This window comes from Opisthocomus hoazin, chromosome 3 (genome assembly GCF_030867145.1).
Source record: "Opisthocomus hoazin isolate bOpiHoa1 chromosome 3, bOpiHoa1.hap1, whole genome shotgun sequence".
NCBI lineage: Eukaryota > Metazoa > Chordata > Aves > Opisthocomiformes > Opisthocomidae > Opisthocomus > Opisthocomus hoazin.
The window spans coordinates 74,514,674-74,657,669 of NC_134416.1; the positions used below are offsets into that span (position 1 = coordinate 74,514,674).

The 142,996-nt window shown below is 42.0% G+C and overlaps 4 protein-coding genes across 4 annotated transcripts in view; 2 read left to right on the plus strand and 2 right to left on the minus strand.

Annotated features, from left to right (window-relative positions):
• The first annotated feature begins 8,734 nt into the window (after window positions 1–8,734).
• Window positions 8,735–37,693, plus strand: CLPTM1L (CLPTM1 like). Its single transcript, XM_075416668.1, has 17 exons — window positions 8,735–8,971; window positions 9,232–9,332; window positions 11,149–11,338; window positions 12,570–12,712; window positions 14,673–14,751; window positions 18,655–18,772; window positions 21,526–21,620; window positions 23,749–23,833; window positions 25,580–25,683; window positions 28,249–28,314; window positions 29,418–29,468; window positions 30,118–30,200; window positions 32,054–32,088; window positions 32,390–32,445; window positions 32,525–32,569; window positions 35,916–36,031; window positions 37,344–37,693. Exons 1-17 carry the CDS (start codon window positions 8,804–8,806, stop codon window positions 37,420–37,422), a joined length of 1,614 nt encoding a protein of 537 aa, XP_075272783.1. The 5' UTR covers window positions 8,735–8,803; the 3' UTR covers window positions 37,423–37,693.
• A 12,836-nt stretch (window positions 37,694–50,529) lies between these two features.
• On the plus strand, window positions 50,530–83,908 carry TERT (telomerase reverse transcriptase). Its single transcript, XM_075415293.1, has 16 exons — window positions 50,530–50,784; window positions 51,708–53,613; window positions 56,185–56,380; window positions 60,669–60,858; window positions 64,245–64,427; window positions 65,742–65,903; window positions 66,292–66,387; window positions 68,360–68,445; window positions 71,455–71,568; window positions 73,356–73,427; window positions 74,747–74,932; window positions 76,394–76,520; window positions 76,839–76,900; window positions 78,644–78,768; window positions 79,129–79,266; window positions 83,484–83,908. The coding sequence occupies exons 1-16, from the start codon at window positions 50,557–50,559 to the stop codon at window positions 83,585–83,587; spliced, it is 3,975 nt and encodes a 1,324-aa protein (XP_075271408.1). The 5' UTR covers window positions 50,530–50,556; the 3' UTR covers window positions 83,588–83,908.
• A 6,152-nt stretch (window positions 83,909–90,060) lies between these two features.
• LOC104338155 (sodium-dependent neutral amino acid transporter B(0)AT3) lies at window positions 90,061–119,736 on the minus strand. Its single transcript, XM_009944175.2, has 12 exons — window positions 119,580–119,736; window positions 113,159–113,299; window positions 111,496–111,633; window positions 107,171–107,352; window positions 106,670–106,780; window positions 100,918–101,030; window positions 100,393–100,521; window positions 99,619–99,775; window positions 97,736–97,940; window positions 96,008–96,167; window positions 92,155–92,317; window positions 90,061–90,273 (listed from the first exon to the last, which is right to left on the minus strand). Exons 1-12 carry the CDS (start codon window positions 119,734–119,736, stop codon window positions 90,061–90,063), a joined length of 1,869 nt encoding a protein of 622 aa, XP_009942477.2.
• A 2,634-nt stretch (window positions 119,737–122,370) lies between these two features.
• LOC104338156 (sodium-dependent neutral amino acid transporter B(0)AT1) overlaps window positions 122,371–142,996 on the minus strand; it is a 23,377-nt gene continuing 2,751 nt past the window's right edge. The window contains exons 2-12 of the mRNA XM_009944176.2: window positions 136,951–137,091; window positions 135,315–135,452; window positions 133,893–134,074; window positions 133,000–133,110; window positions 132,126–132,238; window positions 129,715–129,843; window positions 128,021–128,177; window positions 127,095–127,299; window positions 126,357–126,516; window positions 123,821–123,983; window positions 122,371–122,580 (exon numbers count right to left, since the gene is read on the minus strand). Of these exons, the coding sequence (XP_009942478.2) occupies window positions 122,371–122,580; window positions 123,821–123,983; window positions 126,357–126,516; window positions 127,095–127,299; window positions 128,021–128,177; window positions 129,715–129,843; window positions 132,126–132,238; window positions 133,000–133,110; window positions 133,893–134,074; window positions 135,315–135,452; window positions 136,951–137,091 (1,709 nt within the window). The remainder of the gene's footprint in view (window positions 122,581–123,820; window positions 123,984–126,356; window positions 126,517–127,094; window positions 127,300–128,020; window positions 128,178–129,714; window positions 129,844–132,125; window positions 132,239–132,999; window positions 133,111–133,892; window positions 134,075–135,314; window positions 135,453–136,950; window positions 137,092–142,996) is intronic.

Here is a 142,996-nt window from a genome sequence, read left to right on the forward strand (position 1 = left end):
TGGCAACTGTACTTCCAAACAAAAACACTTTCACATCATTTCTATGACTGATTTTGTAGGGCTGTACTAAAATATGATGGGTTTGTGATTGGAAAACTGTTGAGATGTGAATCTTTCACGTTAGAGTAATTTAAAACTAGATTTGAAAAGGAGGAATTTTAGCAAAAGGAAATACGTTTGCACCAAATGCTTTTGTTATTATTTTTTAAATAGCAGGAAGTGTTTTAAAGCTTATTAGGGTATTAGAATGCATCCTTAAAAATCCCTAACTGTATGTGGCGAGTCTCCAACCTGAAACTGGCTTTAATAGAAAGGGTATGGGGGAAAAACATGTAAGAAATTTTCTGTGGAGTATTTGGAGGTAGTAATTAAATTTTTGATTTATCTAGGTAACGCATGCCAAGCTGGAAGGGCTGCAGCAGACTGGCAGACAAGATTTGAACTAAAACCGATAACGAAAAATAGGAGAAATTGTTTGGAAAAATAAGGCATGTGAGGAATTACATTTTGGTAAGAATAGTCCACTGCACAAACAGAGAAGGGGAAGTAGGTATTACTGCATAAAAGATCTTGGGGCAGGGATGCTACAGAGAATAACAAACTGAGCACTGTTAACTCATTGCTGCAGAAAAGATGGGAAGTAGCTGGACAGAGCCTGGAGGACAGAAAGTACTCAGAAAAAGAGGTCAAAAGTATTTTTTAATCCATAGAAGAGGAAACTGAAGGAAGATGTGAAACAGTCTTCAAATACGGAAAAAGTTGCTGTGGAGAATATAGCAGCAGTCTTTTCTCCACATTGATAGTAGATATAGGCTGTTCATTTAAAAGGCAAGTTAAGTGTTAGGAAACTTTCCTTACAATACACCTCGTTAGCTAAGGAGAATGGGTTGTTCCAGGTGAGGTGAACAGACAGATGGCTATGGTGGAGACACTTGATTTTGTTGCTTGTGCCCCAGGGTCATGGGGATGTGTCCTGAAGCCTACCTTCTGTGATTATACCGTACATATTTTAGTTGGTGTGTAAGGGAAGGCATATGAACTGTAGTCTGGGTGTATCGAATCTGTGCTGCAAGACTTGTTACGGTACGTGGCACAATCTGGCTGGCTAAGATAGTTATCTTTTGCTTTGTAAGTGAGCTTGGGAATTTGAGAATTTCAGAGTGCAGAGGATGAGGTAGAGTTCCCCGAGACACGTGTCTGAAAAGCAAAAGGTAAGCTTAGTATCCCATGGACAACTTTGGGGTGAGAGAAGCTCCAAAGGAAAAGATGCTCTGTCCACATCTGTGAAAGAACAAAGGAAGTCAACTGATGTTGGCTAAATATGAGTGTGCCTAATTTGCATGTATGGTGTATGTAATTTGGGGATCTGTCTTCTGAAAATCAAAGGGTTTATTTGGTTTCATGTCTGCTTTGGTGAGGGAGATCTTTCCTAATTTTGGTGAGTGTAATAACTGCACTTGTGTGCAACTGCGATATATGGGCCCTTAAACAGACACCACAGCGTGTGGTGAAGAGGCACTGACCGCTCAGTCCAGAGCTGCTGCTGAAGGCAGCTGGTGACCAGCACATCGTTTGCTTGGGGAGCAAGTACTCTCAGCGGAAGCAACCATTTAAAAACAAAAAAAAAAAAAAAGAAAAAAAAAAAAGGGCACAACAAGAAAACCAACACAAAACAACACTTAGATTCTGTAGTGAATTGCAGTGCTCCCTCTTTTGTGAGATTGTTGAATGAGGTAGAGACATAACAGGATCAATGATAGGGTGAAGTTGTGATCAGCCTGCATGGAAACATGGTTAGGTAACATAATGTCAGAAAAGCTGAGAGCAATGACTATATTTCAGGTGATTTTAGCATCTGTAGAATATAAGGCTATAATACTAGACTGCCTCGTAGTGACAGAAAAGCCACATTACCATAGGGCGGTAATGGAGGGCTGAGAGATGTACCATACTGCACTACTGCAGCAGTGTCCGTTACTGCTCGGCTGTCAGACTCCGGCAGCTGAAAAGGCACCGGACTGTGGAGCAGCTGGGTGGTGACAGTCGAGTTCCAGGGGCTTACTGCAGTGGCGGTAGAAGTGAAAGCTTCCTTTTCCCTTTGCCAAGCACTGACATGTAAATGCTTTCAATTAAAGCGTTACAGATTTTACAAACACATTGTTTTATTTTAACTGGTGATGTCAACAGCCCCTAAATTTACAGGGAGACATATGAAGAAATTACTTCAGTTCTTTGCAACAATTTAACTTAATAAATGATCCTTACACAAAAAATGCAGGAGTGTGAAGGCATTTGACATTTCTGATGACCACTTTGCTACTGTTATGTAATACTGCCATCCCTTGCCAGCAGAGCTCTTGCATCAGACTGAGTTTTTAGATTATTGTATGAGAGACCCAGCCAAAGCTTTGCTGTTCTGATATGGTTGACCAAGTATAATCTGTATTTTGAATGTATTTAAAGTAACACAGAAAAATCACAAAATCCAAGACATCTAGAAAGTGTCCTTTTTTTGCTTCATTTGTATTTCTTCAAACATAGTAAAACCCCACTAAGACCACACAGAAGTTTAGGAGGCGTAAAGCATGTTTAAACCACTGTCTTTACCACAGCAAGGCACGTGCTGTTCTAGATTGGAGAAATTAGATTGTACACTTAATTTTATGTCAATGAAATACACTATATGTTTCAATGCATTTACTATAGCTAGACTAATCTTACTGTGATGAAAAGCGACCAGGCTTGTGTGTGTGTGTCTGCTAATCCCACTTGGAATGTATAAATCCTTAGGTCACAAAGGTTGAAAAGGAGATGCGTGTGCAGTAAGGAAGTGATGCAGCCTCTTTAGTGGCAAAGCTGCCGGAAGTAAATTTTGTATGTAGTTGTTTATTAATATTTTAATGCAAACTGAGTAGGTTTGTTAGCTAGTTTCAGCATTGGGCTGGCTGGAATATGTTTTTATTCATAATAGGTAGTAAACATTTTTCTGGAGGAGGGGTTGTTGCACTTCAGCATTTGCATAGCTTGATACATTTTCTAAACAAGATGTCTGATTATTCATTTATGAGTTCCCTTACAATGGTATTGCTATTAAGTTATTTTTCCTATGTTATATTTTCATGCAGCAAGTACAGCTTTTCGTGTTAACTGAGTCACATTCTGCTCTCTGTTCCTTCAAAAACAGTATTTTCATTTTTTTTATAAAAAAAAAGGACTTAAGTTCTGCAACTTGTGTTCTTTGAGTGCTGTGTGGTGTAGATCCCATGATGTCAGGAAAACTATATAAGCACAGCTTTGCACATATTGCAGGACATCCATCTAGGATGGAAAAAAAAAAATGATAAAAACTCTTAACCAAGTCAGATTAATTTTCCTTTAGGTGAGAGTGTGGCTTACAAAACCTTCTGAAATGTTACGTTTTGCTTAATGTGAAGCTCCTGCTTTTTTCTAGCAGCACTTTCATGAGTGTCCTCGCATTAAGAAATTACAAATGTGTTGGCCAAGCGTTTTACATTAGCAAAATTTAAGTTTAGCTCCTAAACTCATATTGAAGCACAGAAGTTCCCTGTGAACCAAGCACTTGGGATGGTTTGTTACTTTTTAGGTATCTGACCTTCAGCTAATTTGGAAAACTTAAATTATCTATTTAATATGGCTAGATCCTTTACAAAAAAGGAGGAAGAGTAGGTCCAACAGTTTGAAATGGAAAGTAAGAACTTGTAATCGGTGCCATTGATCATTAATTATTAATTAAATTAACAATTAATCAGTCCAGCAAAACCCCAAGATCTGTTTCACAGATGAGCAGGAAGACCGAGATTGTCGTTCGGGTAGTTTTGCAGTCCCAGCTAGGCAGAAATTAAGCCAGCTGTTCTTTGGTCAGAGGATGATGTCTTGAAGGTGCTGCAGCATCATGTATCCAAGTAAGGTCTAGGTCACTGGCAGCACAGCCAGGGAGGTTTCATCTGCTCTGCTTGCCTTTTTCCTAGGAAGACTGGAAAAAAGTATTCAAACCATGACAGGAACCTTGTGAGAGCTGCTTACAGGTGAAATCTTCCAGCACCACCTCAGAGGAACATACACGATCCTTCCACACTGTCGCTAAGGCAGTGAGCTGGGTGTACATATTAGTCGCCAACACACAGTGATCAAAATGTGCATAAGTGATGTAATACTGAGATCAAACTGCTGAGAGAATGCAGCAGCAAAGAGAGCCTCCGTTAGATGTGCCTGGACTTGCATCTGTGAATACTTCCTGCATCTTACCGTGATCAAGTTCAGACAATTTCTTTCTCTAGAAAACCTTTCAGGTTTATTTCAAGCTATTAATTATTTTGTCTTTTACGAGTGGAGGGGTGATTTGTTTTGTAGAAAACGTCTGCTTTTTCCCCAGATGGTATGATGTGCGTTATCGTGTGTAACGGGATTGAATTCAAAGTGGGTGATGCCAAGAGAGCAGAGGATTTAAGAGGCTTATAAAATGGAGGGGTTATGTTTCTGTGAAATATGCTGAGACCTTTTCACAGCAATTGACACTCTGCCTAGCTTGTCCTGCAAGCTTGTTAGGCAAAGTAATTTTACTAGTGGCATGATGGCAGCGGCTGCTCGTTCCGTTTTCTTCAGCAGAGTGTCAGAGCAGAGTACTCCTGTGCAGGCTAACTTCGGGAGGCCATCTGTAACCCGTGCAGACACATTTACAGTTTTCAAATGAACAGTCTCTGGGAACAGAAACAGTAGGATTACCTTAGCACAGATTGCACCCAAGTAAGTTACTCTTAATTAATTCATTTGGGTTTGGTTTTTTAAACCAACATAGTTGTCATGCTTCTTTATTCTGAGCTCAATTGCCCAGGGCCATATGAACACCCAGTTTTGGGGATCTCAAAAAAGGTGCTGTACACTAATCTGTGGATGTAGCGTTAGGCTTCGGTTCTTTCACTTTGACCAAAAACGTTAGAAGCAAGAGAAAAGTCATAATGACCTTTGTAATTTTACTATCAAGATGTTACTTTGATATTATGAATGGGGTGTTATTTGAGAGTGCCAGTTCTGAGCCAAAGAGTCAGGTGAAGAAAAATCACTAACTTGCTGTTAGGTAAAGGATTTCTTTTTGTTTTCCCACACTTTAACCGTTGCAGGTGCACCCAGGTGATAGTGGGTCTGAAAGAACTTGTGAGACTCTCCTTGTTCCTATGAACAGTAAGAAATTAAATTTAGAAGTATAGTACAATGGAACCTTAAATTGGGTTGACTTCAGACTCGCTATGTCACTTTCAGCGTGTGCCTGTTTACTTTCCAGTTCCAAACTTCCCAGTTCCAAATGCAGCATCTATACATGTGATAGCAAACAAAGTCTCCTCATGGACACTGAAGGAAGCTGAAGCTCAGACACTTTTCATCCTACCATGGTACTGGAGATGACATTCATCTGATGATAGGTTATTCCTATGCCTATGAATGTACATGGGGAAAACCCAAATACGTGTCTTTTATTCGCTATCCAGCATGAAGACAGTTTTGTATTTTAAATGCTAAAGTAATAAACTTGTAAAGATCTTGTATGCCCTAAGTATATATTTTTGTCCTATGTTTTCTTTTATAATGAAGTTCAAGCAAAACATTTCTTATACTTCAGAAGGGAGGTTTAGGTTAGCCAGTGCTGTGCTTTCCAGACTACAAAAGCAGTTTTTAAGTAAACATCTAATAATGAAATTGTATTTTTACATATGTGGATTAGAATCCTTAAGTTTAACATCTCTCCTTAATAATTGTATATACTGAGACAAAAAGCAAAACTGTTCCAGCTGCTTGTCTGTAGTTGGTTGTGTTTGGTGATTTGTTTATATTCCTTCCTCTAATTGCTCCGAGGGTATGAAGAGCTCCATGTAAATCAGTAACATTAGAAATAGAAGTCAGAAGCAAATTGCTATACAAGTGATAGATTTTGTTTTCTGGAGGAGGACCAAGACTAAGCATCTGCTGACTTTGTATTATGTACTATACAATTCAATGTTGCGGCATTGTGCTGAAAGTATCCGGCATCTGTCCAGCGGGACCACTTTCTAAACCTTTTTGTAATTCCCAGCATCTCTGCAGCTGTGCAAGACATTTCTAATTTGATCGCAGGTACTAGTGCACCTTTTTGGAAGAATAAAAGAGAGTTATCAACAAGCTGAGAAATAATTTAGGGGGAAAAAAAGCGGGGGTTGATCTCTTGAATTATTGTTAAACTTGCATTGAGGATATCATTTATATATTTTGGAAAAAAATATTGGTATGTTTTTGAACACACTTGAGAACTTAAATGCAAAAGCAAAAAAGTTATCTTTTAAATGATCAAATTTTGGAATTTTCTCTTACCGCTGCTGAATCCCAGTTAGGCACTGCCATGAAGAGGATGATGCTTTTAGTTGAAAACCTGTGCTGAAAGCAGGAGGCCGTTCTGTAGGACCTCACTTGCGAGGTATTAGGTGCTTGTTCCATCAGTGGTGCAACTTCTGTGGACTTCCAGGATGCTCAAGCAGACCTGCTGTGTTTAAAGATGCATTGTGTCTGCAAGCTTTTTATTATAATAGCCCTTGGATATGCAGTGTAAATCTGTAACAATATATAGTGCTACTGAATAATAATAATCTGAATGCATATTTTCTGCTGTAAATTTCCCTCCTGTGGCTCCTATGGTATGTGTACATAGACTATTACCTTTGCACTGAACTGACTACATAACTGAACAGCAAAAACAATTAGTGTACTAAAGGTGATGGTAGCTTGTGGTTCCAATTGTGGAAGTACTTTTGCAGAATGAAAAGTATAGCTTCAGTGCTAGAAATTTGATTTTATATTTTTTATTAACTTGCATGGAAGACTACGGATAATATTTTTAAAAAATGAACTTGTTTTTGTACATTTTTCAATGTTTAAAACTATATGATTTAACATTACCTCTGAATACCAGTGATCAGTAAATTCTTAAAGGAAATACCTCAATTTGAGCATTCTTTTCTTGTTAGTTGTCTGGTAGGTTGAAATGGACCGTAGTGTGTGATGAACTGAGCGAAATGATGTAGATGCTTAAACTATGCTGTGTAAGCCGTATGATGATTTACTAAAAGGGAACTAAATGATACACTACAAGTGTTGATGTGCAGTATACAGTCATGGCTCATTCTGCCCAACTGGACGTTTTCCTTCTGAATGGCTTGTAAATTGAATTTTCAGCGTGAAGCCAAATTAAAAATAAAATAAAAAAAAAAGTTTGGTTTCCTCTGGAATCTTTTTTTCTTAAAGTTTTTTATAAACACCAAGGTTTACAATAAGTGAAAGGATACAAATCATAATTGTGAATAAGATAGAGTCCGTGTATGTTTAGGTGTGCTTTGTTGATGTGTGTCCTGTGTGGCAGTCTGTGTAGAACAGTGTTTGTGTACCTGACAACGCGGAGTATGAAATACAAGGGCTTAAGGGTTTTTTTTTGTTTGTTTGGGTTTGGGGTGTTCAGGGTTTGGGTTTTTTTGGGGGGCGGGGCATGTTTGCTTATTGGTTTTTCATTTTGTTTGCCCTAAGGATGACAGGGATATTGACTCCAGCTCTATTTTCTGTGATTAAAGAAGAGTATCAAAACATCAAAAACGATTCAGAAAAAGGGCTCCAGAAGTCTGGAGAGAAGTGCGTCTCAATTAGACTGAAATAGCTCTGCCTGCTCTTATGTATCCAGGAAACAGACAAGAAGTGATCCAGCAGTCCAGATACCTACATACATCAGAAATTAGTAGCAGAGGGTAGAAAAAGGCATAATGAGGTCCAGCGGATACAAGCCGAACCATTAATATGAACATTTTTAAGAATACATGTGGAACACTGGGGAAAGCTTACTGGAGAAATGACGTACATTTGTCATGATACGAAGATTTCAAGGGAAGACTTGTTCATGTTTTTTCTTAATGTTAGTCTCTAATTTCAAGTTACGGGATGGATGCAAATTCCGAGCGTGTTCTTTGGCCCAAGTCAGGCTAGTCACGCAGTGGTTTGTGTGGAAGAAGAGACAGCCGTAGGTGATAGCAAATGCGTATCATGTCATTCTTTGTAAGAAAACAGACCGAATACTGTATTTGTCCAACCCAAAATTTCATCTTGTTGTTTCTTCTTTCAGTCAAGTCCTGCTGTTAATGCAGCAGCGGCATGCTTTCTTACAGAGAAAAGCTTTAATACCGGAACCTTGTTTTGCTTAAATAATTTTTTTCCTTTTTCTTCTGCTCTAAAACGCAAATGCCTTGTTCGCTCTATACTTACGAAAGCAGGTGACACCAGGAGATGTTCTAACCAATGCCGGCGGAGGCTCTCAGAGCGCGGCAGCTTTCACAAACGCTTACTCGTTACAAAATGGAAGTGACTGGCGATGTGAGTGAAAATGCCACAGATGTGTCAGTGCACAAAACGCACGCAAGATTTCCTTCTTCCGAGGGTGAAGATCCTGCCCCCCCGACACCAAATGGCTTTAACCTCGTTTTCCGCGGCGCCTCCTGGACCCCTGCCCTCAGGGCCCGCCCGAGGCCCCACCCGCCCGCAGGGCCCCTCGCCCGGCGCGAAGGCCGCGAGTCGCGCTGCCGGCCTCAGCGCCCCCTAGCGGCGGCGGGCTTCGCCCCCCTCCAGCCGCCGGCCGGCCGGGTCGAGCGCCTGCCCGGGGCGGGGCGGGGCTTCCTCCGCCCGCCGGAAGTGACGGCGGGTCGGTCGGCTGCGTGGGGGATGCGCGAGCGGCGGCGGGCCGGGCCGGGTGATCCGGCGCGGGGCGGCGGCGGGCGCCGCCATGCTGAGCCGCAGCTCGTTCACCGGCCTGGTGGTGGGGGTGTTCGCCCTCTACGTGGCGCACACCTGCTGGGTCATGTACGGCATCGTCTACACGCGGCCCTGCCCGCCGGCGGCGGCGGCGGCCGGCTGCGTCTGGCCCTACCTGGCGCGGCGGCCCAAGCTGCAGGTGAGCGGGGCCGCGCCCCCCCGGCAGACCGCCTGCGGAACGGGGCCCTTCGGCGCGGCGGCGCTGGCTCGCCTCGCACCCGCGCTCACGCGTGGGCCGCCCGCGGGCGGGAGGAGGGCGCGGCCCGTCGGTGTGCGTACCCGAGGGAGCGGCTCGCGGGGCAGCGCCGGGGTGGGGGGGGGGGGAGGGGGCTGGCTGGCGTGCGGGGGGTACGTCGCGCTCGCCCCGCGCGAGCTGGCGGCTCCCCCGGTTGGTTTCAGCTGAGCGTGTACACCGCGACGCGGCCCAACGTCGGCGCGGAGAGCGGTGTCGACCTGGTGCTGAGCGTGGAGGACTTCGACGTCGAGTCCCGGTTCGAAAGGTGAGGCGCGGGGGCGGCGGGGCGGGAGCGCGCGCGTTCCTCGTCCCCGGGTCGGGGCCGGGGTTGCAGGCCGCGCGGCTCACGCTTGTTGCCACAAGGCGAGGATGGCGTGAAGGCGGGAGCTGTGTTAGTCGGGTTTTGGCCTCGGAGCTGAGGATGAAGCGCCGCTCATAATAAAAACGCTGTTTTGTTCGGCGGCTTCTTTAAATAAAGTTTCCTGGAACTATTTCATGAATTCTCTTAAAAGCGCGTCCCTGGGTGGGAGTGGCATGCTGAGTTCGCCTGGCGCCGAGGAACAGGCTCTCGGACAAACTTCTCCTACGTTGGAAATCATCTCGTAGTTGCAGGAAACAAAGCTGTACCAGCAAATACGGAAATGCTTCTTTCTCTCATGTAGACTTGACAGATCTTGAGCGATGCCCGATGTTGTCTGTGGTAATTCTCAGACTCCCCTCTCAACGTCCGTCTCGTTGGCAGTGCCAGATGAGTAACACACACGTGACGTGCGCAACTGAAGTATTGGTTAGTTTGGATCGGCGTGCATAGACAAATGTTTCACAAAAGCGCTCTTTGCTTATAGTAGCAAAAATGACTTTCCACTGTCAAAATCTAAGTCAGAGTGCCTGGAAATGCTGGAGACTTCCCTCGAATAACGCGTAGCCAGTGTGCTACCTACACTGTGTTTTGTTCTTAATAGCCGTGGCTTCGGACCTGGGATAGAACTTGGAAGTCAAGCCGTGTTTTCCTGTGTTTTAGCGATGCGCTTTTCCATAACTGTTTCAATGCTGATCATCATAAAAGTAAACCTTTTTCTGGTAGTTCAGGGTTTCGAGATCTTCTGAAGGGATTTGGGTGCTAAGATGGAATAAGACTGTGCCCTTAGACAAATTTCTAAGCATGACACTGCACTCTACGTATGCCCCTATACAGTAGACAAGTAGTGTAAAACTAATTGGTTTGTATTTCATATCTCCTGCCTCACTTTTTTGTGTATAAAATAGTCAGCTTATGCTAGACTCTCTTGTCGCAGAGTCTCCCAGGTTCTTTCACGTTCTGCATTTTCTATAATTAAAGAACATGACGCTCTGCAGTTTGGGTCATAATAAACTGCATCTGTGACAGACTTGAAAATACAAGAACTGTTTTACTGGCAGTGCCTGCTAAGCCTTTGAAGGTGTTCAGAGCAAAACAACCTGAGCAAATTTACAGGAATAGAGGTGGTGTTATGCAGGGTTGCAAGTAGGAGGGTTTCTTGGCTAACACAAGGCGAGTGACCTTATGTGTTGGGCCTCCTATTGAAAGTTCTGTGCTTGGCATGCTATAGCTGAGAAGATATTCTATTAATGCAAAGTGCTTGGCAAAACTTTGTGACTTTCAATTTTGTGTCCTGTATCCAGTCTGTGATACATGTTCAGCACAGGGGAGGCTGTTTTCTGCAAGTGCTGTGATAAGTTTGGCAGGGGAATACAACAAAGAAACTGGTGATGCAGTCCTGTGTTATCTAGGGTAATAAAGTATGAATTGGACAAAGATTAAAATATATTAAGATAATAGTAAAACTTTGGAAATGCAAATATTGTGATATATATTTGAGCATATAAATTGATCCCATCCAGCCATGGCTTGTTGGGACATATTAGCCAGAACTAATTGTTGTGCGTCAGGCAACCCATATGTCTCTTCCGTTTTTTTATCTTTTTTTTTTTTTAATGTCCCCAGCCTTTTTTATTAACATCTTCAGTGATCCTTATGTGTCACAGCACATGCTGAAATACCTAGCTATGTCATTTCATAATGTATTTATGTTCTATTTTAGGACAGTGAATGTCTCTGTACCAAAGAAAACCAGAAATAATGGCACATTATATGCATATATATTTGTTCATCATGCTGGCATTTTGCCGTGGCATGACGGTAAGCAGGTGCATGTAGTAAGCCCTCTGACCACGTACATGGTCCCTAAACCAGAAGAGATTAATTTGCTCACTGGAGAATCAGCCACACAGGTACGTGGATTTTCCATCTGTAGATGAATAACTGCAAAAAAAGTAAATTCTTTTACAGAAACTTGTAGTGTTAGCGTCTGCTGTGCTTGCATCTTCACGCTAATGATGATATTGGGGGGGGGGAATCAAAGCCCGTCTTGATTATCAGCTTGTACGCTAATAGTAGACCACTCAGCACAACAGAGGTGGAGCCCTCTATGACAGTGGCTGCTATTAAAACACTTCTCTGGTTAACGTTAATTACTTCTTTATGGATTCGTTGCTTTTGGTGGAAATACTGTATTGTTCTGTAACAGCATAATGCTGCTTTCTATAGTGACTTGGAGTCATGTGAATTAATATGCTTTGCTTTTATAAAACAGAGATATGAACTTGATTTTGACATCGGTGGGTGACCAATGTCAAATTGCTTCTTTTGCTTTATGATGTTCTTACTTTCCACTTCAAGAGAATAAGATAATATCCTTTGACAAATGCTATGATTACTCACTAGGGGTAGAAAAAAATGTAGTTTTATCTAATGAAATAATTATGAATGGCTGTTGTGCTTCATATTAAGTGGAGCTTGAGAATTTCGCTCTGTTCTTCTTTGGAATCTGAAGCATACCTGTAGCCAGCAGTGCCATTTCTAAACCCTGTCAGAATAAAGTTGAAAATGAGTTGAGGCTAGAGTCCAGCAATGTAAGTTGGAACAGGTGGTGTTCATCCAGAGAAAAGCAAGTAGAATGCCCCCGGGAATAAGCACCTACTGAAAGCTAAGGTTGCACACGGTTTCAGTGCTGCTTCATGCAGCATTTGGAAGCTCAGAAGTCTGAAACAAGTGATCTGATTGTTTTACTCCTCAAAATTAGTATGGTTGATCATCCACGTCCTTTTGACTGTTTTGAAGTAACATCTGATGACTTTACAGTCCTTATTTCAAAGTGACTTTTTCAGACTAGTATCCTCATTCCTGGGGTATTATGATTAATTAGCTGAATGTCCGTTCTTGATGATCAAGGCAGTGAATGGGCACTGAAGTTTTTCAGTGTCAGATTATGGTGGGCCTTTACATCCGTCTGTCGTATTTGAGCAGAATACTTGACCTGGTCAAAATTAAGGTACAGTGTTTCTTAGTGGGCTTCTGTTTTGTGATATAGTTAATGACTCCGTAGTTTCTGTGAGTTAGAGTGAGATCCTATTCAAAATTCTGTATGTCTTAGCAGTATGTATGTTTATTGTATTTTTAAAGCAAATCGAAGCAGAAAAACAGACTAATGCCCTAGATGAGCCTGTCTCTCACTGGAGGTCAAGATTAACCTTCAATGTCATGGTGGAAGATTTTGTTTTTGACGGATCATCCCTGCCTGCTGACGTTCACCGTTACATGAAGATGTAAGTCAATGACTTAATTTTGCTAGATTTGTTACTGTGAACTTACTGCACATTTCTTCAAAAATCCTCTGTGGCTTCTTTTAGTGCTTTGTGTTTAAATTGGTGCTTAGGAGACAAGAATAGATACTTTTAGTGCTTGCATTTCGGTAGTGACAGTTAGTAAGATATTATACACTCGGAGACCTTATTGCCGATCTCTTGTTCCTGGGCAGCTCGGAGTTTGGAATACTTTTTTGTATGGAGTTATCATAGTAAGTCAAAGCAGAACTACAAAGACACAAGCAAAATGCTACAGCAGACTTCGTACCCCCTTATTCTCAAATCATGCTTCTGGCCTTTAAAACAATTACTGTCCAATGACCTTTCCAGTTACCCTTCACCTGCAAATTATCTGTACAAACTGCAAGTGCTGAAGAGGCACAGCTGATCTCTGATGACATCTTTTTTCTCCCTTTCTGACTGGCTTTGTTTGAGAATGTGTGTTACTACATTACATCCTTTTCTCAAGAAAATAACAAAAAACAGGGATAGGTTTCTAGGCCTCTAGATGCAGGCGTAGCTTCTGTTCACAGCTTGCTGAAATTACTTCCAGTGTTAACCATAGAATAGTGCTGCATTGGCTTGTGCTGCTGCATGTTGATGCCTTTTTCTTCAAGTATCCTGTTAAATCCAGAAGTAGCTGCTTAATTAGCAGACCCTGGGGTTCTGGGGTAGCTTCCCAGCTGGAATAGATAAACTTAGTAACTCATAAAATAGGCCCATAACAAGAAGGGGTTGGACTGGGGTTATTGAATGAGGATACCTTTTCTGGTCATGTTTAGATACGCATCAGTGCTGTTTTGTCATTGCATTATTGCATTGCAGGAAATTGTTAGGATATGAAATAGCCTGCTGCAATTCCACTAGCAGTAGCTTTAATTGTAATTATGATATAGAAATCTAAACTGCTTCAGTTAAATGACCACACAGTATTTCTGAGCTTCGATTTAGTACTTTTCTGTGTTGCTGTTGCCCAATGTATATTTAGTAGGCAGTCTTTCTTAGCATGCATAGAGGCTTCTTTCTTTTGTCAGCAACTAAAATTCAACTTTCAGGCTTTAAAAAGCTCTGTTCTGCTGGTTCCATAGACTTTTACCGAGAACATTACAGTGTAGATAACTGCCTTTCTAGTGAAGAGCTTTAAGAATTTCTCTCTTAGAGCATTAGACTAAATACTTTTCTAAGATACTAACAAAGCAATTGCATATAGGTCATAATTTGCTACGTAAGTTTCCAATGGTCAGTTTTGTGGAGGGCTCAGAGGGTGGGAAGTTTCTACCAGTCTCATGTGGGTTGGTGAGGTGGCAGAGCAATCCAAGGGAGAGCTTCTGTTGAGGACAAGGCAGAGAAGATTTCTGCTCCTTGTGCGCACTCTCCAGTAGTATCTAGCCTTCCTGTGTGCATACCGGCTATCGTATTCATAGTCCTGTGCTAGTGAGAGCGTGTGCTGTTGCTGACCTGATATATGTCCTTGGGGGTGCAGAGGAGTGGGGGAGATGGTAGAAAGTTGTCGTTGTTGCAGTAGGAGAGGGATACTTGAGACAAAGGATACAAACACCTTCAGCACATTTCAATAAACCTTTTAATTTCCTCTGCCCTTGGTCATGCAACAGCTTCAGCATCATCACAACCAATTTCATTTGTCTTTTTTTTTTTCTTGTTCTCTCTTTCTACAGAAAAGTAGAAACAAACTAAAAGGAAAAATATGACATGCCTAATTTTTTATACAGACAGCTCTCAATGAAGGCCTCTAGGCTAGTGGCTTCTTTCTTGCTATATGTTAAAAGAAAAAGTGCCTGGAAAGATGTTGGGAAATATCTACATGGGTAGATCTGAAAGTGATGAATGAGTGCTAATTTGAACAAAAGTAGTTTTCTTTTTAGATCACTACAGTCATAAAATCCATGTTTAAACATCCTAGGGTTCAGTTGGGGAAGACAGTGCATTACCTTCCAATATTATTTATTGATCAGCTAAGCAACAGAGTGAAAGATTTGATGGTGAGTAATAAAATGCCTTTAATTACGTTTAACAGTTTTAACAGTAATCTTCGATGTTGTTTTAATTAAGATTCTGTCATAGGTTGTTTGCTGTAATGAAAAAGTATAAATTCACAAATGGACTCTCAGTGATTGTTTAACTTAATGTGGTCAGCTGTGGTACCTACAGAGGCTGGCTCTGGGTTTTGAGACTCCCCTCTGGCGGAATTATCTGCCAAGAAGTCCCTTCTGTTCCACCAAAATATATTTGGATCCCATTGCTTCTGCCTTTTGGTGGATGTGGAGGACATCACTGCACCACCAGCTGTGTTGGGAGCAGTCTCGTGAGCAATTTGAGTCCCTAAGCTGAAGAAGTTGTATTAGCATCCCAGAGTGGCTTCTGATACCTTCTAGGGCAGTGAGCATAACGAACACAGCTGATACTGGAGCTACACTGAGATAAGTCAGGAGCTACTCTCTTATCTCCAAAAAATTAACTCGTGATTATATTTTCTGGTGGTGCTCTCTGTCACATTAGAGTAATTTGAGCACTTGAAAAGTTGGTGTTGTAGTACGTCCAATGATTTTGTGCACTCAAACAAGTCAGGACTTAGAAACTTCAATAATGGAGTTACAGAAGGATGAGGTTGGGTGAGATTTCTGGAGGTTACTAGTCCAATGCCCCTGCTAAGAATAGGGTCACCTAAAATGGGTTGCTTGGGACCTTCTCCAGTTGGGTTTTGGCTTTATCCAAAGATGGAGATGCCATAGCCTCTCTGGGCAACTTGTTCTAGTGTTCAGTTAAAAAAAAAAAAAAAAAGGAAGTAAATAGAATTTTCTGTGTTCAGTTTTTGCCCAGCTCTTCTCTTGTGGGAAATCGTGCAGTTCCTTTACTATGTTACACATGGCAGTCCCTTGCATCTAAACCATGTTCGTCATAACAGCTCTTATTTTAAGCCCTGCAGTTCTTTTCAGTTGCACTGACTGGAGTTTAACGATCTGTTACTGAGAGCAAAAGTCTCGGGGAACATCTCAAAACTGATAAATGAGTGTGTCTGGATTCAGCATCTTCTAGATGGAAGTCTTGGTAGATGTAAACTTTCTGTAGACCTTCTAAATAGTCTTTCCGGTTCATTAACTTTAGCTCACACAAAGAGTTTTGTTACTTAGTATTGGGGAGAATCTTCTTTAAGAACTTGTACACCCTTCACCCCAAGCTCATTTGGCAAAATAAACTCCTGAGCATTTATTACAAATCTTGGTAGCAGATAATTTTGTCCAGTATTTCTTTAGATACACTTTTGTGATGTCTTTATCGGTGGTCATTGTCTTTTAAGTTTCTTATCGCAGCTCATTTGGTTCAGTACATTCATATGAGCTTCTAACTGGTCATGTAGCCTGTTTACAAATAAACTCAGCATTCTCATGTTTTTAAAAACATTCCCACAATTTTCATGCATGTGGTGGTTAATGCTACTGTAACTCACTGCCTTAAAGTCGTTAAAGATCCTGAGAAGTGCTGCAAAGACTATTCCATCAAAGCTAGCAGACTTCCCCTTCAGCACTGGCTTTTGTGACTTCTCTGTGACTTGCCAAACTGCTCGCAAGCCCTGCGGAAAGAGTGGTCTAATACTATGCATAATGCAAGACAATGAGGGGTAAGTGAAGAGCAGGAAAGGGTAAGGGAACAAGGTGATGCAGCTTTTGTGGAGCAAGGTTGTCATTTAACTGCAAATAGGGGCAGAGACGCTGTCTGTTGCGTATGCCCAACCTAAAGTCATGGGGCTGAGTATGCGTTTTCCTGGATTGTGCTAGACTGTGTGGACTTTGAACTGTTATTTTGATCCAGATGTAGGTCTTGTGGTAAGTAGGAAAGAAAGATGTGGTAAGTACTGCAGTCTAGATGTTGTGTTCCTCATGTTGTTAAATGTTCTTGCCAATGCTGGGGGTTTGGGGATTGCACAGGATTCGGATTTAAAAAAGAGAAAACTTTAACATTCATACTGCTGAGCTTGCTATGTTTACACACTGTTTTGTAGTACTGATACAGCAGAGCGCTAGAAGTAATATCTGATGTCCTGAGTCTATACTACAAGAGTAGGTTGTATTGCAGAGGTTTGGTAACTTCCCGGTTTTGAAGTCTTAGCAGCCATCACACTCAACTCTGTTGTGAGGCAGCACTTGCGGACTTTTAATTATTCGTTGAGAAAGAGTTCATTCTTCTAATCTTTGTATGTTTGTTTAATTTGCTTTTGGTGTTGAAGAAGTCCTGTGTCTGTCCTGTATTGCAATCTGATTTTCTCCTATGCTACCCCGACTGCTTGGTAGTGTTTTGTCTGTGTAGAGTGCACTTGCTGCGTGTTACTGACACATGTATTTGCAAAATTTTTGTTTTCTATCTGTCCCAGAAATGTTGATGCAATCTTTGACAGACTGAGAAGTTGGAATGAGAATGGAGGGATTACAGGCATCCTTTAAAAAGGAGAAGCCTGGAAGATGTTTATGTAGCTGTTTGTAAACAGCCGTAGAATCTTGCCAACGTTCTCTACCATCAGCTCTGACCACGTTGTTTTTACCCTGTTTTGGTGTTGGGATTTTTCCCAGACAGTTCAGCAGTCCCTGGCACCATTCTAGTTCCACAGGCTTTCTCTCTGCTGTATTTAAAAAAACTTTCTCAACCCCCGTTCCCCTCCCTTTCATGCCTGCGTGTTCTGCTGCTGTCTGAAAAGCTTACAGGGTCTTGGGAGGGTGGTGAGGTTGAGAATTGCTTGTATTCCCTGGGGGAAAGATGGAGTGGAGAGTGAATGTAATCCCCAGATCATACCTGGGTGATATGTGGGGGCGCTAAAACCATGCTCCGTAACATAAGGATTAGAAGAAGCCTGTTCATCTCAGGTGTCACCTAAATAATTACTGTAGAAACAGCTACAGTGTAGAGTAGCAGTTCTGTGATGGGAACTGTGATTGGGTAGAAATTAGGAGCCGGGAGCAATAGACCTTCAACTGTTGCAATTCAGAGTGCCTGCCAGTCTGTGGTATTGAGCTGTTCTCAAAAGTTTAAAACACACTGCCTGAACTTGTACCTGGGTAGCTGCAGAGAATTCTAATATCCGTGAGGATAAGTTTTTCTGTTGGATTTAAAGTTATTTGAGAGACAGTCATCTATCATGGAGAAGAAGCTGAGGCAATTGAAGACTTTTTATTTTTCTCCAGCTGAAGGAGGCCCCAGGTAGTTCTCATCATAACTAAAGTTTAAGTGATCCAGGAGAATTAGCTGAAACTTACTCCTCTTAGAGCAGGAAGATTTTTGTGACACCCCATTTCCCAAGCTTTGCGGGCAGGATAGCTTGCTTAGCTTTAGCTGTGGTGTTTTCACCAGTCTGAGCAAGTAGGATCATCTTGCTTCCCAGCTTTTGTTTTGGTATGAGTTGTTGTGACTTTAATTTCTGTCAAAAGTAGCCTCAATTTAGTAAAGTTCTGACTGTGGCCTTTGGGATATGATTTTTTTCTTTTTCTTTTGATCATCTAGCTTAGGTGATCTTAGCATATACATGCAGAGGAGAACGGTCAAAAGAGACAGTTAGCTTCAGCACACTTTTTCCACTTGAGCTGAGACCAGCAGAGGGAACTGTATGTAAATGTCTCAGGGTCATTTGTATACAGCAACAGTGAGGTTGCTGTAAGAACTTGAACAGAACAAACTGCTAATTTAACATTTCATGGGAAAAAAACCCAAATACTTCAAGTATCCTATAGAAGTCCAAGATTTACTCCCTTTCAAAAAACAAACTGACCTCTCAAAATTGTGTGATTAAATCATGGTGTGATATAATCACTTTCCTTTATTTAAAAAAAAAATTAATGGAAATAATTGTTGCCATTTTTCTGCTATTAAAAATGAAACTATATCTTTTTGAAATACAGGTTATAAATCGTTCAACAACAGAGCTACCTCTTACGGTGTCATATGACAAAATATCTCTTGGAAAACTCCGATTTTGGATCCACATGCAGGATGCTGTGTACTCCCTCCAACAATTTGGTATGTTTTCTATGTTTAATGACTATAGGCTGAAAAAAAAAGAAAGACCAACCCATCAATCTTTTTTTCTTGTAAGTACATAGATGACCCTAAACTCTCTCTTTTTTTTTTGGTAAGTTGATGAAAAGGTTTAATGTTACAAATCTTACATTGTTTTACCTTAACGTAAAGATGGAAATAAAATGTTGACATGTGGTAGGAAACAAGAATACAGAGGTGAATTAACCATTTTTAAAATAAATTTTATTTGGATAATACTACTGTAAAACCGTAAGAGGCCAAAACAGAAGAGAGAATTTTTGCCACAGGTTTACCCTATCATCCATGGAGCAGAAAAGCTGACTCAGAGTTACATAAGCTTTTATATAAGCCATATATAGCTGGTCACTGTAGCCATATGCCTACAGTGAAATACAGGCAGCCATCGCAAAGTCTTTGGGCTGAAGCTGGGCATGAAGAAGGAGTCTGGGTTCTGATCATGCTGCTTCAGAACTGTCTGGCTGGCACTTTGGCTCAGTTACAAATTTATAAGGAATTTCAGATAAAATGGAGGCTTTACATGTATGAAACTATTAAATTCTGTGTTTCACTTAAATGTCATGGAGTAAGTGTACACTTTCACTCTGAAGGTCATATGCTCTGTGTTGGTGATAGTATAGCCAAGCTTTTACTGTCTTTAAATGTTTGTTCCACTGATGTAGACCTTTGTGAGTCTGATCATCACTCTTAAAATCCCGCATCTTGTTTTCAGGGTTATCTTTGCTGACTTAGTTTTCTCTCACTAGACTGTAGTTGACTTCTTTACACTAGAGTAAGGAACTACATCATAACTGAACTGGTGTTAGTGTATATGGATGTAGCCTTTTTTCTGATCCTCTCTTCTTAAGCTCTTCAGACAGCAATTTGAACTCTTTTTTTTTCAGGCCAAGAGATCTTAAAAGCTTCTGTGCTGTATTATTTTAGTGGTTCTTAAATACTTCCCAGGTTTTTGTTTGTTTGTTGGTTTGGTTTGGTTGGGTTTGTTTTAATGCAGATAGGTGCAGTATTCTCCTAGTTTCTCAAGAGACACATTCAGGGGCAATACTGCCTCCATACTGCTCAGTGTTGTTCTTTCTTCACCAAAATTTTGTCAGTAAGAGGAAGAGGGTTTGGTTATTCACAGTGGTCTGAATTATAATGGACAACTTAGCGTTTAAGGCAGTGATTCCTCTGGGGGGAAAAATCTGTCCTGGTTCAGCACTAGTTTCAGACAGTAGACACAGTACCTGTATACAGTGTAACTTAGACTCATAGAATGGTAAGGGTTGGAAGGGACCTTAAAGATTAAAAGACCTTTAAAAACTTAACTGGGGGTCTAGACTTTCTCCATTTCTTTTGCAGCTTATGCTCTTCTTGTGTTTATTGGGGGAGGAAGGGCGGGTAAGGAATAAGGTCAGCCTAAGTAGGATCCAGCAGCTTCTCCTTAGCTCAGGCTAATGTGTATCGAAACTATAAGTATGTCTGCTTGAAGTAGCTGTCTTGCAAGAATCAAGTAACCGCTTGCTCAGAGTTTGTGTGGGGCATTTGATCACCATCGTTTCTCCGTAAACTTTTGTGAGCCTCCTCAGAATGGCATAATTGCAATGATGGACACATAAATCAAGACCTGTCATCCTAGGAGTACATCCTCTGCCTGAGGAAGAAGCTTACCTAAGATGCTGCTGTTCCCTATAAGTATGCAGATAGTGAAATGTAAGGTTTAAAATTTTCCTTTTGGAATAACTTACGAAAAAGTCCTCTTAGATCAGTAAGAAAACTCCCATTTTCAAGTGATTTTGCAAAGTTCGCATCCTGCTTGCTGTGGTGCAGGACAGCTGATACGACACAGTAAACTGGTACTGAGCTCACCAGTATCATAACTAGCACCATTGCCGTAAATGCATTGTGCGTTTTCTGAGTACGGTACACTTCAGTCACAGTGGCTGGAACTTTCCACTTCATGAAGAAAGCATCTTAACACTGGCTGACGGAGTTCAAAGGGATGCTGTATCTTCTGGAAAACACACTGCTTGGTGCTGGCAACCGTATTTATCACAGACAGGCTCTAACATTTTTTCAATTAATGGTTGTCCAGTATATAACAAGAAAGCAACATTCCTGCTTTAGGAGATTTGGTAAGACAGTAGAGAATATGTATTCATCTTACAGATTGTGATTTCTGGAAGATGCTTTGCCTTTTTCCATTTATCGGGGAAGCTTCCAAGTTAATTCTGCAAGGACTATCAAAAGAGTTGATGCCTGATCCATGATACTGTTGCATGTATGGCCATGTTTTCCACTGGCCTTTGTTGTCCTCCACAGTGTAGTCCTTTTCTCATTTTTCGTTTCTTAATGTGAAGCTCACTTTTCTTATGTATCAAATAAAAGCTCAGAGGCCAAGTTGAATAATCCTTTTTCTTCCCACTCAGGCCAGAATGATTTCCTGTGTGTTGCCATTCGTGTCTCTGGTGTTCTGCTTGGGTTGTAGTTACACAACATGTGAAACGCACATCAGTCTGCTTGTACCTGATGGGTTTCGTTTAAAGCAGACCAAATAACTACACAAAATATAGGTAGACTTGGGTTTTACTGGCAAAGCTGCCATCTTGTTTTGGATTTATGATTCCTTAATAAAATATGTGCAGGTGAAATAACATTCCTTTCATACTGGACTCTAGCATAACAGCAATTAACTGTCTAGTACTTCTTTCATAATTGCTTGTTCTTTCTCTTAGGGTTTTCGGAAAAGGATGCAGATGAAGTAAAAGGAATTTTTGTTGACACTAACCTGTACTTTCTGGCTTTGACATTCTTCGTAGCAGCGTTCCATGTAAGTAGAGAAACCTTGTTTCTTAGGAATTATAGAAAATGTGAAAAAAATGGGGTGGGAGGTGGGTTGAACTTCAACACTTTTGTGGAGTTTTATCTCATTTAGTGAGAACTGTTCTTGGAAATAGTAATTTCAGTAGAGCAATAGAAGAGATGTCTGGTACAAGTCAGCTGTATTTCCAATACCAAGTTAATACAAAAATCTCAAAAAAAATAGAAATATGAGATAACTAGGTATAAACAAAACAGTCTTGACTGAAATATAAAACATTCAACTTCATTATCATCACTTTTTTTTTTTTTAGCTGAACCAAAGCACCCAGAATTAATATGCCTGTCAACATTGGTTCGTATTTTCTGCTGAGTTATCACAAAGTTTGCTGCTGCAGTGGCATAGCTTGGGCACCAACAGTAGGGTTTGAGTCTCTGACTTCTAACCCCTGGACAAACAGCTGATATAGATTACTTCAAAAAATTGTTGCTGTAAAGTGCAGAGCTTGTGGCTCTAGGCATGGTTGTTTGTTGTGTCTGTCAGCATTGTGTGCATCTTGATTTAAATACAAATCTTTGTTTTAACAAATAATGTGTTTACACTTCAGTGTTCTACATTGAACATTTTTGTTATCTACAATTACGTGCAATACAATTCTGATATTCTGGGAAATAGAAGAACTTGCTGAGCATATTAGGTTTCTTTATACTTACATTACATACAATTGATTTGGTTGGAAACCCTTAGACTTCCCAACCATTTTAATTTATTTTTTTCCATTCTGTTTATTAGGTTGTAAGATAACTGTAGGCTGGGACTGGCTCTTCTGATATTTTTTTTTGTGTATCATTTGGCCCAATTAAAAAAAAAAATAATACCCTTTTTCATTAGAATCTCTGACCCAAGAATTTGTTAAATCTGTGCTGCTTTTTTTTTAAGACAGTAAATGCTTAGAGGAAATACTGAAAAATATGCTGGCGGCCAAAAAGGGCAAACTGCATTCTGGGATGCATTAAGCACAGCATGACCAGGCAGTCAAAAGAGGTGGTTATCCTGCTGTATTCAGCGCTGGTGCGGCCTCACCTCAAGTGCTCTGTGTAGTTCTGGGCCCCGCAATTCAAGAAGGGTGTTAAGGTCCTTGAATGCATCCAGAGGAGGGCACCAAAGCTGGTGGAAGGGCTATGAGGAGCAGCTAAGGACTTTGTCTGGTTTGGAGAAAAGGAGGCTGAGGGGTGACCTTGTTGCTCTCCACAGCGTCCCGAGGAGGGAACGTGGAGAGGGAGGTGCTGAGCTCTTCTCCCTAGGATCCAGGGACAGGACCTGTGGGAATGGTTCAAAGCTGCACCAGGGGAGGTTTAGACTGGACATCAGGAAGCATTTCTCCGCCAAGAGGGTGGTCGGACACTGGAACAGGCTTCCCAGAGAGGTCGTTGATGCCCCAGGCCTATCTATGTTTGAGGCGTTTGGACAATGCCCTTAACAACATGCTTTAACTTTTGGTGAGCCCTGAATTGGCCAGGCAGTTTGACTAGATGACCGCTCCATGTCCCTTCCAACTGAAATAGTCTAGTCTATTCTATTCTGAACAAAAATACTGGAAAAAATTCGCAGTACAAATAAATTTAATGCTTAAATGTCCTTGAAGATTCCGATCAACTTCTTGGTGATGAAATAGAGAGGAGAAAATGACTTGCTGTATTTTAGAAATTTTTAAAAAAACTTTGGTACTATCCAGGCCTCAATTGGCTGTCAGTCCAATACAGAGCACTTTGAATCTAATTTAGTGTGGCTTTCCCCGATGTGTCAAGGAGGTGAGCAATTCCTTAAGGTCCTCAGTTCTTCATCCTCTTATCATCTGTTACCCTGTATTGGGTCACTAACTTTTGTTACCAGATGCAGCATTGTAGTGTCAGCAGTACCTGGGATTCCTGCTGTCATTTTGCACTGCTTTTGGAGCTTGGGCTTCTAAAAGAGTTTTTGTTTTTAGCTTTTATTTATGGTATTTAATTTTGATTTCTGAGACTTCTAAAACAGGTTTTTCTTGCAGTTCTATCTTAAATGCATTTTTAACAGTTCAGCTGGTAGTCTTTAACTAGTGCATGTTTGAACAAATGAGTGTGTTTCTTGCTTTTTGCAGCTTCTCTTTGATTTCCTTGCATTCAAAAATGACATCAGTTTTTGGAAGAAAAAGAGGAGCATGATTGGGATGTCTACAAAAGCAGGTATGGGCTGGAATGCAAAGTGCTGTGCATGTACTAGCTAATATATCCTGTGTGGTTTTAGGCTTATGTGAAGCTGAAACTTTGTAGATTCACCAAGATGGCAAAATGAGATGTGTTTGTATATGAAAAGAAGATGGCTAACAGTCTGGTTCTAACTTTATTAGCATTGTGCTGAAGTATCACTTGTTTTTAAGCACTCATGTCACTTCTGAGGTTTGACTGTCTTACAGCTGAGAATAAGTTTAGTACGAAGTCAGTCACCAGATTTCCTTTGCTGAAGGAACAGAAAAATACTTTGAGAAAAGAATGAGGATCAGAAAGAAAATCTTGTGGGTGGAGAGAATGTGCTGTCACTGGTGATGCTGTTCTGCAAGTCCCATGTGTTCCTTGTGGATAAGTACAGGTTCCAAAATATTTGAGGGGAAAAACGCTGTAGTGTAATGCTGTTGTTTGACTTGGGCTTTGGTGTAAATGGGGGCAGTAGGAGCAGGTGGGGTAAGAGCATGGGAGTCTTGAATTGATTTGGATGTTGGAAAGATGGGAGAAACATAGTGGTCTGACATCTTGTCGAGCCTTTCTAGAGACAGATGAAAGCAGTAGCCAGCGCTGGAAGCTTGAGGTTTAACCCACTACTCCCCAGCCTTGTTTATTGTGCTAATACTTACTGCTTGTTTTTCTAACATATTTTTCCATTCTGATTATAAACCAAAATAGCAAACCTGGAGTCACTTGAACTCTGAGACTATCCTTAATTCTACCATATTTACAGATTGGTTAAAACATGCAAGGAATAGCAATACCAGGAAAAATAACAGGCATTCTGAATTACGATGAACAGTAATGTGTTTTTTTCATGTGGAGAATCTGTTTATCATCTTTGTCAGAGTGCATTTGTCTTTGTGAGGCATTTATACCGCTGTTGGCATATGGATGCCTAAAAGTAAAAATTCAAAATGGGCCATGGAATTTTAGAACTAAGTGTTAATTGCCAGTTTAAAAAATGTGTAAAGTTAAGTTGGGAAGACTGAGTGACAAAGGATTTTTTAACCTTACTATCAAAGTATGAATCATCGGTCTCTGGTAATTGATGGTTCCATCCTCTCTTTAGCAAACCCTAGTCACCTTTCTGCCTGTATCTCCTTCTTGTCCTGAGGGAAAAGTGTGACAGGCAATTGCTCTGGAATGGTATGGTGTACTTGTTGATGTCAGAGTGTGTTGTAGCTCTTATCTCTTTCTATCCCTGCTTAGGGGGATGGATATTTGAATCTAAGAATTAGTTGGTAGACACTCATAAGCATCCAAGGTTTTGCAAAACCTGTAAAATAACCCTAAAATATACTTCTTAACATTTACAAACATTAAGTTAGTTGCATGAGTTTCGAAGACTGACATTACATTACCTCACAGCCTTTCAGCTCCCTCAAGACAAGAATCATGAATATAGTTTATAATAGTACTGAATACACTGCTGAATTGCTGCAGGTCAGAAGTCTTCCTTAAATATTCTGATTTCCTTTAATCTCTAGTGATAAGGATTTCATAATATGTTTTTGTTAGTTATTTGCCTGGAGGTGTGTAGATCACTGGCTGTTTTTAGGACTACTTGATATATCAAGATGTATGCAGGAGAAGTTCACGCTTAAAGTGTGTAATACAGGATTACGGTAAATAGGCCAACAGTCTTCTGGCATCTCAGCTCTTCATTTAAATATTAATAAGCCTTTCATTTTCATTTTTTCTACCTAGTGCTGTGGCGGTGCTTTAGTACTGTGGTAATATTTCTTTTCCTTTTGGATGAACAAACAAGTTTACTGGTGCTGATCCCAGCAGGCATTGGTGCAGTGATTGAGGTGAGTTCTTAAAGCTCTAGAACCAGATACTGGTATTTGTAGCAACATCAAAGAATACTAAACTAGTTAGTGGAAAAATACTGCTGTTGTAGTATGGTCTTAATCTTAGCAGCATTGTTTAACCGACTTTCAGCGGTAGAGGAGATTGCGCCTCTTTATCAAATAACTAAACTGGAAGGAATCAGGTTTTTCTGGCATGGGCCAGCTGGTATTGTGGAATCCAAACATAGAGCTATGCTGAGGTTCCTTCATATCACATGATCTGATAGGCATCACTCCTGACCGGGCATGTATAACCACGTCAACAAACCTTCACAGAAACATCTATCAAAGAGCAGGCTGTGTGCCATCAGGTAGTGCCGCAGGTCTGCAGCTTTCTCCCTGGCCATGACTGAGGTGCTTGGGGAAGGAGGGAAAGGAGGAGACTGCTGGCTGTGTTCATTATTCCAGCAGACCCTCTCCAGTCAGTGGGTTGCAGGTACTGCTTTACAGAAGTCTGCTTTATGTGTCGTAAAACAGAGTCAGCAGTAATGGGAAGGGGAGATCTCTCTGCTGAGCATTGCTTGCAGATCTAATTACTTCTTGGTATTTAAAAATAAGTTCAGGACTGTCATGTGAAATTTTTGACTACACATCTGTTATAATTGCAGATAATCCCTGTGGAAACAAAACAGTTCGGAATTTTTAGTTTGTGATTAAATTGTTGAGTGCAAAGTCACAAAGCAATCCTTAAATTTCATCTTATTGTGTAAAAGATTAAGCTCTCTTGAAAACTATGAACAGCAGTGTCCTAAATAGTACCAATTTGCTGACTGTAACATTGTTTTTCAGTAAATTGAGATTTTTAAAGTCTGGTGTATTGCTTTAAGTTTTCTGTATCATATTTGCAGGTGGTTTTCTTTCTATAAATGGAAATTTATTCTTATATTTGAAACTTTCTTTAGCTGTCTAAAATTTTAACAGTTTCAGGGATAAATACATATCCCTATAAGTATGCTGCTTCTTTTGTAGAATTATCTTTTAATTTGATCCTTGAAATCTAAATAAATAAATTCAAAAACACCCCTTGAATCTAAAGACTTCAGAAATTCAGAAGTGTCAGATTATTTAAAAGGTCAACAAAAGTCACGCTTTTGTTTGTTTCTAGTGGGAAAGAAGAAATAGCCCTGGTCTCTAAATTACTCTTTTTTTCGGAAGTTTTAGTGGAAACCAGATCAGACATGTGTAGTGGTAGGGTGACAGGAATGATCAGCTATGCTTCACGTTTGAAGTTCAATTAAAACTGTTAAGATTTTGCATTTGTCTTTTCTAATGAAGATGGATTTCTCAGTTGCCACTACCTAAGAACAGGCAGATCCAGATCTCATTTGGTCATTGTGCTTGTCTGAGATTCTTCTTGGAGCTGCCCAGGGATCTGTTAAATAGAGGTCTCTGAGATCTGTAGTCCCTAAGATTGATTGGCTCCTATCCTCTTTCTCATGTGCCTTATTTTCCAGTATGTTGCTTTTGGATTGCAGTCTGGGGGAACTGGGTTGAAAGGATTATAGAGGAACACTGGGTGGGACACTTAAATGGAGGAGAACTGTTCTGTAGGTTCTGTTGAAATAACACCTCGCTTGTCTCAAGTGATGGTGAGATAACATGGTTGTCTCAAGGTGAGTATGAACATACGGACTATACATCTCCAAGGAGTTTGTCTGCTGGGAAGAGCTTTTTCACAACTTGTTCTACAACACCTATTTCTCATACAGTAGTAATAGTGACATTGCTTCTGTAATAAGTAATTTTCCTACTTGCATCAAAGATGGCAGTAAAGATCGTCTTTACAGTATTGCACTTTTCTGTTTGGAAGATACGATGGGTGAGAAGAGAATATTGGTGTACCTAAAGTTAAACAAACCAACCTGTCCACAGAAAGCTTGTTGGGGTGTAGCTCTCCAGGTGAGCTTACTGCATTGCCCGATTTGTTGAATCTGTATAGCAGGGTGGGTACACGAGTGAATTTTTGGGTGGCCTGAACCTGTGGTTACATGAGGGTCAAGCTGTTGCAGCTGTAGAGTAAGTAGCCATACCATTCAGTGGATTCACTGACTTTTGCTTATAGCCCGCTATTGAAATGTCATGACCATGCAAGTGCCCACTTGGTCACTGCTAGGAGTTCTGAGGCACCCTCGTCTTGCAGACCCCAGCTGACCCTGAAGGCAGGTGGTTACTGGAGAATTGTCTAAATGCCTGACCTGGGGTGCGTGCTGGTGCTGAGAGCACCTAACCCCCACCGAAGCGCTGCAGTCCAGGTATCCTGGAAGGAATACGTTACTTCGCTTAAAGTACAGCATCTGATATGGAGACTTAATAGTGCAGGCTACCAGTGTTGTACTTGTCTGGTGACACGGCATTTGGTGTGTATAGATACACAGGCAGTGTGCTGCAGTCGTGCTGTTGCTGCTTTATGCAATGAGTGGTTAACATAGATATTCTAGGGTCTTGATTCTGAGTATCTGAATCCTGCAGAGACATAGCTTTGTATAATTGTTTATGTACACACTTTGTTTTTGCTAATTGCAGCTCTGGAAAGTAAAGAAAGCTTTGAAAATGACAATCAACTGGCAAGGCTTGAGACCCAAAATGCAGGTATAGTAGATGTTGGCCTGTTAATGATTATGCTTTTGAGCTTTCCATCTGTTTCCAGGTTACTGTGCACCTTGGCTTCCAGTGAAATGAAGACTGGAAAAAAACATAGAAGTTTCCTATGTACATCTTCTCTTTATGGATAGCTTAATCCAAAAGCTGGATGAGCATTTTCAAATTTATGTATTTCTTTGATGAATTCTGTAGAACAAAAAGCTGTTTGTGTGTATTTATGAAGTGAGAAACTTCAGAACTCGTCTGTCAGTCCTGTTAAATCTTAACAGGGGGACTGTGCTCCTACCACTGTGTTGCAAAGGCGCTCTTAACTGACATGGTGATTTGAAGTAAGAAATTGTATTTTTCACGAAGCTGCAGGTACAGTTTCTCCATTGTGGAACTAGTAGATGATGTGACATGTTCCAGGGACAGGACAGTCTTTGACAAACCCTCTAGGTAAAAATTTAAGTCCTGAGACTGTTTGCAGGACATGCAGAGGCAGCTGGGATTCAAGTGAACACTTTTTATAATACAATCTACACTGGAGGTTTCCCTATTGGTAGGAGAAACAGTTATCTACTTTTGTGTTTACTTGACAAGAAGTAGCCGCGTTTTGTGCTGCTTGAAGTCTGTGCGTCCTGAGTGGCTGATAGCTCTGGTTATTCCTTTGTCAGTGTTCAAGGAACTGTGTTGAAGCAGTCAGAGTTTCTGGAGAGGTGGAGATAATCCATAACTGACCTCTTCATGCATGAAAGTGGTTATGGTTTTTAATAATGGCTTCCTGTATCTGCCAGATTCTTAGGCACTTGACTTCAATTTTGCTTTGTGAACTCTGCTGTCTCAACAGCCTTTGCCTAAGCAAAGAAGTCCTGGATGTTTGGTGTAAAATGTAAAGGGAAAAATTAAACTTTTTGCAAGCCCTATGTTTAGCAGACTGCACAGGATATTTGTATGACTCTTGTATAGAAGCTTATAAGAACTTTGAACTGTTACCTAGCTAAATGTCTAAGCAGTTTAGTTTGCGGTTTAAATCTCTGTTTAGGGAGTTCGGACAGCAAGTGCTTTTCCCCACAGTTCTGACTTGATTATACTTTTTATATGTATTGCAGTTTGGTGCATACACTGACTCTGAAAAGAAAACTGAGGAGTATGACACCCAGGTAAGAGAGAATCCTGTGACTCCTGATCTATAAAGTCTGTATAGGTGGGCTGCTGATTGACTCATTTAGCTCTTTTTATGGCTGGAAGTGTATTTTCCATTTTCTCGTAGTCGTCACATGGATCACCATCATGTGGATGATCAGATAGTGAAGATTCATTCTGATAATTTATGAAAAGAAATAGTGAAAAAGTTGTTTTGTTAGCTGAATCTGGATGAAACATTTCTCTGAGAAGCAGAATCGCAAGTGACTTAGCTGAAGAGAAATGTCTTAAAGGGTCATCATTCACAAATTGGAAAAATTATATTTGTGCTGGTTGTTTATACTGGAAGAGTGTTCATGTGCTTCCTGATTTCAGAAAGGGGTTGAACATAGGTGGCAGCATTGGTGTTAAGCAGAGAGCTACTCTTAGACTCGGATCTTCATGCTGCTTCTTGTTGCTTATGCTCTAAGGTCCTTTGTGGTCTGAACTGATCATTGGAGTTTTCACCACCTTCTCTAGAACTGGAAGCGTGTTGGAAGTAGTAGACATTTGGGAATAGGAAATGATTTTCAGGAAAAAAATTACCTGGGTGTCTTCTAGTTAATGCCATGAAAGGTCTGCTGTATATAAAATGTGAACTAAAAAACTATTTTCTTTGTGTGTTAGGCGATGAAATACTTGTCATATTTGCTCTATCCACTGTGTATTGGAGGTGCAGGTTACTCCTTGCTGAATGTCAAATACAAAAGGTACTGTAAGTCTGTAAATGATCTCGTACAGAATTGAAATAATTAAACATACTAGTTAACTATATTGATTAATTGGAGATGATGGGTTGTGGAAAATCAGTTATTTTAGTTGGCTTGATTCGTAAGCCAGGAACCAGAAACTTACTTTTTCTATAGGAAATAAAGCTGAAGAATCTAGCTGGTTTTTTAACATCCTGTAGGCTACAGGCTGTTGTATTTCGCAAGTAACCTGATACAGCTGTAGTATGGATTTCAGTAGCTTGCGTACACAAGTGAGCTGTCAATCAGAAGAGGAGAAAGAAAGCTGCCATTGATGTTCAGAGAAGAACTGATAAGGTAACAGGAGAGATGAGAGGAATTCAGTAGTTAAACCTGTCCAATAATAGAAGCAAAAACTGTGCCAAAATTATTTGCTCTGGCCAAGAGGTTCCTCTATTCCTAAATATGATAGGTAGGATGGTAAGCAAGGAAAAGGGTTTTTAAGAAAGGACTCTGTATTTTGCTTAGAGCCATGGGCTTATGGCAACATATTGATACTTCAGCAAGAGCTGAAGACTCAGTATTTCATGAAAAGGTGAAAATCTTGTCCACTTTCACTTAATAGAGCTAGTTCGTATTGTATTGGGGAGATGCTAGCAAGTGTGCAGCCGTGAGGCTTTGTTGTAGAAAAAATCTGCAAATGCAAGCATGGTGACAGCCATGTAGACCTTTTTTTTATAGTCTATAGGCCCAGAAGGGATGAGAAAGAGAGCAAGGAGTAGCTTAAAATAACTTCAGAAAGAACTGCTGTTGCTGCAGACATGGGCTGTAGTGCTTGTACTAGAAACTGGGGCAATTTCTGGGCTATTAGAAAAATTTTTTTTTCGAAAGGTTCTTGTCTTAGTAACGAGCTAACAAATACACAGCATTTAAAAATTCTGCTTTTTTCACAAAATTCTTAAATTCATTCAGTAATGCAAAGTACTATATACCAGGTGTTCTGTGAGCTGTAGCTTAAGAAAGTGAAAACAATTCATATAATAGAATTTTTGTCATTGTTAAATCTATTTGTAAGAAATGTGACAGAACAAGTAACCTTAACAGTGGATTATCCCTTAATCTTGCAGCCATTTTCTGATGCATTTTTTAGATGCTTGTGGATTAGTGAATGCTGCTACAGCTGTAACATTGGTGTTAACATGTCACAAACACAGCAGTGCAAGTGTAATATTAAATCATGTAACCTAAGCATCACAGTTATAAGCTGTTCTTACTATCACAAGCAGAAGTATGGAATTTTACCGCTGTCTGTAATACTACTGGTATTTTGCTAAGATTGTGCTGCATTGAATGTCTGGGAAGGGTTATTAGATGTAAGAAGGGGAAAATGTAGATTCCTTGTATTTACATGTTTGGTTTTTGGTTTTAAGTGCCTACGATAGTGGTTTGCACTGAATGGTGTTGTTTGAAGTTTGCGAGTCCTCCCAGTGCCATATTAAGTGTCTCTTTAGTATTTAGAATACAGTGTTACCTTTGCAAGCCTTAATACAGTCAGGGTTCAGTGCGCAGTATTATCTGATGTCATTTTGGGTGCAGAAGTCTTAGAATGTTCTGAAAAAGTATGAAAGGTGTCGATAACGCTCTCCAGACTTGTTGAATGCCCTGATAAACATCCTTTGCATAAACTGTTAGCACCTTCTCTGGAGACCTTCCTAATCAAAGGAAGATGTGAGGTGTTTAGTTCTTGTGTAAAGTAATTTACAATCTAGCCATTTCTTAAGAGTAGTCAGCATGCAGCCTTGTAGAGGATGTATTACAGGTACCTATTTTTGGTGGAGGTGAAAAAGTAACTGGACTTTTTTCTTTGTTTGTAGCTGGTACTCCTGGTTGATTAACAGCTTTGTCAATGGTAAGTCCCTTATTATTTTTTTTCTATTTATATATCTTCAAATGGAGACCAAGATTCAAAAATAGAAAATTAACTGCTGTCAGCTGGATCAGTGTAATATAGAGCAATAACTTGACTGTAGGTTCCAAAATTACCACAGTGATTGAGAAAGAAGAAGAATCAACCCAAAGTGAAACAAAAGGATTAGATGCATCTGCTCTCTTCAGGAAAATGAGTGTAAATGTCTAAATGTGACAGTATAGTTGTGTCATGTACTTCTATTGTGCATTTGTCTGTAAGTTTTCCATGTTTTTATCTTCAGGAGTGTATGCTTTTGGATTCCTCTTCATGCTACCCCAGCTGTTTGTAAACTACAAGGTAAGACTGAAAAATGATGAAAGACTACTTTTCTACTCGTCTTCCAGACTTTATTACAAATTGATATTTTTAATCCTAGATGAAATCTGTTGCACACTTACCGTGGAAGGCTTTCACATACAAAGTAAGTAAAGCTGTAATTTAAAAGATTGGTGCAGTCATTTTGGAGATAAATTTCTGTAACAAACAGCTTAGTAATATGTAACTTAAGGCTGACACTGCTGGTTTTGTTTAAGAACTAAACTTGTTTGCAACTGTCCTTCTAAGAAGGAAGAAGAAACATTGATTTCTATTTTTCATAACAACTTCCACATAATGAGAATACTTGCATCCTCGTTTTGTTGATAGTACTACTTTTTGTACTGTCATCTGTCTCACGTTGGTGCAAATGTTGGTCCTACAAATAGATTAATCAGAGACAATTTAAGACAGTATTTTAGGAAAAGAGAGGTTGTATTAACAAAGATTAGTTCTCAAGAAACGGGACCACTAAGAGACCTTATTTGGCAGGTTCCAGGGGCTACCAGAGGCTGAAGCAATGTCCACACTGTTTCTGTGCTGGGGTGGTAATTGTGAATTTCTGGGCAGTGTAGTGACAAACATGTGGTGGGTTGTTATGTGGTGCAAGAGGGGCTGTGTGGCTAGGCTGTGGTGTCCCCGCTGCCTAGACTGCACTTGTAGGAAATAGTACAATGCCGTAGCAGAGCGTAACACTAGGCCTTGGAGGAGGGGAAGGTGAGTTTGTCTCAAAACAAAGTCAGCTTACTAACACTTTGATACCTGCATACCCAGAAGCCCCCACATGTGTGTCCGACTGGTTTGTGTAGTATTCAGGCATCAAGATGGATGTATCTAAGTAGCCCCGTCAGGATTCCTTTGCTCTGATACGAAGGACAAGGGACACCCGCTGTTGAGTTCCTACATCTCCTACATTCTTCCTTAATCGGCAACTGCACGCTGGTTTTGTTCTTGTACCCCTAAAGAGCTGCTAGTATTTTGATTCCATCCTTTCCCACGTCTCCAAGTCATTAGGATTTTTGCGCTGTCCTTTGTTTTCCTGATCATTGTGTCCTGAGAAACTCTAGATGGATGTTCTGGGATCATCAAGACCTTGATGCTATCAACAAGTGCCCTTTTTTTCTTCGGCTTCCACTCATAAATGCTTTCATTTATTCTTCCTTTATGCCAGTGTATTACAATTCTCCAGAACATCAGTACTTTAAAAGAAACTGTGTTAAAAACTGCTCAAGACATGATGTCCAGTTCTGAACACATGATCTGGGACAAAAGAACTAAAATCTTAAAATTTGAAGTGCCTTGCATAGCTTTTCCATTTCTGTGAACCTACAGCAGTAGCCCAGCTTTCTGCTGCATTAATGTTTTTAAGGAATCATGGGGCATCTAGGAAAACAATGAAATATAGCTGACAGCAGAACAGTAGCTAAACAGTGTTTGATATGGAAATATAGTAAAAAAATAAAAATAAACATCTAGTGTTTCAGATGTATACTAGGCAAATCGGCATGTTTCTTAACAGAGGGGAGTAAAAGTTATATTAGTGAAGTAATTCCACAATTTTACTTCAGTGACAAAACACAATAACTGAGCAGAGACATCAGCAGTTAAATAGACAACAAAGGGACAGTATTCAAGCAAGTAACCTTTAAAGCAGCAGAATTCTCTTGCTGAATAGCCTTTTCTTACATGGCATTTATGGTTCCTGTTAAGATGCCAGAGGCTACCCACAACAAAGACTTGTGCATATGTAGAAAGAAGTGCATGATGTTTTCAATTATGTTTCACTTATTGGTCTTTGGAGGAAGTAATTTACTTTTTTTTTAATGGATATTTAAAGTTGCTTGCTCTCTTCTGCACTTTGAAGAGTGGAAAGAACTGTCTGACGCCTCATCTGTGATTGCTGTTTTAGAGAGCTTTGTTTTTTTCCAACACAGGAGAGTTCCAATTAAAGAAAACCTTGGCAAAAATGAAAACCAGTCTGACTTTCCAGTTACTGTAGTCTTTACATTTATGCTCTTTATACTTTCTATGAGGAGTACCTTCAAATGAGGTAGTCTCAAAAGAAAACGAGCAAGACTAAGTACGGTTAGATAGGCTGCCTTGATGCATTCAATTTCAGTGGCTCATGAGGACTGCTGAAGTGCCTGAAGGATGGAGCATTTAGCTTTTTCTTCCTTTCATCATTGTAGGATCACTCACTTGGGTGTTGACTTGGAAAGGCTGCCTTTTCCAGCTTGCCAAGTTGGGTTTTTTCCATGACAAACCTTGTTTGCACAGGCTTGAGAAGTGCCGTCCATATTCTTTGATCAGTTTGGATTGATGGTTTTGTTTTGACTTGCCAGAAAGAGCTTTCCTGTTGTAGTTAATCGGAACTCTTTCCTGTCCAACACTCCCATCTTTTACTGATGCTTTGTTTCATCATATAAACATTGGTTCAGTTTGAAGACTTGAGTCCTTCTCTGCTTGGAGAATACATCATTTTCCACCTTCTTATGGTATGGATTAATCTACAGCTTGCTAATATTGAAAGGAGAGGCCACGTTACTGACTCAGTTTGTTAAGCCAACAGTGAATATTCTTTGCTGGATTTGTTTCCTTCTGTTTCTAGTGAGTTGAAACAGTTTATTGCACCATATGATGAGTACTAGAGCTGGTGCACTGTAAGTGTTGGTTTCCAGTGCTGCCTGTAGGCTAGAGCCAGATCCAGAAGAGTTGCCCTTCTGCTTGCTTTCTTTACCTTCTCTGTCAAAATACTGTTGTCTTTGCATGCTCAGAGCCCGTTTGCGTTGCTTTCCCAGCAGATGTCTGGGAATTTAAACTTTCTCAAGAAGCAGTAGTGAGAAAGTAGTTCATTATTGCTTCAGAGACAGAACCTATAGTATGCCTAGTTGAGTGGAAATGATGTAGAAAATTAAGTTGTATAAGGGATGGATGATTACTTCCAGAAGGGCACTGAAAATACTTTAAAATCACTCCAGGGCTGTCAAGTTAATGTTCTTAAGAGCAGCAAGCTAACAAATTTTTACAAAAATTTCAAATTCCCACAGAAAATGAAAGTGAACTGACATTTTGTAAATCTTAAGTCATTTCAATAATGAATAAAAAAAAGTTTTTTGCCAGTTTCTTTTAAAGATTTCACTGCAGTTGAATCCATGTTTTTCCCCTCGCATGACAATACTCTCACTTACCTGAAGTCATCCTGCATCCTTTTTACTTGTAACTGTAATTGTGTGGTCTGGAGTAAACAGTATCGTCTTCATTAAAAGAAAGCACTTTAAAGTTTGCTTTAATTAGTTTTTCAGCATAACCCATAATTATTGTTATAAATATAGAAGTAGTCTGTGTTCCTACTGAAAAATACAGTTCTAGGAAGCCTGTTTCCTGTAGCTTTTTATGACAGATGACTTCCTTTCTTCACAGCCAACTGAAGTACGCTTTTCTTTTATTTGTAGGCATTCAACACCTTTATTGATGATATATTTGCTTTTATCATCACTATGCCAACATCTCATAGGCTGGCATGCTTTAGAGACGATGTCGTGTTCCTGGTCTATCTTTACCAAAGATGGTATGTATGCCGTTCTTTAATATTCATCAGAGTTTTTACAACGCTGTAGATGGTTGCAGTCTTACTGCTATAAAGAACTATGAAGTAGTTTGGGATAGACTTCAAGCAGAATTTTTATACCATAATAATATATAGCATGGTCTGGATAATGGTAGTTGTGTATATGTCTAGTGAAGGGAATGTTGAGCAGGGGATCCTGAAACGGAGATCTCAGTACAAATAAGAGGAGCGAAAGCTCTTTCCCATAACTGACAGTATTCCTGGACTCTTTGTAGCATGCTAAGACAGTAGTCAAGAAACTCCTCTTCTCGTAGCACCCATGGGAGTTTTGTCAATTACCCCTTTTCCCTCCCCAAAACAGCACTCTTCAGCAGATAGTTTCACATTTGCAAGTTGCCAAAAAAAAAAAAAAAAAAAAAATTTAACCTGAAACGTGAATACCTGAAGTAAGGTGAAGGAGAGGGGTTCTTAAGCTTGTATTCACAAACCCTCTTTGGAGTTCTGGGCTTCTAACCCTTGCTGAGGGGCTCCGTGCCTACATCTGCTCAGTATCTGAGGCGTGCTTTCCAAGCTGCTCTGCAAGGCACTAGTGAAGGATGTTTTCTGATGAGGGATTGCCCTGCTCTGCTTTCCTCTTTATCTAATAGTTTCCAAAAGCAAGTTACCAGGTTGTCTTGGAAGTTGAGTATCTGGCAAGTTTCAGATTCTTTAAGTAAACAAAATCAGATGGGGAAGGTGGCTATAGGCAGTAATCACTGAAATATTGTTCATAAGTGAAGCTACAGAAAGTGTATTCTTGTTCCCAAGAATAAATATTTAGATGTGGAGCAAGCAAGAATTTTAAACCTAGTTCACGTTATACCAGAAAATATGGATGTGTACATCTAATCATTAATACTAAATGCAAGCTTCAGTTTTAGGTTTATGTAATCGCACATAAGTGTAGTAAAATGTGTCCACTTGCAAGGTATTTTTCTAGAAGTTAAGAGCTCAGCAACTTCCGATAGGGGCTGCACACTGGTTTCAGCTTTGAGAGGTATCCTGGACTGCTTGTGAAATACTCAAGCCAACCTTTCGGGGAGCTTATACCTCTCTTAGGAGGCCCTGTTATGAGACAGCTGGTGAAGTCTTGATGTGAAGAAGCTGATGTATCTGCGGCTAATCTTTAAAACTGTTGTATTTTTTTTGCCACAAATGGGAATAGAGAGTATGATGAGAAAGAAATTAAATTCTAAAATTAAGTAGCACAGAACTGCTTAATTCCTCTAGGTAATAGACAGTATTGTAACTAATGATTTGTTTGTTCTGCCAGGCTTTATCCTGTGGATAAGAGCAGAGTGAATGAGTATGGAGAATCTTATGAAGAAAAGCCCAAAAAAAAAACCTCATAGAGAATAACTACGAATTGAAGAAGATTCTGACCCCTGGACTCTTACTGGCTTCATGTATTATCTGGTCTTAAGGAAGGAAAAACTTATTTAATAAGAGTATTTTTAAAGCTTATGACAGAAGTACATGGACAATACATCTTCTATATTGCCAAAATCTAGTTTTGATACCCTCCTATTTCAAGATCCTCTTTTGTCCTCACAAGGTCCACAGTCTGCCAAATGTCATTAAATAAACTTCCTGCACTTAAACTTCTCTTCAGTGAAAACCTAAGTGTCCTGACCATTGTAGTTAATATCCAAATCTACATTTTTTGAGACAACTCACTCACTGGGAGTGTGGTGCCTGTGCCACTAGGCTGTGAAAAGTGAAAAAACAAGCCAGTGTGTTACAGCAGAATCGAGCATTATTGCCAAACTGGAGGCTGTCAAAAATAAAGTATAGTATTGGTTATATGCTAATTACAAATCATTCTCAGTTGATAACAGAGATAATGGAAATTCTAGAAATCATGGTTAAAGTTGTGGGCATTTAAGTTCATAGCTTAAAAAAAAAATTCTGTTGGAAATAGAGGATGAGAGAGATAGGGTTGTTAAAATTTGAATTCTGCCACGTTCTTAGCCCACAACATGGCAGAGGGTTTCAATTGTCTTAAACTGAACGAAGATGTGAAAAAACTAACATGGTTTCTTTCAATATGTATCCAAGTTTATATAAATCCTTCTGCATTGTTGACAAACCTTCTGATTTGTTGGCATAGCAGGTATTCATATAATGCAAATCATTGTTATGTGCTAGGAAAGTCTCTTGACACATCTGAAATTCCTCGTTATGTGGTATCCCCAGTGACCTGCTAGGCCAATTCTCTCGTGTTTCAAATGGAATAAATAATTCCTTGGTCATTCCCCTCTCACTTCCTTCTCCATTCTATTTAAAAGATGAAACACACATCATTCAAGTGGAATGATTTTGCTCAAATACAATACAGGTTCAAAAACTACCTGGATGCAGAGGAGAAAAAACCAGCCTGGTGAAGAACAGGTGTCTTACTTCACACAATTTAAAATCCGTATTCCATGGGAACAGTTCATTAAGGCAGGTATTTTGATCTGTTTCGTTCAAATCAGTAAAAATAATCAGGTTGAATTGTTATACCAAATTTTACTTCACAGCTATATGTAGAAACCATGGTTCCAGATTTCTAAAAGCAAGTTTCTTAGTAACGGTAAGTGAAATATAGAGTGCATTCCTTTCAGCAGAAAATAAAATACATTTTAAAAACAAAAAAATCCAAAAGGCAGAATTCTAGTTTCCATTTCTAGTTTTGCTTTGGTCAGTAAGTTTACAAATTAACCCTAATGATTCTTAAGTTTCTTTATCAAATCGCATGCTGTTTGTGCGAGGCTATTTAACTTCAGTTTCTCATTGACTGAAAATACTAAGTGAATAGCCTCGAAGAACACAGATCTGCACCTATAGTCTGTAACTACATTGTGAATTTTATCCAGTTCTGACACTGCAGCAGTCTCAGAAAGACACGGAGATGTGCCTAACTTCTCTTGTCACAGACTATGGGCTGTCTTACACTGAAGTCCTCCTTACATGCTGCTGGCAGTGGGAAGGAGTCTTGAAGTGAATATTTAACTCATGTTCATGTGAAGGTCTCTTTACATTATTAACTGGAACTAAGGAGGACTGTTGATTTTAGCATTAAACATACATAAATCATACATAAATAAGTCTATGCAAAACCAGGGTTGCATTTGCTATATCTTGTACCTGTTTTGGATTTGTTTGGACAGAGCTCTTTGCTGTTAGGCAAACTAATTTGGACTCCTATTTCATAACAGCAGTTACATGTAAGCGTGTGGAAATGTTTCCTCATATAAATAATGCACATAGCAGATTCCCTTTTTGTGCCATTTCAAAACAATCAAGTTACTGGTTCTTCTAGAATAGCTTCTGAAAGTCCAGAATACGATAGTTGGTTATTTCCTATGTTTCATCACTCATTTTTGTAAGTAGCTGTTGAAAAATCACTCTTGCACCTTTACAGACCACTGTGAGTTTGTTTTCTGTCTTGCATTTCTGATAACAGCAACATCATCATATTGTATACAGTAGTCATAAAGAATATAAAATTAGAATATTTTAAGTCTTTAAAATGAGCGAGACTTTCCTGTTGAAGTCATTGTTCTATGCATTCCGTTTCCAAATAAAAGACTTGGCATACAGGTTAGAGAGTTACCTGTTGTTGTTGGACAGATGGTGACAAACTACGTAAGCAGTGTAACTTTGGAGATATTAAATGAAATGTTTTAGCTTTCTGGCTGTGGAAATGACATCAGCGTAAGACAAAAATGCAGTTCTATATGCGGTTAATGCAGAAGAAAAACTACATAGAATCTTACTGAATGTGTTGCAGCTTGTGCCAGGTTATCCATATCTGTTTCAAGAGTTCAAGAATAACTTCCTCACTTCTGATAACGTTAACTGGGAAGCAGCTCGGTGACCCCCTCATGTTCTCATCTTCCTTAGGCTTGTAATGGCTTTGGAAGTTCAAAGGTTGCAGTGATTTGGGGTTGGGAGTGGGGCTGTTGCAGAGCTCAGGGGCCGAATCACCATCTGCCTTGGGAAGATGCCCTAGCGCAGTACTAACCGGTGCGTAGCCACGTAGCAGTTGCGATTCTCCGAGGAGGCAGGTGAAGAAGGGCAGCTGGCAGCGCTTTGTGTGGCGCCGCACCTTCTCCCCCTTACAGACTAACCGGGCTTGGCTGATAGTCCTGGGTAAAACCATCCTGAGTCAACAGATCTGGCTGTCAGAGTTGAGGAATAAAGCCAGAAAGAGCCCGGCTTTCGGAGGCACCCAACAACAGTCTCTGGCTGCTCCCCCTCTCACACTAGGAGAGGTCTGGTTCTGCACCGGTGAGGATCCGTGCGCTTTCCCGGTGGCTACTGACACATTTAAGAATTTCCTCGTGGTACAGAGGGGGAGCTGCAATGTCTCCCATGTTTTCATCCATCTGCATTAAAAACCACTGCTCCTTCTTCAGGATGGCTGGAGCTTACCAGTTTGCTCCAGTTTTTCCTTTGTGCAATTCTGTTCCTTACTGGTCCTTTAAATCCTGTATTGTCTTTTTTGTTTTTTTTTTTTATCCTAACCCCCACCCTGATGAGTATACCTACCTCAAAAAGAGCAAAGTACTTCAGATTCCCCACTTTAACACGGGGGAATTCTTTCTCACGTCTGCCTGTGTTTGGTTTAAAGAACACGATAGGCTCTCCCCTTCTCCCAACTTTCTGTTTGGCAGTACCCTGTCCTTTTATTCCTTGCCATATGGTACCCATGAGACTTCTTCCAAGCTGCTTTGGGTATAGCATGTACCAGCCTCTCGGTTTCTGGCCGCTAGTGTTCTTAGTCATCCACAGCTCCACAGTCCTGAAGACAGAGCTCTTTGATGGTTGCCCTTATGATGATTTGTCCTCCTGTTCCTGCGGTAGTGGAGTCCTACATGCCTGCAAAGACTGAGGAGCTATCTTACTCTCATTTTGGTCTTTGAAAAGCTCATTCTGAACATTTTTATTAGGCATTAATTGCCTCTAGCAGTCTCTAGCCGCAATTTAGTCTGTGTTGAGCAGCCTAAAGCCAGGTGGGTGTTTCATTGCCGTGGTTCATCTGCATGCTTTGGTCCAGCTGGCCACTGAAGCAAGATCCCTGAGCATAGGCTTTGGGAGTGCAACCATGCTCTCCGCTCCGTTCAGAACAGCAGGCCTGGCACAGCTCCCATGTAGTGCCGGGCAGCGCTCCATGCCTGGCTCACGGCCAGCCGGCAGCGGCTGTCCAGCATGCTTTGCCTCCTTGCTGCCCTGCAGCTTCCCATCTCAGCACTTGCAAGCTTCAGCTCAGAGTCATCACAGATACCTGGTTTGGACTGACTGCCACGGGATCTGCTGGAGTGTGGCCTTTACTTTTCCAACCGGACTTAGCAATTTACATTTCCTGTGCTGCGATTCTCCGCTCTTGCTGCATCTGCTGTTTAGTCTCCACCAGAAGCAGGCCCTTCATGTGGCTGGTGCTGACCATGAGAACAGAAAGGGATAAGCAGTGCTTCATTTGGTAAAACCAACAAACTCTTCATCAGCTTGCTTGAGAAAGAACTGGTTAGCCTCACCCTCTCTGCCATCCCAGAAGCTGTTACAAAGACACACAGGAGAAAAAAAAAAAGAAGCAGGAATCTGTGTTGTTTCACACCGACTCTGATCTTTTGCAGCCATGCCAGATTTGCAAGGATCAGCAGTATGTTATGGATCTGTTTGTTTATTGTCAAAAACCTCCACTGAACAGCAGTTCAAAAAGCAGACTTGAAGATGGAAGGCTTTGCGAGCATCCGTGTCCTTCACTACTGCGTTCTTCAATCTGCCACTTCACAGAATTAGAATTTCAAGAAGTGGCTTACAGAAAGGGAACAGAAACACATTCATCCCTTTTGGGGACGGGAGAGAGGAAAAGAAGAAAGTGTTCTTTGGTTATGCTGCTTTTTTAAATGATTGGTTATAAATAGCTCTAGCTGGAGTGCCAGACAAGTCCCTTGGACTTTCTGGTTTTCTGTCCCAGGAATTCAGAAAAGATTGGGGTCTTCTCCTGCTAATCAGCTACAGCCATTCTCAGTCTGCAACAATCTTTTTTAAAAAGCTGCTCTTCTCTGTTGATGTCTGCATTTCTCAAGGAAACTCAGTCTTTGACCACAAGTCTCCCAGTGAAAAAGGCTAATTTAGTTTATATGTAAAAAAGTTATTTCATTCTGCTGAAGATTTGACCAGCTGAAGAACCTGTTCTTATATTCAGCTACCAGCAGGATCATATGTTTTGCTTCCTAGCATCTTTTTCCCAGGTTAAATGTAGTTCCGTAGCTCATTCTTGGGACCGTGTCCTGGCACTACAGTACTGGGGCAGAGCGCTGAAGGACTCGGCAGAGAAGTGGAAGGATACTTACTCCTCCAATGAAGTTGTCAACTGACAACTCTTTTTTAGGGTCAGGCTGAAAATGTGGTACCAGAATGGGCCATCTTTGAAGTAAGATAGCAACATCTAGGATCGCCAAGGCCGAGAGTAAACTCAGAAAAACACTTTGTTTACAGGAGCAGAATTAGACTCTTTAGCGAGCAGCGTCTGCAAGGAAGCGCTGGATTTCTTTCGCCTCTCCTCAAATCCCCATGGATGGTGAGACATGACTTCTCTTACCAGGTAACACCATGTTGTAGGTTTGTGAGTTTGGATATAAGTGTAACCCTTCCTGTTAGGGTGTTAAAGCTCAGTTGCACTTACTGTTCCTCACACAGCAGCCACCGGCCCCACCGCGCCCCACAGCACAAGCCCAGGACTGCGTGACCGTGTCCAGAGTTCCCATCACGCAAGAGCAGAAACATAAACTGCAAATGGGCAATTAATGGTCACTGGGGAGTGCCATCCAAGGGGCCGGGTAGAACAAAGTTCTGGACACAAAAATAAAACAAAGTACCCATTTAGAAAACCTCCCATATATGGTGAAAATGCAGAGGATTACAAGGCAGAAGAGATGGTCAAAGAGCCCCCCGCAAGAAGAGGGAAGAAGCTGTAACAGGCAGAAAAAGCTCCAGCGTTAACCCCAGGTAAGGACACTATGTCTGATCACCACCACCTCCTCACTGCCAGCAGGTTCCCCACCCCTTCAGTAGAGGAAGAGCACTGCTTTTTGATTAACCTTTGGCTGCTGCAGACTCTGCAATCACATAGCGAAAAAAACAACCCAGGGAGGTGTTAAAGTATTGAGTAAGTAAAAATTTTAGGGATCCACCTTGCACCCATTTTCTGCCCTGCCCTTCCCATGTAACAAGGTCACAGACGCTGCACTTGGGCAGAGTAGATCTAGATGCAGGCTGGTGGTTGATGCAGGCATCGTCAGCACTAAGGTAGCAGTCAGGGTCTGAGAGCAACTGGACAGACCACACCTGGGCTATGAAGAGATCTGCGCCAGAGGGAATCCATTTCTGTGGAGGTCCCAAAACCTACGAGTCCCATCTGCATGAACAGAGGCATGTCAACACTGCATGAGCTTGCACGAAGTAGTGATTCAGTAGGGGCTGAACCCACGGTGTCGTGGTTTAACCCCGGGCAGTAACTAAGCACCACACAGCTGCTCACTCGCTCCCCCTCCCCGGTGTGATGGGGTGAAAATCAGAAGGGTAAAAGTAAGAAACTCACTCATGGGTTGAGATCTAAAAAGTTTAATAATTAAAAAGAAATAATTTTTAAAATAAAATTGTAAGAAATGAAATTAATAACAAAGAGAGAGGAAAATAAAACCCAAGAAAGGCGCGTGATGCAAATGAAAACAATTGCTCACCACCCACCGACTGATGCCCCGCCAGCCCCCGAGCAGCTCACCCCAGCCAGCCTTCCCCCAGCTTTAAATGCTGAGCATGACGTCACAGGGTATGGACTATCCCTTTGGTCAGTCGGGGTCAGCTGTCCCAGCCATGTCCCCTCCAAACTTCTTGTGCACCCCCAGCCCACTCACTGGCGGGGCCATGTGAGGGGCAGAAAAGGCCTTGACTTGGAGTAAGCGCTGCCCAGCAGTGACAAAAACATCCCTGTGTCATCAACACTGTTTTCTGCACAAATCCAACACACAGCTCCATACTAGCTACTATGAAGAAAATTACCTCCACCCCAGCCCAAACCAGCACACGCAGAAAATTAATTTCCCTTCAAACTCTGCAATGCTGAAAGGCAGCGTGAAATGGGAGGAAGAGGAAAGTGTGATGCACTTGGGCATGGCTGGCTGTCAGCCAAGAGGCTGAGAAAAAGATCAAAGAGTTTATGGAGGAAATATTGATACTGAGGGGTGAAAAGCAGCACTAAACAGTGATTAAACAGGATTGAATAGAAAAGTTCAAAGTTTGACCAGCATGGGGTGTGTCTGATGCAATGAAGACTGTGACTCTAAGGAAGCAAATGGAGGAGGAGGAGGAGGGAGCTGAACATCTGTTTTAAGGAGCAACAGGCAAGTAGGGAGAAGCTGAAACAAATCAAATTGCTGGGGCTGGTGTGAGAAGAGAGACACGCTGTTCAGGGACCACCACACACTGTACGACAGGCACAGGGTGGCCTGGAAAAAAGCAGTTAGTAATTGGAGCAGGGGCCACTGCAACTCTCGGGGGGAGTCCTGATCCAGGGCATTGGGGTGGAGACACACGGGAAGAGCCAGACGCCTGTAAGCCTGGTAACTAATAATAATAGTGGTGGAAAGGGCTTGTTCCCCACCCCTCCATGGCCCACTGCAAGAGGAACTCTGTAACTGAGGAAGCCGGCCAGAGGAACAAATGGCACCTCCAGTTACCAGGACCGCTGTGAAGAAAACCGAGGCTGCAGATGCAGCCCAGCAGAGAAGAGAGAAAGTCGCTGTCATGACAGGCTTTGTTCCACCGCAGATAAAAGCCGTGAGAGGTGATGGGTGCCCTAAAAAGGGATTACACTGAGTAACTGGTTAAACTGGAGGGATGTCCTTGGTTAACAGCATATGACTGTACGGATCTAGCTGAAGCAGCAGCCTCAGGGCAAGACTAGGACCAAGATCAGCCACGTTGGCTGAAGATCCTCTAGCCAGTGATGACTCAGACTTATGGACGTGACGGATCATCAAGGGGTCTTACTCTGACCAGCTGTGCTGAGTCTGGCTGGAGCGGAGTTACCCTTCTCCACAGCAGCCTGTACGGTGCTGTGCTTTGGTTCTGTGAGTAGCAGCGTTGACAACACACCAGCGCTTTGGCTGTCGCCAAGCAGTGCTTGCACAGTGTCAGGAATTCTTTTTTCCCACTCTGCCCGCACAGTGAGTAGACTGGGGTGGGCATGATGCTGGGAGGGGACAGCTGACTTGAACTGACCGCAGGGATATCCCGTTCCATACAATCTCATGCTCAGCAAGGGTAGCGTTGACTCCTCCAACACGCCATAGTTATCAATGTGTCCACTAAATCCATTCTCTGTTATGGAGTTAGTCAACTTCCGCAGCAGAGTCCTCAGACCTACTGCTAGGTAGCCCCCATTATCTCCTTTGGGATCCTTGGTGTTACGTTACATATTTTCATGGCTCGTGATTCTAAAACATTCTGGCATGATATAGGCAGTTTTTCAGTCACTGAGTTCCTTTAAACTCACTGGTCAATACCATCTGATCAGAGAGACTCACTGAATTTTGGACATTTTTCCTCTCTCTTTATTGAACAACATAATTCTTAGTATTTGAGCTTGAGACGGATCCTGCTGTGTGCAAAGATTTGACACAGGCTCCCCCTCAGGTTCCTCGTGTAATCTCCTCAGTATTGCCACGATTGCCATAAGTGTTCCTTCTCTACTTTTACACCATGGACTTCCTGGCAAGCTGCCCCACTTCTGATGTTTGGTGTTTCTTTCAGCTTTGGAAAATTATTGATCAAACTATTCTGATATTGGTTTATTAGTTTTTTACTTTTCTCTTTGAACACAGCTTCAGGTTTTTGCATGACACTTTATTCTTCTTGTGACACTTCTCATAACAGTTTCCGCTCAGCCTTTTCAAAGGGAGCTTTAAAAAGAGCGACACATTTGCAGTAAGCTTGCTCCTTTAAACAGTCATCACTGAAGCTAGACCTAAACATAACTTCTTTCTTCCTTTCACTTCACTGCTGGACTGTAAAAAAGGCATTTTATTTTTATCACTGCACTATCGTCATCCATTCCCAGGGTAACTCCGTTTCACAGAAACTGGTTGTAAAGCAGGATGTGGATGAGATTAAGTCTGCTTTGAAGGGTGAATTTTGTTGAGAAGAACTGTGACTTCATTATTCACCCAGATCTGGGTTCCCACTACAAGAATGACATGGATATACTGTAGTGAGCTGCGCAAACTTGCCACTAAGTTGATTTAGGAGCTGGTGCATCTGACATAGGAGGAGATGCTGAGGCAGCTGGGACTGTTTAGCCCCAGGAATGAAAGGCTCAGTGGGGATTGTATCAACGCGTATAAATAGCTGATGTAAACAAGATGGATCCAAACTCTTCTTAATGGTATCTGGTGACAGGACAAGAGGCAGCGGGCACCAATTAAAATATGGGAAATTCCACTTAAACATGAAAAAACTTTTTACTCTGAAGGTGATAAAGCACTGGAGCATGTTGCCCAGAAAAGTTGTGGAGTCTCCATCCTTGGGAATATTCAAAACCTGATTAGACATGGCACTGAGCAATCCACTGGAAGTGACCCTGCTTTGAGCAAGGGGTTGAACTAGACACCTCCATAGGTCTCTTCCAGCCTCAGCTATTCTGTGACTGTGATTCTTTTCTTTTCCTTATTCACCCTCCTAAAAAGCAACTTTACTTCTCTTCCACGCCACTTCATTCCCCCTCTCCTGAATTCTCTCCCCAGCACGATAGCAGGCACACAGGAAATCATGTGGTGCCCATGAAAAGAAACAGGAGGAAAGAGACCCCCTTAACCTGGCCGTATCAGCCCTCCTCTTCCCCTCCACCATTGCTGTGGTCATTGCCACCAAGAAGGCATCAGCAAGAGGCACAGGTGGGGACTTACTGAGGGACTTACTGCAGTTGGTAGAAAGGGTCAGGAGACCTATTCAGAACTTCAGCCTGCAGCAACACCTACAACCCAAACATCTGTGATGAACCTGTCAATCAGCTTTGAGAACATGGATCTGACACTGCCAGAGCTGGGGCTAAGCAGTTGCAACCTCACCTGCATTTCTCAGCTGTGGGCACATTCTTCACTACCACCACAATCCAATTGCTTCCTTGTACACTGGTCCTGTGGCTGCACCTCCTAAGACCCACTCGTAGAAAGGCACAGACCAATGTCCACCTCTTCAAGGAGACCCTAAACATCAAGATCTCACAGACGGTCCTCCTCACCCTCAGGCCTTTGCTTTCTCCACTGTCAATCTACTGACTGCTGAGGAGGACTCCATTGTGGCAGTCAGGGGTCGGGTTGTCATTTTCAAGATTAATTAACCCCTTTCTCTTCCTCCTTCTCCTCCTCTTCCCCCTTCTTTCTTCCTGAACATGTTCCTCACAGGAAATGGTGAACCTTGTGTTTTGCCACATCCCTAGCTGCATCACTGTTAGATTCTACCTTGAGGGTGCCGGTCCCTTTGGAGCAATGGGGAGAGGGGAGAAATAGATGCAAAACAGACCCACCAGAGGTCAGACCAAGGGCATCAGCGTTACTCTCCTATAAGTGCAGATGCTGAAGAATCCAGCCCCATCTCCAAATCCCCTACCCTTCTGTGTGCAGTGGCAGTACAGCATTTCAGTTACAGCGTTGCTGAGGTCCCATGAAGCCTTCTGGTGTTATCATTCCGCCTCCTTTGGGAGTGCCAGCGGGTGCCTATCTGTGTCAAGGGATAAAGGAGTCTGGCAAGCAGGCAATGCTGAACTGGGAGTGATGTAGGAATGCCTCAACTTGAAGGCCATAAGGTGCCAAGGAGTCTACTCCTTAGCCATGCTGATGTCAGGAGATGAGCTGACTTTGCTCCCTGGAAAGAGATTCATGGTTTCAGAAGGAAAGGTAGGCCAGTCCTCAATAAGCAGCAATGAGGGCTGCTGACCTCACTCCTGTAAAGGCTTCACATGAGGAAGGGAAGGTACACATTGCCCTGTCTCAGCAGGCCCACAACTTCTACACCTCTGTCCCTGCCATTAGTGAGAATTACTTGTTGCATGGGACCACCGCTACCAGGGACAAGACTGTCCCTGGCCACAGGGCCACTAACGGCTCCCTTCACCTAGTGACACAACTGAAAAAAATCCTTCTCCATGCTGGGGGCTGTTGGATGATTCCTTACAAAGATGAGGTACTCTCTAATCTTCGGGAAGGAGAGAACTCTGGCACGTTCCTGCATGACACTCATAGCAATCCAACTCGGAAGCCCAGCTAGAAGACAGTCACCTCACTAGCATCCCTGGCAGGGTGCTGACTCCATCTTGCCTGGACCTTTACTTAAAGGTCCTGGGTTTGTTGCCTTTTTGCCATGTGGTGTGCCACCCTTCTTTGTTCTTAAACACCTACAGCCCCCTGGCCCAGAAGTGCAGCCGTACCAGCAGATGTGTCGTGGTAGTCAGAGCCCCAGAGCCTTTTGCTGCGACTGTATGTGAGAGATCAGCAGGATGGAGCAGCTGGAGCAGGAGAGTTGGATTTGGAGAGGAACTTGGTGACTCATGCCTTTGCACCATGTTTTAAGTGACCTGCAAGACTGCCAGGCCCCAGGGCACATATCCAACTGTATCAGAAGATGGATCATGGCATGCAGCATTTGTCCTTCCCCACCAAGTTATCCCTTTTCCAGTTCCAGCCTACCATGTCATTGCTCATATAGGACTGTCCCATACATTTGATTGTCCCTCTCCAAATCTTTTCTAATTCTAGTGCATCCTTTTTGCGATGCAGAGACCAGAGCTGCAGTCCAGGCATAGGCAAACTATGAGTTTATGCAATGGCATAACGAAGTCGTGTTAATTCCTTCCCCAATCATTCCTAACATGCAATTTTCTTCTTTGACTGTTGCTGAGCACGATGCCTATTTGTTTTGTGTAACCTCAGGGTCTCACTCCCAAGTGGTACTAATCAGCTCAGAACCCATCAGTTTAAATATGAAGCTAGGAATGTGTCTCACCTCTGTGCCATACTTGACTTATCAGCATTAAATTTCATCTGCCATGTAACTGCCGAATCACTCAGTCTTGTAGAGTTCTTCTGCAAGTTTCTAGTCTGCTTGTGTCCTTGTTGCTTTGACTAACTTCATCCCATCAACAAATCTTACCACTTACTTCTTATTTAGAGAACTTATGGGCCGTTTTTGAAAGTCACACAGCGCAGACTAGTGTGGAACTCCGGTGGGGATCTTTCTCAGTTGAAAGAACTGACCACTTATCCCTATGTCTGTCTCTTTTAACAATACTGTATCTGTACCACCACCTCCCATTTTAATGTGTTTTTTTTTTTTTTTAATTGATAATGTTTCCTTGCAAAGGTTTTTGGAAATTCAGGTAGAATATTTCAACCAGATCACCATAATTTTCATGTCTTCCCGACCCTTCATGGAAGTCAAAGAGTTTTCTAAGGCAGGACTCCCTTTGACGGGAGCAATGTTGACCAAGAAACTTGTATTTCTCCCAGTATCTACTAATCCTCTCTTCTGTTATTTCTACTAATTTACCTTGAACAAACATCATGCTTGGGGGCCTAGAGTTCCCCAGAACTCCCCTGCAATCCCTTTTACGGTCTGGCATCAAGTTTCCTACCATGAAGTCTCCAGATACCTAAAGAAGTTTTGAGTTGGAGGCTACACGCTGCCGTAAGCGATTTGGCTTCTTTGTTCACAAGTTGGATGAGAAACCCGGGACCAGCCGGTCGGTCATTTTTCGGGTTTACTCTGTTCACCTCCACCATCACCTCTTCCACAGCTGCTCCCGCCTCCACGGCGTGCTGACCCTAACTGGGGTTCCTTGGAAGGGAGCCTTCCTGCTTCATTCCAGAGGAGATATCCCTTCAGGGGAGCCCTTTTAGGCTCACCTGAAAACTTCTCCGGCACCTGCCAGGCTTCCTTCCACGCCTCCCTTGGCTGCGGCTGACGCCATCCCGAGAGGATGCTGAGCGGATGCTCCGCCAAGACGCCGCCTGGGAGCGAGCCCTGGGCCGGCCCGCAGCCTCGCCACGCACACGGCTGGGAGCCAGCGCTGCCCCCGCCCCGGGCCCGGCCCCGGCCCCCGCCCCGGCCCCGGCGTTCCCGGGCGGCGGGAAGCGGCCCCGAGCTGGACAGCGGCCTCCGGCCCCGCCCCGCCCCGCCCCGCCTCACCTCGGCCGCCGCCCCGCCGCGGCCACGTTGGGACCCGGCGGCGTGCCGAGACGGCAGCGGGGGCGGCTTTGCCACGGCGTTTTCTTCTTCTTCTTTTTTTTTTTTAATTAATACTTTTAATTAATTTTTTTTAAAGCGGCGGCGGCGGCTCCCCGTTGCCCGCCGAGGGAGCGGCAGCAGCGCGGGGGTGAGGGAGGGGAGCGGAGCGGAGCGGGGGGCCGCCCCAGGTGGCGGCGCGCTCCCGTCTCCACAACATGGCGGGCGCGGAGCCCTTCGCGGCGGTGCTGGCCGCCCTGCGCGGCTGCTACGCCGAGGCCTCCCCGCTGGAGAGCTTCATCCGGCGGCTGCGGGAGGGCGGCGCCGGGGAGGCCGAGGTGCTGCGGGGCGACGACGCCCCCTGCTACCGGACCTTCGTGGGGCAGTGCCTGGTGTGCGTCCCCCGCGGGGCCCGCGCCATCCCCCGGCCCTTCACCTTCCAGCAGGTAGGAGGTGGCGGCCCTTTGGCGGGGGGACGGGGCGCGGGCACGGCCCCGGCGGCAGCGCGCTTCCTCCTCCTCCTCCTCCTCCATGCGCCCCCGCGGCCCCTCGTGGCTGCCGCCGGCCGGGCCTCCCCGCCGGGCCTCGCCCGCCCCTGCCGGCGGGGAGCGGGGGGGGGTCGCCCCCCGTTTTGAGCGGTTGGGAGGGCGGGCGGGAGGTCCGCGGCTCCCCGGGGCCCCGCTTGCCCGGCGGGGTAGGGGGAAACGCGCCGGGCGCGGCTGGAGGTGAAAGCCGCCGGTTTCCCGCCCTTGAGAGGGCAGAGGAGAGGGGCGGAAACCCGCCTGCGGGCCGGTGTTCGGGCCAGAAGCGGCCCCTCGGGTGTGGAGGACTCTGCTTCCCCCTCGGCGCCGCGGCGTGCCTGAGGAAAGCCGTGGTGCCCGGGTAGGAGACGGCCTCCGCGGGCTTGGAGAGCTGCGGACCGTGCCGTTTGGTTGAGCTTTGCGCAAAAGGAAGAGGAGGCCTCAAGAAAATCCGCGTTGGTTCGCTGGAGGTCGGAGCCTGTGCCAGCAGGTGCCCGCGGGCAGAGCGGCCTGAAGACCTTGGAGCCCGGGTCGCGCAGGTGTCCCGGGGGGTAGCGCGGGGTGTTTCCTGGGCATGAAAACCAGGATCAAAAGGGCAGGTGTTCAAAAGGCTTCCTTGAAGTCGTAGGCCCGCGTTGCTGCCTGTGAACGTCTTGCGGGGTACGCTTGAAAATCTTTCTCTTTTGGGTATGGCGCTTGTGAATCATTAATACTGCTTTGGAAGGGTTTGATCTAGAGCAGACGTCTAGGACTGTGTATCTCGCGTACCTGTTTAGTTAAAGCGTACATTGTGGTTTGTTGAAGAGTCGGTGATGAAAGCTGATTTTCTTTTTTCTTTCTTTCCTCAGTTATCTAGTCAGAGCGAAGTCATCACAAGAGTTGTGCAGAGACTATGTGAAAAAAGAAAGAAGAATGTCCTCGCATACGGATACTCCTTGATGGATGAAAACAGTTCTCATTTCCAAATCATGCCGTCTTCAAACATATACAGCTACCTACCCAATACTGCAACAGAAACTATTCGCATCAGCGGCCTCTGGGAAACACTGCTGAGCAGGATAGGGGATGATGTGATGATGTATCTGTTGGAACACTGTGCGATCTTTATGCTAGTTCCCCCTAGTAATTGTTACCAAGTTTGCGGGCAACCAGTTTATGAACTTATTTCGCATAATGTAGACTCATCCTCCGTGTTTGTCAAACAAAGGTTTTCAAGGCATAAACATAGTAGCTTGCTTGAGTATATGCAAAAAAGGCTTACGTTTCATAGACGGTATCTTTCGAAGTCACGTTGGTGGAAATGCAGACAAAGACTTGAAGCTAATGTCTCCAGCATGGGAAATAATAAAAGTAGCAAGATACAAAGCGTAGTGTCCAGTTACCAGTATTCTGCAAAAGCAGTTTCCAAAGCAAGTAAAGAGATCAGAAGGGTTGCTGAACACCTGGAAAAACAGAGTAGCTCCAGTTTATTTTTGTCGGCTACGGCACCATCTTTAAAAAGGAAGCTTGATAGGGAACAACCTGAAATTCCAGCTAAGAGAGCGAAAGTAGAGGAGAAAGCGGGAGAGGAAGAGGTTTGTAATCTCACTCCTGATATAAACCAAAGTAGTTCCAAGAGATACGGAACTGGGTATGTAGCATCACATTCTGTAAGTCTCATTAAAGAAAAGCACGTTTCTCAAAGAAGTAACAATGATATGTCTGGTCCTTCTTTAGTTCACACATCTCGCGACGGGAAGAAGCTTGTGGCAGGTGAAAGCTCTTTTCTGCAACGAGTTCAGAGTAACAAACCTTTAAAGTCCAGCATTGAAATGCAAGCAGAATCCCGTAGAAAAGGAGTAGAGATGCATGTGTATAAATCTCAGCTGGATTCTGTACAAATCACACCCGTGGAGGGTATTTCTTCAAAATGCAGAAGGCGGGAAAGTCCCCTAGCTCATTTGGCCAAGAAGTTACCAAATACGCTCTTGCGTTCTGCGGTGTACGTTGACAGGAAGTTTCTTCTGTATTCTCGCAGGAGTTTCCAAGAACGTTTCCCCAAATCATTTTTGTTGAATCGCTTGCAGGGCTGTCAGGCAGGTGGAAGACGGCTTATAGAAACTATATTCTTAAGCCAAAATCTGTCGGAGCAAAAGCACAGTCAGAGTCTGCCACATCACAACTGGAGAAAGAAGAGGTTGCCCAAACGCTACTGGCAGATGAGACACACATTTCAGAAACTGTTAAAGAACCATGGGAAGTGCCCTTACTTAGTTCTCCTGAAAAAAAATTGCCCTGTCTGGATATCTGAAACCAGTGTGAGAAAAACTGAGCTGCCTTGTCAGGCAGCCTTGCCTGGGGAAGCTGAGGTTCACGAGCAAGCAGAACAGTTTGGGAAAGAGCCTGCTAAGTGCGTGACAAGCAGCAGATCTGACTGTGGTCACGCTGATGTGCCAGACGACTCATACGCTCCTCTTGCAAAATCTGTGCGTGGGGAGTCGCAGAGTGAGTTGCAAAACCCAGGAGAGGTGTGTGATTCGGCCCTCAGGGAGCTCCTCAAGCAGCACAGCAGCCACTGGCAGGTGTACATCTTTGTGAGGGAGTGCCTGGAGCGGGTCGTCCCCGCCGAGCTTTGGGGTTCAAACCATAACAAGTGCCGGTTCTTTAAAAATGTGAAAGTGTTCATTTCCATGGGGAAGTTTGCTAAGCTTTCGTTGCAGGAGTTGATGTGGAAGATGAGAGTGAATGACTGCATGTGGCTTCGTCTAGTCAAAGGTACTTCTTATGTTACAGAACTAAGTGGCGGCGGTGTCAGATGGCTGGCGTTCACGTTGAAGGTGGGAAGGGGAGGGTGTTGAATCTAGGCTCAGAGTTATTGGGTTCGTTGGTAATAACCATAGCTGAGAGAGCAAACCTAGCAGTGTTTGTGATTGATGGTGGAAGAACACTTAAGCCTGTCTTCCTTCCAGGACTTCAGTTTTCATCATTTCATTCACGCTTTTTGTGTTTAATAGGATGATGTTTTCACAAACATGAATTCAGAACCTGAGCCTTTCAGCAAAACTCTTTCCCTTCCACCCTCCCTTTAAACTGCAGTAACTCTGAAAATTCATTGAAGTATGACCTAGGCACCTGGGGAACAAGTGCAGTCTGCCTCTTGGTTACCATAAGCCTCCAGAAAGAACTAAAGGCACATCAAGACACCTGTAGTGGCATGAGTTCCTCTGCCATGGGAGTGAACCTTCATCCCACAGCGTGCTTTTTTTTCCTCCCTCCTCAACATCAGCCCCCTGAGAAAGACAGGAGTATGGGACCCACACGATACAGGGGTTGCCCACCATCTGTCACCTTCCTAGAGCCCTTCTCTAGGAAGAAGAGACCCTTACTGAGCGCTATGCAGAGGTCACCAGACCGAGTGGTCCCTGTCTGAAAGCTATCGTGAGGGCATCGGCTAATTGGTCCAAATGCTACATGAATCCCTTCTGTTTAGTCCTCTGTTTGGATGCTGACAGGTAAATCTTGCTTCCTTGAAGAAGTCTGTCTTCAGACACTGTCCTAGGATTTAAATCGAGGGTGAACCTGTGGTTTTGTGGTTGATTGCTGTAGGTTCTAATGCATAATGTCGTTTTTCTGTGCTCCCATCCTCCATCTATGCAATGTGGATTGCACTTCCTTAACTGGTATGTTTGCAATTCTTATCTGGTAATGTACTTGGATCCAAGTCTGATGTTTGAGAACTGATGTGAAAAACAGGGGAGGTTACACTTCCAGAAGAAACTGTTAATTCTAGCAAATATATTGATTCTTTATTTAGAAACTATGGCTCAGAAACATACTTTTCAAAATGCTGAGGAGTTAAATATTTTAAAATATTTTAATTGTACAATATACGTTTGGTTCATAGTCGTTTGGAACATCTTGTCTTAAAAAAAAGTCATACCCTCTTATTTTCTGGCCTTAGCCCAAGAAAAGCAACAGATAGACTTGATTTTAATTTTCATGAAACTGCTCTCTTGTGCTTAACGTGTAAGCATACATTCAATTGCTTTGCTGGCTGTAGGTGGGGTTTTTTTCCTCCGTTTCTTGTCATTTTTTTTGTCAGTTCCCTGAAGTGTAGTCATCACGTGCATCTGTTGTCAAGAACTTAGAAAATCTAGTTCCAGGACAGCTACTTAACAACATTGTGATTTAATTTGTGTATTACAGTTGCATATTGCAAATCTTCTGTTAGAGAATTTTCTAGCAATCATTGGATTTTTTTCATTGATGTTACATGGCTGCTGTTGAAGTGAACACTGTTTTATCTCTATATGGTAGTCTTTTCTTAGGTGCTGTAAATACATGAAAATGTCTCCGCTCTGAAGTGCACAAAACCCAAGCAGGGTAGAGAACTGGAAACTTATTTCCATTTTATAAGTTTCAGTCTTAAGCCTCAGCTCTGTTGTGTCGAAATTAAGCTGTTTTTAACACATTTGTGCCATAATCATAATTTGTGCTATGCAGCTAAACTAATGCTTCTGTCTAATTTCTTTAAATTATCCTGTTGTATTTTGCTAAATTATACTCTTAAATTTAGTTAGAAAAAGTGTTATTGGAAGTTAGCAAAAATTCAGCATCGTAGCACAGGGTTTTATTCCCTATTCACCCATATTTAGACATCACTACAAATCTGTGGCAGTAAATTTAACAGTAGCTAGCAGAGTTCTGGGTTCATAATTTTTGTGCCATCTAAATATTAGAAGTGCTGATGAACTTAGGATGGGGGTTTTTTTCTGGGTTTTTTTTGACTGCAGCAAGAAGTTTTATATAGGTTGTCTGAAATAAAGCCTAACCCTGAAATTAATTTTCGTGTAATTGGGAATCTGATATCATTGTCATCCCCAAGTCAGCCCAGTTTAGTTCTGTGATTTTTACAGTATACCTAAGTATTTTCATTCTTTTGCCTATTTTTTTTAAGCTTTATATTGTAGTAGGTCTATTTCCGTTTTACCTTTCCCCTCACAACAATCTTGCCGTTGTGCATTAAAGATCTTGCGCAATCAAGATGGGGGGAAGAAAGCAAGTCTTTGGGCTACTAATGGCATGTATTTGTATCCCGTATGTCAATTTGTCACTGCAAATTAGTTTCTATGTTTGTACCTAAGCTTGGGTCGGTCACGTTATTTAATGCCAGTGAAAATTCGGGGCAGCATCTGTGCAATTGTTTGTATTCGCTCTTTTTCTTTCCATTAACCTCAAGCTAAGAAAAGAGTGTTATGTGTGGGGGGTTTTGTTTGTGTGTTCTGTTTCTTTACTAACAGAAGTAGCTGATATTTACTATAACTACCTTTGAATTGTTTATTGAAGGTGATCACTTTGTTCCTGCCTATGAACATTGTTTCCGTGAAGAACTTTTGGCTAAATTCCTATACTGGCTGATGGATACCTATGTTGTTGAGTTGCTCAGATCATTTTTCTATATCACCGAGACCATGTTCCAGAAAAACATGCTTTTCTACTACCGAAAATTTATTTGGGGCAAGTTACAGAACATTGGAATTAGGTAACATTAGAAAACTAACCGAACATTAACGGAATATGTGGAAATCTCATGTTTTGTAGTGTTAAGTTATAATTCTGCTTTTGTTTATTACCCATTTATCCTCCTTTATTTGCTTAATTTCCAAAAAGAGGATTCAACCTGTGATTCTAGTATGCAACAGCTTGTAAATTCTGAAATATTTTGTGTGAGAAAACTGATTCAAATTTAAAATTCTTTGGTAGGAGATGAGACATCTTTGCAATAATAAAATGCATTATGAAGAGGATTTTGTTTTGATAAGTCAATTCACACCTTGTAACAATGAGTAAAGCAGAGTGACAGAAACACAAAGTAACCTTGGGAAAGTTAATTTTAAAAATAATTTGCTTCAACTGCTTTCATTTAAAAAAAAAAAAATCAAAATGAAACCACAAAAGCTCTGTTGAAATGCTGTAATGCTCTATTCATAAATTCAGACAGTAGCCTTTTGGTTCAGTGCATCTGTGGAATTCCATGCTGCTTTTATGGTCTTAAAAATGCATGCATGTGTTTAAAGTTAGGGCATTATTTAAGATTCAATTTTAAGCAATGAAGTGAGAAAATAGGAAAGATCTGAAGGCAATTTTAATGGACGGTATTGTGCATGCATCTACCTAGTTCAAATCTTTTGGGTTTCATTGTAAATTGTTGGTGTTCGAGAGCGCTTTGGGACAGTGCAAAATGAACATTCTGTATGTCTTGTGTTTTAATGGCCATTTTGTATGGTGAGCTTTTGCTTTCACAGTGGTCTGTTGGTCTACAATGTTATATGTGTGATTTTGCCCCTCCTGCCCCGCCACTCCGTGACTTCAACGTTGGTGTCTCCAGTGCAGCTCTTCTGCATATGTGTTTGCACTTAATGGGGCCTTGATCTTGTTTGCAGTTGTAGCACAGAATGTGCAATTTAAATAGCAGTAGTAGAATGTAAATTTCAGTCCCACATACTCTGTTTTTCTTGTCTTCAAACTAACAGCCTTAGTGTTGCAGTTAGTGTTCCAGGTAGTTTTAATGTACTTCAAAAGCTACTTTTTTTGTGGAAAGTATCATCAAGTAGTAACTTTTGCATATTAGATATAATGCTGATTTTAGTGGGGTATGTGATTAAAAGAAGACAAATATTTTTGGTTTAGCCCTTTTGTCCCTCTTCCCAGTTTCCCAGAAAAAAACCAGTGTGTAAGGGCAAGGTGCTCTGAACTCCGAAGACCCTGATCTGAGCTGATCCCATTTCTTCTGTTTTCCTGCCCATGTATTTCCCCACGGTGCAGGAAGCCTTTGGCTTGGGAAGTGCCTGAACTGCAGATGACTGGAAGCTGGGGAAGCATCCCAAGGAAGAAGTGCTGTGTGCCTGCCAAGGGCATGCTCTAAGCACAGGGTGTTCGCTGCTGGCTGTGGGATACGTAGCTATACGGACTTTTAGTCTGACCCCAGCAGCTGCGCTTCAGCTTCGCTCACAAGGCTAGGGCTTTCAGCACTCTGCTTTTTGAGTGTGCTGTGCCATGTGAGGTCTCCTACTAATCCAGTTTACTGAGCTCATACATGTGGCCAGCTGCCCACTTCACCTGGGCAGAGAGATGCTGGGGTTTAGAGATGTTGTGAAACAGCTGTTGAGGGCTTCCTGTGGTTCCTGGGCCATCTCAAGACTCTCCAGGCACCGTCCCCTCTTACCCAGGCAGTGTTTTCAGTCACTCTTGGTGAGCTGGTGTGAAAGGCTGTTGAATTGCTTCCGTCTTCCCTGGAGGAAGAGTATCTGGTGGCCTCAGTTGTTGCCCTAATGTCTTTTCTGTGGCTCTCCTGGTTCTTCCTTCAGCTGGAGCTGCTCGTGGCGATTGCTCTGAGCTGGCTAGTGGGAAGGCATTCACAGCCAAGCGTAGCCACTGATGCCTTACCAGTTCTTTTGCATCCTCCTTTGGGAGGAAGAGGATGGATGGAACCAGCTGCACTGAGGAGCTTGCCTTTGCACTGCATTATCATTAGGGAGTAAATCCCCGTACTGAAGGGCTGTTCTGCATGAGTAGATCTTCCTGTGCAGAATCCCGTTCAAGGGTGCAGACCATGGTTCTGGGAGAGGACCTGAATCTGTGTTTGTCTTGCGGTATGAGTGGAGGTTGCAGTATACTGGACTTTTTGCATAGACAACTTCTTACTCATTTTTGAAGTTTTACCAACCTTCATACCTCAAATTAAAATAGCCCTTGTTCTTTGTTAAGAGAAAATCAGCATGTAATGATACAGTTGCTTCAAGTTACATGGCCCAAAGAATACAAAGTTATGTTTTAAAAATAATGTACCCAAAGTTGTGGTGACAGCACCTGTTTTTGTGAGGACCATGCCCTCCCCACCTTTGCCCCACACGGTAGCTGCCAAGAGTCGACAGTGGTGCAGAAATTCTGAGTCTTACCCCATCGTATTGTGGCTGGATGCCAAAAGACAGCAGGACCATCCGCTCAACTTCCTCCAAGTTCCAGTGCCTAACAGCGCCGTGAGTGTACAAATGGGAGTGACGTGGTTCAGTGGCCACTAGATTAGTGGGTGTTCAAAATCAGCGCTGCTATAAATGCCATGAAATAAGCAATGAATGTTGCTGCAGGAAAAATGTCATCCTCTTCTGCAGCTGCTCAGAGGTAGTAATGATGAAGATCTGCCAATAATTGGCCTCTGTCTTGACTTTCAGAGGAAATCACACTTTTTAATATAGTGGCTGGTTTTGGTGGGGTTTTTTTCCCCTCAGTCCTAGATGTGAACTGCAAGTGATGGACATTTGATCATTCAGTTGTTTCCGTTGGGCTGGAGTTCTTAGTTTTACGCTAGTAATTTAGCTAATACTGTAGTACATCATGAAGCTTTATGGGTTCAGGAAAGAATTTAAGTCATAATAAATAATACTGAACTCTTAACTGTGGAAAAGTGGTCTCCTGTCCATTCTGCTTTACTATGGTCTACATCTGTACCAACAATTTAATTCCAAAGTTTTAATATAAATCCTCAAAGCACTTAGTAGTAGCTCAACGTGCTGGCCGTGGATGCCCCTATACCTTCTGGGTGCCATGCACTGCATCACTTAGACGCTGACAGTCCCATGCAGCTGGATTATTATCTGGTATGGGAGTTGTGCTGGCATGCAGAAGAGAAGTATTGATGTGCCTCACTTACCCATGAGCTTGGCTTCTCAGTTGTCTCCTAGAGCATGCTTACGAGATTTCCACCATCTATCCACTGCCTTTTGTGATAGCGTGGCCTCCTTTGGCTAAACCAGCCTGTTGGTTGGTATGGGATGAGAAAAATCTACATGCAAATTTAGATTTTCATCCACTGTTCTGAAGGGATTTGAACTGTATTGCTTTCACTTCCCAGAGGAGTATCCTAACAGCTAGGCTGTAGGGCTTTTTGGAGTGGCCCATTTTGTCCTTCTGAAGCAGTTCAGGACATCGATCCAGGTCTTTCACATTGCAAGTAGGCCACTGTAACAATACAGTCTTAAGTAAAAGCAAGGGCTTTTGCACCACACTTTTTTCCTGCCTCGTTGCATGGGAAAGTATTGGTTTGGCTTAAGCCACTCTGAGCTGTGAATCCTGAGGGAGGTGTCCGGGGGCAGAACTCGTTTCCCGGTGAGGTGGACTTACAGAGCTCAGAATCCGTGACTTGGGAGCCTTCTGGTCTTCGTTATTCTCTGCTGTTCGCTGTAGCTGATGCCTGCTCAGCAGATAGTTTGTTTTGAATTGTGTTACTGGATACTTAAATGCCCTTATGTTGTATATGTGTTCTAGGATCTCAGTTCGCTATAACTTCTAGTAAGTAGCAAGTCCCCTAAATGTTGGGAGTAGAACAGCCCATTACAGTGTGCAAGTCCTTCCCTGGATCTTTCTTAACATAGTTTTCAGAAGATTCTATTCAATTTGTTAATGTCTTTCAAGCTTTTGAAACCGTGAGAAATATCCAGCTTCCTATTGTCTTGCATAAAAAATATTTCATAATGTTCCAATTTGCTTGGCTAATCTGTGCTTAGTTTTTTATTTTGTGCTAATTAAGATTTTTTTTATTATCTTCATTTGCATCAAGCAGAAATTTGTAGTCTCTTATTATTACATTACATTGGCATTAAGATACCATGAAATTGTTCTGAAATTCACATTTCCATGTCACTTTCTGCAGAGGTTAGTATTTGTAATTCTCTTCTTAGTAAAATATTTGGCTTCAGTTGTCATAAAGTGATTAACTGTTTTAATTTATTGTCTTTCCTATTGCTTAAACTAAATGTGTATTTGTATTTTAGAAACCATTTTGCCAAAGTACATCTACGTGCTTTATCTTCAGAGGAGATTGAAGCTGTCCGTCAAAAAAAATACGTTCCTATGGCATCAAAGCTCCGGTTCATTCCCAAAGCGAATGGGTTAAGACCAATATTAAAAGTGAGCGGTGTTGTTGAAGCACGAGCATTCAGCAGGGAAAGCAGAGAAAAGAAGGTTTTTATTTTCTTTATTGTTTTATCTGGGTTTGATGTAGGCATCTAATAAAATGAGTGACATTTTTTTATGTTATATAATTAGTTTTAATGTGGGGAGCTGGAACCTTCAAATCAAAATGACTGATTGCTGCCTGTTGCAGCTTGGCTTCCCCCTTCCCAGTGCCTAATTACCATTAGCTTCCAGTTCCAGAATCACATACTTCTGTTTGCAAGCCTGTCTTCAGGAAATGAATCTAACAGAATGGCATGGCCTGTCAGTTAGTCATGTTTTCTTTCACTTCTCTTTCCATCCCTTTCCCTCAGGCTTGCTAACTGTGTCTGGTTGGGGTGGGTGTTGGCCACCTACGGGAGCAGAAGGACGGAAATCTCAGAGATGCTCAGTATTCTGAACTAACATGTCGTATTTGTTTGGCACCCCAGCGGGTGAGGGATGGGTGAGCCCGGCCTGTTGGGATTTGCCTGCATACTGATTGTGCACGTTGGTCGGCTGGCTGGCTGTGGTGCCGAACAGCGGTGAATTGGGTGGGTCACAGGAGAAGGGTCTGAGAAGGGCGAGGAAGCTGGATCAAGCATAGCAGCGAGATAGGAAGGAAGCGGGGAATTACTGCAGCGTGGGAACAGAGGCAGAACACGCAGGGCACAGAGCGATCTACTTAACAGGCCAGTTAACCACAAGGCGTAGCGGGAGCCCAGTTTCACTGTCTTGCATGAATGCATTAATTGTTTTTCCTTAGGCTGAGTCCTGTTTAGTACAGAAGATTAAATGTTCCCCAAACAGGTGAGAGGTCAGTGGCTTCTTAGTACTTACTGTTCAGTATGTGATCCCAGACCAGATTTACAGGGTACCAGCTAAAAGCTGTTCTGGTGTTACTGCTTCATAGTCTTTCTGTGACAATCAGACTATTAGGTTTGAGAGTATGCACACAGTTAATTTGGAAATAGCTGCAGTGCTTTAAAGGTGCTATTGCTCCTATAACGGATCTGGCATAAAGAATGACATAAGTATACTGAAGAAGATGAAGGTTCAAAGTCAACCATGGTAGCTGGTCAAGTGGTTTGAGCTAACCTGGCTGTCGTGGAGCGGAGAGGGAATATCTATATCTGCTGAAAAGTGCAAGCAATAGGCTCCTGTTGGAGAGTGCTGACAAACAACTGAGGACACAAAAATTTCAGCTGTTAGATAGACCTTATCTGTCTAAACTAATCACAAAGCATAGCTAGTGATTTTTATAGATCCGTGAAAGAGAAGGTGGTGGCCGTGTTACCTCTCTTCTCAGATAGTAGGCTGAGAAGTGTATAGTGCAAAACAATCATGTTATTAATGAATTCAGGGCTTCGAACCTACTGGAAGTGATGTAGTCTGTCTTTTTTTTTTTTTCTTTTGTTTTCCAAGACTTGCATGCCTACTCGGTGTTCTGTCATGACATTTTATCCTGCACTCTGTTCCAGTTTTAAATCCTGTACCATGTCCAGTTTGTCTCTGCTCTCCACTTTCCTCACAGAATTTAAATTGTATAAGGAGGACCATCTTTCAGTTCTTTCTGTCTGACAATATTGCAGGTTTTGGAATTTGAAAGCCAGTTTGGAATTGTAGGGTTAGTCTTGGCCAGCTTCTGTAGCTAAACACTGGGATATATCCAGCCTAAATGTGTCTCCTAAATATCCATCAAACCAACTTCTGATTCTTGGGCAACTCTGAAACTTTGCTGCAAAATACGTGGTGGAATGAGTCCAGTTCTGTGAATTTATCCTCAAATCAGTGTAGATTTTGTTTTGTTTCAAAGGTTTTACGTATTTGCTTTACATCTGTCTTCCTTTTTCGTTTGAACCAGTTTTTTTTTATTGGGAAGCTCAAAGCACTGGGAGGCAGCAGGGTTCTAAAAGATGCAATTTGTCTGAGAGTTTATAGTCTTTTACTGCATTTTGCAGAGATTCCAACAGATCTTTAGGTTTTTCAAAAACATCAACAATGTGGATTAGACCTGTTCTGGGGAATTAAGAGGCTCGAGGGAATTCCTTCTAACATGAAAATGAGGAGCTGCTGTGAATACTGCAACTCCAAGTTTCTCAGGTCTAGTTCAAATGGGGTTTGAAACCAGTCTCATTTTTCTTTTACTGATTTGTTTGCTATCACCCATATGGCCATCAGCTTTGTGAAAAGGTGAAGGTGTGCTTTTTGTGAAAGAGAAGCCGTGCTGGGTTAGGCTCGTTAAGAAGGAAGGGAGGAACTTTCCTACTGATGATTACTTTGATTTGCTGCTTCTCTTTACCTTTGAGCTACATCTCTGCCTTTTTGACCATTTTTTCTTAGGAACTTGGCCTGTAACAGAGAAGATACCACTGCAACAGTTCAGGAAAGCATCTCATTTTTAAAAAATCTTTGTTTTATAAACTGGTCAAAAACATTTTGCAAGACCAGCCAGTGAATGAACATAATTACTTCCCTTACAGAAAACAGTGAAGTTGGATTAAGGTATTTTGGAGGCAGTGGCAGTAGTGCACTAAACATTTTTGCTGTGCTTTAGTTATGCTAGCTTTTCACTGGAACCTGTAATTGATTTTTTCAGTGCAAAAATAAATGTTTTCATATGAATTGGAATGGTTCTGTGATTAGTAGTTTAATTGTATCCATATCATGATCACAATACTACCATTGAGACTAAGAAACCTTTTACGTTCTTTGCATACTTTTCGGAGGATTTCTCTGAAGTTCTGAACTGATTTATAAGTATTCTATGAGTGCAGCTTGTTTATTTTCTTCAGTAGTACGGCTTGCCTGTTCAACATTCTTTTGTTGCCAGGTCTGTCAATACTTGTTTCCCTTAAAGTGTTTGCAGAACTAATAAGCCTGCACGACTTCACTGCCACTCTGGTGTATTTTACTATTCCCATAGCTGAGAGTTAGATCTTTACTGACATACTTGGGTAAAGTACCTCCAGAGGCTGAACAGATAGTGCAGCTGGAGTTAGCCTAAAGTCTCAAGGCACATGTTCTTTTCGCTGTTCTTGTTGCAGTGATAATGTCCAGCATAGAGAATGAATGATTATTTTAGAAATTGCCTTCTAACTGGTAGCGGCTTTGTTTGCTGGAGTCCATCTATTTATCTCCTTACCTATTATACCTTGATTTCCAAGAGTGAAGTACAGAAAAAAACATTTTCCATAGGATTTAAATGTACAAAAAAAAATTCTGCGGCTGTTTTCTCACTTTGCAGTAGTTATTGCAGCTGTATTTGAGCTTTCTGAAAACTGCAGTTGACCCAAGTAATGTAGTAAATATACAAATTTAATCTCATATTTAATCTAAATATGAAATCTGTGTATTGCACAGAATTTAGTATGTTTCAATGTACTTTAAGGTGATTCTGGTTGGTCTCTTTTTAGATGCATCACTACAACACTCAACTAAAAAATCTATTTAGTGTGTTAAATTATGAACGGACCATAAACACCAGTTTTATCGGCTCTTCCGTGTTTGGGAAGGATGATATCTACAAGACATGGAAGAAGTTTGTTACAAAAGTTCTTGAATCAAATGGTGAAATTCCTCATTTCTACTATGTAAAGGTATGTCTTTTTAATTACATATTCAAACTAACTTTTCAAAGTCAGCTTTGCAGATACGTCGCTGTAATAGCTGTGATGTTATGCAATAGCTGCATAACTATTTCTTTTGCAAAATAAACTTTTGTGCACATGTAACACAGACTCTGGTTGTTTTTGTTGGGGGCGGGGGTTGGTTGTTTTTTTGAGGGGGGTTGTCGCTGCCCTAGTGCTTCCCGTACTTGAGTATTTTTCTGTCCATCTTTCTGTTGTGTAGCAGCGCTTGCTTCTGCACCTGCACTGGATTTTTGCAGTTACATTTGCTTGGGTATAAAAATGGGACAAAAATATCAACTCGGATATGCTTTTAGGGCTATCTTCCCAACGAAAACCAGGAAAAACTTGCTGTGTCCATTTGTATAAATTCAGCATATTTTTAAAAATATGTCTCCTCTATCTCAGTATCATTAGTTTCTGTTGAAAATGAACACTACAGTTCTAGTGTCTCTACAAGTTTCTTCTTCCACTCAAAAAAAATGAGTGCTTCTCATGTCCCACTATTTGAAGGAGTTTTTTCTTAACACTTTTGTTTTTTGGTTATGTCTAGCAGGCAACCTTTTGTGTTTGAGCTGAATTCATGGCTTTGAATTGGGGTGATTTATACAGATATATGTAAATTACACAGTTTGTGTGTATTATAGTGGGGCTGCTCTCCTTTGCTTTTGTATGTCAGTTGTCATCCTGTCCTGGAATTATTTCAGTGACTGTCTCATTATCTTTCAAACCAAAGAATCATGTCATTGACACAGTTCTCTTAAGATTGTTGCTTCTTCGGAAGGTTTTGAATTTTGACTATGGCAAGTAAAAGCGGAGTTAAAATGGCAATATGAGGTTTAGGAAAGGTAAAGCATCTGGGTTTGCAGCTTGCCAAAAGCCTAAGATGCCACCTCCATGATCATATGGAGAAGGAAGGTTTATTAAAATATTTAAACATATAAAAATATCAGCAATTAACTTTAGTTAAATGATTAGAGGTTCAGTGTTAGATTTAAGGTTGCATATGGGTATCATCTTCTTTTAATAACATGAATTATACTGAAACTGATGGTTTGATTATCCCTTGTAAGGGAAAACTCATTGACGAGTGAAGAAAGGTTTTGCGGATAAGCAATGAGTTCTTGTGTTGTCACAAATTTGGACTGAATAATGCAGTAATTTCACTCCAGTGTGATTCATCCTTCAGCCTTGTTTACATACTACAATACTTTTCTCATACTGCCACAGTGTTTACAGTGATACCAATGAATACATAATGGGAGGTGTTTTTTTCTGTTTCAGGCTGATGTGTCCAGGGCTTATGATACCATTCCTCACAATAAACTTGTGGAAGTGATTTCCCGGATCTTAAATCCTGAGAAAAGAACTGTCTACTGCATCCGGCGCTATGCTGTGATTATGATTACCTCAAGTGGAAAAGCCCGGAGGTTCTATAGGAGACATGTATGACTTGCTGATTTCTTCTGTTTGCTGCTGTAGATATATTTCGGTCCAAAGAATATTTTTTTAGATAGCTTTTTTTTGTTTAGTCACAATATGAATTAGACAATTACTTCAAAAACCCTTTTATGAATTTGGATATTTTCCAGAAGTAGCGAAGCTTCTTGTTGCTCTTTACTTTTTACACTTTTTAGTCAGTGTTATGAAAAATAAAGAGAAATGTATTGTGGAAATAGAGATATGTGAGGGAGATATTTCATTTTAACAACAGCAGAACTGTTGGATTAAAAGAATGCAGTAAGGCTGGCCCTTTGACCTTTGCTGAATAAAAGAGTCTGGTACTGAATTTTCTATTGCTTTTGTCGTTTATTTCTTTACGCTCAATATACAGGTTTCTACTTTCAAGGATTTTATGCCAGACATGAAGCAGTTTGTGTCCCAACTTCAGGAGAATGCCTCATTGCACAATGCAATAATAGTTGAGCAGGTAAATATTGGGAGGCTTCTTTTCAACTGAAAGAAAACTACAGAAGAACTGAAGGAAGATTGGGATTTTTAATTGAATGTACATATTATGTGGTGACACCACCTCTCTTCTAGTTATCCAGCACCTTCCGTAGAAAGATTTTTGTCATCTCTTCTTTGAGGTTTATAACAGGCTCTCAGTGTTCAGTGGAAGGAGTGCACCAGGCAAGAAATCTGACAAAATGTCCTTCTAGATGTCTCCCAGATTTTCTCATTGTTGTCTGAAACTTTCATTTTAATCAGTGTTTTCTTTTTCCTTTCTAATTCCATTTTTTGTTGTAACAGTTCTGAAGTGAAAAATAAACTAACTAGTAAAGAAGGGCTTCAACACTTGCTATCTCCAAAACATACGGAAGTAAGAATGAGCAAAACGTATTCTAAGCTAAGTAGCTAAGCAAATAGATGTGGCATCTTGAATAGTAAACTGCACAGAATAGAAAAATGACTTTTTTTTTTTTAAAAAAAGCTTATTTTAGTGACAGCCTGCCAAGGTTGATAAGAATTAAAATACAGCACAAACCAAGATCAATCCTTGTATTTTTTTGTTTAAAGAGATTTCTCACTTTCAGTGAATGAAAGTATTATTAAAAATGATACATATTTTAAACTTATTCCAATAGATGCTTTGTTACAAGAAGCAAGCATCCTTCTATTGGTTTAATTCTTGTGCTGTAGAGATCTGTAATAATTCCAAATGTTTGTTCTCAAAACTTCCTTCGGTGCAAGGAGCGTGACAGAGAAAGGCATAGAAGTAGGTGATACGCTCAGTCAGTTTCTTAATACATTTTATTACTTGGCACCGTCGTCTTCTGTGCTAACAAACTACAAGATTCCTGAGTATCAGACAGGTATTTTCTCACAGGCTACTTCCTCTTCAAAATTTTTTTTTCTAAACATACTGGTGGAAAATTTTGACATAGAGTAATTCATGTTTCTAACATACAAGTAAAATGAGCTTGTATATCTATGGACGTAGGAGTACAATATACAGTGTGGGTGGTGCACAGTTCCAGGATCCTACAAAGTGCAGAGAGCATCATGAGTGCATGGATGAAAATGAACACTAGCTGGGCCTATGATGATTATATGTATGTAGGTTTTGTTCTTTTTTCCAGTGGATATCTGGTTTAGATAACTATGCTAGATATTACGTGAACAGCAGCATTCCATTTCAAAATATGTTGCATTTGAAAACAATATCTCTGTGTGTTATTACTTTAAAAAAAAAAAAGCATTCTGAGAAAAGTGTCGTGTCAGCCTGAGTGCCTATACTACAGGTGCATGGTGTTAGCTTTTCAATACAAAGGTGATCTCGCATGGCTCTGTCAAAAGCTGGGTGCATTTGTCTAATGCCTAATCTAAAGGAATAGGAAGTCATTTTGCTTTGTTCTCATGAAGTCGTTGTTAAAGAGATTTAAACTGCTCTAATTTTTTATTACACAATTTTAACACAAAAAGCTTTGTAAATATTGAGTGGAGAGTCACGCATGGCATCGTTGGTAATATGTGGCAAAGAATGGCAGAACTGGCAAGTAAGTGTATCTCTACTTGGGGAATTGTAAAGAATATGACAGTTACAGAAATTGTCCTACGGGACAGAAAGTGGCCAAAAGACCCTTTGTGTAATCCATTATAATCTACCAGCACTTAAAAAGAGTGCTTTTAGGTGTTCTATTTGACCATTTTTCCAATGTAACACCAATCAAAACTGCTTTTCTCCTAAAACAAAATGAAAAAAGAATCGCACTGTTTGCTTGTTGAACGTCGGCAGGTTTTTAGTGTATATATTCAGATCTTGGTGTTGGATGTTTTGTTTCCTACCTTAGAGGTTTGAAGTGCTACAGGTTTCTGTGTATCTTATAAGTTTGTACTGTATTTTTAGTTTCAATACATATCTAAAGTATAAATTTTGTTTTGTTTTGTCCCATTTCTAGAGCTTAACTTTTAATGAGACAAGTTCCAGCCTGTTTACTTTTTTTCTTCAAATGATACATAATAACATCCTGGAGATTGGGAGCAGGTAAAAAAGAAGTTCGTTTTTCTCTGTATAGTGTGTTTGGGTTTTTTTGGTTGGTTGTTTTTTTTTCTATTAAGTGTGGTATTTTTAATTGGCTCAGGGGATTTTTGATAGCTGTCAGTTAAAGATTTTTATTTCATTTTAATTTGATGTAAATTTAATGTAAAAGCATGAAGAGTTTGGAATCAAATTTGTGTTTAAGTAAAATTTCTCTTTCCCACCTGTTAACTATACACAGAAGGCATTATTCTAAAATATGTAACCTTCTTCATTTAAAACTGCAAATGTAGGTCAAAAGAAAAATACTTTAAAACTTTGGAATCCGTAGTGATAAACAAAAGAAATCTTGCAGTAGCCTTGTTAGTCATTTCCCTGTAGTGTAAAATTTAATCTTTTTCTGTGTAGCCTTGCTATTTGGCAAGTTACAATAAAAATAAAAGGCAATAACAATAGGAATTAAAATTATTGGCAGCTCCAAAACTAGGAATCAAATGTTATAGAGGGTAGTAAACCAGACTAGTTCTGGTGTTGCTAGAAATGCTGATCTGGTATTTACGTTTTGCCTCTAGGTGGCAATTGGGTGTGCCATGTCTAGAAAGCAAGTACTTATATGATCTTCATTTGTAAATTCAGAGTGAGGTACATTAGGATGTGTAACTTCTTGCTCTTGAAAAAATACCTTTATTTTAGAATACTTAATCTCACAGAGTTGGAGGGGCAGAAGAGCTGTCAAGGAGGTAGATAGAAGAGCGTTTATTGGTTTTTCTAGCACTGATGCTTACACTCCCTTTGGGAGGGTCATGAGAACACTAACATGGCATGCCATTATAAGGACTAACTGACATCAGTATGTTTAATAAAAGTTTAATGGTTTTAAAGAAAGCACACCCTGAGAAGCCATCTTCACACTTACTTAAATTCAGTCACAGCTTGGCTTGAAAAAATGCTGTTGTCCTGGAATGAATTTGCCCTTTTTTAAGTAGCTCATTCTCATTTGTTCAAAAAAAACCCCAAACCACAAATAAGTCTAGTAGTTAATAAGTTAGTTTTTAACTGATGGTTCTGAAAAAGCTGTCACAGTTAGTCAACAGTCACTTGACATTTTGAGAAAAATGCTAATTGTTGAGCTGGGGACCTAGAAGGAATCTTTTAGTACCATATGATCATCAAAAGTGTGGAAAAATGTAAAATTACTGCTAGAAAAATTTGAAGATGACTCAAAACATAAGTAAGATCACTGCTAGAATGTAGTATGTGGCTCTGGTGTCCAGTTGCATGATTTCATTCTCTTCAGTTTCAGTAAGCCATTCATGTAGTAATAGTAAAATGGACATTATAATATAATGTTTCACTGCTTCAAAGGAGTGTTGTGAAAATAATTCCCTCAGGTTTTGTGAGAGATACTCATTCTGTTGCTGCCAGCACAGGAGAATCCACAAGGTAATGGGGAACTCTGTTTTCAGTATCATACCTAGATGTGATACATATACCAATAATAAGATAGGGGAAGTATTAATGAACCTCCCTCTGGGTATGCCCATATGAATTCTCTGAAACCATGAGAAACAAATCAAGATTTACTCTTTCACAGAAATACAGCTGACAACTTCAGTGAACTTTTCAAGTGGGGCGGTGAGGTTGAGTATAATTACAAATAATAAGGCTTAGCATTTCACAGAATGTAGTTGTTTTTCCTAATTAGAAGTTAGCTTCATGCCTGAGCAGTTAAATGAGGAAATAAATGTGATTTAAAGTATAACTGGGATATGTGAAACCAGATCACATGCTCTGTTGGGCTAAGCTATCAGAAATTTCCCTAAAATTAAAGTGATATTTATTTGTGAGGAAAAAAAACCTCAAACAAACCAAAACGCCCAAAATCAACAGCCCAAGAAAATATTTTCCTTGGCCAGGTCATGCTGTGCAAGTGTAAACAAAGAATAAACACCTCAATTTAAATTATTGATTTGAATTATTTCATAGTTAAACATTTTTTCTCTGACTTGTGCTGCTGAAAGAGCTTTTTTCAGAGAGCTTCACAAGATTTGATAGCAGTGAACATTTATATTTGAATTTAAAATGGATGTCTGCTGTTTCTGAGAAAAGCTGGAAGTTTTCCATCTCAAAATCCACCTGAATTTAAATCCTGAGGTAGATGTACAGTATGAGCTTCAGCCTGTGGATTTTTAGTGGGCACCTGCTAGGAGCTCTTTGGATAATAATTAAAAATAGATAAATTATAGTTTGAAAGATTTGTCCAGTGTCCACTTTGTTTGCACAAGAAGATTTGTTTTGAAGATGTAGCATAAAGAATTACAAAGCTTAAATGAAGTGTGGCTCTGCAGCTGAAGGAGGAAGGAGGCATTGTGGTTTGAGATCAGTTATAAAATTTCTTTCATTTAATGACAGTTATCTACTGGATTTCGTTAATAAGAAAGGAATATGTGTATTACTGGTTTTTTCCACTGTTGATCTTAAAACTTCTGAAGCCATATGTAGATTCTTAGAGGAGAGAACAAACAAGTTTAAGTAAGGCTAACTAGCAAGCAAGCATGTAGCTTATTTATTACTGAGACATGTGTTATACTTGAAAAAAAAGTAAATCTTTAATCACAGAATCACAGAATGGTAGGGGTTGGAAGGGACCTCTGTGGGTCATCTAGTCCAACCCCCCTGCCAAAGCAGGGTCACCTACAGCAGGCTGCACAGGACCTTGTCCAGGAGGGTCTTGAATATCTCCAGAGAAGGAGAGTCTACCACTTCCCTGGGCAGCCTGTTCCAGGGCTCCGTCACCCTCAGAGGGAAGAAGTTCTTCCTCACGTTCAGACGGAACTTCCTGTGCCTCAGTTTGTGCCCATTGCCCCTTGTCCTGTCACTGGGCACCACTGAAAAGAGCTTGGCCCCATCCTCCTGACGCCCACCCTTGAGATATTTATAAGCATATAGAATTAATGGCTATTGCAATCTTCTTATTGCATGTTTTGATTTTTTTTTTCCTTTATTCTTTACTAGGTACTACTTACAGTGCTGTGGAATTCCACAGGGCTCCATTTTGTCAACCTTACTTTGCAGCTTATGCTATGGAGACATGGAAAACAAATTGCTCTGTGGAGTACAGCAGGATGGGTAGGGATGCCTTGTTCTGTGCTCTCTTATAGTCATGCATAATATATGGTATATATGGTAGACATTTTCTCCGAACTTTGATTTTGAGTTTCAAGGCTTTCCAACACTCCATTAGGAGTGTGAGGCACACAAACATCTCTGCAGCTTCAGTGTCACTGTGGTTGTTTTGTGGGGGAATTTCTCTGTTTGTCATAGGATTGGGAAGAAAAGTGCTGAAAAGAAGCTTTCACAGATCTGTGGGTAGGAGACTTGTTCTTACAAAGAGCACAGTATTTAGGGATGCTGTAAAGAGCCTGACAAGCTCTTCTTGTACATCTAAGAAGTTTATGGTTCTCTTGCACTCATTCCCACAATATCTGTGGCCATTTCTTCTCAAACAGGATGGGATGTTTGTTACAGGCTTTCTGATACTCCAGGCTTCTGCCTGAGGGCTTTCCAATCCACCTTCTATAAATCTTAGCATTTTATCAAGGTCACAGCTTTATTGCAGATTTTTTACAAGGCATGTTGGTTCTTGTTTGAAGCCTTGTGTGGCTCTTGATACATATTCTCAGTCTTTGTGCCCTGCTTGTGCTTGCTTCTTAGGAGCTTGACAGAAAGCTAGCCTGATGAAAGCTCTACTGCTTTATTAGCTGTAAAAACTTTGGCGTCCCTTTTACCTCCATATGAACTGATCCCCAGCTGAATCCCAGATTAGGATCTTTAGGCATGAGCTGGACCCTGAAGCTTGTCAGTGTTCACACATCTCTCTCCATTGCTGTGAATTCTGTCCTAAGAAAGAAAAAAGAAACTGAGTGTAGGAGTACTCCAGATAAGTGTGTCTGTCTAGTGTCTCTTCTTGGGAGGCTCACTGGGTAATGGAAAGTCTCAGAATTTTAAACATTTCCCTACCGAAGTAGTAGAGTTCTTCTCATAGGCTTTAGGATGCTGTGATAATGTGAGTGTAAACAGCTATCCTTTGCTTTCAGAGGATGTTGTTTATATATACTGAAATTGTGAAACCGATTCAGAAGAATGCGCTCTTTAATGTAGCAGCTGTTTTCATATAGAGCCAATTTTAGAAAGTTAGTTAGGTATCTGTTGAATAATTTTGATAGTTTCATTTGGCCTTGAAGTCAAAAAAGTAACCTGGCTATTGACTTGGCTAGGCAAAGGTGCAGCTGATCTGATCATAGTGATGGCAATACTCCTGCTGTGAAGAGGAGACTGGACAAGATCATCTCCAGAGTTTCCTCTCTATGATCTACTAGGCAGGATTTATCAGAAAAATATGGGCATGCTTGAGACCTGGATTCTGTTGAAAAAGACAATTCCAGCCTTTACAGCAGTAGATGGTAGTCTGGTTTACATTCAAGTTACAGCTTCACAAACAAGTTATTACATGGTAAATGAAGATACAGAGTTAGAGCACGTGAAGAGTCTGGTATCTGCTTGTGTACCTGGTATTACACCTCCTCTCCTTGTCTTCGTGGATACTGCAAATTCTCCCTCGGAAAAGTGTAAAACCCTGCATCCAAAAAGCTACTGTGGAGAAGCTTGTGTGCTGTAAATTCCTGTCATGAGTTGCATAGCCAGCCCCTTTGCTTTCTTATTTTTATTTTTTTTTCATTTATTTTTAGGAAAGAAGCAGAACTGAGAATTTCTTCATGACACTCGATTTGGAGATCACATTGGCCTCTACCTTCTTGTGAATTAAAATGGGCATGTTGTTGCTCTGAAGAGTGTGACGAAAATTTGAAAGGATTGCGTATTAAAAAAATCTAACATCAGTTTCTTCTTGATTACAGAGTCCTAATACGTCTCATTGATGACTTTTTGCTGGTTACACCACATTTAATGCAGGCAAGAACTTTTCTAAGGTATGCTATTAAAGACATAGTCTTCAAAGTAATATACATTAACACTTTTTACATGATTGTTCTTCATCTTTGTACAGGCTTATACATATAGGTATATTTGTTTTGTGGGTTAATAATTGGGAAGGGCTGCTTTGTAGTCCCTCCTGGTAGCCTGTGCTTGGGGAGAGTCATAGAATCATAGAAAGTTTTGGGTGGGAAGGGACCCCTAGAGGTCATCTAGTCCAACCCCCCCGGAGCGAGCAGGGACACCACTAACTAGATCAGGTTGCTCAGAACCCTGTCCAACCTGGTCTTGAATGTTTCCAGGGATGGGGTCTCCACTACCTCTCTGGGCAACCCATTCCAGTGTTTCACCACCCTCATTGTAAAGAATTTCTTCCTTATATCTAGCCTAAACCTATCCTGTTTTAGTTTAAAACCATTACCCCTCGTCCTGTCACTGCTGTCTTTGCTAAAATCCTAGTAGCTACGCTCTGGATGGCCAACTAACAATCTGTTGCAGCTTGGATGGTGGGGGACTCCTGCTGAAATTTAAATTAGGGACCTAGCTACTGACCTTGATGGAGCTTCTAGCAGCAATTAGCGCAGACTAACCAAAGCAGCTGACAGTTGTTTTAAGACTATTTTCCCTCAAATTTGTCTTGGTTACATTCTTGAAATGTTTTTATTGGGCAGGTATGCTGCTACCTTCTATTCCTGGGGTAAGAATGCAACTTTTCTCTGATCCAATATTGCTAAGAATTTTCTGGTCATTAATATTCTGGGATGAGTATTTGAAGATACTGATAGCATGGTGGCATGCAGCTCACATAGAAGTTTTCGAACAGTAATTCTTTAGTGTTTCAGAACTACCTTTTGTTAAATTTGGGCCCCAAAAGAGGTTCCTGGTTACCGTGGATATGAATATACAGTCAGTATCCAAGAAGAGTTCTGCTGATGATGTGATGCCAAAACCAATAACTCTTCATCTTTCTTTTTCCAGTGATTTTAATCTCAGTGGTTTCTGTGAGTGTGGTTTATGCAGCTTGTGTCAAATGTTTCATGGCTTAAGTTCTTAATTTGTATTAATCTGTAAAAGTTTTTCTCCATTATTCTCATATTCTTAAGATTATTTGTTTATTTTATGTATCTATTTACCTCTAATATCTTCAGTTTTGTTTTTGTCTAGCTGTGTTCCTTAACCTAAAGAGTTGGCAGTGGTTTCCTTTATTCTTCGGTTTCTGTCCTTTTATGCAAGATCATAGGTGTCTTGCAACGTGGTGGGGTTTTTTGTTAACTTTTGCAGGGGGAGTTAGGCTAACTGTTTATATCTGTTTCAGGACTCTAGCAACAGGTATTCCTGAGTATGGCTTTTTAATAAACCCCAATAAGACAGTCGTGAATTTTCCAGTTGATGATATCCCAGGATGTTCCAAATTTAAACAGCTGCCAGACTGTCGTTTGATCCCGTGGTGTGGTTTGTTATTAGATATACAGACACTTGAGGTTTACTGCGATTACTCCAGGTAAACAGAGTTTTATACTCCAGTGTCAGCTTTACAGTGTGTTGTATGTAGTGTGAGAAGCACAAGGGTGTCTTGTGAATGATGTAGTTGAATGAACTGCAAAGTAGATTTTACTTTTCTGTTTCTTATACACTAATTTAAACATTTTATTCTGCTGTGCAGCCTGCTATTCTCCTCATTCCATCCTGGTGGAATGTACATACCATTAATGCTATCAAATGTGGCACAGGTCACTGGTGACCAGAAGTCATATGCCATATGGTGGCTACATGGTTCTGAGAAAGTTTATTCAATCACCTCAGTTCAGCTTCTTTCACCGTTATGCACTGTGTCATAGCTGATATCATATAACTCCATGTGTTGTTCTGAAATTGTTATTTTTTGTACCTTCCTAAAAGAAGCAGCAAGTATTACATGAGCTACAGATTGAGATTAATTTTGTATAGACTAGAGGAACTAGTAATCCTTTCAACATCAGACGTGTTCCCTCTGGTACACTTCAGATGGTAGTGTAGGGGCGAAGTAATCTCTCTTTAAACTAACGACATTGACTATATAGACAAAGCAGTCTGAAGAGGCATAGAACTCGGGATGGGACAATGCATCCTACTGAAAAGCTCTGTAGACCCTTTATATGGACTACTAGAGATGGCATTAGACATTTGCTAAGGTTAACAGGAAAGAACTGTTTAAACTGGTGCATAAAACTGCTGTGTTATTGACCATATTCAGCGCAAACAGCCCATGCATACATTTAAGTGGGAAATTAGGAGGAGGTTTCCCATCACCAGAGTTGGTGAAGTTCTTCAGTAGTCTTCCAAAGCAGAAAAGCTTGGTCAGTTTAGGAAAGTGGCTGTTGAATTTAGCCCTCTGTTGTTACAGAAAATCATGTCATGTAAATCAAAGAGATTTATTCACTAGCTGTGTTTTCCAAAAGAAACAGTTTGCATTGATGAGGGCAGTGGTGCTACTCATCTGGGAGACACTAATCAGGACCCTGAGGGTGTCTGTTACAAGGGCCACCTTGCTTTTGACAAGTTTGACTTAAGTAGTTGGAACGCCAAGGTGAACTGAGGTGGCTTCCAGCCTAAGCTCCTGCATTGCATTGATCACAGAGTGCAACCTTATTGCCACTGGAGTCGTTAACAGTGGTCTGGCTAGACCACATGTTTTAGAAGTACATCTGATTTGTGTTTCAGGCTATTGGCTTGGTTTTTTTGGCAGGGTGTACTCTTCAGCTCTGAGGTACTGAAGTCGTTCCTTAGCTAATAGCCTTAATGCCGCTATGTCTAGTCTCTTTGTAAATTGAATTTAGTTACAGTCGTTTTCTAGCTACTGGCTCATTGATTTGCAGGCAATCTCTGTAACACGAGACGTTAAATGAGGCTTACTTTACAAAATTTAATCTAGTCTATTAGCCCATGGAGTTTGTTTAATTACTTTTTTCTTTTTTTTTTCTAGTTATACCTGTACTTCTATCAGATCAAGTCTTTCCTTCAATTCAAGTAGAACAGCTGGGAAAAACATGAAATACAAATTGATTACAGTCCTCAAACTGAAATGCCATTGTTTATTTCTTGATTTACAGGTGGGAATATGGAAATGGATGTTTGGAAAGACTGTGATTAGTGATAAAGAGTGTTAAAACTGGTTTGAGTTGTAACATTGAGTTGAGTTTAAGAGGTAATCCACATAACTTGGAAATGTTGACATCAAGTAAAATCTGGGGTCTCAGCACCTTCCAGAATGGAGCCTTCACAATATTGTTAACTTAGGTACATAGAAGAAATGTTGGAAGTTTAGCGTAAAATGTTTTTTCTGTAGATCTGTATGTCGTCTTATGCTGCTGAACTGAAGAAATCCTGTCGCGACACTAAAATATAGCTCTGTTTCTGTTCTGTTCTAGATCAACAGCCTTAGAACAGTTTTCATTAACATCTATAAGATATTTTTACTTCAGGCGTATAGGTAGGTCACTGTCTTCTGCAGTAACTCTAAATATTTCATTATGCTTTCTTGACACATGGAGGAGCTGCGGATTAGGAAAAAGTATGCCATATAAATGTGCAGTGGTAAATGTCAATAGTAAGTCACATTATTCTTGTTACAGCCGTCGTCTTGTGCAATATTATTAGATTCAGGATACAGGATTGTATTGATGTGTGTGTTTAAGTGACACTTCACTAAATGAATTTTCAGTGTCTCTTGGTTTTGACAGCTAACCTCGAGAAAAGCAGGGTTTTGCTGCAGGAGGATGACGAGAAGCCTTATCACTCATTAACCAGTTTATATTTAGAACTTTTTATCTATTAAAATAATATAGAACTTTGACCTGTATAACTTTAGGTAAAGTGAGGTTTCATTCTGCCAAGTTAATTGCAATTTCTTAGCTGCTGATATCTTAAGTGCTCCTTAGCTAGTAGTATTTTGGTTTTCATGAGCTGTTCTTGACCAGCAGAGGAAGTGAATGCTTTAAACAAGTATAAGGGAAAGAAATCAAAACTGATAAGCAAATTGGGAGAAAATACTAACCTCTGTGCATCGAAAACTTGGAATGATTGGCAGCACCAACTAACTTTATTGTTTTAGGACAAAAAAGGTATAAGAGATGCTTCCCTCTTTACAGAAATCAGGTGTTGCTCTTTTGCTAGGCTTATACTTGTTAGGAAGTGACAATTTAGTTTTGTTCTTAAATTCAGCTTGGTCCGCATTCACCCTGTATCATTCTTGTGTCCAAGAAGTGTAATTGGACTTGTCTAGTACAGCACTGTTGTGTCAAACTCTTAAAACTTGGTGTTGTGAGTGATTTATGGTTTTTCTCTGATGTTGGACATGATTACTTAGTTACTTCTGTTTGCTTTTATGGTAGTACTCTAGTGAAGGTCTTTATGTTAGAATACCTCTAAAAAACTGTCCGCTGTGCTAACGGCATGTCAGGTTAGTTCAGCCAGAGCTCTGTGATGCAGTGTGGTAATCATGTTTATCCTTCAAATATTTTAAAATATGAGAATTTCTTGAAGTGATTACACTTATGCTGGGTTAATTTAATAAACAAGTATATACATTGTTGAATAATTAAAGATCAGCATTGTAATTGTTGACTCTATTCAGCAGAAGCAAGATTATAATGCCAGTCTGAAGAAAAAAAAGGCAAAAAAAAAAAGTCAACAGTTTTAAAATATGTCCAAAGAGAGGTGTAAGGGAACTTACAATACAAGTAATTTCCATAGAATTGGCTTCCAAATAGAGAAAAGAGTGAGGATCCTGGTCTGTGGAACACTACATCACTTGGAGGTCTGTTTTCCTGAATTCCTGGACAGAATTTGTTTTGGAGTTTTGTTTTGTTTTTTCTTCCTCTTACACTCTCTCATGTGGGTGTTCTCTGGCCGCATGGTCTGTGTTACGAAATTGGTGAGGATGTGTAGTTTAACTTTCCCTGCACACAAGACAGTCATTGTCCTCAGAAGAGAATTCTGTTACTGAGGCAGACAGCTTCAAGATTTTTCAGGACAGAATTGACAAACAAGCATCATATGTGTCTGACACTCTAGGGATGTGTGTGTATAGGAGAGGTGTCATATGCTAACCGTGCTGATACAGCTAGAGACTGTTGGGTGCTTTTAAATACTGTATAGTGCCTAAGATACATAATCATAGTTTCACATGAAATTGCAAATGACTTGTAATTTAACAGGCTGGTTTTGTGAACAGGTTCCACGCCTGTGTTCTCCAACTTCCATTCAATCAGCAAGTTAGAAACAATCCTTATTTCTTCCTAAGGATCATCTCTGAGACGGCATCATGCTGCTATTCTATCCTGAAAGCAAAAAATGCAGGTATAGTATGATAATGGCCATGAAGTAGTGTGTTGGGGTTTGGTGCAGTTTTTTTGACAACTAAAATGTCTTGAACATGCAGTCAGATCATGTAACTTTGAGATAAAGATCAAGAAAGATAAATGTGGAGTGCATGAGAGGAATCACAGTACCTTTTTTTTTCTTAAACTCAGTTTCCTGAAAATACTAAAATGTTTCAAGTTTTAGATTTTAGTCCTCTGCTGACATAGGAGACTTCATTGACTACATAGGTTTTTAGTAAAAAATCTTGGAGTGATTTTATAGAAAGAGAGGAGAGGTCAGGTGTACTCATTAGTGCTCCTCATTTTCAGTGACATTATTTTCCTGTTCTGTCTGCAGGAGTTGCTTTAGGTAACAAAGGTGCATCTGGCGTGTTCCCTTCTGAAGCAGCAGAATGGCTCTGCTACCATGCCTTCACTGTCAAACTGGCAAACCACAAAGTTATTTACAAATGCCTGCTTAAGCCTCTAAAAATCTGTAAGTATTGCATTTTTTTTACAGTTTGAAATATCATTAACTGTAACAAAACTTTAAATCTAATGGATTTTTTTAAGTTTTCTTATCGTAAAGTGTTGCTCTAAAATGTACATTAATGAGCTTTCTGTTTTTAATCAAATTTACTAAGTATAAGTAGGCAAATTAAAAAGCTATGTTTTTCAGCACTACATGTTTTAGAGCCTTGTTCTTAACGCACAACTATTGATACTTGGCACTCAATAAATTTGTACAGTTCAGAAAGCTTAATAAGATTGGGTTAATTATATAACCATTCTCAACAGGTTTAATTAAATGAAATATGAGCACTCAATTTTCTATTTTTAAAAAGTAGATTAACTGACAACTAAAGAAGTTCCTTCTGCAATGTAAACTCTTTCCAAAAAAAGCATCACCAGGGTCACTTTGAAACAGAAGCACTTTCTGTGCTGTATATGCTATACTGTAATAGAGCTGAGTGGTGTTGGCAAATCTCTGCCTCTTCTCCTTGGTGAAAGAAGCTGTCTGTGTACCTGGCCGCTGGGGAGCTCTCTCTCTGACCAGTTGTGCGGTCTGTCCCCAGGCCAGCCACAGAAATAATAGAATTTTCAGTTCTGAGATATTAAAAGTGAACAGCAGTAAGGTCTTCTGAAGCAGTCAGTACTGTTGTTGAATTTAGCTGCAGTGAAGGCCAGTCTCTCAATGCTGATTCTCTAATTCATACTCTGAATGACTCATTACTGGGGTGGTTTTATTATACAGTACTGAGAAATTCTTCAGTCTGGTTCCAGAATAACCCCTGTTTGATGTTAAATGTATTGCAAGCTTCCCTTGATACCTGTGCTGAGGTCCAGTGCCCCAAAAAGAGGGCAGTTCTGCTTCTGGAAGGGAAGAATCTCCTTCCCCTGTCAAAGGCTTGCAGCAATGCCTGAGTGCACACAGTCTGATTTTTGGTGATGCAGTGTAAATGTATCAAAAGACGATGCTGGAACGTTTACGGGAAAGAAGCTGGCGGTCGGTATTGCAGCAGGCGCATTCCTGACAACGATGGACTTTCTGTACGGAGGAGAACTCTGGTGGCCTCTCCCAGAGAGAAGCTCCTTCTCTCAGACTTACTGACACCAAAACCAGAGGCACCATGTCGGCTCATTGCTGCTGAGAAACAGTTCTATTCAGACCTTCTCGAAGTACCAGGGGAAGCAGGCCTGCAGCTTCTATGGGTGTGTGTGCATCTGCCGTAGAAGTGGTGTCTGCCGCCCACAAAATCACACCGCCACAGATACCAGGGGAAATGGGCTGGGAAGTAAAGGTGGAATCTTTCCTGGTTGAGTAATGAATTTTTCCTATGTGTGGTTGTCATTAGGTTCCTTCAGCTGTACCCGTGCAGCCCCTTGCCTGATCTCAGTACTGATCTGAAACGTGTGTGATCCAGGCCTAGCTCCATATACGCAGTTCTAACCCAAGAGGGGAAAGCTGACCATCTATCAGTTGGCTCCTCTGGCAGTGAGAATTGCCCTTGCAGAGATGGAATAACCTTGCTTCCTAAGTTGCTGGGGAGAATTATTAATGTTGTACTTGCTGAGTATTGTAGGGGTGGAGCAGGAAAGGTCGAACAGCAAGCAGAATATTAGTGGTGACGTTCTCTTTAAAAGAGTAGTTTCCAGCTTTTCTTTCACAAATCTTACCTTCTCTGAGGCAGAATCTGTTCTTCACATCCATAATGTCAAGACAGCTCTGTTTTATCTTCAAGGCCCAGTTTCTTTTGGAAATATCTGAGACTTAAAGTACACTGCTGAAAGATCAAGGGTTCAGAGACTTTTGCTTAAGGGCTCCCTAAAGAATTAGCAGGCTATGACTTGTTTTTACCATGAAAAACATGGAAGCTTTTTCTGTGATCGGTCAACAGATCACTGGGGCCCTAGTTACTCGAATACCATGTCTGAGAGGTCTGCATTGGCTTATATCCCCCTGAAATCTTACCAGTACTTCCACTAGCCCTGTTCCACCTGTGCTGCAAGGGTTGGTGCAATACTTGGCGGAGTACTTCTGTAGTTGCCGGCTTTATGAAAAGCCTCCAAAGCATCTACTAGGTGACTTGGCAGGAGGGTAGCTGTTTGGGGTCAGCTTGTCGTGCAGCTTGAATACTTATAGTGGTTGTAATTTTGAGAGGTGCTTTGACTGCATGTTCGTTTGCTTCCCACCTGCTTTTCTCCTTCATTTAGGAGTTGGTTGAGGTTTTAAATGTAATTTCAAACTGTTTTTGAAAAGGAACTGAGATCCTTTGAAAAGGATGTTTTTGAAAAGGAACATCAGATCCTCCACCTAGGGGCTGAGCAGAAGGGAAGGTGAGGCATCGGTGTGCTGGTACTGTAAAGCTGTACAAAGACTTCTTGTGAGGCATCATGAGAAGTCATACGCATACCCTTGGTGTGAACATGCATCGTTATCTCCATGTCTCCAAGATCTTTGATCATAGGTGAAGACTGTTTTTCAGTCACCTGATTGTATGTGGTGCTTGTATTTGTATTTCCTTCCAAATTTAGTGAGATACTAAGTCTCGTAATCCTGCAGGAACCTACTAAAATCCATTTAAAGAGACGTTGATAGATAGTTTTCTATTCAGTCTTGTAAGTTAGTTTTGTTTGACCTGCATCAGACTTATTCCTGAGTAATGCAGTTGTAATCAGAACACCATGCTGTAGAGGTTGCCACAGGTCTGAGCGTTATTTAGAGATACCAGAGCTCATTTTAAACATTGTGTTTCGAGTTCCGTTTTACTTCCAGAAAACAGGTAGCATGTGTGGATGTCAGAGTAGCTGTGACAGGGAAGTCACTGATTCTCAGGTGTGTTCCTGTAAAGTTAGCTCAGTATCTCTGTGTAGCACACAGATAACCAAGGCTGGTAATAGCACCGGAACAACTAAGCTTTTTGTTGTCATTCTGGAGTTTGTATTGGCTATATAAAACCTATTACCCCTGTAAGATCATGTTGTTGACAGGGATTGGTATAAACTTAATTCTTTGTGTTGTGTCCCTGCACATGCCTTTCCATCACTCTCCATGGGAATCGATATCAAGCTCATATGTTTTGGGGAGGAGTTTCTTCCCACTGCTCCAAAACCTGTTAAATATCAACATCAAGGGTTGGTCAGTACGAGTTGTCGTCATTCTTCAGAGTTAAGTGTTTAAAACATAGTTACTGTTTAACATTCCTCCTTTTATTACCAGTGGGGAAAGGAGCAAGAGTCTTTCCTTGTCATGCTGGGATATAAATACATCATCTGTCTCCTTTCCAAATACAGAACAAATGTTTACTGAGCACTAATGTCTTTTTGCACTGTTGACAATTTTGCTAACTTTATTTAGGTAATGGAGCTAGACCGTTGCTAGGATTTTACATGTTCTTCCAAATCTTTAAAAAGTCCATTTGTTGTCTGTAATTCTGTTGATGGTAGACTCAATGGCCTTCTGTGTTTCAAAACTGTTATGTCCATGTATAGAAGTTTTGTTCCTGATTTAAGAGCCTCGTTTAGTCTCCAATATTTTCCACCTTAAGGGTGGCTTTCCAGTTAGCCTCTCTTCTCTTGCAAGGAAAAACAGCGGGGAGAATTGTTGTTGCCAGTGTTATAGCAAAAGGTGCATTTTCCATGTGATTTTTTTTTTTTTTAATCTTTTTGTGTATGTCAGTCGCAAGCATACGCTACTTTGATGTCATATCTGAAAGCAGAGGGGAAAAGAAAGAGTTTGGGAATACCTTCCTGCTGTAGGTACACATCAGCAGCCAGATAAGGACCTGTCCCTTGTCCCTGGCATTGTTTAAAATAGGGTCTTTCAGAATAACTGTGGTTTGACAGAAGGCCTTTTTTGGTGGATATAGTTATTTAACAAATGGTCTTGTACTTTTCAGAAAAATTTTAAAATTCTTAAATCCAAACAAAGAATTGTTACAAGGACATAGTAGGAGGATTTGCTCCTTGGTTTTCTTAGTTTGTTACTATTTTAACATATGATTTTTAACCTTTTTATTTATTAGCCTGATTTAAGGGTGGAAGAATAGTAGCATATTTGATTATAGCTTTTTTTTATTCCCTTATTCCAGGTGCTCCAGCTTTTTAATTGGATTCAGCTAGTATTGATTTCATTACTTTATTAGCATTTTCCCTAAAACAGAATTGTTAGTTACTTGGAGTAGTAATGAATTGTTTCTGATATTTTGGTAGGTAAGATGCAGCTCTTCAGGAAGATCCCAAAGGATACTATGGCACTGCTGAAGACAGTGACAGAACCATCGCTTTGTCAAGATTTCAAAGCTATCCTGGACTAACTGATTGAAGTTTATTTCATAATTTTTCCAGGTTTGAAAATAAGTGCTATGTCTTTAGACGACTTTTCTCCATGGTTTATTTTGGTAAAGTGGACCAAAAGCAACTTCACTCAGGTGGTTTCCATGTTTGTTTCTCAGATACCACACAAGAACTTAAAAAGATCAGTCAATTTTGTTAATACTTGTTTGTGTTTGCCTGTAAATTCACAGGCTATTTGAAGTAAATGACTTGGTGTTGTTCAGTAATTCCCATCTTCTTGATGAAGACATCGTTAAACTATGTTTGTACGAACAAATATAATTTCTTATTTCAGTGTGTTGTTTCTGAAGAGCTGTTCTTTGCTTGTCTGTGTTGCAGACTATATTATAATAAATTGTCTTGTTAATTGCAGTAACATGTACTTGTGTCAAATACCTTTATTTTATAGTAATCTTTAAAGTCCCGCACAGCCGGGTTATGTCCTGGAAGACAGTTACCTGCACAGGGCAAGTGCATTTCATGGCACTACCTAGCAAGAGGTACAGGTCAGAAATTTTATGCTTTGGAGAACACAACTAATATATGCCAAAATTTTGGCATGAAACCTGGCTATGTTTAGTGTATGTCTTATATATTTTGAATACTCGGTGATATTTTTAGTACAGTGACATACAGACTGATGGTGGTGCATTTATACCTACAAAACAGAAGTTCTTGAGTAGGTAATATGCTGAGTAGATTACTGTTCTATGTGCATTTCCTGTTCTTTATTTAGGTTTATCTTTGGCTTTATAATGATATGAAATACTATCTAGCCCTGGTGTTGGCACGCTGTGCACAGCTGGATTTTGCCCTGTGGCTGCTCTGATAAACCTGCGCTTATGTTTTTTTCTCTTCCAGGCTTCTCTTTTGAGTTTGCATTGCTCCAATGTAGAGCTATTTTATTGGTATTTTTCTGTCTCTGTCACAGGCTAAACAGGTTTTCTCAAGGCAGGTGGAGGATATCTTGCAGGAGTGAAACACAGTGTAGGCAGTGTTACTCAGTACATATTTTCAAAGGATTGACAGACCACCACCACACAGGGATTGGTAACATGGCTCCTGGAAGCTGATTTGCAGTATTGCAGTCTGTCCATTAACATCATAACTCAGTTCAAACTGTCAGAGCATACAGAGAGTCAGTCATACAGTTGTTTGTTTTATCTTTCTATGAAGTGGCACTGTTAAAAAGAAAAGCCATAGAACAAGTGCTCCTACTAGAGTAGAGAGCAGATGAAGAGCAGCCCAGTTGCTCCCCAGGCAGCAGCTGGAACATTTAAACCCCTCCGTCCCCCAGGATGTTCTGCAGTGGTACTGGCGTGAGGGAACACAGTCACGGACACCATCACAGATGAGAGGGCTGGTGGTGCGGGAAGCTTTATTTTACTGGGCCACATGGCAGGAAGAGGCAGCAAGATGCTCCGATGAGGGCCTTGGCAGGGATGAGACTTGAGCACTTGGAGAACTCCCTGCACTTCGGCTGGAGCTGTTCCGACCTGTGGCCGTTCACCCTTTGCCTGGGCTTTCTTCAGCTGTGCGTTCCTTCCCGCCTGCCTATCTTCCCCGCTCCTGCCGTGCAGTCGCAGGTGCTAGGGATTTTGACTCTGCTCCTTGCTGCACAGGCCCCATGTGTTTTTTGTGTCATCTTGAAGGAGGCTGTGCTGGTGGGCAGCATCAGGGGTGAATGCATGCTTGCCTGGTTGTTGTGTTCTGCGTGAGCCTGCGGAGGAGGTTGAGGCAGAGGAGCCCAACTGTTTCCCGAGAGCCAAAGAGCGTGCCTCTTTTGAAGGAACGTTCTGGAACAGGGCTTGGGCAGCCTGAACGGACACCTCACAAGCCAGGATCAAATCCATATGGAGAGGATGGGCCCCTGGGAAGAGCAGGGAGCCTTTCTGTGGTGAACAGCTGTCCCCAGGCAAACTCCCAGGGTGATCAAAAGTGTGTCCTCGGTAAGTGGGGTAGATAACTGAGGCAAGAGCTGTGCTAATCTGGTCAGTGTTTCAGAAGGCATTGCAGATGGGTTGGCTTGGGAGGACTAGAAGAAAACCTCTTTGCTCCCATCCAAGAACAAGGTAGTTACGGGTAGATTTGCTTCTAAGCCTTTGAACTTTTTCCATGTGAACCAAAACATGATTTATTTTATAAGCTTTAATGTTAAAGAGAGACGTTTTTAATGTCATTCATCGTGGTCCTATCTAGAAAAGGATGGGGCTGTTTCCACCTTAGGGCTCAGAACAACGTGTCCTGTTTCCAGCATCATTGCTTCTTTATGTGACTTCCCTGGGATGCTCTAATACGGAGAATAGAGGGAATGTGAAATTCACCGATGGGTTGGATTAGCTCATTTTTGCTCTGTATCACAGTGGATACTGTGATAATTATAACTGCTGATGTGCTCTCAGTTGAAGGTGTAATTTTATAAAAATGCATCAAGTGTAATGCCTGCAATTCTCTGAGCCAATATTTGCCTATCCTTATAACTACTTGCTGAGTTGTCAGTTTTAAACAGTAACTGCTGTTTCTGAAGGCTATTTGTAAACAGATGCAAATACAATTCAGAAATCACGAGAAAGACTGCTTCATTTTAAAGTATCTTCCATTTAAGAAGGCCCATGAAAATAGTGCTGAAACTGCTATGTGTTTTAGAAAATGGAGAATTTGGAAATTTAAAGAAGAGCTGGCAGTCTGTACTAGAGACTTGTACTTGCTGCTGCGGCTTAATACAATTGGGAAATATACTGAGAGTATACGTGTAAAGAATAGATCAACCATAGCAATGGCATAGATTTAATGCTCTAAAATGAGATGTCTGTGTGGTAGGGAAGGTAGAACTATTCCAGAAAGCTAATTCTGTAAGGAACTGTTCTAAAAGAAATAGTGCGATATGTTATGTAAAATATTTTCTGCTTAGTTGCTGGCAAGGTGGCACCTTAAACAGCAGCTGCTGACAGGAGATGTTTGGGTGGATTGAATAACTTGAATCTGGAAATATTGAAAGAATTAGCTTAGGAGCATTCTGAACCTGTAATGTGGATTTTCAACAATCATTGGAAAGCTGGGAAAACTGCAGAAGATTTGAGGGTTGGGGGGTGCATTGTGTCAGTATTTAGAAGGTGAGCAGAGAGTGTGAGAGCTAAGCTGCTCAGTGTAACTGCGCTGTGCAACCTGTTTTGCAAGTGTTGCAAACCGCTGTGGGGGTCAGTGCTGGGGGCTTTACACAGGAGGAGTGATAGGGCTGAAAAGTGCTTTGTTAGTGTCTCTGTGCAGGGCTGGAAGGGAGGAATTGGACAGAAGCACCTCTAGAGGAAATTGCATCTGCATGTGTCCATCAAACACATCCTTCTCCCCACTGCTTCCTTTTGGGAGGGGATTACGGACTGTGAATCTCAATTTGAGGTAGGTATCACAGTTTGTAATGTAGGGAACTGCCTGTGTTCCAGATGGAATGTGTTTTTCTCTCTGCAGCTTTTCTCTGTTTATAGTTTAATGATAATTTGGATGCTTCGTTATTTCTAGTGCTGTTGCAGTGCGCCTGCTGAGGGTTTTTCCTTTAATAGGTACTTGAACTCCTTGTCTTAGGGCTATGGATTCTGCTTAAGGCTGAACATCACCATGCCTGTGTCTGGGTCCTTTACAGATTCACCTCCAAAGGATCCAGGCTGTCCTTACAGCCTAGACAACTCTAGAAAAGTCTTGTCTGTCAGAACGGTAGGAGTTCACAGCGGAGTATTATAGCAAAGATCTGGTGGGTTGTGTGGATAAAAGGTTTGGAGGAGAGTGAGCAGAAGCAGAAAGCGCTTAGTATGTAAGACGTTGACACAGATCAGCGTCATGTTTGCATGTACATGCTTACTCAAGTAACAAAGTCAGTCATGCTATTCAAGAGAAAAAAATGCCTATAAGATGCTGTGCTTCATAGGAATAGGAAGGGGAAGATTGTAGCACTAATTTTACTGGAATAAAGCGACGGTTCTGGCACAGGAACTCTAGCAGAGGTCACATTGGTGGTGTGCTGCGAACAGGAAAGCAATGTTCCTGCAAGAGCTGAGCAACACATTTTCTACATGCTTACTTGTGCTAAACAGTAACTTCAGCTAGTGCAATTCCCTGCCATGAGTTGTAGTTACTGGGGCTGAAAATTGTATTCCCCTCTGAGTCCCGTCCCAGGCTGAACCGTGTGTCCGGCAACCCATGAAGTCTCCCTTCTGGTGAATGGGAAGGGGCAGTTCAAAAGTCAAGAAGTCTGCGCGCCGTGACAGTGGCTGGAGATAGATTTGTAGATTTGAAAGTCTTGTGTATGTAGTTTAATTCTTTTCTCAGCTTGTGTCTGTATTAGTTGGATGTGTTTATCTTTAAGAACAGATCTCTGACCAAATATTTAAACCTGCTGCATATATGGTTTTAATGAACATCTGTCTATAGTCAGACACATGAATATAAAGTGTACACTTCAGTCAATTAAAAATTCTTATTTATGGATTTACAGCTTTTATATGAATATGTGCTCAAAATTGAAATTATATTGGATTTTTTTGAGCATTCTTTATGGAAGCCTTTTTTTACTCATAACTTTTCAAATTTGATTGGCAACAGGCAGAGTGGCAATTGAGATCTTCTGTGTCATTGTCAACGGCCTTTAGAGTGCACAGCTGCAGAACACCAAGAAGTTTGCTTGGACCTGCGTGACTTGTGAGGTTTCTGCTAACAGAAGCTGTGTTTCCGTGCAGGGATGCCTGCCTCTCTGTTGACTTGAAGGGTCTGGGCCTGTTGGCAGGCTGCCATGGGGCATTTCTGGACATCATCACGTGGACCGTTGGCCAAGTCCATGGCTCTCGAAAACAAAAACATGCGGAGCCAAGGCACTTAACTGTTTTGCAGGTGATACTGCTCATCCCACGTAGTGGAAGGGCCAGGACTCTCTGGCCTGGCAACTGCTGTGCGTGCGGAGCGTTTACCCATGTGTTTCCTTCCAGCAGGCAGAGGCACAGCGTGCTGTTGAATCTCTGGTGGGTCCGTAGGGACAGACTGAGTGCCCCTGTTTCTGGTACCCTCACTGCTCCGGGAGAGTCCTACTGTCTGGGCTAGTTGCAGGACAGGAGATTGCAGCAGCAGCTGTGAGGGAGGAATACTGAATCTAAAAAAGAAAAAGCTAAAAAAAAAAAAAAAGGTGTCTCTCTTTCCCTTGCTCTTTCCTTAAGCAACAAGATGATAAATCATCCCCTCCTCCCTTCCAGGCTTGCAGTTCCCCTTGTGCCCCTTTCAAGGAGTCAGGTAACTGCCTTTCCTCTGCAGGGTTTGAGCTGGCCTCATTCATCTTCACTGTGTGGCCAAATCCCTGTGACGCGTTGTGAAACCCTGTAACCCATTATGAAGCCCTCCTAGTGTGTGGCCTATCACAAAGTTAAATACTGAAATTGCCTCAATTTTCCTTAATCTTCCTCTCCTTTCCTTGGCTCTCTTAATTACTCAGCCTAAAGGCTTTGTCATACCTTATCCTCACATACTTTTCCTGTATTTTTCCAGAGGCTGCTGACTGCATAAGTATCTCGGCAAAAGGAATCCTCATCTCCCGTCACTGCAGTGGCCAGGATCTGCAGGCAATTGCAAGAAAACCTGTTTTTAAGTAAAGATTAACTTCATTGTCATGCCATGTAAGGTTGCAGCTCACTGAGAGGCTTCCATACATCTGCACTTTTATTACAGTATTCAGTTACTGTGTTCAGTATGAGGAGTTAAGGGGAAAAAATTGGGGACATTTGTCTTCACAGTATTTTCCACTACAATAAATTCTGGAATATAGTAATGTAAAAGATTTGGGCAAAACTGATTACTCAGGTTTACTTAATGTACGTTCTTTTAACTGCTGATGCTTTATTTTTGCTCTTTGCAATGCTGGAGAGTATAAAATAATCATAAAATAACTGCTATTTAAATGCATATAGGGATTTACAGAAAGTAGAGTGTAGTGGACAGGAGGAGTACTTGCTCTTCAAGAGCTTCCATTCTACATCTCTTGGAGCAGGTTCAGTGAATGAAACTGTAGGTGCTGGTGTTCCAGACTTTGTGTTGCTGATCCTTAGGAGCAGACTGTTTATTCAAAAGAGCAGTGAAGGAAGACAGAGGACACGTGTTATAACCAGCAGACTTTACAAATTTGAAGTCAGGCTGGAGGCAGACATGAAGTTAGTAATGTGTGAAAAGGGTTAAAGCAATGGGGCTGGTACTCAGTATGTAGGATTCAGGGCAGGATGTAGGATGGACAAGATTAGTGTAACTCTTGTGAGATTGGATGAAAATAAAGGAAACAGCATTTCTGTTTATAGAGCGCTACTGATCGGCTGTAAGCATGTGAACTGCGTAAACCAGGTTGGTTGAGTGATACCATACTACAGTTAATCGTGTCTAACAAAGGCTGTCTGTCTTACATTTACTTACAGACAGATAGAATGGGCGTTTATTCTTTTGGATGAGCAAAGCTACTGTTGGCCCCCTGACATGAAAACATCTCTGGTAGTGCAGATCTTGGGTCCTTGCTTCTGCGCACGCGTTTGATCATATGGAAGAGTGCTACAAGAGGTACGAACAGACAAGGAAGGGCAGCTAGCAGCACACAGATGGCCAGTACCCAAGGTGGATAAACTTTCTCCTCTTTCATAGGGAAGCCTTCCTGTGGAGATAAAAAAGCAAGCAAAAGAAAGAATTGGTAGGTACGCTTGCATTTTGCTATGATTTCTATATGCGTTTTCTTATGCTGTTATAGTAAGGATAGCAACATTTTTACTCTTGATCTGCAATAGCATTCAGTGGCCCTGTCCTCTGCATACTCTCTCGTGGATCTAAAGGTGGCTGTAAATGTTTTACAGTTCCAAAGCTTTATAGCTGGAAGCGTGAGGTACTCCTAGTACCTCAGGGAGGGCTTGCCCAAAGAGTTGTCAGACTTGCACCTTCCTTTGGTTAAGCTCTGATTATGCTTGTAAGTACTCAAAGGTTACCTGGTTTCAGCAGTTACCAAGCCTGCTTTTTGCTGAATAGGAAAGATTTATTTGAGAGATTTGGAGGGAGTGACGACAATGCAGTTTCTGCAGGTCTGCTGCTATGAGTTTTGTTTTGAGATGATTGATATGTAATGGTGTTTGGAGGGTACACTGCTGGTGTATGTACTGTTGGGAGCAGAGAGCTTTTTCTTGAGGTACCATATACCATAGCGTATATTTACACTATGAAGGTTGACACCTTTCTGTGAGGATGACTGCAGCCCTCATGCAGTTCAAGGCCAGAATTGATCTCCAAACCCTTACACAGGGTGTATTTGAGAGGGATCCAGAAAAGGACCTAGGGGTGCTTGGTCGACAGCCAGCTGAACATGAGCCAGCAGTGTGCTCATGTGGCCAAGCAGGCCAACGGCATCCTGGCTTGTGTCAGGAATAGTGTGGCCAGCAGGAGCAGCGAGGTGATCGTGCCCCTGTACTTGGCACTGGTGAGATCACACCTTGAATACTGTGTTCAGTTTTGGGCCCCTCACTACAAGGACATTGAGGTGCTGCAGAAGAGCAATGGAGCTGGTGAAGGGTCTAGAGCACAAGTCCTGTGAGGAGTGGCTGGGGGAACTGGGGTTTAGTCTGGAGAAGAGGGGCTGAGGGGGCACCTTATTGCTCTCTACAACTACCTGAAAGGAGGTCATAGCGAGGGGGGTATCGATCTCTTCTTCCCAAGTAACAAGTGATAGAATGAGAGGAAATGGCCTCAGGTTGCGTCAGAGAAGGTTTAGATTGGACGTTAGGAGAAATTTCTTCACCAAAAGGGTTCTCAAGCACTGGAATAGGCTGCCCAGGGAAGTGGTGGAGTCACCATCCTTGGAGGTATATAAAAGATATGTAGATGTGGCGCTTTGGGACATGGTTTAGTGGTGGACTTGGTAGTGTTAGGTTTACGGTTGGACTCGATGATCTTAAAGGTCCTTTCCATCCTGAATGATTCTATGATTCTAAACTGCAACTGGTGCGAGCTAGTGCCATCCAGATCAAACGTTCTCAGCTTCAACACCTCTTTGGTGCTGAATTAACCAACACTGTTCTTGCACCACTGCCTTCTGCCCTGCCTGCCTGTCAAAGGTGCACATTCATATATTCATTAGGGCCCCAGTGACACTGGTAGTTCTCACTGAGAGATGTTTTCATCTCCAGCATCTGTTATGCAGCTCTAAAGCTCTGCTCATGCATATGTGCCACCTCTGAACCCCCTGTACAGAGCCTCTGTGAGACATTTCACTTCAGCAGTTCTCTCCATTACACACATCCATAAGAAGCATGGAGCATGGCTTGTGTGGGACTTCTCGGGAAGAGGCCCCGTTAATGGGAAAGCGTTTCACTAAGTGTAACCTTGTAACCTCTGTGTGTACTGGAGCCCTCTCCTTCTGAGCACTGCATCACTTCAGGCTGCATTTCGTAGGTAAGCAGTAGATAGCAATGATTTTAAAGGATCTGCTAGGGGAGAAAAATATACAAACACGTGCTTTTAATAAAAGTTTTGAAAATATGCAGCAACGTACATATTTAGGATTCCAGGCTGCATAGCTTGGCGGCTTCTGGATGTGAAGAGTAACAAAGGCCACGAAGACAATTAGCAGGAGCAGAGGGCCAACAAACCTCCATGTGATCTGCCAGTAGAGATTGGGTTTTCGTCCAGTCATCCATTTCACATCTTTACTGAACCTTTTAAGAGGAGGCATGTTTTATGATGATGTCATATCTAAATGGTAACAGTTTCACGTTTTTCACGTTTTTCTATAAGTCTTAAACATATGGTACAGCTTCCTAAATCTTTTCTATTCCATACCCTTCTTTATTTAAGTCTATAGTAAGTCATTAAATAATAATATCAATTAAGCAGGCCTTTATTGATCCTTATCAGGGATGAATGATTAGTTTACATTACCTGAACACCTAGTCTAAGGTTTCTAAGCCCAAATAAGTGATGAAAATATTAAAAAAGACAGAATTGCCAAGGGAACAAACATAGCTTGTTATTAAGATGACTGAATTAACCAGCACCAAATGAATCATATCAGATCAGGAACAAAATTACTGCAACCTGAGCCAGCTTCCTCTGCAGTCGGTAGTGGCAGTTGTGTAGACACGGAGCTGGTCTTTTACATGTGCCTCTTAGTTTTGTACATTGAACGGGCAGCAGATACATGGTTTTGAATTCAATAGTTGTTTGATAACCTGTATCTATCAAGTCGGAAAGAGTTTTGTAATCTGTAAAAGGAATTGTGACACCCAATTTGTCTTCAATTCTGTTCATGTAATTGAAGACCTTTAGAAATTCTCTGGAGACCTAGGAAAAAGTGATGTGACTATGCTCATATCCCGTAGTAACAAAGAGGAAAAAACTATATGTATGCTAGCAGAACAGAAAAAAAAACAAATGCTGTGGAATTCAGAGTCTGTTGCAGCATGTGAAACCAGATTTTATTGCTACTTCTGTGCAATGGAAGATTGAGGCTAGCTGTAAGTGCAGCAAGAGGGAAGTGTGAAATTGTTTATGATGATATAGACTGGGAGTTACCACCATTTAACATGGGAAATGCTCCAAGGATCTGAACAGTGGATGTAGAAAATTTAATGCAGGAACTTTAGCTGTAACCGAGAAAGATTATTCTTCATTTTTTTGTTTTAAAAATTATAGCCTCTGTTAAGACTTAAGTTGGGATGACACTGAAACACCTTGATATGTAACAGCACTGGCTGAATGTTCATTGTTTATATGGTGTACAAACTGATCCACAAAATATCAGGACCTTCATGATCCAAGTGTCAGAGTAAGAATTGGAGATAAGGTTTCTGGCATTTACAATTATAAAGGATGTAGGAAGGTTTTTAAACTAAAGAGTGAGTTTAATTAGTGTCTGTGACTGCAGAGATTCTCAGCAGACAGGTTGAGCCTTTTAATATAGGGGAGATACTGCAGGTTGCTTACTATAAAGTTTGAGGGCACAAATAATGGTAAGCAAAAAATACAAGAGTATACAAAATGAAAGGGCAGTAACAAGGATATTTGAAAGGCAGTGTAATCCCTCTTGGCCGAAGAACTACAATGGCTGTTGGCTTTCTAGCTTTAAACTTAGGATCTCCCCTTCCGTAAGTCCTATGCAGAGATTATCCCTCCTGTTCTACAAATACAGGAGACTTGAAGCAAAGACTGACAGCTACATTCATTGCTGTAGGCATTCCAGGAGACTCCTGGAGTATATGGAGGATAAGTTCTTAAGCCAGGTAATAGGCAGCTTTACCAGAGGGGGTGCAATACTGGACGTGTTGGTCACTAATGCAAGGGAGCTAATCGGTGATGCCAAAACTGGAGGCAGCCTGGGCTGCAGTGATCACGCAGTGATGGGGTTCACAGTCCTGAGGAAAATGAGTCAGGCAAAGAGTAAAGTCAGGACCCTGCATTTTAGGAAAGCAAACTTTGAGCTCTTCAAGGAGTTAGGTAATAGGACACCCTGGGAAACTGCCCTCAGGGACAAGGGAACAGAACACAGCTGGCAGATCTTTAAGGATGTTTTTCATAGAGTGCAAGAGCTCTCGATCCCCAGGTGTAAGAAATCAGGAAAGGAAGGCAAGAGACCAGCATGGCTAAGTCGAGACCTGCTGGTCAAACTAAAGGGCAAGAAGGAACTGCAAGATGGGGACTGAGGGAGCAAAGTTCCTCCCACTGTAAGAGAAGATCAGGTTTGTGACCACTTGAGGAACAAGAACATACAGAAGTCTATGGGACCTGACGAGATGCATCCCAGAGTCCTGATGGAATTTGCTGATGTGGTTGCCAAGCCACACTCCATGATATTTGAAAAGTCATGGCAATCAGAAGAGGTCCCTGATGACTGGAAAAAGGGAAATATTGCACCCACTTTTAAAAAGGGTAGAAAGGAGGACCCTGGGAGCTACCGACCTGTCAGCCTCACCTCTGTGCCTGGGAAGATTACAGAACAGATCTTACCAGAAGCTGTGCTAAGGCACATGGAGGACAGGGAGGTGGTACAAGGCAGCCAGCATGACTTCACCAAGGGCAAGTCCAGCCTGACCAACCTAGTGGTTTTATATCATGGCGTGACTAGACCAGTGGACAAGAGAAGAGCTATAGATGTGATCTATCTGGACTTCTGTAAGGCCTTTGACACAGTCCCTCACAACATCCTTCTCTCTGAGTTGGAGAGATATGGATTTGATGGGTGGACTGTTCAGTGGATGAAGAATTGGTTGGATGGTTGCAATCAGATGGTAGTGGTCAACGACTCGATGTCCAGATGGACCTCAGGGGTCCGTACTGGGATTGGTGCTGTTTAACATTTTCATCAATGACATAGCGAGATTGTGTGCACCCTCAGCAAGTTTGCAGATGACACCAAGCTGAGCGGCGCAGTCAACACACCAGAAGGACAGGATGCCATCCAGAGAGACCTGGACAAGCTGGAGAAATGAGCCCATTTGAACTTCATGAGATTCAACAAGGCCAAGTGCAAGGTCCTCCACCTGGTTGGGACAACCCCTGGTGTCAACATAGGCTGGGGGATGAAGGGACTGAGAGCAGCCCTGCCGAGAAGGACTTGGGAGTGCTGGTGCATGAAAAGCTGGATATGAGCCACCAATGTGCGCTCACAGCCCAGAAGGCCAACTGTATCCTGGGCTGCATCAAGAGAAGCATGGCCAGCAGGTCGAGGGAGGAGACTCTGCCCCTCTACTCTGCTCTGGTGAGACCCCACCTGGAGTCCTGCATCCAGCTCTGGAGCCCTTAGAACAGGAAAGACATGGACCTGCTGGAGCATGTCCAGAGGAGGGCCACAAAAATGGTCAGAGGGATGGAGCACCTCTCCTATGAGGAAAGGCTGGGAGAGTTGAGGAGGCTGTTCAGCCTGGAGAAGAGAAGGCTGTGGGAAGACCTTATAGCAGCCTTCCAGTACTTAAAGGGGGCCTATAAGACAGATGGGGACAGGCTTTTTAGCAGGATCTGTTGTGATAGGGCAAGGGGTAATGATTTTAAACTAAAAGAGGGTAGATTTAAGCTGGAGGTAAGGAAGAAATTTTTTACCATGAGGGTGATGAAACACGGGAATAGGTTGCCCGGAGAGGTGGTAGATGCCCCATCCTTGGACACATTCAAGGCCAGGTTACATGGGGCTCCGAGCAACCTGGTCTAGTGGTAGATGCCCCTGCTCACTGCAAGGGTGTTGGACCAGATAACCTTTAAAGGTCCCTTCCAACCCGAACTATTCTATGATTCACAGAACTGGTAAGCGCTACAGAAGTTAGTTAATATTGTATACTTGTATGCAACATACATGAATTGAGAGGAAAATGTATTTACCTCTTAGGAGAAAAAAAATCTGTCTGCTTCTGACTTACCTTTTAATTTTATAGACATACGCAACGCCAATCATCTCAAAGAAGGCGATGACTAGAAGAGGCAACGAGCCTGCATAGCTGTCAAAAATGTCAATCCAGTAACTCCCTGAACCCAGCGTAAAGCACAGAGCAAGGAGGAAGCAAATTAAACATATTATACCTGAAGGAAAAAAGATGTCTCTGTTACTGGAGTACTGGACTGAACTTGATGAATATATTTCTGTTCTAAATTATTTTTTGCTCTTATTCTAGTGATTTTTATTACCTCTCCCTCTATGGAGCTGCAACAAGCTTCCTTAGGGAAGCTAATATGACTTCCCAAACGCAGTTTTCCCCTGTGTGTTGGCCAAGAGGCACCACTCTTGCAGGAAGAATGCCCTCGTGTGACTCAGAGCATCCTTCAGTTAAATTTTGACTCATGTAGTGAGTATCAGGTGCCCTCCTTTCCATGCAGTTGTTGGCCCAAAGCACAGGCAGATGAGATCTGAGAAGTGTAAGAGCTGGCTGGATTTCTGCTCCCTGTTTCCTCAAAGGGCCCAGAGCTACAAATGTGGACCCCTCTATGTCCCAGCATGTGTGGTTTGGATTTCACTGCGCTTCTGCACAGTCAGTTCCCCTTTAGCCAAGACATGGATTTGGGGTAGCTGAGAGAAAAAGCGGGAAGGAGGGAAAGTGTCACTAGATGCAGACATGGGCTGCAAATCACATCTGTATGTCTTTGTGCTCTTGTTACTGAGAGTTCCTGACCCTTAAATGGTCTTTGGGTCAACGCTGTGTAAAATTGCCTTCAGACTTTTTTTTTTCTAAAAAAAGCGCATAATTGGAGAATCAATTTCAAAATAGTGTGGTTACCTCATCAGGTTGTAAATAAATTTGTTTCTACATAAAAAGCTGTAAAATGAGAAGGATATAGTTTAGATGCCACAGGAGGACTTTAAAAAAGGCATGACAGCAATATTCCCCGTAAGAATTTAAAAGGGCACATTGCAGAAGTGTTAATCCATTATTTCAAACTGCCGGAAATTTTTCTAGACCGATCTTTCTGGACCAGTTTCACAGGAGGATCTCTCAGACTCTCACTGATTCTGGTTCCTGAGGAGCAGGTTGGGTTCAGTCACTGTCTCTGGTTGAAAAGATCCCAGCTTTGGTGCAAGAACAGGATCGCACGCGCTCGTTCCTCAGTTTCCAAGTGGGAGTTTTCTACTCTGGTGTGTTCACAGTGGATGTGAAATAGTCTGTAGCAGCATAAACCTGAATGAAGTCGGGGTGAGTGACCTGTCTTACAGCTGTGACAACGTGGTGAGTTCATGCGCAGGTGGTTGCAGCGGACCAGCTGATGTCACTGGTTGCCTTAAAGCGACTTGTTCAGATGCCAAAGCCGTAAGTGAAGATGATGCTCTCCCTGGTGTCTGGAACAGCTCAGACTGAACTTGACTCCAGGAATAGGAATTTAACAAGCATTCTCAGACCGAAACAGCTCTTGCAAGCTAAGAAAAAAACTGGCAAGGGCAATAATAATACTGTCATCTTACAGCTTCTGCCATAACTGCTGCCTCATCCATGTGCTTATCTTATGCAAACACAATCCACTGCCCTTACTAACACTGTGAGATAGCTAAGTTAATATTACAAATTCGTAATCCTTCTGTGATATTTATTAAGCAGGTGCTACTTTGGGCATCTATAAAGTAGCCACCTTCTTTGAACAAAACAAAGCAAGTATCTTACCAGATAAAAGCTCTTTGGGTATTGATTTAGATATAAGTCGGAGCTCTAGAAGAGGAGTGAAGACTCCCTCGATGTTCCCAAACATAGAAGAAAGGCCCAAGCTGAACAACATTATGAAAAACAGGATGGCCCAGGCCTGGGACCCTGGCATGAGGATGATGGCTTGAGTGAAAACGATGAAAGCCAAGCCAGTTCCAGATACACTCTGCAGAATTCACAAGCAGATAAAAATATGCATTATAGTGGCGTAAATGTAGTTTCTCATGCATATAGAATTATAACATGCTTCTGTCCTTCACAGAATCCCAGGATGGGAGGGGTTGGAAGGGACCTTTAGAGATCATCTTGTCCAGCCTTCTGGAGTTAAGAGTACTGGTCAGCCTGTGGGGCTCTGTGGCAGCAAGCTGGTGAGAAAATGGGTAGTGGGGAATGTTTGGGGAATCTTAATTTTAAAATGGTCTATCAGAGATCTGTAAACAATCATAGAGCAGAATATTAGCTTGCACAGGCAGATGGGTCCAGAGTAAGGAGATCTAAGAATTGTAATTGAAATAGCAATTGCTTTGCTAATACAGTCTTAAATAAGTTTAAAAAAAAAATCTATGATGTAATAGCTTCTAAAAAGAAAAAGATGTAAATAAGGACATGATTGCCACTCTAGCAGCAAGATAGTGAATTGTTGATCACAAAAAAACCTCATCATTACCAGGGCAGAAAAGGCTAACAGGGAAAAGCCTAATTTCAGCCAAATTTCTTTGAATTCAGTCTCCCAGGATAAGCATATTTAAATCTAGGCATTGAAAAATGCTAATGCTACTCTAATTTGGAAGTGAAATATGTCAAACTGTAAATCAGAAATGGGTGCCATCAGAGGAAGCCAGACAAAACAGAAACCAACTCGTGTCAGGGCTGGAATGTCATCCTTGGACTTCTCCATCAGATGAGTAAAATAGCCTATGTCAGCATCACTCTGTGGTAAGGCTGTCATACATCAGCACACCCTGTTGCTAGCAAATGTGTCCACTCTTGTGTGCTAAGGATTTTTTTTTTTCTCAAGCTCATTTCCTATTCTTTCCTCCAACCACGGCCCTATTCTTTTCTCATTAGGTGGTGTTTGTAACAAGGGACTACAAATGGGTGAATAGTCAATGAGAGTTACAGGACTGGATGGGATCACTGGAGCAAGGGGAATGAGGTTGGAGAAGTAAAGAGAGAAGAAACATCTGTGTTTAGTGATAGGGGAAATGTTTTAGGAGAGCTGGAAAAGAGGGAAAAGGAGTTGATCATGATGTATTTTGGTGGGGAGGAGGGGGTTTGGGGGGTGGGGGGGTGGGAAGTATTAATGAAATCCTGTGCAGAGTGGAGGAAAAATAAAGGGGAGAGGACAAGAGGGAATGTAGAGATGAGGAAAGGAAGACAGAAGAGAAGACAGCGATAAGATACCTTCCTGGGGGTCACATATGTGATTGAGGGCAAACAGTGAACGTTTTAATAATTTTTTTGATATTTTCCTAAAGATGGATTTAGGAAACTGCCATTCAGCATCCTATTTATATAACCTCTCAGTGTCTCCTCTGTTGTGCTTATTCCTGTAAACCAAAGCAGGACTGAATCTAGTGTCCATGGCAGGCTGCAAGTAGGAGCACCTTTGAAGACTACTTCTGTGATAATAAGGTGTAATTTTGCATGCTGTACCAGACAGCTGTGAGTTCAGACTGTCCTACAGCAGCACCATTTCATATTTTGAAAAATCGTTTTGTTTCATGACTATGCATGATATATTCATTGCAAGTAAAGTACAAGTGTTTATAAGAAAAAGGAAGATACCAGTCCTTCTACATATTTTGTTTGAGGGTGACTTTTGTTGAAAGCAATTATGGTACCTGATCAAGAAATGCTTGCAAGTCACAGCTTTTCAGTTTGAGTCCAGCAATTTTTTCTGGGTATGATGAGTTTAGGAAACTAATCCAGGCTGTGTAGTTCTGTCGCATGATGCTTTCTTCTGGAAGATCAAATTCATTGATGATACTGATAATGTTCCTGCCGGAGAAGCCAACATATTATTAGTTTAAATGTTTGCAGGTGGGGTGGCTGGAAATGCTATGCCATGTATTCAGATGTTCATAAAAAGTTGTGTTTACTCTCTGTACTGTTATTTGCAGTATAAAGGATAATATTAAATGAGGACTTGTATGTAAAATAGTTAGGAGAAAATATCCAGACTATTTAATGTCTTCTTTTTCAGGTGCAAGTCTGAGTACTTTATGCAGATGCAGTCTGAAACATTTCTACTGTTCTTCTGTCAGCTCTCCAGACCATTTCCACCACTTGTGTTTAATAACTTAGTGAATTTGGTGGAATAGGAAAAGATAATGGTTTTTTAACTACTTCTAATGCTAGTCTGAGGCTGAGATGTGACCCTTGATGCACTGCTTGCAGTGGATTGTTTTATAATTCATCTTGCTTCTTACAAACGCTACCCCTAATCATTCTTGCCTCAGCACCATAATAATTTCTATTTTTATATTAGACTTCTCCATACAGATGGTTTTCCTTTTTAGTGAAAATAGATTCTCTAAATGCATGTTTTTCAAGTAACACATCATCTATTTAGGCGTTGAAACCACGGTGTAACACTGGAAACGCTGCTTTCTCACCTGTCCAAGCAGTCCCAATAGCCTGTAGTTGCTTTAAACCCCAAAACAGAGAAGACTGGGATGGAAGCGAACAGGGATGTCACGCTGTTCACAACTGCTACTGTCACAGCATCCTTTTCACAGTCATTCCTATAAATACAATTCAAACAAGCAAAGTGACTAAAAAAAGGCAGTATTTATCCTCCTTATGGTATGGAAAATAACTGCTCATTTATTTTTAGCCTACTGTACAAGTTGTTAGTCTACATTGAACGTACTTGCTGAGCATGAGAAACAAATCTGCTAGAATAGGTGAAAGATCTCTAAAACTTTTCTGTCATTCTCTCAGTTATTTCTGCAAACATTTTCTTTTTTTAGAATATCTTTTCTCTCCACTTGCTGTTAGAAAATCTGCTTGGCCTTTTGCAAAGACAGCTGTTAAGATCCTTTAGGAATATCCCAGGAAAAAACTTTTGAAAATTTTAGAAAGTTGCACGAAATGCAGCAAGAGTTTAGCCAACTTGTAAAGACTGTACTGCTACTTACTTTGGTGGATTGTAGCTTGAGAATGCAATAAGCCCTCCAAAAGCCAAAGAGAGAGAGAAGAAAATCTGGGTAGCTGCATCAAGCCATACACGGGGATTTTTCAAAGTGTTCAGCTGAAATAGTTGGAATAAATGCATGTGTTAGGCTTGAAATAAAATTTCTTTTTCTCTCCCAGTTCTCATCGCTCATCTCTTATTTCACATGTGAAATTGTGAGTTGTGTTGCCATTTAAATACACTGAAAATGGAAATTAGTGCAAAATATGTCAGTAAAGGAGGTGTTTCTGAAGACGCATTGGCCTTAAATGCTTGTAGTAATTATAGAATCTGTTTCATTGTACACCTCTTCTGTCTGATGATAAAAATGTATTTCTAAATGACAGGCATTACGCACACAGTAGGGACAGTATATTACGTTTTTCCTTGATTTGATTCTTTTTGTTAATCCATATATTGGGTAACTTACAGGTTAAGAATATTACCTTCCTAAAACTGTATAAGCAAATACTAAACCGTCATTGTTTTAAGACACGAAGTGATTCCATAGCTTTACAAATTCACTTAAAAAAATTTAAAAAAAGACTAAAAGCCCAAGCAAACAAGAAGAGGATATTCGTTAGAAAGAGCATCTTGGATTCAAAGTACTGTGAAAACAGCAATAAAAAATAAAAGGGCCACATAGGAAAAATAAGGTAAAAAGATAAATTGACAGAGTGAAATTTGAATTTTGATGTAAGGGCAAGCTCTTTTCAGTGGTGCCCAGTGACAGGACATGGGGCAATGGGCACAAACTGAGGCACAGGAAGTTCCGTCTGAACATGAGGAAGAACTTCTTCCCTCTGAGGTTGACGGAGCCCTGGAACAGGCTGCCCAGGGAGGTTGTGGAGTCTCCTTCTCTGGAGATATTCAAGACCCACCTGGACAGGGTCCTGTGCAGCCTGCTGTAGGTGACCCTGCTTGGGCAGGGGTTGGACTAGATGACCCACAGAGGTCCCTTCCAACCCCTACCATTCTGTGATTCTGTGATAGAGGAAGCTATATTAAAACCACAATGGTCGTTGGATTACAGAGAATAACATGCAATTTTAAATAGCTGCACTAAGATGGAATCTTAGCATTAAAATCAGTCTAAAGGAAAAAGATAAAGCATAAGTAATGTGCAAAATGTAAATGTGCTCAATAAATATTATTTTCCTGCAGACACTAAGAAGTGGTGTGTTACATTCATACCCTACCAGGTGAATTACTTTCCAATCCTTTATCAAGCAGAGGGAATAGAAAACAGTGTTAGTTAGGAATGAGTATTTTAAAAATCAGCTGGCCCAAAAGTAGGACTGGGTCGGTAGAGTATTTTACGTTGTTTTACATCAATCCAAGTCAAATCTGCATCCTAGCCTTGCAGGCTGAACTGTGTGTTTTCTGTGCCGTGCCTGTGCTATTCATCCTAGTATGTGGCAAGGCTGATTTTTAGGAATGGTCCTGCTAGGAGCATTTGTCAGAATGACAGGTAAATATGCCAGAAAACCCTTAATAGTGTTTTGGGTTCCTCTGGAGCTGGCCTGAGCTGGAAGGGCAAGAGCAACAGGTTCACCTCAGCGTGGGTGGATGCAGTGAATGCCATTCCTGCAGATGCTTTCTCCACAAGTGTGCCAATGCTCTGACCAGAGCAGAACCTTTCTGAGGGTTTATTATGGAAGATCATAACGAAACCCTCCGATGCCAGAGTGCTCACTGGTAGGAGCTTGTGCAGGTGCAGAACTAGATTGCTGTCGCAGTGCAGAAACCCAGTGGTTGCATTGCTGCATGGCCTTGAGGTTTGATTAATCGCTGCCAGGTCAATCGTCGGTGCTGATAGGTGCAGCTGCTACAAGTCTGGCTTTCTGAGTGGGGACTTTGGCAAGTGACTCTGGAGATAGTTGAGTTTGGTGCTAGATGTGATGCATTTATTGACTCTGAAAGATACTGATCAACCCCCAAGCTTGAACAAATAGTGGACAGGCAAGCATGTCGTGGCAATGTCATTAGCTGGTCTTCAGCAAATAATTATGAATCTAAAAGTTATTTTAGATTTTCAGTAATACAGCATATAGGTTTCATAAGCATGTCTTCATAAGAAAATATGTGCTGAATCTAGAAATATGCGGATGAAGACAGACAACCAGAATGTTGATATGAACATGGGAGTAATGAGGGAAGCACAGTGAGATGTTTGGTGACTTGAGCACATGAAACACAGACAGAAACTTTGTTAAAACAGATTTGAACAATACTGGGATGCCTATGATTTATCTTCGGTGTAAAAACAGCTATTGCTTTTCTCATAAGCAAGGGGCAACGAGTATAGCTGCACTTAAAGACAGGAGTTCATTAAGGTAATGCTTTTGTTGTTCTTAATACCAGAAACAATACAGACAGAGCAGGTACCTTGAAGTGGTTTTAAGTGTCCATTCACAGTAAAATATCAGGTGTAAAACTAAACTCCAAAACAGAGGAGAAAATTACAAATTGCGTCTATAATAGAAGTTCTGTTGCCTGTGCTGCCTTTCCTTCTTTTGGCTATTCTCACTGCTTGTTAAGTAGCTGCAGAGCTCTGGGCACAGGCATCAGTGGCCCAGCCGAGTCCCTGGAATTGTTCATTGCCAATGAACCCCCAAATATTTACATTCCCTGAACCTCTTTCAGACATGAAAGAGACAGGAGAAGGAGGCGTTTGTGCTCCTGAACCAGCACAGTTGTCCACAGAAGCTGAACCCTGTAAAGACCGTTGCTGGTGCTTGATGGGATCCCTTTTCTGCTGCCTCTGATTAGTTTTTTTTTTTTCCAAGAACCTTTCCAAAAGTCGCTGGTTCCAGCTTCTGTGTTGCTTCATCTTTGTACAACTTCTGCTTTCCCTTGCTTAAGCATCTGTGAGCGTAACTTCAATGTCTTGTTTGTTTTCTTGTCAGCTTCACTTTCCAGGTAGCGAGGGATTTAGAGAAGGTGAATAAATTGTCAAACTTCTCCATGTCTGAAATTCAATGAAAAGAAATACTCATTATTTGTTCTAGAATTTAAGGGGTGAAAGTGTGTCAGATGGAAAAAAGCCAAGTATGTATTTCTGCATGAAAATAAAACCACAGCCTGCTGTATCTAAGGTCCGTATGCACGTAGTAGTTATGTGTGAGATTTGTTAATGAGCACTAAAAATACAAACTTGGAAAGTGAATGAACTCATACAATAGTTGTTAGAAAAAAAAACAACCCGAAGTCAATCCAGTTGGGCGCTTATGATGTGAAACTGGGTAAGATGTGGCCTTTAGCACTAGGTATTACATTCTTCCACAGATTTTCAAAAACAGTGGTGAGGTGTAAGAGTTACCAGAGAGTGGATGTGGCAGCTGGTGCAGAAAAACAACAATTTCTGTTGCACTGCGAAGCTGGAAAAAAGTTGGAAAAGATTGCCTCCACTGAGTGGAGAATGTCAGGGAGGTTGGGGATTTTTTTCTCTTGTAGGTTGGTTTCTTTTTTTAAGCAAGATGAAACAGGCAATAGGTGAGTGAACTCTTACTTTGTTGTGCTAAAACTTTGCAAGCTTCCTGCAAAAAGACAGGAAAAGAAGAAGAAAACAGCGAACACTTCCGTAATACGCCTTAGGGTTTTGTAAGCTCATGTGGTCTGGGTGGGCCAGGTAAACCTTTGCAAAGAAACCCAAAACGCAACCCACAAACCAGCACCCCCCCTGTAACACGAAAAACCCGTATATTTACTGACGTCGGTGGTGGGAAGAGTTCCTCATTACAAAAACTAACAGAAAAGGCAATACTGATACTGCAGTTGTGGGCGAGGGGAAGAAGAGAGAAAGGAAGTGTTGCAGTTGTATTCTTACTGTCTTTCCTAAGGCTTTGAAGTGCCAAAATCCTCCATAACAGTTGGTGCGTTAGTTTAACAAAGCAATCTCTCTGTCTTTCTGTACAATAGTAACACCCACAGCAGGTATCACTTACCAGGCTGTTGGATCAGTTTTTCCATGTTTGTAGATAAGAACATAGTTTCGTCACCAAAAGCATCTTCAGATGACTTTTCAAGGATGTCCCCAGGAACTTCTTCCTTACACCAGCTCATGATTAGCTGCAGGTCGATTGCAGTTCTCAGGTTTTCATTCTGACTTCTGGCGCCAGTCTACAAAACCATCCCGCTCATCTTTTGCGATGATCTGTTCCCCCTCAACGCTGCAGTGCCTCCAGGCTTTGTCGTACACAAATTGAATGCACACAAATCTAGTTTTTGCATGAAGTTCACTGCACGATGGTCCTAAGTCCTGAAGATGTCTGAGCTCTTCCAGCGAAACCTGCCAGGTCAAGCCCTGTTCCAGCTGGGCTGTCTAATCTGCTTTCTGCATGAAGACACCGCACCAAGCATTTATTGTCCTGTCTGGGCCCTACAGAAATGCAAGCGCATGTCCTGATCTCCTGTGAAGACCAAAGTTGTGCTTTCTGAGCTCGGACAGCATTCAAATGGGTGCCCATGCCACTGGGGTGGCAGGGGGAGAGGTGAAAGGGATGTCTCGGCTGAGCCTTCTCTTGCCAGCCGTCCCCTTTCAGGCTGGCACCTGACGTGTCTCTGGGCCTCTTGGCTTGTGTTTCCCGTAATGCCTGCCTTGCTGTCGTAGGGAGGGGAAGGGAAATGCCCAGTGCTGCTGCAGCGGGGAGCACCGCTGTGGCTGCGGAGGCAGAGGTTGCTCCGAGACCGTCTGTCAGCGGGTGCTGCTTTCCCTCCTGGACGCTCACCACTGCACAGAGCTTTTTAGCGCGAAGGAGGAATGGCCTCAAGTTGCGTCAGGGGAGGCTTAGATTGGACATTAGGAAAAATTTCTTTACTGAAAGAGTGGTCAGACATTGGAACAGGCTGCCCAGGGAAGTGGTGGAGTCACCATCCCTGGAGGTGTTCAAAAAACGTGTAGATGTGGCACTTCCGGACATGGTTTAGCAGGCATGGTGGTGATGGGTTGACAGTTGGACTTGATGATCTGAGAGGTCTTTTCCAACCTTTATGATTCTGTGATTCTAAGGCAGAGCTGTGAGGAGCCTACAGTTGGCAGCAACTGCCGGGAGGGACAGTTTGACTTGGCGTTTGGGCAGGCCACTAAGGAGAGTGCAAAGAGGTCCATCTGAAGCAGCCAGCATGTGGAGGGATCTGGGACTCCTGTCCCCTTGAGAAGATGAGAAAAAAATGGGAGAAGAGTATTCTCTAGTAAGCAGTTCCCTCTTTTAGGGAATGCTACAGGGCTGGTGGAGAAACTTCAGCTATGGAGAAAAAGAGTTAGGAGAAAATTACCTTCAACCTTTAAAAAAATCACTTTGCAGTGTAATTCCTCAGTTGTTTTCATTGTGAATTCTTAAAAGATTAGTTGTGTCAATTCTGTAGCGTTGGCAGGGAGATCCCATCTTTATCATGTGTAAAAGAGAGGTGATTCTGTTTGTGAAGTGCATCAGTTTCACTTACATGTTCAGCACTGAGGCATGTATAACATACTGATGCTCAGTTTTCCAGGGTTTTCTGATATGCTTATTACTGAACTGTTACATACTTTACTGCTTCTTTTCTTGCTAGAGTGTATTAAAATACTAAATCACTTCATCTCAGAAAAAAAGAGCCTAGCTGAGCTCTTGGATAGGGAGCTAGATCGGGAGTTCCTGGAAAATGGATATGCAGCATGAGATCTGAGGGGGAGAAGAAGGAAAAATCGTGTTTCGGACTATGGCAGTGATACTTACATTAGGGGTGAAGAGGTAAGCCAGACCTTCAGTGGCTCCTGGGAGAGTGAGTCCGTGAATAAGGAATATAGTGAGCACCAGGTAAGGAAATAGTGCTGTTACATAGATTGCCTGAAGTAAGAAGACAGACAGTTACTGACAATAACTGATAAATCCTATTTTGGTTATTGCAACGTACAACCCTAATAATATTAGGTAGGACGGCTGCAGATGAGCACTGACGTCCTGAAAAGAAGCAGACTCTGCTTTTGCAGAACATGTTTGTAACAAATTTGCTCTTAGTACTGTGCAGGGGGAGACTGGTAGGGCAGAAGCATTGACGATGGAAAAGAAGTGTCGTTTTGACCCATCTGCACCGCGGTCACCACATCGCTGGCCACCGAGCGCGGGGAAGCGGTGCCGGGGCGGTCAGTGGGGAAGGCTGTCCGTGGGGGTGAAGCTCAGTGTGTGGAGAGCAGGATCCAAAGCGTGGGAGAACGGACTTCTCCGTCCTTCCCGTACCTTTCCCGTGGTTTCGATTCCTCGGATCGTGCACAGGTAGACGATTGCCCAGCAAGTTGCTAAGCACAAGATGAGCCACCACTGTAACGTGCCACTCTCCGTGACGTCGGGTGTTATGTTCAAGGTTTTCCTGTACCAAAAATAATTTACTGACGTACTTTGGTAACATTCTTCGTTGAGCCCTGGAAAAAAATGTGGCAAGTGTAAGGATAAATTCTGAGACCAGCAGTATTTTCCCACTCACTGTATAGTTAGGAAACAATACTTTATGCTGACAGAGAGTGGCAGGACGGCCTCTCGTGGGCTGCCAAATCAAACACAGAGATGGACTGAACTGGCCTTTCCGTGCTGTCTGTGATGTGCAGCAGGACAAACTTTGTCACGGCAGGCTGAGACCTACACCAGAACATCACCGGTGTTTCTGCAGGGGGTAACTTCCGAAAGAGACAAGGTGTCGTACTCGGTGCGAGGTAAAATCGCAAAGGTGGTTGTGTCGGAGAGATTTAGCTGTATGGCAACAAACTGGTCGAGCTGTAACAAGATTGGGGCACCTGAGGATACACCGAAGCCCGGGGTCATCCCCTGGCTACGTCATGGCCCTGTAGTGCGGCAAGACCCAGGCGTCAGCTGCTCTGGGTGTGGACCTCTCTGCTCTGCATTTGCAGGGCTGCTGTGAGCAGGCAGCTGGGCACCCGCACCACTCCCTGGCCGGGTTCTGCGCCCGGAGGTGAGGGAACCGGGAACACGACGTACGCCAGGGACCCGTGCTCACCCCTCTGCCTACGTCCCTCAAGAGGGGGTTGACAGAGGGTCTTAGGAAGCCCGCTGACCTGCTGTCTCTAGCTGGAAGCCGAGTTCCCTGGGTGCTGCTGCCCCTGCCTTTGCTCCTAGCCAGAATCGCACATGTCCTGAGAGCACGAGGCGGCCCCGGCTGGGGCCACGCAGCACGGGGCCAGCACTGGTGGCGATCCCTGTAACCAGGAGGTCCAACACACACCGAGGCTGGGGGATTTCTCCTTTCCCTGCCTGCTGAGACCCAAATGCGTCTCTTCCTCCGTCGAGGAGAACACGCTCGTTTTCATGCAGCATCTCCCTGCTGAAGATGCTGTTTTGCACGCAGTCCCACTCAGGTTTAGCATAAGGTTATTTTCCCCTCCATCCCCAATGTCAGGTGCCGTGAGCTTTGGCTGTGGGCTCCTGCTCGCGTTACCCGAGGCACGGAGCTGGCGCAGGGCAGTTGGCCGCTCTCCTGCCGCGGGCGGCTGCCAGCCCGGCCTGGGGAAGGGGCAGCTGGTTCCGCTTGCACGGAGGGGTCCGTTGGTCATCCTGCCGTGACTGGACAAGGGGAAGGAGCACGCCTGCGGGCAGCAGAATGATAAAATGCAGCGTTTCAGCAACGCCGTGCTGCTGCCTTTGCTGGTAGGAAGTTTGAGGTGGCTGAGTGAGGTACGTGGCTGCAGGAAACCCCCGATGTGCTCCTGTGTAAACTCCAGAGCTGGGCATGATGATAGATTTCAGGAAGATAATCCTGAAGGTACAAGGAACAATCCCTCCCTCCGTTTTGTGTTTTTTCCTCTTGTAGGAAATGCCAGCCTGTTCAATTGAGCTCTCAGACTGGCCCATCTCTCCCTTTTCCTGTGACCTTTCACTCACTCCTGCAACAGCCGCCATTCACAAGAAGGCTCTGAAAACAAACGGCTCGACAGCATGGCGATCTGGAAGCCACAGCCGCTGAGCAGAGCTGGTGGATGCTCGGAGTTCCTTGCCCCATGGCTGCCATGGGGAAGCACGCCGCAATGCTCCCGGGCCGCCAGCTTCGTGGTCTTGTTCGTGAATCAGATTTGGTTCATTTTTTGTCCTGATAAACTCCTTTTCTTTTAGGGAGTGGCTTGTTATGCAGGAGAGATTGGTTGAAGTATTTTCAGCTAGAGGGAGGAAGCAAAGCGTGTTGCTCTCCCACCCTTGCCCCGCAGCCCTCCAGCCTCTGGAAGAGACGGCGGCTGTGACTCCTTCTGCTGCGGTTCAGGAGAGGGGACTGAGTGAGGAGCCCGGCTCTGGGAGAGGTTTGTGGAGCGGTGGCCCAGAGGCAGGAGAGGCCCCCCTGCCACCTGTCCCTGCGGTGCAGAGCCATCAGGCCTAGCTGGGTTAAAGACAACAGGAAGATCTTTTAAAAGAGCAAAAGAAACCCTGACAAAAGACATCATAAAATAGTCATTCATGATTTTAAAAAAGTAATATTAGTACATCAACATTTTGCTCCTACTCTTCTGTAAAATAGAGCCATAACAGGACTGCCAAGTAGTAAAAGTGGACTGGAAAATGCAGATAACATTAGTAATAATCTACAAATGATACTTTTTTAATTGAACGGGTGCAGCAAATGCCAGCAGAGAGACAGTGGAGGAGATTCCTCGTTTATAAACCTTGAAATACTACAGAGATTCTAGCAGACAGAGTCAGGGCACCTACCTTCGAAAAGCAAGAAAAGTGACCTGAATAAGTAGTGGCAAAATCTTGACCTCAGCTGGGTTAAGTCCTGGGAAAGCGGGCCTAGCTGGCAGAAGGTTGATGGAGGGGAATAACTGTGATTGTTGTCATTGAGGCTTTATGAAACTTTTTGCACAACGCTTGCTCTGGTGAGACTGCGAGGTGGAGGATGAGGTAACTGACAGGGAGGTGATGTACTGACTTAGCCAAGTGACGTGCCAGTTACAAGTTTACACTTGGAGGTGTGCTTACCCCTGAAATGTCCTTATGCCTGAAGCTGGTGATCCTCTTTCAGTGCATGAGGATACTCGTGTACTCAGACTTGCTGGAGTCCTTTCCTCAGCCCTAAATTAAAAGAATCAGACTTGTGTTGAAAAGCTTTGCTACTCTTGTTCCTCTAGTCTGAGCTGAAGTATGAGAGCCTGAAATCATGCCATTTTAGTTGCGTTCAGCGAAGCCTGGTGGATGGGAGCAGCTGCTGCGTGACTCGTTCAGGAAGCAGCTCCCTGGAGAGAGCGTTGCAATGTGATCGGGAAATGCAGGTTCTTCCCATCTTGGCACTGGTATTGAATAATCCATCCTTCAAGGACTTCTTCAATATTTTCTAAATGATGCTTAACTAAACATGCAGTTTTTTGTATACTAAACTAGTTGATTAAAAAGTTCATCTCCAAAGCAGGTTTGGAATACCTTTGTTTAGCTCACTGGTTGGGACACCTGTATCCTGAGAAGTGAAAGAATCCTCTTTCTTAAGGCCCGGATAATTTTCTCTACTTCTGTAACAAGGATGGGCGATGTCTAATTGTCTTCCTGCTACAGAACAGTGCTAAGATCTCCAAAAGAAGGTTGACTTCTGCTATGTTTTGTCTTTTTTCCTAGCCTCTTACTCAGATTGTGTTTCTTGCTCTGCCCTGGAACTTGTCTTCTCTCATGCTCTGAACAAAAAAGAAAGCTGAAAAAGAATTTTAAAGAACTGAAAGCAGTATTGCCTATCCTGCTTAGGTACACTGCCTGTCTTCGGTCTTACTAAAGGTTTTGTAATGGGTAGTGTGAGTTTGGTCTGAGCCTCAAAGATTCCATCTTTAAGTAGTTTCTCTGCTGCCTCCAAAGTGTTTTGCTTATTTAGTTACTCCTGGGTTTTTTTAATCACTGGTATTTCATTTCCCATTTTGAAATCAAACAAAAGGAGTCATGGACTTTCTGGCTTTTGTAGTTCCTGCAAGGAGGATGAATTTGAGTAGGCTGTCATCACTCGTAGCTTTTTGATAGGAAAACAAATCGGGTTTTGTGCACCACTCGGGGCCAAATCAAGTGTGGCTTCTCAGCTTAGGGGTTGCTGAGTTAGCTGCTCTAGGAAGCTGTCATCGGATGTGTAAAAGTAGTCTCAGCAATCTACAGGCAGAAACTAAAGTTCTTGAGTAGGGTTGTGTTTCCTGCTCTGGCAGCTTCGCTGATCTTTCTCAGCACATCACGGCAGATGAGCTGAAAGGTTTCTAGAAGAGCTTGGTATGCGTCATAACCAATCCATCACCACCTAATGAAAGCTTCAAAGTCTCATTTAAAGCAGTTCCTGAAAGATGTAGTCATAAATTTAGGTCTTCATTGTGCTAACAATCTCACATGTCTTGAAACATAGTCTGTGAGAACAGACACGTGTGTCTTGATAAAGGACTAGTTCTGCATAGTCAGAAAGCAGAGGACACTCTTTCAGACTGGTGTTTTTATCATAGCACAAGCATAAAAGATAAACAAAACTTCCCTTTTCCCCCTGCTAGCCCATGGATTCTGACGTTTGCCATCCTGCTTTTGCTAGTAGTGACACTCAAAGCGGTAGTTACCTGTCCTGTTTGCATTTAGAGGACAAACACTCCAAGGAAGCGGTTCTTGGAAGGAGTTTATGAAATACCACATCACCCAGGTTAAAACAGTGTTGTAGTATAAGCTCACCAGAACCGACACCATCCACGAAGCAATCCCTGCGGAAAGCACAAGATCTCAGCTTAGAAAAGCTTTGGAAAAAATTATCAGTCACGGCAAATGCTCTTAGAAGCTCACATTTCCTAATTTTTCAAGACTTTCTGTTTCCCTCCGGAGATTTTCACATGGAAGATGGGCATCTGTGTCCTCGGCAGCCAGACACTGGGGCACCGTCCCCCAGCCCATCAGCCCTGCTCGGAGAAGGCTGATACTCCCTGCTTGTGTAGAAGATTAGGGTTGGAATCTTTGCTCTAGCATATAATATGTTGTTTCCTGCGACATGGGACAACTTTAATAGCAGAGACTGAAAGAGACTGAAGTTTCACAGCATGCTATAGCTGCATGAGGGCACTTTGTTGTCCCAAATCATGCACGTACGCCCTAAACTGGTAACTGTTTTGCTCTTACCGTAAGGAGGAATGGCAACACCACAGTTTCTGCTTGCTTGCATTTTTGCCAAGGGTGGATGGAGATGCCTAATGCTAGTAGATGGGTTTAGTTAGAGGCACCACCCTGCTGCCTGGTATTTCTTCCTGGTTGCCCTCTGGCCCTTAGATAAGTCCTCTTACCCATCCCTTCTCCTTCCACACTGCCCCACAGGCATGGCTGTCACTGCCAGGCACCTGCTTAGAGCAGGGACATGTTCCAGCAGTCCTGGCTGGAGCATCTTGTCCCTGCAGACTGGAGGGTGCTCTCTCAAAACCGGTAGAGCCCATGGTTGAGCCTTCTAACGGTGGCTGCTCCCATTCACTTTCTGCAGCCTAACAATGCATGCAGGACACAAGATAAGTTTTTTCAGTGTGTATTAAATTAAATAAATAGAAAAAATTGCTGGTACAGAACTGCACACCGGTCTGGTGCACACTGCCATGTGGATTGTCCCTTGTGCCCAGCCATATTAGTAGTGACCCTTCAGTAGCCCCACCATGCCCCCCTCTTGTGGAGGGGAACTTTCCCTGGTGCTTTAGCCTCTTTAGGAGGTGCCAGGCTCTCGTTCCTGATTTCCTGTCTTTCTGTCCCCCCTCCAGTGTGACTGTCCCTGGACAGAGACGACTGGATCCTGCAGGGGCTGTGAGGGAGGAGCGAGAAGCACTGCAGGCCAGTAGCTCTTGTGTGACCTCCGAGATGTGGTAGGAACGGGGCAGTGTTAGCTAGCAGAGCTCATGATCGTTGGGCTTCCCACAGCAAAGGGTATGAGGTTTGCATTTAAGGCTCCCATGTCCCTAGAGTAACATTTGATGAAAGTGATACAGAATTATAGAGTCATGGAATGCTTTGTGTTGGAAGGGACCTTTAGAGGTCATCTAGTCCAAGCCTCCTGCAGTGAGCAGGGACATCTTCAACTAGACCAGGTTGCTCAGAGCCCCGTCCAACCAGACCTTGAATGTTTCCAGGGATGGGGAATCTACCACCTCTCTGGGAAATCCGTTCCATGTGAATGGGTGTGAGGCATAGGTCTGTAGGAGTGAGTGCTGGGTGGGACTTCAGCTGCGGTTCCTTGAGCTGGGACACCGAGAGACATACCAACTCCTCCGAGGTAAGGTGAGATGGCGTTCCAGGCACCGATGCTGCCTTTCCTCAGGCACTGTCCGAGGGCCAGTTCGAGATGCAACAGTGGGATTCCTTCGAAGAGAAGGGCGATGAAGTATGGGATCAGGAACGCCCCTGAAAACAGAATTAAGTGCAATTGAGCCACACGATTATCTGCATCTCACCGAAATTACTGTCTGATAATTTGTCTGCTTTATGACTCTAGCAGAGTCCATGTGGGATGTGTTGAGAGAGGGAGCATTGCTAGGGAGACCTGCCTCAGTTTGCTCAGTAGTCCCCTCGCTTGGAGAAAGCTCAAAAGTGGCTGTTAGCAGCACCCCCCATGAGAGAGATTTACAAAGGGAGTCAAGAATCACAACAGTTTGTTTCTTTGTAAGTGTTTTTACCACACCAGGTCTGGGCGACAGCTGTTTCACTGCAACCCGTGCGATGCTGAGCCCTTGCTAGCAGAGCGTGCCGTAAGGGGCCAGCCTATCTCCCATATCATATCTCCCTGGAAATAGCTGTGTAATAATTAGTGCCGACTGCCCTCTGTTATCTCTCTCCCCTTTTCTGTTTGCCAGCTGAACTATTGGCAGCAGAGCATGTTTAGATATTCTGCTGATAAAAGCCTGTTTACTTTGTGCTGGTTTGTACGTATCTCCAGTCACATTTACAGCACAACAAAACATAATGTCACACTTGGAAAGAAAATATTGTTTTTCCATGAAAACAGTATAAAAAGTATTCTACCTGCAAATATGAAAATATGGCAGAAGATTAGGCTAAGAAGAAATAGTTAATGGAGCTAATCTTTCTTGAGCCTAATTCGAATAAATGGCTTGTAGTGTAGAAAGATATTTTCAGTTATTCATTCCTTTGCTTTACAGTATTTTTAGGCAAAGGGAAATAATCAGGAAAAGCATAGACTGTTTGCTCAAGCACTTGAAGCTTACTCTTTTCGACAATAAGATCCCCCACCTATAGAAAGGAAAAGGATACTGGAAAGATATCAGATACCTAATAGTGTGTAGGAATCCTTTCGCCCTGTACAGTCAAGGGCTCTTCTAGGCACAGAAAGCCTAGAAGATGTTTGTCAAATGAGGCTATCAACAACTACAAATATTGCAGATATTGGTAAGTTGGTTTCATTAATAGTAGAGTCCCAAGTGACAAGGAGCACCAGCACGTGGCACAATCGGCATTGTTGCTAACTCTGAAGAGCCCTTAGAGTGGAGATGGCTCTATAGTCACGGCAGCAGAAAAGAAAATACCTGGTGCATTCTGGATACGCTGCAGGTTTTTAAAACCTGACACCTCGACTGCAGCGAACAGGCAAATCAGGTCAGAAAAGCAACCGCTCAACCACATTCAGCCCCCTGCCTACAAAGTGACACTTGAAGGGCACAGTCTTTGTTGTATCACCTACACATGACAGTCTGGAAGGAAAGCGCACAAGCTCCTAGGCAGCCTGTTGGGAGCTGCTGATGCACCGAGGGCAGAATGGCCAGGAGGCTGACAAAGGAGCGCAGCCTAAACCTGAATCGCAGCAACCAGCAAAGCTGAGTGAAGCAGCCAAATTGGTTTTGTCACTTCTTAGAAAGAGAGGAGAGCAATAGACCTGACTAGTGGAAATGTAAAGCAGTTTGAAGAATCAGCCAGGTGATGTCCTGATCAAGATGTACCAAGACCATCAGGAATTTATGAGTCTCAGTGAGAAGCAGAGAAGAAAACCCAACAGCTTTGTTTGGTGTTGGGGTACCAATAAAGACTTCCCAAATGGTGGTGAAAAACTTAAGAGGAACTGATCCATGTGCTCAATATTGCATCTTGCTGGCGCCTGCAGATCAGCTAACAGAGTAAGGCAAGTAACTTGAAATGGTGACCTAAAGACGCAACAGCATTTGAAAGACCAGAACATGAAAAATAAATTTCCTTCAGATCAGAGATTCAGGAATGGAAAAAAATAATTATAATGAAGACTGAAGTGACCTGGAAAGTGGCAAAATAGTAATTCCAAAGGAAACGCATCTGTACAGTCTGAAAAATTCAGAAAGCACATCTCAGCACGATACAATGCAACAAACATTCAGCGATCTGCTGCACCGGCTTTGCTGGTATGTAGGAGAATTGGTGATCAATGCATTTTTCCAGAAGACTGAGAACTGAGTGCCAAGATACCTGTGGTAATTTATGTTTAACATACAAGAAATTGCAGTAGGTGGTAAGTACTTCTTTAGAAACAGAGAAAAGGCTATTAGCTGTTGAAAGGGGATTATCAGACCTGTCCCCCTTTCTGCACAGGAGTTCAGCTAAGCAGCGTAGTGAGCCAACACAGCAACAAATCTCAGCAACAAAGACAAATCAGCATCAAGACACCAGGTAGGAAAAAAGATGTAAAGGGCAACCAAATGCAACAAATTATGAAAAGATCAACCCCAAATGCTGTAGGTTTTCACCAAGGTCTTGAGCAGGACGTGGTAACAATCCAGAAAATGAAGTTTGTTACTCATTTTAATATAATACATTGTTCTATCAGAGAGAGAACTGTTTGGCTCTTCCCAACGTACTTTTTTTTTTTTTTTTTTAGGTAAACCTGTTGTACCTCTTAGATTTTTCTTTTCTTTCTAATGACAGAGTGAGCCAAGCAACTGCATTTCATAGCAAGTTGTAGTTCAAATTCTAGCTAAAGGTCAGGTAGGGTACGAGTTATGAAAGGCTGTAAATCATTGCCCCAGAAGTAGACAGTTCTCCCTTTTTAGCAGGACTTTAGTGTTTATGTGTGTTTATTTTCCTAGAAAGAAAACATGCTTTGTATTAAAGATATTTCTCAGTCATTCTGTAGGCTCAGGCACTATGCACATTTTTAATACCCATGGGTTAGGCAAGCATATATACACTAACTATAATCAAAAGTAAAACACTGCAGTAAGTTCCAGCTAGAACTGGGGGGCGGTTTCTGAAGTATACTCAGATGACTCTACGTGTACATACATAGCTATATGACTTGTTTGAGTGTTGGTTTTAAGTGACAAGCTATGTACTGGGCCATTTAGAGACTTCTTTTCAATCCCAGTTGCCTGGGAACCTTTGTGTTTGTCTCTACTTACTGTGGAAAACAACCTTCATATCCATTAGTCATGAAAAGTAAATAACTAACTTCACTCAGGCAATAAATCCAAATAATCAGTAACAACAGCGGGTGATAAATGCCAGCAAAACTGATATGATATTAGATCCGAGTTACTGAGTAACACTAATGTGCGATGAATAAGGTCCAGAGGTCTGATGAGAACAGCTGACAGGAGACAAATATACGAGTACTTATTTTTATCTCTTGTTTTTCAAAAGATCTAGAAATAAGGAAAAGTGCCTTGCCTAACTCTTAAACACTTGGATATCACCTGAACCAGTCATGAAACTGTGGTCTGTACCCCAGAAGCCATTAATCCTTAGAGCAGGGCTATGCCACTTCCATACCAGGCTTTGCTGAACTCGTGGCTGTGGCTGCAGACACCGAGCTACTGCAGCTCTTAGAGATCCCAGTCAACAACGATGCTGCTGGTCTATGCTGTGTTCACGTCTTCAGATGCACACAAGCAGGATTTATGCTCCTGTACCCCTGAAAGTCTACTGGGCTTTTGCATCTGAGTTGTTTGCTTTAAAAAATGCAACCTCAAATCACAGCACTGCCTTAAATTAGCAGAAGAAAAATGCAGCCACGTTAGACACTGACATAAACCTAACAGCTGTCTTCTTGGTAGTCTTCGTGACTCACTCAAACTCTTCCAACATCAGCTTTCTGGGATAAATTATTCCCAAGCTCCACAGCACTTTGTTACGGAGTCCATCCTGCTGTTGAGCTCCCTGAGCCCTCTGTTAAAATCCAGTGACCAAACACTGGCCGTACACCCATACGGTGACCTTTATTCACCGCTGTCTTGTGCCGGTGTTCGTAGTGATGCCAAGTAGCTATGTGCCGTTGCTGAGTCTGCTGGGCATTTTATACCAATTTTTCACTGGCAAAATTGCTACTCTCAATGGAAAAGAATGACCCAGCCTTTGACCTTGCAGCATTTTCCTATTTCTGCTATCTTTAATTCTGCTCCAAAACCTGTCATTTTTGTCCCTTGTAGCTGCTGTGGGATATATCAGTGCTCAGAAACTGGATGCACAAGCAAACAGACTTCCTGAGGACTGTACGGTCTGTAAGACAGGTCACTGTGGGTCTTCTTACGCTGGGACTCACGCTTTTCCTGGGGTGGTAGAGGTCTGTAGAGCAGGGGTGCAGAGGGCCCCAGAGGGGTCGGACGGAGGGGAGAGACCAAACCTCGGTAGGAGGTGAGTGTTGCTGATCTTCTGAAGTGAGGCCGGGATCTGAAGAGATGGAAAGACATCTGGCTACAGCTAATCCCCTGCCTCCAGCACTGAGAACCAACTCTTGGTTCTTCATGGGAAGGTGTGAGAGCCTTTTTGTGGTCAGTAGAACAGTATTTCATCTTAATCCTTAATAGAGATTTGCACAAAACCCTGAAGCACAAATTTCATGCAGCCTCATGCAGCTGATGGCCCCAGGAGCAGCTCTGCGTAATGTGTGGAGGAGCTGCATCTTGCTATGGTCCCATCTGTCAGTTGCAAACCTTCCACTGAACGCTTTGTGTTAAACATTCATTACATTGCAAAAAGATTACATTATGTTAGTTTTTTTTATGTTGTCTGTTAATACTGATTGCTGGTTCCCTTGCTCCAAGGTAGAAAGGCCACCTGAGATGCTGTAGAGTATTTGTCTGACCTACAGGTCCTTCTCCAGAACATCCTCCCTGCAGGCCTCATGCCATATCTGCTATGGGGATGTCTCTCTAAAGGGGTTTACCATGTCTCATTAACCGAAGTGACAGGCTTTTTCCCGCCATTTCCATGGGCAAATACAGAGAAACAGTGTGCTTCCACCTATGGCTTTCTAACCACCCAGTTACGGCGCTCATGTGAGAGACTGTCACTGCTTTTCACATCTTGAATATAAATAATGGAAAATGTTAAGTCTCCGGGGAGAATCTAACCTACTGCTTCTTCTGTTTTCTTACTTGCATTGGTGTAATTGTAGCTTCCAGCTGTTACATGATCAACGTTAAAGAGCTCCTTGCCACCAAAATAATTTCCATTTGCTTGTTTATAGACTATGAGAAGTGTACTCTTTCATTTTCAATTTCATGAGCTAAATAGACTGGATTCTTAAGTCATTCCTTGTCCTGTAAGTTTTCCAGACCTTGAATAATTGTTGGGGCTTTTCTACATTTTGTCTAATTTTTCAAGTTGACTTTGAAAGGCAGACTTCCAGAAGAAGGCAGAAGTTCAGAAGTTGTCTTGGTATCGGTAGCCATATCTCCACCTGCTGCTCTGCTTATATATGCCAACATTCTTTTTGTTGATACGACCTACTATATCTCATTCCTTCAGCTACTTAGCAGAGTCCCTAAGTGGCTACTTCTGTCTGAAACACCTCCTTCCATTAAAGGCAGCATCCATTCTTGGTTCCTTGGTTGATTCAAATACATTTAGTTCATTAAGTAATACAGATATCTTGGTAGAACAAGCTTGGATTTAATAATTTTTTCTGTCATTTGATGGTTTCTCCAGGTTTGAATTTTCTGTTTCTCCAGTTAATTGAAAGATAATAAGTAATACGGGGCTGGAACAATTTACTCTCTCACACTTTAGACAGCTCACCATGGCAGATCTCAAAAGCTACTGTGAATAGTGAGTTGTCAAGTACTCTTTTCTGATCCATTTATATTGACTAAATTGGCTGATTCTAAAGCAGTTCTATGTGGGAGCGGTGCCCAGGGACAGGCTTGGGCAGCTGCCTGTGCCACCTGGCAGGCTCCCGATGGTGGGTTGTCAGCACTTGTGAGCATTTTAAACGGCCTCACAGACAACAAAAAGTGCAGTTTAGTTTCATGCAGGGGCAGTTCCAGATGATGGGGTAGCTCCGAAGAGCATCAGAGAAGGGAGGGGAGTGACTTGCTCACCTTCCCAAAGGAAAGCACAGCGACCATTTGTTGGGGGGCCAGTTCTCCCAGGCCTCCCCAGGTCTTCTTGCTTTTCCTCAGGCTAATAAGCTGCAGGTTCAGTTTCCTCCTCCCACTGGGACTATAGCAGCAATGTAAGAACTCTAACATCGGTTTTGCTGAGAGTTAGTATCAGGCTGCTCTTATTTCCTAAACAAACACATCATTTTAAATTGAAATATACTTCTATAGAAAAGGTAATCTAATGGGTGAAAAACACTTATGATAATTAGATAGTTAACAAAAAAAGGTGATGCAAATATATAAATTCCATGCCCATTGTAAGTTAGTATAGTTATATTAGAATTGTAGTCTAATATTTCGGCAAAGTCCCGTTTCAATCTTACCGCCTCCATGTATCTGACACAAGTACGGAAATCGCCACACGTTCCCCAGACCGACGGCAAATCCGATACAGCTTAAAATATACTGGAATTTATTGTCCCACTTGGGCCTGCCATCTTCTTTAGGGATTTCAGGTGGCACTGATAAATCTTTTGACATTTTAATGAAATATCCTTGGCTCCTTAGACCCTTTCCCTATAAATGGGAAGATGCTTCGAAACCTGGCTCTCCTACAGGTTTTATGACTGGAGGATCCCGGAAAGAGAGGTGGAGCTTTCTTTTTATGTGATGCAAAGGAATGTCTCATTGCCAAAGCTGCAGTTTAAAGACAAAACCAGGAATTGTTATTATATAGCAAGTTACCACTCTTGACTTTTTTCGGCTTCTTCTATAGTTAGAGAACTTGGGAATATGTTGTTAATGGGTAACTTGGGACCAGACAGGTTTTTGTTTTCTGTTCTCCTTCTGTTCTCAGATACTTTCAGAGACGTGTGACACTGAATATAATTACAAAGCAACCTTTACGGCAGACTTACTCAAATTGTAAAATATTTGGCAAAATCTGTGAATAAAGTAAGCATTGCCACTTCCTTTCTTAGTTTGCTAACAGAGGCTAACGTATGAAGACATCTTTCGCAAGTGCAAAAAATAAATGAAAATAAAAGCAAGAAAAATTAGACTGTGTGTGTTCAGACATCAGAATCCATTTTCATCATAGCTGCTAGAGGTTAATCACTTTCCACCTGTCAATGAATCCCAAGTGACTATCTTTATTGTCCATTAAATAGTTACTGATAAATGCAAGACCTGAGTGCTTTCCTTCAGTTGAAAATGTGTAAGAACATTTTTCTGTTGTCTTTCAGTTATACCGGGGTATTGCTACTTAGCACTCCAAATCAGTTCTCTCCACACTAAACAGATCAGCCAGTCAGCTTGCTTTCTTCACTAAATCAGCACTTTATGCCTGGATTCCCCTTTTCGAAACGGGAAGAGTACCTAGTGAAGATGGATTTTTTTCCCCCAAGAATACTTTGAAATAAAACCTCTGCTCTTCAGCTAAGCATACAAATACAGTCTGGTTGAAGATCATCCAGCCAGAAGCCAATTTCACATCTAGGCTTCACAAGTACCCCCCAGGTAAGCACTGCTCATCTTCTTGCAGCTCTGCAAACATCCAGCTCCATAGGTGGAGAGACCCGACGTCCCAGTCCCTTCCCGGGATGTCTCCCACGGCACGCAGCAGTCAGTGTGCGCAGCGTGGTTTGGCAGCACTTACACAGCATCAGTGCTGCCAGGGCATCCGCTCCCATCGCTCCTGCTGCTGCTGCGCTTCAGACCAGGAGATGCTTTGGGCTGTGCTGGGGCCGTTCTAACAACGCACTGCTTTCCACACCTGCCTCCTGCAGTTGGCCGCTTCAAATTTGTTTTTACTCATTCTCAGTGGCTGAGCCTTTTCTCAGCAGGAAAATATGACAAAAATTGGTTTTCCCATTACAGAATAACAGCTTTAAATAGTTTAAATAATTACTCACATTCAAATAATTTAAAAAAAATTTAAATTGGAATGCAAATGAATTTAATAGTTGAAATACACATACAATGCCTGGTACTTTACTCTCTAGTGAGAGCAGGTATACTACTCTGAAGACACACTCTAGAGTAGATATACCCTAAATAGCTCTATTTCTTGTAAGAGACTATTTTCATTATAAGGGGGTGTCAGGGTGTAAGCTGGATCAATTCTTGCCTTAAAAGGTGGGTATGGGAAGAGCTGCACAGTGATACAGATGTGTTGCCTATGTACAGCTACAGCTGGATGAAAGGGACCACCTATCCAGAGGGGACATTTACACTATCTGCTTCCAGCATTCAGTTTGGGTGCTCTCAGGGTGCCCCTTTCCCTCTCCAGTGACCACATACGGGATGGGATTCCTGATTTAGCTCCTCTGGGTCACATGGAGATTAGAAGCCCAAAATAGCTGTAAGGTCCGTGTACGTGTGAGTGTGTGTGTACGTACGTGGGCTACAGCACCCACCTTGACTGTGACAGAGGAGGGCGAGAAGCTTTGCACCACTTGGGTGCCTTGGATCCCCCACCAGCATGGACCTCGCAGGCAAGGGGTGCGCTGCTTGCTCAGGGGTGCCCAAGAAGGCAGATTTTGCCATTTCCTGAGCTGCTGCTGCCCCATTACAAGGCTTTCTCTTCTGTTGTCAGCAAAGGCAGCGCTTATCTGCTGGGAACTTGGAAGCAATGGGCAACTAATAGAATATCCAGAATTATAAATTAATCAAACTGTCATTCTCATACTTAGAAATATTTTATTAAATATTCTAAACTTCTGCATGAGACAAATAATATTGGTGGCTTTGTGCAACACAATGGCATGTAAAGAAAAAACAATTTAATGTGCAAGAGAAGTCAGCGTTAAATTACCCTTCATATTGGCCACCCAGCCAGAACGACTGGAGGTGGAAGAGTCACTTGTGGCATGCCAAGCGCAGTGCACCCCACAGAGAGAACCGCAAGCCAGTTTCGAACCAGCTGGCTTCAAACCCAGCAGGAGGACAAATGATTTGGCCTGGCGCCCCAACCACTTGCAAAGGTGGCTGTTCTGCTTCCAGGATCGAAGCCATTAGCTCTTCACAGTGCATTGCATTGTTAAATAAACAGGTGTTTACCTGGAAACAACACATCGTTATCCTGTTACGAAAATAAAATTAACTCTTGATCCTTTAAAAAAATATTTTTACTTTTCTCTCTGACAAAACATTCTTCCACATTTTTAAATGGTTTTATGCAGAATACTTTAAGTTTCCATTAACAGAAGTTTCAGATGTGGAGATCATCAGGCCTGTACGATCACTTTTTTTCTGACAGCAATTTCTGATGGCTTTGTAGATGGCAAAGGCAGGGATGGACAAGCTAGGCACTCCAGCGAGGATTACAATAATAGCATACACCCAGCTGGGATATTCAACCTTCTGTGTTTTGGGGAAATCCTCCTGAAAGAGCAAACAGTCAAGCTGTAGAAAGTCATGAGGAGCAAATACCTGGGAACATGCAGACGTTCAATAATTCAACAGATGCGATCAGAGCAGTAGCTCGCCACAATGGCACAACACTTTGCCAGTTCCACAGCAGTTTCCAGCTGAAAGGCTTCCAGTCTCAGCTGTTTTGGACTTCTTTTTACTTAACAGTGACGGAGAGAAGATGGCATGAGAGAAGCAGGGGCCAAGAAGGGAGACTGGTGGGAGGGCCAAGAAGGGAGATGGGTGGGGCTGCTCCTGGCATACTTCCCAGGCAAAAAGGAGCGTGGGGGGAGCTGAGGGGATGGGTCACAGGCCACCAGGGCTTGGTAGCCAAGCGGCCTTTGGGGGGGAAGGCTGAAACCAAAGGGTGCAGGAGGGCTGAAACATTATTAAGAAGAAAGTGAGGTTGCCAAGGAGGAGAGAAGAAAGCAGTCCCGTTTCCCTGTCCTCCTTTCTCTCCCTTTCTGCCTCTGTCTTATGAAAATACAAACTCATCTTTACAAATTGTGTTCTGCATGACTGTTTATGCTTTAAGGATGGTGACTGGTATAAGGCCAGAGAACAAAAAAGCAAAGGTAGGCAGGTATGGAAGAGATAGGGTGACAGAGAAAATGAGGGGATCCTCATTTTTTCTATTCTGCCCTTCTCTGTACCACATACAGGTTTTTGTTCTGCAAGGGGAGAAAAGCAGGCAACTTATTGCTGCAATACTAATTTAAATCATATCAATACATTTGTGAAAGGAAAGAAGAAATCTGGAAATTAATATTAATTAATATTAATTCCTTCTGTCAGTGATGACTACTGTTCTGTGATTTTAAATGCATACAGAAAAAAATGCAATACCAAAATGTCTTCACAGATTTGGTCTTTCGTCAATATAGAAAGGTTGTGACATTTCCAGCTTTTCTATAATCCCTGTTGGGGAACTGACATCTGTTTCAATCTTGCCTGACAACTGGACTAATGTTTTCGTTTTCTCCATTTCGGAAAAGCTACTCAGGTGTCACTATGTACCAGTTGCAAGCATCACAGCTGAATTTAGGACTTCTTTTTCTAAGTGTTACTTTTTATTATTACTTTATGCCTTGTAGTAAGTTCTTTACTGGAAAACTGTCTCAGCTGGCAGAAGAATATAACTGACTGTGACTCTTACATTAAAGAAGAATACATTATGTAGTTCAAAATAAATATTTTAGTTTTATATACTTACATATCCAGGGTCCCAAATGCTGTAGAGCAGTTCTTCCTTGACTTTCACCACAAAATAAAAGAAGAAGATAACTAACATAATGAGTGGGCTGATAACTCTCCAGGTAATCTGCCAGAAAATATTGGGTTTGTGTCCAATCATGAACTCAATATCCTTGTTAAACCTAGTAACAAAAACAGGAAGTTCAGGACCATAAAAAATGGTCAAGATCAAAGGGTCCCTGCTCATAAATAGGGAAGTTCAGACTACACCTAGCTAGGCTTCCCAGGACGTTGCCAATGTCCATATGAAACAGGGACTGATGACAATATCAGGAGTTAGACCTAAGTAGTTCAAATGAAGGCAGATATCACTGTAACCATGTTAGACTTTTTAGCTCATAATTCTCAAAAGTAAGTCAGGAAAATTAGTTTTGGGAATGTACTTTCTTCAAGAAGCCCCTGAGCATATGCAAAATAGTTTTAGCACAAAAGAGTCAGTGCAGGTGGACTTTCCCTATAACATATTGCGGTATTGTTTCAGGATTTTTTGTAAGCACCTCAAAGCTGCATAAATTAAAAGGAATGACACAATAGTAAGAAAAAGCAAAACCAAATTGGAGTCACTTTCAAAATTTTATTCTATGCATAATATTTGCTTAATTTGGTTTTCTAGCAGTTTTCTCCGGTTGAGTACTGAAACAATATTTAACTTGCATACCTAAAAAGTGTGTTATTTTGCTTATTCATAGAGCATGCAATGGACAATGGGGCAAAAACATCTTCACGAGAAGAAATAATCCCTGCATTGAGAGTGATGCTGTCTGCATCAGTCCTGAACCAATTTATGACCTCTACACACGACACATGTGCACCATGTGCACACACTTCTTAATAAATAAGTATTTTGAAAGTTTAGAGCTTCTGTTGTTAGTCTTCTTGTCTGGCTTTCCTGCTTATCCTATGAGCGTAAGCCTGAGGGGACTATTCAGTTGGTCCTACAGCTATCAACAACACACAGAATTCAGCTGAGTCTCAGTCGCTAGGTAGATTTATTTTATCTTTTCGTCCCTAACTTCCAAGACCTAGGTGTCATTCTTGAAATTATGTAGAGCCCCACGTCCTGACTGCAAAGAACATCCAGGTGTACTTCATGTGAGTGTCATGGATAACACGCAGGTTCTCCTTCCAGCAGGAGAGCCATCTTTTTAGCAATGACCCTTTCTCAGAAAAAGGTCACAGAAACTCACCTGGAGCAGATAAGACCACCTTTGGGCAGACCTGATAAGCTCTGTACTCAGAGAGGGCTACAGCAGTGTGTACTGGCCAGGAACATGAAAGTTTGGTGTGGAGCTCTTTTCTGAATCAATGCCCACCCCTCTGTGGCCTCAGCCCAGGTTTGTGTCCTGGGAATATTTTTAATTTGACTTTGTAAAGTGTTCTGAGATTAGAAAGGGAAGGAAAAGTGATCAACACAGACTTTTCTGTCCTTAACAAATTAAAATAAGCCTTTTTTCTGTAGGGTACTCCCTCTGCTTGTCTACTTTACCTAAGTTCTGTGATTCTGTGAAGTTGATTCATACCTCCTCCAATAATCTAAAACTCTTAAGTATGGGAAGATGGGCCACAAGGGCATTCATCCCATCAGCAGGAACAGCACAGCTGAAGGGTCTGGCACAGGTTCAAGCAAAACCTGTGGGTGATTGAAGTTCCCACACTTTTTTTCATATTTCTTCCATATTAATTGTGAACAAGAAGATGGCAAAATTTGATTTATTACAACTCTAGAAATATGATAGGAAAATTACTCACTGCTAGAACTGATAAAGTCCTGAATCTATCAGCTAAGAACGCATCTCAGTAGCTTTGGATTTGCATCCTGTTGTAAAACAATATCCGCAATCTGCGTGGAGATCCCTGCTTTGGACAGTATCATTCAGCATTCACTTTAAACACTCCTGGGATATACCTCTGCTTTGAACTTTCAGCTCAGTGCCAATGTGCTTGTACTTTGCTTCTGATGATTTAAGTATTTAATGCAATTGTCTTGAAGAAGATTTATTGTAAATGTCACCATATTTAAAAAGTAAATGAGATATAGTGGCAATTATGTAACTTGCAAATACGTACATTTTGATGCCTAATTTAAAAATAAATTATTTGCACTTATATTATTATACTCCAGGGCTACATAAATAAATAATTTGCACTCATATTATTATACTCCAGCTAATGCTTAATATTTTCTTGTGATATTTTAGGGATGTGTTTATTTAAGCTGGATGTTATAGACCACTATCTATTATGATGTATTAATAAAGTGGAAAGCCTTCATGTACAAATAAAGATTCCCATTGCACTCTTAACAAAGCATTTTTTCTTTTTGTTGAGAACTATTTTAGAAACCTAAATCATATAAGCAACCCTAAACTAGAGTTGCATAATTCCAGTGATTTCTGTAACAGAAATTCTGTGCACTGAGATGTAGCATGATTGCAACTCTACAACTAATCAATTTATGCACTAGTTTCCAGTGATGTTTAACTCGTATTTCATACCTGTCTACTCCATAAATGTAGACGACTGAAAACATCTCAAAAAATGCAATTATTAGCAAGGGAATAGAGCCAGCAAAACCGTCAAATAGAGCCAGCCAGTAATTACCAGACTTCAGCACAAAGATAAAGGCTATCAAGTACGACCCCACACAAATGAGACCTGTGAAAAAAAAACAACGGCACATTTAGGCAAAGAATGCAAAAGATAAAAAAGTAAGATATTTTCACAGTAGCTAGAAGGCTTTACAAGTAACTTTCACTCCAGTTGCAGCCTAAAGGTAACCACTTTATTTTTTAATGGCACTTTGAGAAGGCCCAGTTTTATGCAGGTAAAATGGCAAAACTCTCCTAACAATGAACAGGTGGGACATGCTGCAAAAATACCCCCAAAAACAGGAGAAGGCTGAGGAGAGAAAACTAGTCCTCTTCCTCCTAGTTGGTGGGACAAAGTTGCACGGAGAGAAGTGCTGCCTGAGTGAAGGACTCGGGTCCTCCAACTTCCCAGCAGAGGAGATGATAATCACCATGTGCAGGCTGACGAGCAAGCCACAGGGTGAGCCTCAGAAGGAAACTCACAGGAGCTGCCCCACCGTAGGACACGAGTAAACCTTCAGTAGATTACCTAGGAGTCTTAGGACCATGCCAGATCAGAAAGCAGATGGGTGGTGGGTTGGTTTTTCAGCATATGAACTGTTCCCTGGAGTGGGGGAGGTCACTCGTCTCCATAAAAGCACTTACCAGTAACAAGTTCCTTGGGGAATTTGGGGGGTATAATCTTAAGATCTTGTAAAGGAACAAGCACACCTTCCATATTTCCAAACATAGATGACAAACCCAGGCAGAAGAGCATGATGAAGAAGAGTATGGACCATAAAGGTGAGGCAGGCATCTTGGTGATAGCTTCAGTGAAGACAATAAAGGCTAGGCCAGTTCCTTCAACTCCCTGTGGAAGATTTCAGAAGCTCCAAAATTAGGCTCGTTAACATTGCACAGCACTTAAATTGACATCAGCATTCACTGGTCTCAGTGTTTGATAGACCATACCAGAGTACTTATGGTTTTTGTTTCCACAAAGACCTCCACCAAGACCTCTTAATAATACAAATTCTGTTTCATGGAATTTGACGGACACCTGTTTTCACCTGTAATTCACTACCTTTCTAACCAAAAAAAAAAAAAAAGTGCACCCATTTAACTCTTCTCGTAACTTTTTTCACCCCAATGTCAAGGTCCGTTCTTCCTGCGTTGCGACACGCTCGTACCGATGGGGACAGGGCTTCATCCAGCTGCTTCCTCGCGCCGGGAGTTTCTGCCCTACTCATCCTGTCCCACCACGACTGCAACCAGCTCGTTCCAGAGAAATGCCTGCTGCTATTTTGCTAGCTACACGAGGTCAGCCTAGCAGCTTGTGGTTTTAGTTACTAGTCTGGCAGACTGCCAGTACTTTTCAGAGCAATTAAACAGTTTATCATCTCTTCAAAAGCAAAATGGAGTAAACAAAAGTAATTATGCAGCCCGAGAGCATTCCAAGCTAATTGCAATCAATTAATGGGAGCATACAAAAAACCCAACAACCTCAGAAGCAAATCATTAAGCAATTAAAAAATTGCTGTGTGCTCCTACCATATTTATAGTATCAATATGAGCCAGTGTGTTACACTTACATCACTCAGGAAACTTTCCAGGTTACAGGATTCAAACTTCAGGCTTGCAAAAAGTGTCGAATCGGTCATATTACACAGCTGCTGCATTTGTTCAAAATTATCTTGGGTTACGTTACCTTCTGGCAAATCAAATGCATTCATCAGAGTAAGAATATTTCTGAAAAAGTGAAATACAAGTAATTTGCAATTATTTATTTGTAAACATCCTCAGGATTCATTTTCAACAACAAGCAAGTTACTAAGAGCTCGATGTCTTTTACAAAGACACAAAGGAAGCAATGTTTCCATTTCTCAGGATCAGATTTTGAAACTGGGAAGTCCAGCAATTTTGTGCAGGTGCAATTCTTTCATTCTTCTTCCAAGATGGGTCTGGTACTGTCTTTCAGGGTACAGATGACAGCTAAACGGATGGACACCCTAGGGACCTGCGCAGAAGTGAGGTGCCCATCTTTGCACTGCAGACTGGGCACCAGTTCCCAGACTGGGCAGCTTCTGGCATTGTGTAAGGTGCCTGCGGTCATGTATCATGCACTTTTACAGCTGATGTGGAGGAACTTGACTGGAACCCACAGAGTCTGGCAGCCACAGTTAGAAGGGAGTCTGAATTGCTGTGCTGAAATTAGGTACCTCTGATGAGACCTAAGCATTCAAGCTCTGCAGGAGGCAACCTAAATACAGAGCTGACCCGTGTATATTACAGGTATATTACAGGGTATATTACATTCAAGCCACGTGTCAGCTCAGCAGGCATTGAGTATTGTGAATTCTGCATTATGTTTTCGTGCAGATTTTCTAGACAGTTTTCCAGTGGTTGGTGGAGCTTCATCTAAGGAATTAAAATGGGAACAATTTCCTGAAGTAATTTGGGTAATTTCCCAGTGTAGTAGGCAGAGTCACTAGCAGTACCTGAGGTGCCTACTCTGTGATCCAGCTGTGGTCAGGACTCTGCAGGACTCTCAGAACTGCCTGGTCACGGGGAGCTTTCTGAGAATGGGCAGTGCTTGCAGTGGCTCATTGCAAGTGAGCTCCGAGGCAGAACTGCATAGTTTGGCCACTATGTCAGGGGGCCTTTGAGGATTTGACATCAGCCATAGCAGAAATAGCAGCAGCCTGGTATTCTTTGTTTGGCTGGTTTTTTTTGAAGTGTGTAATGTAAAATCCAGTTTTTCACAGAACCAATTTTACTGAAACTTGCCTTATCCAGTTAAGTAAATAAATTCTTTCAGAACGTGTTTCATATCCATTGCTGCAAGTGATTATTTTTTCACATTTAACTCTAAAACTATAGACATTCTAGAGTGGTTTAGTGAAATAATGTATCACAAACTGAACCTACCTCAATGAAAATAGAAATTATTAGATAAACGACAGTTATATTTGAAAGAACTGTTTAAAAAAAAAAAGCACATTAATATATGGAATATTCTCCCTTGTTGGTTGTTGGAAATATCAGGGAATAATGTAAAATATGGTTGCTTATACAACATTTATCTAGGAAATAAGGTGGATCTAATAATTATCACTCTGTACGAGGTTGATACCACATGATTTTTTTTTTTTGGAGTAATGAGTGGTCTGATACCATGTAGGTGAGGAGCTGCAGTTGTTCAGAAATAATAAATCCATTATCCTCAGGCTAACAGAGCTGCCTCAGCCAAACACCTGTACATTCTGGATTTTTTTCAATAACTTACTTGTCAAAACAGTCATCATATCTTTCTGTGGCTCTGAATCCAATGATGGAGTATATGACGGTTGCTGCATAGATGGACGTGAAACCATTGATCAGTGAGATAATCAGAGCATCTTTCTCACAGTTGTTGCTGTAATTCAAAGGAAAAAAAAAAAAAGAATGTATTTCAAACACATTTCAAAAATAAATACTAGAAACTGGCTACCAGCACCAACAAAAATGTCGTCTACAGATGCATAGGTAAATCAGTATGCTTGCTAAGAATATACAAGTACAGCTGTTAAAGAAAGATTTACTGAATTAAAAGTTGGTACCTTAAGCAATTTAATAGCTGTGCTTTTTTTCCCCCCGCTCAAACAATCCTATTCATTAGGAATAACTCCCTGAGTTGTTTCCACGTCTGGCTCATGGAAAGTAAACCGTGAAGGGCAAAAAAGTATATCTCTTCCTTTTCATGTCCAGCATGCAAGTGTGCAGACATGCATTGACATAAGCTGTAGTACAGCTGTTGGGGTGTTCTGCTGCAAGTTGAAAGATTTGGGTTCAAATTCAAACAGTTGGAAGGGAAAAGTGACCAAAAGTTTCCACAGCACTTTGTTATGGTGAAGCTGCAGTAGCCAAGAGCACTTGGGAACAGTTTTGGTTGATTGTTGGACAGAAGATGGTTCAAAATGTCCTCAGGTTTTGGAGATATGATGGAACATTGTGCTGATAAGGTCATACAAACAAGCTGTTACATTGTGAAACTTAAACTGCTTTGTAGGGACTTCTCTGCTGCAGGCGCTTGCCGGTGAATCTGTGCTAGGTTGAAAAAATTGCAGAGCCAGAAGATAGAGAATCATTATTAAATTAGTGAGTAGTTTTATGAGAAGGCTGTAAACCTCTAGATATTGTATTTGTCTTGGGCAAGACAGGACTATTGAGATTAACTTCATGTTGTCATATTTAATTTTCTGATCACCTTTGAGAGCAGTGGCAAGACAAGCCTGTCCAGCCAAGACCTGTGACACTGTGACCTTTCCTCATTTACAGTGTTGCAAATAGGTCTCTAGTGGGCAGAAGGCATTGATTTGAAATTCCTTGCTGGTAAGTTTTTTCACCGTGACATGAGATTCTCAATGACAGGCTTGATAAAAATATTTCTTCCCTTCAGAGAAAGTAAGCTGCTCAAGCTCCTCCTTGTGATGAACGAGTGAATCCCTGATGGCATTGAAACCTCACAGTATTTCCCGAGATGTTTATACTCCCAAACAATCTGGGAGCAGAATCACTCCCACCTGGTCCAGTTGGTGCTGGACTGCAGGTGGCCCAACATCACCGTGTAACACTACGGCATCTGCATGGTTTTTCATGTATCTCCAAGGGAATTTCATTACTTTCTGCAGTTTCCTCTTTAAGTCATGAATGATTGAGAACTGAAGGAACATGCCCTGGTGCCACGGCCCTGTGTGTTGGAAAAGCAGGAGGACACTGCCCCTTTTCTTCGGGTCTCTTGGAAAGATGCAGGATGTTCTCAGCCCTGCTCCTCACAGTTGTGAGAACATTGACTTGGACCTAAAGGAGGGCTTGCCAGGGAGACTCACAGGTACTGAAAGTTTCAGATGAACTTTCGAAAAACATATGAAATCAAGAGTAGTGGCAGGGAATACATCAGTGACTGAAATTCTGGTATGGCGTGGTCAAACCTGAACCAAAACTGAAACACGGTTTTCTGAATGCATGACCAAACTAGATAACCAAAACTGACTTCGGAGACATTTCTCAAAAATACTAGGTTCAGAGAATGCTGCACAGTTTGTCTTTCAAGAGGACAGTGAGGAAGGGATGGAAAGCACAAAAAGGGACTGGGGGTTGCTCCAGTATTTTGGAAGGGTGAGTGTAGAATATAGCACCATGTCATGATTTGCTGACTGGGTCATTCCCTGGGTGATGGGAGTTTGTACTCCATCTCTGCCTTGGCCCCATGGCATATATTAAGGAAGGAACTGAAATTCAATTTCAAAACTGCTAGATACACCTTCTAATCTCTAAGATAAAGATTTAAACTGTGGTCTGCATTTTGCTTTGAAAAGCGTATACCATCACCCGGCTCCGACAGAGTGCAGACAAGGGGCGACACCATGCATTGAGCACTCCCACAAAGGATGCTCCTGCTCATCAGCTGGTGGCGGGCAGCCGGTCCCCTTCTTTCCAGCCTGCACCACCATGTCACCACGTCTTTCTGCAGGAAATTGGCCAGCACTGGGGCCTGAAATCTTGGCTCGGGAGAGCTGGAATCAGTCAGAGACACGGCTGAGGTGATGATGTCCCCATCACAAGTAATCACTATGTAACCACAGGGCAGAAGTGGACGTGCTTCACTTGAAAGAATGAAATATCCATGTAAAATAGGGCTTTTGCCTGGCTACTTACTGAACAGAGTTGTAACTGGAGAATGATATGAGGCCTCCGAAGGCTAGGGAGAACGAGTAAAACACCTGAGCACCCGCATCCAGCCACGTCACTGGGTTAGCCAGCTCGGTAACCTGAGGCATCAGACAAACAGCTTTAAGCACATGCAACATTGCTATTTAGACCGAATGTGAGGGATTTAAAACAATAATTAAGACAAGAATATTAACCATGGAGAACTCACAATTTTTGAAGAATGTTAACAAATAGGTTGATACTTTCATCAAACTCACTTGTTTTTCAAAAAGAAACACTTACTACTGTACTGTCTACAAGTATTTTGAAAATTGATAAACAATTTACTTTCCATAGCTGACAGCTGCCATGCCTGTTGCCAGAAAAGGTGTTTATTATTTAGCATTAATAATGGTCATCCAGAGGTCTTCTCATGGAAAATGAAAACCCTTTTAATTGTATTTAAAAACTGTTGTATAGTTAAACCGTTCTCTTAGGTCTTTTGTCCGTATAGCCATACTGATTAGATGGATTCTACTCCCAGCTGGACGATTTGTGCTTTAAGGTACACTCATCCTTAACTAGAAGACAGTAAAAGAAAGAAAGCTCCCTTACGACAACCCTGTTGCATTGCTCTGCGATGATCCATGCATTTTTTATAACAGATTTTGATGGAGGGTGGAGAGAGAGAGAGAGAGAGAATGTGTGTGTATATGTATATTATACATCCAATGTAAAGGATTCACCTCCCAGAATCAAGATTTTAAAGGTGTCTGAGGGACAGTTAGAAAAGCACCAGTGGAGGGGACTAATTTTCAGTCAGTTGTTAGTTATGAGCTACGCAGTGTTTCACTGAGGGCTGAACCACGCAGTGACTCACGTTAGGGGTGAAGAGATACACAATTCCGCTGGTTGATCCTTTCAGCGTCAAGCCACGGATTAGAAAAATGGTAAGCACAAGGTAGGGAAGAGTTGATGTTACATACACGGCCTGCACAAGAAACACGTAAATAAAACATTTAAATTAAACAGCACTGCAGGGAAGAAAAGAGGACAATAAACAAGGTACTGAGACTAACAACAATAGCAAGCTTCAAGTGAATTACAATTAATGTGCTACAGAAAACCGTGTTCAGGAGAAACAGTGTGTACAGTAGACTTTGATAACAAATATTTTTAGTTACAGTGCTCTACTTCAGACAAATTGTCATTGTTGAAATTCAACTCGGATCATTCAAAAGCAGGATGAAAAATAACCTGCACTGTGAGATCAGGTTGATGCTGCCGATGCAAGCGTGGGCTCTTAGGGCTTCTTCGCTGGGCAGCAGAACATTGGTCACTCTTTTAGAGAGACAATATTAAGGACTAGCACAACCCCAAATAAATCTGTACGTGTTATGTCTTGGAGAGAATGGTCATAGCAAAAAGACAGAGTCCCTTGATCCTGCATTAAGGGTTAATATTAATGTCAAGGTAGTAATACTTAAAGAATGTTTTACTAGGAGCCATAAGGACAAGGAAGCTGAATTGCTCACAAAAATTACCACATAAATCGAATCAAATCAAATCAAATCAAATCAAATCAAATCAAATCAAATTCCATTTAATTCATCATCTTCCTTCTTCAAAAAGCAGCCCCAGTGATGACACATGAAGTTTTAGACATGTTTTTGCTCAGGAAATGTAGTTTCTACAGTATGATTAGGTCTGTATCTATAAGGAATCACAACAGCATAATGAATATCATCTCATAAAAAAACCAAAATAGAGTACCTTTCCTGTTGTTTCAATGCCTCTGATTATGCACACGTACAGTACGCCCCATGCGCATGTTAAACATAGCAAAAGCCACCACTGTATACTGCCTGAATTTTCAATGGAAGTGGAGATGTTTAATGTTTCTCTGTACCAGAAATAATCTACAGGAGAGCTTTTGGCACACTCTTCTATGTAGTCTGTAAGCAAAAAATGATTTTCATTCTGTATGCCTTTTATTTACTTGAAAAAAAAGAAGTTACATAATAAACACCAGTGTTCTAAATTATACCACCCAATGCCAACAAAATGATTGCTGGCAAATTTCAGATTCTTAGAAACTGCTTTTATGGAAAAATGAGAAATTTAAAAAAGCGTTGTTTAACACGGATTTTAATACAGATTTCATTGTTATTGCTGTTAATTCAACCATGCAGATAAAATCTTTGAAACTCACTCAAAGGTTCTTCTATCTTTATAATTTTTCATTTTTCTGCATTTCTGAGCATAAATGTACATATATTACATGGACTATTTTTTTTTTAGTAGGAGAAAAGCAGTTATGGAGATGTTTTTCAATAATTGTACACTTCCTACATCGTCTCAAAAAAACCCCAGACAACTCTGTGCTTTCCATGTGCATCCTGCTCTTTCTTGCCTGATGGAGTGTGGGCACCTGCTTACAGCTTCCTGCAGCCAGGTGGCTCTTCCCCTCCCACACCGCCTTCTGATCAGCACTGCTTTGTCTTTCTGTTCTGTGGGGCATCGTTCAAGGTCTTGTCAGCTCAGGCTGGAGTCTCAGCTCCCTGCAGTGCGCTGGCCTGTGCAGTATTCTGCCCTGGCCTGCCCTTCTAGGAGGCTTTTTGTACTCATTCTGGGAGGCGAGGAGCAAAGCTCTCTGAAGACCTGTTCACTGACCCACCAGAAAAACCTGCTTCATCATAGAGTTTCATGCAGGGCTGACTACGGAAAACAAAGCTGCTGTCACCAAGCAGTCTCCAAGGAGCTATTAACTGTCGTCATAAGGAGAGATACAATATTCGATATGGATTATTCATCTCTCTGTTTTTTTTTTTTTCCTTTTCAATATGCTAATGCAGGGCTATTGGTGAAGGGATGGATGAAACACAGTATCTAAATCTGGAAAATGTTGATGTTTATGCTAGACTTGCACTTTGCGAATATTATGTATATGAACACATCTGTCAAAATCAGCTCTGAATTTTCATATAAAAAGTCAAAGTTTGTTTCAAAGCTTAAGTATTGATCACATTTTATATCATGTGAATTTTTAAAAACCACAAGTATTAAAATAGCACAATGTTCCTGACAGGACTGCCATGCCTTGTTGTTTTTTTACAGAAAGAGGCTCAGTTAGGCTAATTGCTAGAAACGGAAAAATGTGCTGCACAACAAAATACAATATTCCATAAACTATACCTGTTCTGTTGTCATTGAGAGGACAGCTACTCCAAGGCAGGGGCTCTTGGAATGAGTTGAAAAAATACCACATTACCCAGGCAATAATAGTGTTATAATATAAACCCACTAGGAAGGATACAAACATCGCCGCTATGCCTAAAAAGAAAAAAAGAATCAGAACACAATGTAAATTTCAATGCTCTTGTCTTCAAGACATATCAAAATATATGGTATGACCCTCAATGTTTCCTGACACTCCTCCCCACCCTAATTCCATAGTTTATAGCCTTTCCCCTCTCCTTTCTTTGTCTGAATGTAGGTTTAATCACTGCGAATTTATTATCTAGATGTTGGACAGGTGACATGTCTATGTCTACATAGACATAAAGCCTAAAACTACTCTGGGACTGAAGCTGACACCCACAGTCCTGCCCACTGATATCTAGGGAGTTTGGGATGCTGGGTACATGTAAAGGTCAACTGACTTGGGATTTTGCCTAAATGAGACCCAGATTGTCTTCCCCTTCCACAATGTCACTGCAGAGGCCAGCGGACATGTTTGGCTAATCTTTGGTGCATAGGGTGGATAGCTGCCAGGAGGCACAGTCTGTGAAAATGCACAGGACTCAAGCTGGTATCTCTCCTTCTCCACTTGCTCCCAAGTAATCAACCTCTTGTGATGTCTCTGGCAGACATTAGATGCTAATGATTAGCTCCTGAGGGCTCTTAGGTTCTGAAGAAGTTTGAAAAATTCCACATGTAATTAACAAAAAATCTTTCGTAACTGATTTACAGATGCAGTGGATGCCAACAGGAGTCCTAACTGGCTGTGTTTCTTCCCTTTCAAGTGTGTGGTAATCACAGAATCACAGAACAGCTGAGGTGGGAAGGGACCTCTGGAGGTCAGCCACCTGCTCAAGCAGGGCCACCTACAGCCGGTTGTCCAGGACCATGTCCAGGCAGATTTTTAATATCTGTAAGGATGGAGACCCCACAACCTCTCTGGGCAACCTATGCCAGTACTTGGTCACTCTCTCAGTGTTCCCTGATGTTCAGATGGCACCTCCTGTGTTTCCTGTGTAATGAGGTATCTGTGCAGCTTTTAATGCTGTGTGCATCATGCTGCTTTTACTACATTGTCATGTAGAGTATTTGAATACTCAGAAGTCTAACACAGATGTGAAGAAACATTTTCTGCAAAATACCATCTCCACAGCTCTTAGTGTGGTACCCCTCTCAGATGTATGAAAGTAACATTACGTGGAGTTGAAGTCTGGTAGACCAGCTGAGAGAAAGAGTCAACTACTATTTAGCCACAGAACAAATTTTTGGCACACTTAAACATCCATGCTAATGGTAAAAACAGCCAATATCGATAATACAGGAAATGTCTCTGAAGCCTGAAATTGGTCTCAAATTAGAGAAAGGTTTTAGCTGGACCCATAGTACCTGGGAATGTGGATACCAAATTGTCATAGTGCCTTATCATGCTTAATGTGACCTATCAATGGAGAGTTAGTGAGAATGGAAAAGGAACAGATCCTGGAATTTCTTATGGCACACCATAATAAAATCCCGAAGCTTTGCTCTTAAGGTTATCAGTTCAGAGACTTCTGCTTTCTCAGGTGGCTTTTTGTATCCTCTTCAGACTTACCAACCCCTTTCAGGGTAGGGTGGATAGAGCTCCAGACACCCACACTGCCTTTCCTCAGCCTTTGGCCAATGGCAAACTCAAGATGAAGCAGGGGGATACCCTCTAGGATCAGCAAAACCAGGAAAGGGATCATGAAAGCTCCTGAAATGGAAAAGAAAAAAAAACCCAAAAGATGTTTTGCATCAGGGAACTACTACAATAAAGCACAAACTTCAGTTCTGAGGGTTTGTGAAAGAGCGAGTGAGTTGCAAGCATAGTTGTGGAAACCATTCTCCAATTTCTGAACAATGCTTTTGCCCGATTGCTCAAGCAGGGGACTTCATTACATACACAGTTTCAGGTCGAAATTCTTATTCCTCCCGAGTGGCAAACATAAACACAAATTATACACTTCCAGTGATAAACTTTGAAGAAGCCATCTTTGGATTGCAAGTGGAGGCAAGGTAGGTACTTTCCTGGAATGACTTCCTTTTATTTTCTGTGAAAGATTATGGTTTTATAATTGTGAATCATTAGATGAAGTAATTGAATGAACTAAGCAAGATATCTCAAAAGATTAGGCAGGAGCCTGGCGCTGTCTTCATAAAATAACCAACAACTTCCTGGCAACTGTGTTCAACAGCTTTTATATTTGAGTAGAAGAGATCTGAAGTTCAGGGTTCAAACCTTGTTATTTATGATTAGTCTGATTAGTATAAACAAGTTTTTGAAATTAATTTTTTCCTGAATAAAGTGTGCCTCGGACAGGGAGATAACACGTAACACCACAGCGGAACACCAAAGTGCAGGGCCAAATACTTGAAAATGACTGCATATGAGAAATACGGTTATCTGTCATTACAAAAAGCATTTAACTCCCTAATCATAGGCAGTAAATAATCTAAGTGCACAAAAAAAAGCAAAACAGTCTGTGAACAGTTCAGATTTGGGCACTTGCTGACTTTTTCCTCATGTATGCAATGAACATCAGATAACAGTGAAAAATGAAATTTGAAGAATGGAAATTACAGCTTTGAATTCAAGGCAGCTGAATGTTTTTTGGAAGAGCTGAACTGCGTGCTCTTCTGCTCCATGGGATAACTTCTCGACATTGTCTATGCCAAAGTTTTAGAAATGATCATTACTGCAAAGTCTTCATTTTCTGTGTACTTCAATAAAGTCTTCTGAAAACAATATTGTTGTACCAAGTGGCCACTATTACAATGAAATCAGCCAGTTACGCTTTTTGCTTTCCACTCCTATGGAATTCAAGTAATGCTAGTTACTCATCTGTCTTTCATTGATGTTTTTAAGATTTATTAATCAAAATCATTAGTTTTGAATAGATAAAATGCTATTCAAAATGCTGAGCACTTAAATCGTGTCATTTAGCAACACAAAAACTTCTTACTAAAAATTTAACACGTTTCAAAATCAGCGTAGCTCATCTTGCATGCATTAAAAGCTATCTATCACTGTAAAAACAGAGACCGACAAACTGAAGGGATTTCAGAGGAGAGACAGAAGAATAACTAACTTCAGGTATATTTCTTATGAATGAAAAACTGAAGGACTTATTATGAATTGTTATTCACAGAGAAGTTTGCTAAACTTCCAACTCTGACTGACTCTTCCTCTCTTTCTTCTGTGTCAGTCACCCTGGGAAATGGATAATTTGGACATCATCACCAAGGAGGACAGTATCCCATTTGTTTTCTTCCCCACTTCTCATGTCTCAGCTACATTCCCTTTTCAAGAAACCATGCAGTCCTTGCAAGAACAAAAGCCTTGCATTAGTGGGGAGCAGCTACCTGTTAGATATAGGACCCTCAAGCTGGTACTCTCTCACCTCAGAGGAAAGTGGCTATTTTGTGATGACAGAAAGGAATGAAGGATGGTGGTCCATCCTTGACTGGAGAAAACTGAACTCCTCTAGTTGCAAATTCACATTTAGCACTGGGGTCTTAGCTGAGATATCATGACAAATGGTATCAGTGCTAAAGCCATCACTTCCTGACTCGTGCCTTCCCAGATACGTATTTTCATATCACAAACCTGTGAAACACATAGCGCAGATTTCAATTGCAGAGGGACTTCCTACCACCCCGGAGACCCCTACAAAATCACTGGCAGCAGGAGCTGCTAATGTCGGACATAATGGGGCAATCGTCCCTCCATGCCTTGTTGACTGGCTGCTGAGAGGCAACTACGCCAGAAATGGTGATGTACTCTTCCGCTGTCTGTGCCCCGGAGTCATTGTTGGCAATACAAAGGTCCTGCCCGACTCTGGCAGCTGGCAGAGGTTCCGATGTTTGCAGAAACTGTGTCAGACTCAGTCACTGCAAGGAACTGACTCCCTCTGTCCTTTTAGACAGTTTCTGGCATTTCCAAAGATTTGTCCCATTTTGTCTGTAAGGGCTTGCTTAGCTGTGCTGGAACATGGACTGGTGCGCATGTAAGGGCCCCTCTTCATCTGATTAGGCATGTAGTGCTTGCAGATTTGGCTTCAAAGAGTTTGTTTTCTATGGACACCCCACCCTATTTCTGTCAACAACACTTCTCCCTATTGTTTTATTCTTGCTTTCGCAGAAAACAGGATTTTCGCACTGTAGGCCATGAGTGCCCTCTCACTGTTGAGATCCAACCCCCTACATCCTGACAGCTTCCAGCCTACATGGGAGGGTCAGTGGGACAGCCTGCACACACAGAGCCTCTGGCCTTTCACAGAAATAAAGTTCCTCATCAGTGCATGGAGAAATCTGTTGTGTGCTCCAACCTCACATCAGGCCCACACACAATTTCCCTCCTGTTGCACTCTGTCCAGGAGCTCTCATGAGGGTAAGACGAGACAAGGACAAAATGGATGTGTTTATACCAGCAATTTTTAGCTCCAGAGCATTGCCTGTGCTTTAACCCCAAGACACCTCCTAGGAGTCTGAAGCCTGACCCTACGGAGTTTGTATGGCTGCTCCAACTGCATCTTTTCTTTCTGCTCCTCTTTCAGATGCCAGGTAGGTCTCTGCTGTACTGCCATCTCAATTCTCTCTGGTATAGCCCCTCCTCAGCAATGGCAGTAATTAAGCCCAGATGGTGGTTCTGTACAGCTACCTGATCCAAATACTCCTCATTTGCACTCAGGGTAGGTCCTCGTCACCCTCTGAAACTCAGCTTGCAGCGATTTTAGATGGTCTCTTGAAACTTAAAAATGGACTGGCAGCTAGTTCTGCTAAGGTGCATTGCTTAACCGTCTGTGCTCCTAAGGGAGACGCTTCACTTTTTTTATCAGGTCACAGTAAGATCACTCAAGAACTTGATTAGAAATTCTCCCCCTGGTCAAAGATCTTGTTGTGTAAGGAAATACACAGCCTTTATAGTCCTTTCGATCTATGGCCACTTTTTTCTTATCGTACCTGTCCAATAAAATACTTTTTGGTAGTTACCATCTCTGTTATCAGAAAGGAGGGAAGATCAGGCCATTTCCTATGGAGCATTAAAAGCATTTCCTTGAGAAAGCATTCAAAGGTCGCCTCAACTTCTCACTTTCAACAGAAAGCAGGATGATCGATATTCTGACTTGGGCTCCGTTTTTTTCCATGCTTGAAACTTTCTTGCAAACCTAAAGTGCAAAGTGCTCCTCCGCTCACGCAGTTCTAGCAGTCTGGGGAGACATGACACCTCACCCTCCGAGACAGTGAGATTCAGCAGCCGCCTGTCCCTATGCCATAACTCTCCCCGTGGACAGCACAAGTGCATCAGGTTTGCTGCAAGACTCTCAGAACTGAACCATCTTCTGTGGTGGACATGCCACAAGTGCTCTGTCAACATCAAGGGATTCCCTGCGGTCTCAGGATACTTACAGAGGTACCTTTAGTAAAACGTTGTAAAATAAGCCTTTAAGCATGACACATCTGTGACAGAACAGTCAGATAAGGGGACTCCGCGACGTTCCCTACGCAGCCACAAGAAGGGGAAAAGATGCCCTTCATGGAGCCATCTATCACATGAAGAAGGTGTGCTTTCCAGCTGTGCACTCACGGCTCCCCAGCTTCCTTGCTACCTTGGATTCACTGGGAAATAAATTTCAGGTTCTGGGATGGACACAGATGGAGAAGGTGGGTCTCTGTCCACCCCTTTTGTTGTCACAGACATAAAGTACATGGTGCATGTATACACCTGCAGTGCAGAACCTATATCCCTACACAAACAGATACAACTAAAACATTTCTAGCTTGAAGGGCTGGCCATGTATAGTATGGTAGCTCTGATGAGTTAAAAATGCAGGGTGTGCCATGGCAGAACTGGACAAACAAGTAAAACTACCTATATTTAACTGTAAGAATATTGGTATATTTTCAAGAGAAATAAAATTGCAGTTCTCAAATATGTATGCCACTTTTTTTCTCTTTCTTGGGTTCTTCTCTTTCCAGGGTTCAGCTCTAGCAGACAGCTCAGAAATCCAACTTTTCTGTAGTTTCCATTTCCCTCTATCTCTGCCTAACCTTTCTGAAAGAAGCTATAATGGAAAAATAAGTGATAATGACTCTGCAAAGCTGCTATATGGGACATAAAAAAAAAATCAATGCTTTTTAAGCTGTCACAATTTTATAACCTAACAAATAAACCAATGACTTGAAAAGAAATGCTGAATAGATGTATATAAACAATGAGCAGTCTTCTAGTCTGAAAACCTTACAGGTGAGATGGTGGATTCTCATCCTGTTTCAGTACTGTGTTGCAGAACACATAATATTTGGTTTGAACATCCATATAGCTATTACTCTGTCTTTAATCTAAGAGTTTCTAATGTGAAATTGAAAAAATTACTATTGCTTTCACAGAATCCCTCATAAAGGGAAGACAGGTAAACTTCAGACAGAGATGTTTATCTATACTGTCATGTTCTTAGACCTCAGCTGTAGTGAGGGTACCAGTACCAGTGAGGAACTGCTGATGTCATTACTGTCACTTTGTCCAGTGTGACATGCACAGAGATGAAAAGGTAGTTCTCTCTCACACAATGGCAAGGTTTTCTGCAGACATAGGCAAGCTGTAGACTTAAGGACCTTTTTTTTTATTTATCAATGGTTTAAACATTAAATATGCATCCTCTTTTTTATAATACTCATCAGCAATGAAACAAAAATGTTTAACAGCTGATTAAATGACATGTTGCTCAATAAAGATTAAACAAAAGCTATGTGTAATGTCAGAGATAGCTATCAAATGAAAGGAAATTTCAGTCTCATTAAGCTAGTGAAAGCACCAAGGCAAACGCTGTAGCTTTTACATTGTGTGTATATGGAAATCTAGTTTGCCTGGGGTAATGATGTATTTTACAACTCTTAAGATGTGAAAAGGATAAAATGTGCTTTACTGTACTAAATTTTATTGGGATAAATATTCCATTTTTAAAAATGTAAACTCATAATCTATGACAACAAAAGTAAGTAAATTATGTAACCACAGATTTCTTTTTGTATATTTGGGTATCATGGTGTTAAAACACTATCACGGTGTTGTGTTTAGGAAAAAGCAACCCTCAAATAATTCCAGATTTAATTTCAAACATCTGAAAACAAGAGTTATCTATAAACTCAGTGTTCCTAACTTCCTTCACTACAGTCAATTTGCAGAAAGAATCAACCTTCCTTTAAGTTCAAGTACTACAAGGGTAAATTTTATACTTCACTATAGTCTATTCGTGTTTCATGTGGGATACAAAATGCGCAAACACTGATTCACAAAGTGGGTGGACATCCAGCCTCATCTGGGAGTGTCCCTGCTGAAATACTGTCTACACCCTTGCTACCAGAACTTACCCATGCTAAAGGACTCCAAACATTCCTCCATATAACTCATATTTCAAAAAGAAAGAAGTTAAGATATCAAAGCCAGCCCTCAGAAACTACTTTCATGAGGTAGTCTGTGCAACCTTGATTCTGCATGCACTTTATCAGACACCCTCTAATGACGTGACCACATAGGACTTTTTCTCATCCTCTGCAGATGTTTACTGTGTGGTAAATAGCTGCAATTTTTTCTGTCTCTTAATGCATGGCCATAATCC

Excerpts from the sequence above, each read along its gene's own strand:
- TERT (XM_075415293.1), top strand. The coding sequence starts at position 50,557 with ATGGCGGGCGCGGAGCCCTTCGCGGCGGTGCTGGCCGCCCTGCGCGGC. Across the intron at positions 50,785-51,707 it reads GGCCCTTCACCTTCCAGCAG|TTATCTAGTCAGAGCGAAGT; the intron begins GTAGGAGGTGGC and ends TTCTTTCCTCAG. Across the intron at positions 76,901-78,643 it reads TTTTTACTTCAGGCGTATAG|GTTCCACGCCTGTGTTCTCC; the intron begins GTAGGTCACTGT and ends TTTTGTGAACAG.
- LOC104338155 (XM_009944175.2), bottom strand. The coding sequence starts at position 119,736 with ATGTCAAAAGATTTATCAGTGCCACCTGAAATCCCTAAAGAAGATGGC. Across the intron at positions 97,941-99,618 it reads TGCAAGCATTTCTTGATCAG|AGTGTATCTGGAACTGGCTT; the intron begins GTACCATAATTG and ends TGAATTCTGCAG. Across the intron at positions 96,168-97,735 it reads ACCCAAAGAGCTTTTATCTG|GTATAATATGTTTAATTTGC; the intron begins GTAAGATACTTG and ends TTTTTCCTTCAG.
- CLPTM1L (XM_075416668.1), top strand. The coding sequence starts at position 8,804 with ATGCTGAGCCGCAGCTCGTTCACCGGCCTGGTGGTGGGGGTGTTCGCC. Across the intron at positions 18,773-21,525 it reads GTACTCCCTCCAACAATTTG|GGTTTTCGGAAAAGGATGCA; the intron begins GTATGTTTTCTA and ends TCTTTCTCTTAG. Across the intron at positions 32,089-32,389 it reads GATTAACAGCTTTGTCAATG|GAGTGTATGCTTTTGGATTC; the intron begins GTAAGTCCCTTA and ends TTTTATCTTCAG.